Source organism: Phyllostomus discolor, chromosome Y, assembly GCF_004126475.2.
Source record: "Phyllostomus discolor isolate MPI-MPIP mPhyDis1 chromosome Y, mPhyDis1.pri.v3, whole genome shotgun sequence".
Taxonomy (NCBI): Eukaryota; Metazoa; Chordata; class Mammalia; order Chiroptera; family Phyllostomidae; genus Phyllostomus; species Phyllostomus discolor.
The window spans coordinates 2,918,267-3,060,403 of NC_050199.1; the positions used below are offsets into that span (position 1 = coordinate 2,918,267).

The 142,137-nt window shown below is 55.5% G+C and overlaps 1 protein-coding gene and 1 long non-coding RNA gene across 3 annotated transcripts; one reads left to right on the forward strand and one right to left on the reverse strand.

The window, feature by feature from the left end:
• Nucleotides 1-9,799: 9,799 nt before the first annotated feature.
• On the reverse strand, nucleotides 9,800-102,910 carry ANOS1 (anosmin 1). Of its 2 annotated transcripts, none has more exons than XM_036017222.1 (14): nucleotides 102,566-102,910; nucleotides 75,836-75,883; nucleotides 49,126-49,188; nucleotides 38,568-38,790; nucleotides 30,799-30,983; nucleotides 28,344-28,473; nucleotides 25,683-25,888; nucleotides 25,340-25,487; nucleotides 21,453-21,605; nucleotides 20,255-20,352; nucleotides 17,856-18,030; nucleotides 16,748-16,980; nucleotides 15,603-15,750; nucleotides 9,800-14,173 (listed from the first exon to the last, which is right to left on the reverse strand). In XM_036017222.1, exons 1-14 carry the CDS (start codon nucleotides 102,773-102,775, stop codon nucleotides 14,115-14,117), a joined length of 2,079 nt encoding a protein of 692 aa, XP_035873115.1. In that variant the 5' UTR covers nucleotides 102,776-102,910; the 3' UTR covers nucleotides 9,800-14,114. The 2 variants fall into 2 exon arrangements, with proteins under 2 accessions (XP_035873115.1, XP_028359552.1); XM_028503751.2 differs by having other exon boundaries at nucleotides 16,748-16,977; nucleotides 17,847-18,030.
• Nucleotides 16,784-35,962, forward strand: LOC118498601. The gene is made up of 3 exons (XR_004901094.1): nucleotides 16,784-16,844; nucleotides 19,700-19,705; nucleotides 35,947-35,962. It is a non-coding gene; the product is annotated as an uncharacterized LOC118498601 (long non-coding RNA).
• Nucleotides 102,911-142,137: the final 39,227 nt, after the last annotated feature.

The following is a 142,137-nucleotide window of genomic DNA, read 5'->3' on the forward strand; positions in this document are numbered from 1 at the left end:
TAAATAACCCCCTACACGGTTTTATGTCATTTAAATAGATGCTGTTAAAATATCAGAGGAAAACATGTCCTTCCAAGAGAAATCACAGCTGAGAATGAACGTGACCTCCAGAAACACATTTGAGAGTGCTGAAATACATGTCGTAGCTATTTTTCCCCCTGACAAGAACAATGACACAATTATCTAGAGATTTATTAGCACAGCATGCTTTTGTGGTGAAATACCCATGCATCTAACCTTTGAGACTTATTAAAAAAAGAAACAAGAAACTGTCCGGTCAACCTCTGACAAGTTAGAGCATTTTCTAAACAAACAACGTGCAACCCCACATACTCAGTCATCTATGTGCATGTGAGATGACTCAGCATTCTTCAATGAAAGGGTGTTTAGTTCCGCTGCTGCAACGAAACTAAATCTGAATTGTAAAAACCGTCATTCTTCAGCACAAATCGTCTACTTCTGCTTCTGACCCTGACAGCATAGGAACCGTGAGCCCAGTTGAACTTGGGGCGTCAGCAGACACATCCGCTTGTCCATCTCGCACACCGTTCAGCCACAGGGAGTGGCTTAAGAGGAGAAAATGCAGGGAAAGCACAGGCCTCGTTTTCCTGGTTCCAACGGACGTTTTCCACGCAGGTGATGGCCTCTCACTGTCCTGGAAATCCACGGCCGGCTAACACCCAGCCTGCAAACAGGGCGGCAGGCGCCCCCTTGTTATGCACGCTCAGCCAGCCGGTGCCTGTGTGCAAAGACAGCACCATCGCATTGAAAACAGAGACGTCTCAGAGTGGCGTGCGAGCGCCAGACTCCGGATGAAGGGACGTGTATTTCGAGGCCTGGAGGGGCGGGCCGGAGTCCTCTTCCGGGAAGCTGGCCCGTTTCCAGTGGAAAGGACGTAAAAGGAAACGCAATGTCCTCGGGCGGGCGCCGGGAAAGCTTTACCAAGCAGCAGCAGCAGCAGCAGCAGCGTGCTGAGGGGTGTGACGCGCATGCCTACAGATGGCTGCAACATTCAAAGCAAGAACTGGAGACGTCTGCGCCTGCGCGTTTGCAGGCTACCAGAGGCTGCAGGGACTCGCTGATCACCCCCCCACACACACACACCCCGCGTTCCTGCTGTCGATGCCAGCGTGCCTCCCACAGCGAACACGAGTGCAGGTGCCCGCCGGCAGGTTCAGGGCCCTCGGCCCACGGGAGCGCTTGCTCTCGGGCAAAGAAAAGCGCAGCAGGCGGACGTGCCAGCGACCGGCGCCCTCGCCCTGGTTCTCTGCCAGCGCCAGCGACCAAGCGTGTCGACGACTTCAGTGCGCTGGTGTTGACACAGATTAAGGTCTAGCTTTGCTGGGTTTCAGGCCATGAAACCTCAGGCATCTGAGCACGGGCCTCCTGCAGCTCCTCAGCGGGGCGCGTTACAGCACAAAAAGGTGTGGGCAGACCGCCCACATTGACGCCGATGTTGTGGCCCATTTCTGTCCGGGTGTCTTTAAACGTGCGACTCCACTGATGTCCTGGGCTCCTCCCGTCTCCCTGTCGGGGCACCACCCACAGCAGAAATGAATCATTTCCAGGAGGCCGTTGGGTCAAGCAATTGCTAATGGGAAAAAGGAGCGTTGGCAGTAGGGGCTGGGCCATGGACAGTTTGCAGGCAGGAGTCACTGGGGGACCAGCTGCGGTACGTGAGGTCCTTTTACGCTGCAGGAATGACACGCAGCTAGGAAGTGTGTACGGTGCGTGGTCACCCCTCCTCTGGGAGGACATGGCACTGTCTCCCCCTGGATGGGCCCTGGGGAGCGGGCCGGCGCTGGGTGAGGACGCGCCGGCGGAGCTGAGATGCAGGAATCAGAGAGCACGGTTTCTGGAGCTGATGCGTGGTCGTGGGAGCACCCTGGGCCATCCACGTGGCCACGCAGCAAGGCAAGGCACAGAAGTCAAGCAGAAGAAACACTGTTGTATCCAGTTCATCTGTTTTAGTGGGGTTTCTCAAAAAAAAAAAAAAAAGACAATTCTGTAATCTTTGAAAGTTAGAAAATAGCTTAGTCTGTGGGTTAGCCAAGGTTAGGCACACTGTTGAGTCCACTGGAAAGACATGAAGAATATTCTCGTGGATACTGGAAAGTGGAAGATGTCCCATGAGGGTGGCCTTATGTCGGAAGAAAGCCTCAACATTCCAACTTTTAAAGCCATTTTCAGTGTCCAATGTAAGAACAACATTCCTTTAATTTTTTTTAAATGACTGCAAAGCAGAAACAAAATATACCTTTTTTAAATTAACGAGAAGCGAAACACAAGATCAGCTCACAGACCCTCGTTTCCCGTCTTCCAGGTTCCCCTTTGCAGGATCAGTGCCCTGAGCAAGGGCGAGAAGGACGTCTTGAAAGCATGCACGCGGGGCAGGAAGCGTGCCTGGCCGGGGCCCGGAGGGCTTCGGGGGCAGTGAGACGACTCTGTGTGATGCTCGGGTGTGGGCACATGTTCAAACCCCAGGCAGACGGTGCAGCGCCCCCATGAGCCCTCGTGACGGCAGGGGACTCGGGGTGATGGTGACCTCCAGGCAGATTCTTCCTGGGTCACCAATGCACCATGGGATGGGGCATGCCGACAATGGGGGGCGGAGGGCATATGGGAAACCTCTCCCTCACTCCTGGAGGGGGTCAGCTGGGGCCCTGGGCGCCCGTCTAAGGGCTCACACACTGCCCAGGCCCGGGCTAACAGGGCTGCCTTCCGGCACTTGGCTCCTTCAGGGCCTGCTGTGCTGTGACGCCACTTTACGGCAGTTGGGTCGCTTTACGTTATGTTACGTCCAATCAGTTTACGTCACTGTTACCTAGGTTACGTTGATTACGTTGTGTTATATTCATTAGGTGATTTCACGGGATGGTACATCCCATTAATGACAGTATGTTACATGATGTCACGATACTTTTTATGTTGTGTGAACCAGAGTACGTTACGTTGACTTGTGTTACATTAGGTCACATCACTTTACGTTAAGGTTACGTCACTTTATCTTGAGTAGCTCATGTTACATCTGTTAGGTTACCTTACATCAATTAGGTCGCATTATGTAATGTTTTGTTGATTAGGTTACATTATGTTCTGTTACATTACGTTAATTAGATTACGTTGTCACTCTATGTTGCGTAGGTTACGTCAGTGAGGTTACGTTACATTACGTCAATTAGATCACTTTACGTTATGTTATATCAGTTTACGTTAAGATTACGTTACTTTACGGTACTTTACGTCCATGAGATTACGTTCCATCTGTTAGGTTGCCGTCCATTCCACTCTCCCACGTGTATGACGTCACGTTCCAGGAAGGGGATTGGGAAGGCACAGTGTATGTAATGCAATCGTGTATATTTTAAACCCTGCTCATAAACACACCCAAAATAACACGCATGACTTAGAGGGAGACCGAGAACTGGGGAGGGAAAAGTCCCGGCCAACCTTTTCTGCGCTCCGTGTGATTCTCACTCATTGCACTCGTGGAGTAATGAGAAATATCAACAATATGTTGCCTTCGGTGTTTTTTATGAAGAGCGTGGCATCGCACTCTCTGCCACTCTCCGGCTCGGCTTCTCTCCTCGGCAAAAGTATGAAGAAGACGGCCCGTGCCCCTGACCGACCGAGAACCCCCAACAACATGACCCAGCAGCGAGTTTTCAGCCTATGAGCTGCCACGCAAATGCCACTCCGCGTGGTGCTAAGTATTGATCCTCATCACTGGTCACTCGACTCGGACAGGCCTCCGCCGGGTCACAGAAACCCCATGGCCCCTCCCCGTATTCGGAGGAAACATGTGAAGCCCGTGATTTTGGAAACGAGACCCGAAGCCCTCGCCGAGGCGCCCATGGCAGCACAAGACTGAGCTTATTGGGGAGGCATGTGTGGTCCGCCACGTGGACTTCACCTCGATCTGTTTCCTGCTGGTTGTTTTGGGGGTTTTGTTTGTTTTGTTTTGTCACAGGAAAGAGTGGACCCCCACGAGTCCCCCTGTGGTCTGACAGATAGGCCGGCGTCATTAGGCCGCCCCCGTTTCTCCGGGATTACTCCCGTGGACAGGCGTGGTGTGGGGATCCATCGCTCCCGTGGAAGCGGCAAGCTCAGCCGCAATTCCAGGACCTGAGGGCGTCGTTGCTACGCATCGCCAAAGAGTGGACCCTTTGGAGAAGTGATGTGATGGGCCCACCGCTGGGGGAGGCGAGCTCACTCCCCTGGGCTTGTGGTTGGTTTTCAGAGAAGTTGCCAAAACCTGTTCGGTGACTGTTAGCTTCCTCCTCGCGGTGGTGTTCATGTCCTTGTGCGGGCTTGTCAAGCTCAGTGTCTGTGTCTCCTTTGGACAGCAAGGGGTCGCAGTGCATCGAACACCGAGCTGGAGGTTGACACTGACTCGTAGGTTAGTCTGAGCTTTGAGAGCAGAGTTCAGGACAGATTCCTGCGCGCCCCAGACATCTGAAGGAATGTTGCAGCCCTGGCCGGTGTGGCTCGGTGGATTGAGCGCGGGCCTGCGAACCAAAGGGTTGCAGGTTCGATTCCCAGTCAGGGCATGTGCCTGGGTTGTGGGTCAGGTCCCCAGCAGGGGGCACGTGAGAGGCAACCACACATGGATGTTTCTCTCCCTCTCTCTCTCCTTCCTTTCCCCTCTCTCTAAAACTAAATAAACAAGCTCTTTTAAAAAAATAAAAATAAGTGTCACAGGTTCGATTCCCAGCCAGGGTACATGCCTAGGTTGCAGGCCATGACCCCCAGCAACCGCACATTGATGTTTCTGTCTCTCTCTCTATCTCCCTCCCTTCCCTCTCTAAAAATAAATAAATAAAATCTTTAAAAATAAAAAAAGTAAAGGACTGTTGCAGCGTCGACCTTGGCTTGGTCTTGGGTGTTATTCAATGCAATGCACTGAGGGCTTCTGTGTTATAAACGGAATACCTATTACTTTTAAGCAATTTTAAAAATATATAGTCCGCCAGCTGTTAACAATCATCGTCTCGTACTTGGCCTTTCCAAATTGACTAATTTCATTGCTTTGTCTGTGTGCATGTTTGTCAAAGTCTATTAACCCAGTTTTCACTTTACGTTATCATAGGCACGCCAAACCTTGAAATAATTGCATTATTTCGTGTCTTATCTTGTTTCACACACGTTTTCTCCTGCTACATATTTTCCTACATTTGGCCAACCTTGAGTCTTTTGACTAAGACCTTGAGAGTTGTTCGATATTGGTGGATCTTCATGTTTGGCATGACGATAGGTTTTTATGTTTCCTGTGCTTCAGATCCATTTCCAGGTGTGAAACTGCCAGATGGAGAGCAAAGCCTTCCTCAGGGTCCTGGACACACGTTGCCAGGAAGCTCACCGAATGGCACCTGACCTCCACTGCGCACACTCGGACAATACACAGTGTGACCCTGTGAAGTTTGCCCCATTTAACCAGTGAGAAGGCTGGTGCTTGGTTTTTGTGGGGTTTTTTTTTTATGCAACGTGGGCTTCTCTCCATAGTGAGGCTGGCTACTTTCTCACGCATCGTCCAGCCGCTTTGTGGAGGTGTGATTGGCGTGTCAAGAACGGAACCTGCTTCACACCGACAGCTCGAGGACTTTGGAGAGAGGCATGAAACCATCCAGGCCACAGACGTTCATCGCCTCGCGAGGTTTCCTGCCTCCAGTATTATCATCGCCGTTGTTGCTGTTGTCACGTGTGGTTAGAATACTTTGTAGCAGATGCATCCTCTTAGCAACGCTGTTCCCTGTGTGTTCTAGGCTGTAACACTGGACTTCCAGAACTGACGCAGCTGGCTTGAGTGACTGAAACCTGACACCATGAATGGAGATGCCCCACCCCCTCCTCGCTCCGGCCCCGCCCACCCCTCCTAGCTCCACCCCTCCTTGCTCTAGCTCCACCCCACCTGCTCCTAGCCCCACCCCTTCCCCGCCCTAACCCCATCCCCCTCCATGCCACTCTCTGCTTCTGGGAGTCTGCCGATTTTAGGCACCACACCTAAGTGAGAACAGAACGTATTTGAACCATATCTACTTCTCGGTTTGGGTGGTGTATTTCGGCAAGCAGACCCTGCTGTCTTGGTTATAGTTGTCTCTTCGAGGAGAAACTGAATGTATTTGCTGCTCCGTGCTAGGCATTTTGCAAAGACCGTTACTTCAGAAGGAGAAAACGGATCACAGTGAGACATGACTATCTTACTATCCTCCAGGGGAATAAGCGGCAGGCTAATAACACAGAGCACACTGTACGTGCAAGAAAGTGACAACTAGTTGGACACCGGCAGGGGCGAGCAGGATGTTGAGTATGTTCTGTAATTATTTCACAGCTGCTCGGATGATCCCAGATGGCTTGGGAATCTTGTCCTAGAATGTTCTCCAAGAATTAAAACACATTCCTTTCAATAAGCACTTGCACACAAATCTTCTACAGATGGGTTGGGAATTCTGAAAAATGTCATGTGTTGTCAGAAAACAATTCCGTGAGGGGAAAAGCGTGGGGAATATGACCCAACAATAATCAGTCTTTCCCATGAAGAAGCAGACCTGTGCTTGAGGTCACCATGGGCCATCGGGGGTCGAGTCATCGTGTTTGCACAGTCGTCATTGCCGTGCCCCATCAGCAGAGCGGACCCACGGGGACAACGCCTGCGTGTTCGGAGCCCCCTGGAACCCGGGGACCCTAGACAGTTAGAACCAGGAGGGGCCACAGAGGCTGCGTTGTCCAAGCCCCTTGTTTTAGACGGGGAGACGGAAGCCTGGGGGGGCCAAAGGGTTTTGCAGGGCGGGAGTGAATCGGGCTGCAGTTCCGAGAAGGAGCTGAACTCTCCCATCCCTCCCCCCCCAGTCCTGCAGGCAGCTGAGCGGAAGCCGAAGGCCGGGCTGGAATGAATATCTGCTCTGTGGGACGACCCACACGTGACAAGGTCGTAGCTAAGACATGGGTGCCGGCTGGCACTTGGGGTGTTGCCACACATTAGCTGTTGTGAATCATGCTGCAGTGGACACGGGTGAATCTAGTCTTTTCATTGGTGTTTCGTGTTTCTCTGGGTGTCTTCCGGAAGTGCCATCGCTGGATCGTGAGGCATTCCCATGTTTAATGTCTCCGAGGAAACGCCGTCCCGGTTTCCACCGTGGCTGCAGCAGTGTGCACCCCACCCGCGGTGCATGAGAGCCCCCCTGCCCCCCATCCGGGTCCTCGCCAGCCCCTGCTGTCTGTGGATTCCCCGGCAGCAGCGTAACGGTCTCCCCGAGCACCTGTCGGTGACTGGGATGAGCAGCCTCCTGGTTATTCTCCACCGCAAGCAGCAAAGGGGATGGGCACGGGCGCCGAGTGGGGCAGCACCGGCCGTGTGGGCAGCGCCTGCCTGGGGTATTTGGAGCTCCAGTTCCGACTCTGTATCCCAGCCAAGTCCTGTGTATTGCCATGAGCTCCACCCAAGGGCCACCTCCGTGCAACACTGTTGAACGTGCAACCGGGAAAACCACCTTGGACCCAAACCCGTTAGGAGAGAAGCTTCCCCATTCCCAGGCTAGCCTGATGCATTTGGATTCCTTTTTGCTCGCATCACGTGCTCGAAGGACAGCTCCCCTCCAGGGAGGACTCGGTCGGCAGGGAAGCTCAGGGTCCAGAGCTGGGGATGCCTGGAAGTGTGTGATGTGGGCCCCGGTGGCGACGGGCCCAGCCAGCCAATCACTTCGTTACCCCTGATGTCATCCAGGTCTCCGTGGGGCTCCTGGAGTGGCCTGCGTTCCCAAACAAACAGATCTGACTTTGTTGTCCTGGCAACCACGTCCGCGTGTTTGCAGTAACACAAAACACGTGCGGGCGCACTTACCTTGCCCAGCCCATCCGTGGCGGAGAGGACGCATTCCTTCCATGTCTGCCTTTCTCGCAAAAGGCTGCCAGGTGTGTCCGGCATCCAAGACCTTGCTCTTGAGGCATAACCTCTGGGCCCCAGGAAATCCACAGCAGGAGAGCCAGTCACTGCCCCCCACCCCCCCCCAAAAAAAAAAACAACAACAAAAAACAGTGCACCTGCTTAAACCGCCTGCAGAGCCCAGACAGAATCAATTTCCCTTGCACTTTCTTCATGCAACAGAACTCCCTTGGGAGAAGCTGGATTCCTCCATCGACACATCCGTGTGACACGGCCAGCTCCTCCCCAGCTAACCTGCACCGTTGGTGCCCACGCGCACTGACACCCGTGAGAACCTCACACCGGTGAGCTCACCTCGGGAACGAGGGATCCAGAGCATCAGGCCCCGAGGTCACCGGGAGGCAGAACTGTGGGGTGTGTGCCCAGTACTCGTGTCAAATTGCTACTCTCAGCCCTGGCTGGCGTAGCTCGGTGGATGGAGCGTGGGCTGCGAACCAAAGTGTTGCAGGTTCGATTCCCAGTCCGGGCACATGCCTGGGTTGTAGGCAACGGCCCCCAGCAACCGCACATTGATGTTTCTCTCTATCTCCCTCCCTTCCCTCTCTAAAAATAAATAAATGAAATCTTTTTTAAAAAAGCAGAAATCAGGGTGCACTCCAATGGCTGGAACTAGGAAACAGACTCGAACACGATGCTTTGGGGTGTGATTTTCCAGAGGATCAGCAGCTGAGACATATTTTTACGTACATTCGTTGCTGTAGAGGTTGCATCAAGAAGGCGGGCTCTTTGGAAATAAAGCCGCCTTAGTCCTGTAACATTTCCTGAATGCAAAAAGTCAAGGGGTTTGTTTGTCTGAGAGGAAATGTCACCAGAGTTTTATGGAACTCCTTAATGAGCCTCTTCAAACATTTGGGAAGTGTCAAGATGACAAATCAAACTTTTGTTTTGTTTGTTTTGTCTTGGATCCCCCTTCTCTTTTCCTAGGATTTTCTTATTTGGATCTAATCTCCCAAACGGAGGACGAATCCCTTTTTTTTTTCTGTCGTTTGGAATTGTGGCTCAAGGAAAGTCTCATTTTTTAAAAAGTGTTTCAAGATATTCTTAGAATCCCCAGCTAAGTAAACTGATAGAACTCATATTAATATAAACATTGACAATTCATTTGTTTCCAAAAAGGCATTTTTCACCAAAGGTATTTGTGATAGAAAACAGAGATCGCTTGATGCAATGGAGAGGAAAATTACGTGCATCCTTGGATTCACACTGACAGGCGTGCAGGATGTTTATTTGACACGAGGGTGTTGCACAGTGCTGTCCGGCAGGAAACTGGTCTGGTGTGACTTGTAACACCCGGCGAGGCCCTTGGGAGCCGTTACACACAGATGTCTGGTGGAGCACACAGACCCGGGAGCGCCGGGCGCTCGTGAAAGGTCCACACACCCCTTTTGCAAAGTGTACGAGTGTGCGAGCCCAGTGTGATCAAAAGGAACTCCGGGGGGGCCCTGGGGCCAGTTTCCTGCTCCCTGTGCACCTCGGAGACGGTGCAGCCTTCAGCTGGCTGCGTAGTGTGGGAGAAACAGATGCCGCGCTCGCTCACAGATGACCGCTGGTGAGCGCTGCTACAATGTAGCGTTTTATGGATACAGCCGCTGGGTCGGTGTGGGAACTTGAGGTTGCAAACTATGGATACAAAATGCACCACCCATCCATCAGCACTGAGAGTCGCAGGTGTGGTTCCCGCAGCCTGAGGTCCATTTGGTCAGAGTCCAGCACCCAGGCCCCCGGGGCTGCTCACCCTGGCAGGAAAGCTGGGCTGTTGGAATCCCCCCTGGCAGCCAGGGAAACAGTTCCTCTTTTTCCTTAAAAGAAACTACATGTTTTGTGTTTTTTAGGCAAAAAAAAAAACATGAGCCAAGTGCAGTGGGCAGGCTTCAGGACCCTTTATTACTGGATCAGCATGTACAAACGCTGCCGTGAGGATGCTGCGTTGCAGAATCTCAGGCTATGTACAATACGTTTTTGTGGGGGTTTTTTTACAATTTTTTTTTACAAGAGGATGTCTCTGAATAACATGTCAGATACACACACAGAAATCAAACGTTTAGCACATACATAAATAAATATGGACTTCCAACGGCCCCCGGAAGGGGCACGGTGTCTGCTGACCACAGGGATGAGAGTGTAGCCATTTGTTATATGAGCTGGGCAACAGAATGAAGCAAATAAAAACAGTTCCCTTACATGCAGACCCCTGCTAATCGCCTGTCTCACTTGCCAGAGCTTTCCGGAGAGGCACCGAACTCGGCCTGCTACGCAACAGGCGAGACGCCCCACCTCTCTGCCTCTCGTGATGTTCCCATGAGTTTTAAAGTACACGCACTAGACGTGTGGCGTGTGCATTGCAGCCTCCACGCACGAGTCTGTGAGAAGACGGACAGACACCTGGGGGCGTGGCAGGGACTCTGTGCACAGGGGTCAGAAAGGGCGGGGACCAGCCAGTCACTCCCACACGGGACCAGGACAGGTACGTACGACGTTCCTAGCTGTGCTTGCATGGGGCACACCCACGTTACAAATGCGACCTATTAGGCAGGTGTGTCGGTGGGCAGAAAAGACACAGTTGGGGGCTCTGAAGCCCCATGGAATAAGCTCCCGGCTGTTCCCCCTTCCCCGAGGCGGGGGGGTCCTCCCTATAGGGCAAATGTTCTTCTCACCGCTACGATGCAGGGGCTGCAAACCAGGGGTGACCATATCGCCCCACAGCATGGGGAGGTGTTGGCAATGTCTGGAGGTGTTCTGGTCGTCACACCTTGGGGGGTGTGCTTCCTGTGTGGGGTGAGCAGAGACCAGGGGTGGTGCTCACCACCTCACAACACACAACACCATCCCCACCGTGCCCAGGGCCAACCCTGCAACCCCCAGGACCACCCCTACCACCCACAGCACCATCCCTGCCAGGGACACCCGTCAGCCCCCGCCACACATCAGCAGAGCCTCAGTGAGAACCCTCACTGGACGCTTGGTTGCGGGTTCTGGTAGGTGTCCAGGACACAGACGCCCTGGTAACCTTGGAATTCCGTTGGGCGAGCATTGGAACATGGGACCTGTCCTCACTGTGTGGTCTCTAACGAACCCCACGGAAGCTGTGAAGGATTAGAAAGGGGGCATGCGTTCCATTAGGAAAATTGCTCCACGTGTCCGTACTTTGGAGGAGAGGAATGGGTGGGGTGCATCCGCCGTAAAACGCTGAGGGTTGTGGGTGAAAAGCACACCCACGGGTGCCCCGTGGATCACATCAGCCCCTGTATTTGGCGCATTTGTGGTTGGACGGGCTCAATTTCTTTCGAGAGCAAAGGCCATTCCTGAAGATACGGGGTGGGCAAAAGCAGGTTTCCAGCCATGAGGACGCAAAACCAAGTTCATTCTCGTATCGTTTCCCACACGAGCTGCCAACCTATTGTTGCCCCAACCCTGTACTTCTTCATATGAGAAATGCATCTACTTTCCATAAAATGTATTAGAGATTTCGCCGTGAAAACTATGTTTTTATAAAAACATAGATGTTTATCTCTTCATGGGGGCACCCGGATTTTTATAACTCAAAGCACTGCAATTAAGGCCCTGGCTGGCATAGCTCAGTGGATTGAGCATGGGCTGTGAACCAAAGTGTCGCAGGTTCAATTCCCAGTCGAGGCACATGCCTGGGTTGCAGGCCATGGCCCCCAGCAACTGCACATGGATGTTTCTCTCTCTCTGTCTTTCTCCCTCCCTTCCCTCTCTAAAAATAAAATAAAAAAAAAAAAACATTGCAATTAAATTTTTTTCTCACTTGACTACTACGGAGGACTCCTGAAATGCATGAAAGAAGCTTATGTTTCTTTTGTTGTGTAATTAACAGCATTTTCTTCCAGTAATAGTAGAGCAGTTTAATTGTAGTATAATTACTGCCTATTATAGCAACGTTAGAAGCCGGTAAGAGGACCTTGCGATCCCCTGGGGAAGATAAAAGCTTCGGGCCGCCATTAGAACGAAGCGTGTATTTGCTCAGTGTCTATTACGCAGACAAAAGAAACAGCGTTAAATCTTATAAATTTAAACTTATATAACAAGAATATTTTTGTAGCCATGCGCACACGCCCGCATGGTAAACTATACAAGTCTGCGAAAGCTTGCTGGCAGGAATCCTGGGATTTGTTTGTGACAAATTAAGGGGGAAAGATGACCTTGGGAAGCTGAGCAGGACAACTCTTCATCTCTGAAGTCCTGGGAGTTAGAGATTCGGGCGCTGGTCGTGGCGGCAGGATACACAGTGGTGTCAGACGCGCGCGCCTCTGTGCCGGGGACCAAAGATGGGGTGGGCGGCGGCGGAGGGGCGGGGCATTTAAAAGAAGGCCCGTCCTGCTCTCTCCGCGGTGAAAAAGGGTCATTCTTGGCCGGGCTGACTTTGCACCCCTTGCAAGAAGCACACCCCAGACCACATTCGGGTCAGAACGGGCACCTGCTGCCACTCTGAAGGCCCCCTCCGTGGCGCCCCCTGCAGAGAGGCAGGCCTCCACCTCGTGATGCGCCCTGCGTGACTTTGGACACGCGGGGCATGGTTCTCGGTCTGCTCTCGGGCCACCAGCTCCAGCGCTGCTTCCTTGAGAGGACAGGGCGGGGCCCGTGGGCCCGTGGACACGCCTCGCCCTGCCATGTGTCACACCCGCTAGGAGACGCCAGCCGCGGGCGCTCTGAGCAGGGGTACAGAGGGGGGGCTGCGTCCCCCACATGCCCAGGGGCCGCCACCACCACCAACCAGGACCAGTCCTACCGCAGAACCTCACGAGAAGGTTCCCGAAAAGGTCCCCGGCTTCTGGCGGGTGGGCCAGGAAACGAGGAAGCAAGCCCTTGCCTTCCAAATGCGTCCTTCTGGTAAACCGCTCTTTTCTCACAGAATGGACACGGGTGGGGAAAGTGTGCTGTCCGTGGGGCCTGCGGGCGAGCTGTGTGTCTTTCTGCACCGCGGGGAGCTGCCCAAACAATGTCCTCAGGGTGCACATGGTATACCTCCACGTGTGTGTGAGTACACACACGCAGACACACGCCTGTAACTATGCAGACACACTCATGTGCTTAGGTCAAACCACGTACGTGGGCATCATCGCCTTGAGAAACAAGGCTGCCACTGGGCATTTCTGGGACGGAGGTGGCCTCACTACACACTGACAACACGCTACGACACGTGTTCCTGTGGCCTCGCACGGGGGAGCTGGCAGCCTGGGACACTCCCCAGCGGGAGTGTGGAGCAGGTTGGGAGCAGCAAGGGCTGGAGAGGGGGAGGCAGCTGTGTTCTCGCGAGGAGAGCCACCGCCCCGGGGCCTGCCACGGAGACCACAGAGAGCCTCAGGGCGCCGGCCCAAGGTGGGTCTCCGTCAAGACCGGGACGCTCTCACGCTCAGCAGGAGGGTTCGTCCGCTTTCACACGCGTGAGGTGGAGAGCAAAGCCAAGCGAAGCAGCCGCCGTGTTCGTGAAGGAAAAGGGGAGTATAAATAAGAGGGCGTGCCCGGGGGGAAATCTCTGGGGTTACGGGGCGAGACAGGACACAGCAGCCCAGAGAAGTGTTTTCGTTTCCGCAAGGTAAACCCTGGACACCGGCTCCTTCCCCGGGTCCCTCCTGCTGTAGACGGGGCTCAGCCATCGTAATGGACGCATGGGACTCTCAACGGTCTTTGTATGAAAGAACCTATACGGTATTTAAAGGGCAAACACTTTTAGATGTACGCAGCCTTGGCACATTTCAGGTTAAAATTTTCCGCCACCACCCACGTGCAATAAAAACCACCTTGGGCGACACTCGACGAAACAGGGCCTGCAAACGGTGTCGCCTCAGCTGGCCCTGCAACCCCGATCAATAATTTAATCAAACACCCGTGTGGATGCACAGCAGGCTGCGCCTGTGTGCGGACTGTGCGCCGGCCACGCGGATGCGTTCTGAGATCCTGCCGCGTGCGCGCGGGGAAACGCCAGGTCTGTGTTCGCTCCGTGGAGACGAGCAGACGCGTCCGTGGAGGTGGAGAGGAAGCCCGCGCGCTGCCGGAGCCCCGCAGGCCTCGCGGAAGGAGACGGGTGACCTGGAGGAGGGCGGAGCTGCAGCAAGGAATCACCCGGCTCCTCCAAGTGCGAGGCGAGTCCCCACGTCCGTCCGGGCTGCGGCTGGCGGGCTGGCTCCTGGACGCACGCGCCTCTGCGGGCGGGTTAGTGTCTTTCTGGGGGAGACTTGTAAGGGTGGGGGTGGCGGTGCTTCAGGGGGGGCCCTGCGGACACACGGGAGAAACCGCAAGGTCACCGCGCCCTCCTATGAGCGAGAGGTCCTGAACTTCAAGGGGCGCACCCCCAAGGCGGCTCACTGTCCCCTCCTCCAACTCTCTGTCCCTCTCCCCTCCTTCGCGGGGGAGAACCACGCACCCCAGGAAGAAAGAAGACTTCTCCTGCCCTGAAGTTCACAGTTTCTGTAAGCAACCCGACAGGAGGAAGGACCGTGACCCCTCGGCCACAGGGGTAGCTGTCGATTCTCTTCAAATGCTAAACGTAAATCGGCATCCGGGCCGACTCCATCTGCCACTTTTTTTTTTTTTAATCAGAAGTTAAACTAGGATGACTTCTCGATTATTTTATGAACACACAAACCATTTGATGTGACCTTTCCAGTTTATGTATTCACCCTCACCCAAGTACACGCTTAGAGGGGAGAAGGATGGGAGAGGAAGAGGGAGAGAGACATCCATCGGCTGCCTCTCTCACACACCCCACTGGGGATTGAACCCACGACCCGGGCATGGCCCCGGACCGGGAATTGAACCCCTGACCATTTGGTTTTCTGCATGGCACTCCAACCTGCTGAGCCACCCCAGCTAGGTCCAGAGACCTGGCGTTTTAAATTTAAGCTGCATAAAAATAAACAAAATACTAGCCCTGGCTGGCGTAGCTCAGTGGATTGAGCGCGGGCTGCGAACCAAAGCATCGCAGGTTCGATTCCCAGTCAGGGCACATGCCTGGGTTGCAGGCCACGGCCCCCAGCAACTTCACATGGATGTTTCTCTCTCTCTCTTTCTCCCTCCCTCCCCTCTCTCTAAAAAATAATAATAATAATAAATAAATTTAAAAAAAATTTAAAAAAAAACAAAATACGTCTTTAAAAATCAGCCAGACGCTACTAGTTTTTGTACAGCAGGTAACACTTTTTTTTTTTAAAGAAAACGTTACTGGATTTAGCTAGATGGATTGGGGTTATAGTTTGAAAGGAACTCATGGGATATGTTCCCATATAATATGTGCACGATAAGAAAATACATTCCTTAGCAAAAGAGTGTGTCCTACAGTGTCACTCTTGAAAATGTGAATTTTGAAAACAATTCCTGATGGATAGGATTATAGATTTTTTTTCCCCACATGCATCTATGGTGTGAAAGAGAAGGAAACAGCCTGCATGATATACAAAATCCATGGAAGGAGAAAAGCAAGAAAGGGAAGGAGAGAAGGAGGGAGGGAGGGAGGGAGGGAGGAGCAATGAGAACTCAGCCACGCGACTTCTGCCAAACGGCGGCCCCGCAGGTGGACAGAAATGGGGAGGAAGAGCCCTGAGACAGAGAGGACCCCGAGGCCCAGGAGCCTGCACTGACTTGGGTGAGCTCTGCACCTGGCCCGCTCTCGGTGGGTGGGTGGGGAAGACGCGCGGGCTCTTACTGTGCGCGGCCGGCAGCAGCGGCAGCGGATCGGGCGTCCGGAAGGTCCTGACGGTGGCGGGCCCCTCCCCGCCGGTGGTCAGCACCTGCACCTCCAGCCGGTACAGGGTGGATGGCCTGAGGTTGGACACCGTGAGGACGTCATGGTCCTGAGGGGACACAAGGCGAGAGGCGGCGGGTCGGACCGTTGGAGAAACGGCACACACAGGGATGCGTATTTGGGGACCGTTCTCCCCCCACCCCCGCACTGGCCCTCGAGGGGTAGTGGGGACGCCGTGGCTCCTACATGTGTCCACTGCTCGGGGTGTGGGCAGCCAGCCCAGTCCCTGTCGGCCTGAGACCCCGGGCGGAGCCCCGCCTTGGGGGGCACCACATCTCGGGGCTCACAATTCACTCCTTTCTGCCAGCCTTTCCCAGGGCCCCCCCCATCACCACTGGCAGACGCCATGATGTGCATGCTCAATCACCCCGATTTCCGTGCACAAGCCAACCGCTGCCCCTCAAAGGCACAGTACATGCAGGGCCCACGGCTGCCCACGCGTGTGCGCGGGCCCCCACACACATGCTTCCGAAGGCCCAGTGAAACCGGACCCATCGACAGAACAACAGCTTTCTCATTCCGTGGAATCTTTCCTTCTAGGACTTCAGTTGCGTTTTATTTTTTTTTACTCTTCCTTCCTGGAGGCCAGACTAGGATACGGTGAGGGCATTTGGAAGGAGGGCACGGGCCCACACACACACGCAGGGGGCGTTTCAAGCCGACGCATGAAATGGCCTGGACGCTGGGCCGCACGGGGACCGGGCAAACGAGGGGAAGCAACGAGGTCGCTTTTAGCTCTTCTCTCCCCAGTGGACACTGCTCCCCGGGCATGCCCGCTTGGCCCCGAGGGACGGAGGGCCAGCAAAGGCCGCAGAGACGGGGAAGGGACTTGTCTCCAGTGGAGATGGGCCCTCCGGGGTCTACAATCCACAGGGGAGTTGGTTCTGCTCCCCGGGAGAGTCTGGTCGGCTCTCTTGCAAAATCAAGCGTTTACGAGGAGAGACGGCGGAACTCAACGATAACACAGCGCCAGGTGACAGAGAGGGCGGACGCTGGCGGTCCCCGGGCGTGGGGTGTGGCCGGGGAGGCGAGCGCAGGGCACCTACCGCGGGCAGGACCTGGGACCGGGACACGACGCTGTTGGGCAGGCTGTTCTGCCTGCTCTCCACGGTCGTCACCTCCGCCCACGTCACCTGCAAGCCGGTCCGCCGCGGGGACGGGGACGGGCCGGCCGGGGCCAGCGTCCAGGAGAAGCGGCCCGTGACGTTCGCGTCCCGCACGGCGAAGGAGGCGGACAGGTTCTCCGGCTTGGCCAGCACTTTGGGCGGGACGTGACCTGGAGCCATTGAAGGGGGAGGAGGAGCAGGGTCAGGCTCCCGGGGAGGGAGCAGAGGCGGCCCCTGTCTGATGCTCCGGGCGGCAGTGCTGGGCAGAAGCCACAAGACCTCGGTGGTCGCTCCAGGCGCTTGGCTCTGTGGTGCTCGAATGGTGGGTGAGCAGGACCCCCCCTCCTCACTGCACAGCTTCCTGCCAAGGGCTCCTAACCGCGTGGGGCTGTGTTTTAGAATCTGACTGTGTGGCAGGGGGACAGAGGAGGGATTCTGAGATCTGGTGGGGCTTGGCCATTGCCAACAGAATGGATGAGACCACCATGGAGAGGAGAGATACTGAGGTTATTACGAGCTACTAGGGGAGCTAAGGGGACTCAGTGCACTGCAGAGGCCTGGGGAGGTGGTCCTTGGCGTCAACAAGGCCTTTATCGGGACAACGGGATGGAGGGGAAGGCATGGGGTGTGGACAGTGCGGATTGACAGCCCACACAGGCAGGGGAGAGATGAAAGTGGAATCCCGCCCCCTGGTAAAGCATGCCCAGACACGAGCAGTCTACCGGCATTAGTCTTTTCACCTGGAGGGACCACGTCGCCGGCCAAGGGGCACGTCGCCGGCCAAGGGTGTCTTTGCAACACTGTAACCATTGTGGAATCATGCATCACACGTATATATGCATTATTGGTTACAGTGTTGCAACCATTCATAAATGTTACATGTCTATCTACGTAAAGCCAGCACACTGGGCTATCGCCTGGCCATTCAGACACTGGGGCACTCTCTGTCCGGGGGGCGCTGTGAAAGCACACGGGACACGTTTGCAGAGTGGCCGACAGACACCGAGGCCGGGTGCTCGGAAGCCCGAGCCCGACGCACCTGCGTGTGCGTGTCCGTGTCCGGGGCAGCTGGCGTGCCCGCGGCTTTTCCCCTCCAGCGCGGAGCAGGGCGGCGTCCTGAAGAAGACCGTCTGTGCCTTCAGGTGCCCCTTCGGCCCCGCGGGCTGCACGGTGACCTGGTACTTGCAGGAGAACGACAGGTCTTGCAGAATAATGTAGTTTCCCTGGAGCAGGAGACAGGAATGAGGGGGCACTGAGTGTCACTGGGGAGAAAGGAAACACTGGCAGGTGATGAGGTCAACTCCAGCAAGGACACCTGCCTACACACGCAGTGGCCTCAGTGTGGCTCTGATGGCGAGGATGAAGGACACCCTGCCCACACTTTGAGGAGCCAGCCCTGGGGAGCCGCCTCCCTGGCCGCTGCCCAGGGCCCGCCGGGCAGGATGAACCTGAATTGCAGGAACCCGCACCAGAGCAGCCACGGGAACCCTCGCAGCCCGCGTGGACGGGGCCAGGCAGCCCTGAGAACCACGCTCAGTATTCCCAAGAGCCAAGAGGCACCTCCGGCTTCTGCCAGACACAGCCTTGCTCATCTGCTGATTTTTCCTTCCGGAAAAACGAAGGCACGCTCTGGCGCCAAGTTCTGCCCCTTTGAGGAGGGCGGTCACTGAGTGGGAACCGAGGAAGCGTGCCAAGGGGAGGGACCGGCCCTCTCCCCACAGGTGACGCAGGTGAGGGGAACGGACCGCAGTTAGCGGCCAAGGGGGACCGGGGCAGCTGTGCCTGCTGCATCTCTCCCCCGTAAAGGGTTTGCACTTTATGGAGGAACACACTGGAGCACCTGTAGCATAGGTGTGGATACTACCTACGCTACAGCCAATGCTCAGGAAGTGGTCACGGTCATCTCCAGAGTCTGTGAAGATGGTACGCCCAGGGCGTCTGGCCCCTGGATTGCTCCTTGTGCAACGTCAGCTCCTTCCTTCCTTCCTTCCTTCCTTCCTTCCTCCCTCCCTCCCTCTGTCTCTCTCTCCCTCCCTCTCTCTCTCTCTCTCTCTCTCTTCCTTTCTTACTCAAGGTCACAACTGATAGGAAGAGGTTAAGGATAAATGGAAAGAACATCTTTGATAGAACAGCTCAAATCCAGAAAAAAGAAAGGAAAAAAAAAAAACCGTGTGCATTTCTGCAAAGCCAGTGATGACTTTTGTCCTACCATCTTCAAGTTATGTGGTAACATGGGATTCCAAACATACTGCACTTGTTGCTCTAGAACATGTTCAAAAGAGAAATGTGGCCCTGGCTGGCGTAGCTCAGTGGATTGAGCTCGGGCTGGGAACCAAAGTGTCACAGGTTCGATTCCCAGTCAGGGCACATGCCTGGGTTGCAGGCCACGGTCCCCAGCAACTGCACATGGATGTTTCTCTCTCTCTCTCTCTCTCTCTCCCTCCCTTCCCGCTCTATAAATAAACAAATAAAAATCTAAAAGAAAAAAAACTTTAAAAAGAGAAATGTCATGGTTCAGTATCACCTATCGATCTGTTGTTCCGAAGGGGCTGTGCCTCGGGGACGGGAAGGGGCCCTCCTGTCTCACATGCAATTGGCTGCCGTCACCCCGAGCACCAAGCGTCCTGCTGAGCCAGCCCCAGGGTTTGCTGACGCAGCCCGCAGCTCCCGCCCCCACCCCACCCCCAGGCATTTGGCACAGCACACTGAGTACACCACATTGACTCCCAATCGCCCTGGAGTGTCACGGTCTCCTGAAGTTAAACAAACACAGCCGCACGGTGCACAGGACGGGTGGTGTCTGTTCTTCCTGGGGGGGGGCTGGCGGCAGCTGGGCACGCCACCCAGGGAGACACTGAATCACAGAACTTCCCTGGGAAATAATACTTTCAGGTCCTGGTGCCAGTTGAAATTCAGGAAATAATTCGAAGCTTTTGTCCAGTTAAGATGAAGCACAGAGACCACAGCAGCCCCCTGAGACCCAGGTGCTGCCTGAGACCTGGGCTCTGCCTGAGACCCGGGTGCTCCCTGAGACCCGGGTGCTCCCTGATACATGGGTGCTCCTTGATACATGGATGTTCCCTGAGAACTGGGCGCTGCCTGAGACCCAGGTGCTCCCTGATACATGGGTGCTGCCTGAGACCCGGGTGCTCCCTGAGACCTGGGTGCTCCCTGACACCCGGGGGCTCCCTGACACTGGCACTCGGGCCCCGCTGCGTGCTGACAAGGCATAAGCTGTCGAGTACTGGGGTGAACAGCTGAAGGGCAGAGGGGGCGGGGGACCGTCACGTTTCCCATCTCCATTGAGTTGCCGGTTCCAGAGCGAGTCTGTGAGCTGGACGCACCCACAGGCCAGACCACGGACACGCGTCCCTCGGAGCGGTGTTACGCTCAGACCCCAGGAGTGCGCCGGCTGCTCGGGACGGGGCGGCCTGACCGCGGACTCACCTGCGTGGTGGCCGACGAGGACTCCGGCCCGGCAGTGGTGCCATTGTGCGCGCAGACTTCCGGGAGCCAGTGCACATGGTAGCGACTCACGCCGGCATCTGCAAGGTCAGGACGCAGCACAGAAACCGAAGTCGGAACCCCAGTCCACTCAGGGCCACGGTCTCCACGCGGGGCAGCAGGGAGAGCGAGGAGGAAGCTCAAGTTCTGCCGGGGGTCCCCCGGTGCACCCACCCCCCAGAGGGGGCACGCACTCGGGGGTCCCGCCTCCTGGGCACCGTTTTGTCAGTAAGACTGAAGTCAGCCACAAGTGTAACCCACTGAGCCCAAAGAAACCTTTTTGCAATATGAGAACTAGATAGAAAAAAATTATTAGTAAGTCTTAGCAAAGTAACTCCAATGATGTGTCTTTTTTTAATGCTCGCCAGAGGACTTGCTGGTTGCTTTCAGAGAGAGAGAGAGAGAGAGAGAGAGAGAGAGGGAGGGAGGGAGAAGGAGACAGAAGTGCCCTGTGTTCTGTTCTCCAAACCATTTCCGTTGTGGGCACTTTTGAAAACAGACACTTCACGGAAAACAGCGATGGCAGGGCCAACAGATGAGCGTGTCTCCCGCTGCGGGCGCGAGCTCAGCCTCCGAGGAGAGAAGAGAGGGCCGCTCGGGAGCCCTGGTGGCCAACACTTCCGCCGCGACTGCTGCCGGTCTCAGCGGGTGGCACGGACTCCTGGGTACGAGAGGACCCACTGGCGCTCCAGGGGGGCAAGGCTTTCATTTTCTTTCATTTTATTATTTTATTTTATAATTTTTTCATCACTCAAGGACATTTTTATCATTTTTAGAGACTGAGCAACAGAGAGCGGGAAAGAGAAAGGAGGAGACAGAAACATCGACGTGACAGAGAGACGTCCATGGGTCGCCTCTGTGTGCGCCCCCACTGGGGACAGAGCCCACAGCCCAGGTGTGTGCCCTCACCGGGGTTCAACCCCGCACCCTCCCGCTGCACAGAGGACGCTCTAACCCATGGAGCCCCCCGCCAGGGCAGAACGGCCAGGCATTCCACACAAGCCAGTGTCCTCTCCAGCTGCCGTTCCCCACCCACCGCCGCATCCACGCCGTGGCCCCACACCAGCTGCCCCCAAGGACACGCCCGTGCCCGGGGGCGTCAAAGCCCGTGGCGGACGGACAGACGGCGGCCTGGGCGTACCTTCGGTCTTCTTCCAGTACACCTTGACCTGCAGCCGGCCGTCCTGGTAGAAGGGCGCCCCGATCTCCAGCGGGCGCAGGGGGCGGCGTCCCTGCAGGGCGGCCTGCGCCTGCGCCCGCAGCACGCCCTTCCTGCTCTTCCCGGGGTGTCCTTCTGCAAGAAAGCACAGCGCTCGGGTTTCCTCGGGGTGGGAGGGGGAAGGATCGCGAGCCCTGCCATGGGTGAGTCCCAGGGAATGTGACTTGCCGGTGACTCCTTCCCACTCACTGCCTGCACCCTGCAGTCCGATGTGAGGCCCCTGTGGATTCTGCCCTGGTCACGCCCCTGCCTGGGAACTACCCTGCAGGACCCACAGTCCTCACAGATGCGACCCTCCGAGAGCCCGAGGGTCCTCACTGTATTCCCCCGGGCTTGAAGGAGGCCCTCACTTAAACCACAGCTACGGGCAGCATTTCTTGTTGTACAGTTTTTGCAGCGGGGAAGGCAGTCAACCAAGGGGTATGAAACACCGTTTCAGAGAAACGGTAGAGAGAGGTTCTCGCAGAAGTGCCATCAGCAGCCGCCCTTCCCGGGTACCCGGCCCTTGGTGGGAAGGTGGTTCAAGGTGGTGACATTAGCCTTAAAAGGCAGAAGTTTCATCATCCCAGTGGCTTCGTGAGCGGCCTCAGCAGCCAAGCAGCCAAGCTGCGTGCTGGTCGGAGAGTGACAGACGCCCACATGGAGTGGTGTTAACAAGAAATATTAGCCCTGGCTGTCGTAGCTCAGTGGACTGAGTGCGGACTGCTAACCAAAGCATCGTAGGTTCGATTCCCAGTCAGGGCACATGCCTGGGTTGCAGGCCATGACCCCCAGCAACCGCACATGGATGTTTCTCTCTCTTTCTCTTTCTCCCTCCATTCCCTCTCTAAAAATAAATAAATAAAATCTTAAAAAAGAAAAGAATGTGAACACAGTCCCTTAGTCTCACACCGCTCCCTTCCCCACCGCCTAGTGCTGCAATTGCATGTTTAGAAATTCTGCCCTGTGGCATAAGAGTCCTGTGCTTGGCGAACTGCCGGCAGCCCTTGGAGAGAGAGCAGGGTGTCATCTTTATTACAAAGGAGATAACTCAGCACCGGCCAGATGGGAAAGGCGCCTGGGGCTAGGAGTGTGGAAGGGACAGACGGGTAGCAAAGCTCCGTGCCGATCTCGGGCATCCCACTCCCCCCAGATCTCACGTGCTTACCAACCCCAGACGCTGCAACCCCGTCCTGGCGTTCTTATGGGGACTTCATGACACAGGCCTGATTAAGCCTGGTCCTTAGAGATTCTCCCCGACATCCAGCCCCTCTCGCCTCCCCAGAACGGGGTGGGGGGAGGGACTGAGACTGCCCACCCTCTAGCCCCACAATGGGGCCGCCCACTCCCATCCTTGTTGCCTCCAGAAGTCAGCTCATTGCCACAACAAAAAGCACCTTCGCCCCTCTCCAACTTAGGAAATTCCCAGTGTTTTGGCAGCTTGTGTCCCGAAAGCAGGACAGAAGGCCACACACAGATGAGTGTCTCTGAATCCCAACATTACTGACGACCCCTCAGGAGAGGCCGAGTGCCCCGCCTGTACGGAGCCCAGGCACCGGCCGGGCCCAGAGCAGGATGCTGGAGTGGACGCCGGACTCTTTAGTAGCCCCCAGAGCTCACAGAACCGAGGCCCTCTGCTCTGTTCGCAGACGTCAGGCTTGCGATGCCGTTTACAGGTCAAGAAGCGCACGGGATTTTCTGCCCTGGCCATTTTTACTTGGCAGAGGTGGAAGAATGTCCCAGTTACAGAGGCAACTCTAAAGCCCTTGGAACCTGTCCACGGTGGAACTACCCCTCTTGCCCCCGAAAAAGCAAGGTGCATTTCCACAAAGACAGTGGGAGGCCTTTCTCCCCCCGGGGCACCGTTTCGTGAAAGCTCCCACCTTTCGCCGCCCGGGACTATTTACCAGTAAAACACCGAGCCGTGGCCGGCGCACCTGGAAGGGCGTGATTCACTACGCCATTTCTGTGCTGGCATTCTCGGCTCTGCCTCCCATGAAGTGTAACGCCCCTGGCCGATGCCGTAAAGTGGTAATGGCTCCTCATTTCCAGCCGGTTCCCGATGACACACAGAGTGTCCTTGTACCGGCCGTGCCCTCGTGTTTATGAGACTGCAGATCACCACACGGCTGTAAAACCCTGACGTGTGTTCAGCTCCATCCCGTGTGTCCCCGGTACGCAGTGGGCCCCTTCTGCGCCCCCCCACCCAAGACCTGAGCGGTGTGTGTGTTCTGACAGGGCCTTGGAGCCCCGGGTTCTGTTTTTCGTTTCCTTCTATTACGTTTCTGATCTACATGAGAGGAGTCGGTTCACCTTTACAACAGAAGGGTCTTGGGTAGGTTAAGAGGGTTGGAATGTGACATAAAGGCTAAGAATGAGCCTAATCCTGGGGGGTTGGCCGCGGTTGCAGGGAGGAGGGGAGTAAGTGGGTTGTGGCTGCAGGTAAGAGGTGAACCAGGTGGTTGAGGCTGCAGGGGGGAGGGGAAGAGTGAGCAACAGTTTCACACATGCCTATAGGGCCATCCTGTGTATGATGCACAGGCTGAGGCTGCAGGTAAGAGGTGAACCAGGTGGTTGAGGCTGCAGTGGGGAGGGGAACAGTAAGCAACAGTTTCGCACATGCCTATAGGGCCATGGTATGGGCAATGCACAGGCTGAGGCTGAAAGTAAGAGGTGAACCAGGTGTTTGAGGCTGCAGGAAGGAGGTGAACCAGGTGGTTGAGGCTACAGGGGGGAGGGGAAGAGTGAGCAACAGTTTTGCACGTGTCTATAGGGCCATCCTGTGGACGATGCACAGGCTGAGGCTGCAGGCAAGAGGTGAACCAGGTGGTTGAGGCTGTAGGAAGGAGGTGAACCAGGTGGTTGAGGCTGCAGGGGGGAGGGGAAGAGTGAGCAACAGTTTCACACACGCCTCCAGGGCCATCCTGTGCACGACCACAGGCTCGTGCTCCGTGGAGGAATGGACGAGGTGCACCCAGACAGATGGTCCGTGCTCTCTGAGTGACCCGAGAGCTCAGTTCCGGGGATGCAGTTTTCCGAGCAGGGAAGAGGTCGATGAGGCCCCACACGTGGAGCCCCCCAACATGCTGTGGAAGAGGGAGGGTGCCACCCCTCACTCCTCGGAGCACCTGGTGTGGGGGGAGAGGGGGCGGGCCCATGTCCTCTGACGGGTCGAGGTGAGGGGGAAGGTTCCTAATCGCAGCCGAGAGGCTGGGAGGAGAAGGGCTCAGTGAGCTCACGAGGCTGCGTGTACTCACTGAGTGGTGGAGAAAGAGTGGAAACAAGGCCACCAGTTCAGAGGTCATTCCAGCTTCATAAGAAAGCGGTGGCCTCAAAGGGGAAGGACAGGGCAAGCCCCACACAGCACGGGAGCTGAGGGACAAGGCGGGTGTCTGAAGAACCGGGTTTGGGAGCGAAAGGAAGGGCAGGGCGGAGAACCGCCTTTACGTCTCGGCTGCAGCAGAAGGCCGGACGGTAGAGTCCAGCTCGGTGGAGGGGGGGGGGACCTGGGCCAGGACCAGGTGTGGGAGGAGGGAAGGAAGAGTTTGGGGACGGTGCACTCTGGTCCCTGTGGAATCGCGCTCACACGTCTGCTTCCCACGTTCAAGGGCAGGGACGTGGAAGGCCCAGATGGAAATGAGTTGAGGGCTGGCATGATGGCGTGTGTGTGTGTGCGTGCACATGTGTATTTGCACGCAGGTGCGTGCTCACGGTGAGAGGACCGGCTGCGTGAAGTCTCCACATCCAGCACCCCCTCTCCCCGCATTGCCCGCTGCCTGAAGGCTGGCCACGGCCACGTGGGACCCCGGGGAATCGGAAGAAGCACTTACTGTTGCCGGCGGCGGCGTGTGAGGGGGTGAAGCGCAGGGCGACCTTGGCACTCTTGAGGCGCGCCTGGCCCCAGTAGGCGACGGCCTGGAGCTCCGCCGTGTACTCCCAGCCCGGCTGCAGGCCGTCCAGCACCACGGAGCTCTGGGTCTGCAATCGGAGGACACACGGCCCGCCCTTGAGAAGTCGCCCCCCAAGGCACCCTGGTTCCTCCCTTCCGCTGGCCGCCCCTCCTCTCAGCTCGCATGTGTCTCGTGCTGAAGACCCTCCGCCTGGAGGTCGCGTGCCCCCCTCCCACAAGAAGACACCCCCTTCCCCCTGCCCCCGCCCCCGGCTCCCACTCACACCATCCGCAGTCTTCCTCCGCTTCTTCCTCGTGGGGACGAGGGCCTTGCTGCCCACGGTCCAGCTCCAGAACACTTTGTAGTGGTGCACGGGGACGTCTGCCTCCTCGGGGACGTCCCACGCCAGGGTGACGGTCGCCGTCCCGTCGCTGTGGGTGCTGGCGTTGGCGAGACGCAGGTTGGCCGGAGCGGGAGGGGCGGATGGGTCTGCAAGCCCGGGGGGCGGGAGGGAGGACACACGAGTGAGGGCCCAGGGCGGCACCGACAAAGCGCACATCTCGGCACGTGTGCTGACCACGGGGTGCCCGCACGGCGGATCACTGCCCTTCCCGGGCCCCACAGCCGTGCACAAGCGGGAAGGAGGATCTCCCTTTTAGCCTCCAACTCACAGGCACAAGAACCCTGCCCGGCATGTCCACGGCGCGGCAACCCAGCCAAAGCAGCCTGGTACCAACAATAGACACATTTCTATAAACACGGTAGAGTCCATCGTAGGCCGGTTGGCCTTCCATAGGCGAGCAGGGCAGCCTAGCCTTGTGAGGGACGCCATCATTTCCCTTTGTACGTAAACGGGGCAAAAAGTAGGAAGGGACGTTGGTGTGTTAGGCCATGACAGGACTGGTCATTTCTTTTTATATATATATATATTTTTTTTTAAAGATTTTATTTATTTATTTTTAGAGAGGGAAGGGAGGGAGAAAGAAAGAGAGAGAGAGAGAGAAACATCAATGTGCGGTTGCTGGGGGTTATGGCCTGCAACCCAGGCATGTGCCCTGGCTGGGAATCGAACCTGCGATGCTTTGGTTCGCAGCCCACGCTCAATCCACTGAGTTATGCCAGCCAGGGCTAGGACTGATCATTTCAATTTCTTCAGGCTGAAGCCAGTTTTCCTCCTCCAGCACAGGGTCAAAGGCAACGGAGAGAGTTTAAGTAAGTGAATATTGGAATGATCCTAACCTCTGGCCTTTTCGCTGCCAGCAAAAATGGACTGATTTTACCCACTCTACAATCATGCATTTTTTCCCCCTAGGGAGAGGTAAGGGTTCGCAATAACAAGCAGCCAAAAATAGTATTCCTCTTGAAAAGAAAAAGCACGAAAGCGAGTTACCAATCTATGAACAACTCCCAAGTGTCTATAAAAATAAGTCTTTGAAGGCGTTAGGATTAAGCTTTGAAAAAAAATAAATAAAGGTGTTAAAAGGAAATTAACTTACTTGGTAGCCAATCCATCCTGGCCGACCACAGGCTAATTTTGGGTTTCAACCTCACCGCCAAGGAGAGAATTACAAGAATTTTGGTTTTTCCATGAAAATCAAGACGACAGAGCCCGTGAATACCAGGCAGCAAGCCGAAACTTAATGAAACCCATTTCACCGAGCGCTTTTTTCTTCTTCTACTTCATTTTACATTTCTTTTCAGAGGTGTTCGCGGTAGGCAGAAAACCTCCCTGCCCCATTCTGGACTCTGTCTTTGAGGATGAAGGCAGGCCCCCTGCCCACCTCAGATACACAGAGAACTGCTGACCCTCGGGCAGAGGATTGTTTTCGAAGCAGGAACTCTGTCTCCCAGCAATTGTAAACCACCAGGAGCCTTTGAACAGCTATTGTTCCACTTCTGGTGCACAGCAGGGATAGATGGGCTTTTATCGGATAAAAATGCACCATGTAAGCCCTGGCTGGCGTAGCTCAGTGGATTGAGCGCGGGCTGTGAACCAAAGTGTTGCAGGTTGGATTCCCAGTCAGGGCACATGCCTGGGTTGCAGGCCATGACCCCCAGCAACCGCACATGGATGTTTCTCTCTCTCTCTCTCTATCTCCCTCCCTTCCCTCTCTGAAGATAAATAAATAAAGTCTTTTTAAAAATGGCAGCTTAGAGCAGCCAGGTGAAACCTTCCGTCATGAAGGACACGGGAGTGATGTTGTGTCTCACGGCCTTCATTAATATCACGGCGCGTCCTGTTTCAAAGACAGCTAAGTCCGCGGCCAGGCGAGAGGCTGGCTCCCAGTTAGAGAGCGCACAAGGGATTCATCTACGTCTCTGGAACCCGGTCTTCGCAGCTAGCTGAGCAGCTGGGGGGTGCACCCAGAGGGTTCACGGGCGTCTAGCGCAAGGGGACGGGTAAACCTGGGGCCATCGTGACTGTCACGCCCAACACATTCAACGATCACCGGCTAATGGAACGGACCCTTATCAGATCCCACGGAGGTGTTGAAGTAGCAAGGGAGTGGGAACTGAACCAAATGACAGCAATAAGGTGGCCCTGGAGGGTTCCAGTTCTGGATGCAACGTCATAGAACAGATTAACTTGCATTCAATGGAACCTTCGAGAAATGCTGCGTAGCATCATGTCCCACGGCCCAAACTAAACCTTCCTTTCCAAAAACCAACGGGACAGTGCTTGGTGCAGACTACCCAAGGCAAAGACTCGCAGGAGCTCACAGTGGCAAACCGCCACGCCAAAGCTGGCAGCACCCCTTCCCAGCATCCTCTGCCACGTCCTGGAGCACCAATGCCCACGGCGCCTGCAGACACGGCGGGTCCCACGCGCCAGGAACAGCAGAGCCACCTGCCGGCCGGCCGTAACCATGGACGTGGGGACGCGACGGATGGGCCCCACCTGTGCCGGGAGGGAGGCGCTGGCGGGCGGGCACGCGACACTGACCTCTGGCGGAGCGGAAGTGCTTGCTGGGCGCCGTGAAGCCGCGGGTCCCGTGCACGTTGATGGCGGCCACGCGGAACTGGTACCACCTGCTGGGCCGCAGGTCGGTCAGCTGGGCCCGCTCCTCGGTGGTCTGGCGGGGGGGTGGGGGACACGGAGCACAGCCCTTTCATTTGGATGCGTTGGTTGTGCCTGCTTTCAAAACACACTCGCGCACTGGCCAAGGCAACTCAGCCTTGACCTCCCCCGCCCCCCGACCCTTCCGGATAAGGGGGTCCCATGCTCGGTTTGAGGGGAGCCGTCAGCCCTCGGAGAACTTGTGGGGAAAGTTTCAGTCACCCCGTTCTGTTCCTAGATATTTCACCCCTGTTCTGTTCACAGACAGTTCACCCCAAAGAGTGATACACTCAGGGATCTCTGTAAATCAAAAACCTTTTGACAAATGCTCGGGCTATTTTTAAATCCGGGGACGACATACAGCATTGGAGGGACTGAATCAGTCAATTATTTACAGGAACTAATATATGTGTGAGCTCCTCATGACACCAGAGACGGGAAAATGAAATCGCCTCCAGCTTCCTCAAAGAAAGTGCTTCTTAAACTGGAGTGGCTGCTGTAACTTGGGACGTAGGGATGCGAAGCCGGGCACTTCGACACTGCTAACCCTTGCTGGAACTCCACGGCACCCCAAGACTTTTTTCTTTTTAACTTGAATATATCACGCAAGGAAGGCACGGTGTGTTCCTGTACCTTCATCCCATAAAAAGTCCACAGATAAAAGTGGGCCCTCGGGGATGATCCACAGGCTTTGTTCTCTGTACCGACACCGTCCCCAACAATATCAAGTACCGGTGGCAGTCCCCCCGCATCCCGCCTGCATCAGGCTACGGGGACATGCACCTATGCACCTGCTTCCTACATGTTCTGCAGGACACGTGAAGACATGGGCTGTGAATCCCAGGAACCAACGACTCACTGACACTAGCGCTGAACTCGACGTGGGCTCGGGGGATGAAAATAAGGAGGTCGAATCGAAGTCAACCTTCTCTCCGTTTATGGTCACGTTTGCTTTCGTATCGAAAGGAAGCTAAACGTTTCCGAGACCAAAGAGACGCGATGAACCCTGAAACACGGGCTTTAGCCGCAGTGGCCAGGAGTTCAGACAACACCGTCACCGGCTTCACCGTTCAGAGCTTCGGCCCTGAGTCTAAAAACTGACGTCAGCATGATACAGCCACAGCGTTGAGCAGCCAAAGGAACAAAGCATCCCGTGTGCTAACTATCCGAAACAATGGGCGTAACAGTACTTCCGGATTTTTTCCCCTCTCTGGAAAAACAGGAGGGATGAAGGAGATATCATCAGTTCCTTTGAAAAGTCTTAAAAGAATTTAGAAATGTACAAATTATATTGGTTCATTGCTTAAGGGAGTCTACCGCAAAAAAATCGAATAGAAGTTTAGGCTGAATTCTGAGCATCTCTATGTTTTACTAAAGCAATTTTTTTTCTTTTACAAAATACATATAGAATGACTCAATTTATTTGACCAGGGTTCCACCCCCGACCCTTGAACTGAATATGTCTCTTTTACACCGAACTTCTCATTTATCTCGGGGTCTTTAAATTATTGTAGTGTTTATCCTTTTGGGGGGATAGTGTGATTCGTAAAAGCACCGAATTTCTCTCGTAAATAGCTGAATACTGAAATTTACTTTCTATTTCCGGAGACAGAGGCGTGAGAATGTAACCCTTGGAGGAAAAGCACGTGGGACTTTCCCCAGCAGAGGCCCCGTGTGGACAAAGCATTTGCATTGTGGACAAGCACGAAGCAGCTTCCTAGGGAGAATTTATCCTTTCCCTGTCTCCTGCGGTTCCCTGGCAGCTGGTAGTCCACTTAACAGCTCTTAAAAAGAAAGACAATATTTTGCTTTTCTCCCCACCACACCGAGAGGAAGCGGCCGCTGAGGTCGCCGCGGGACGCCACGGATCAGGTTGCCAGCTGACCCACCGGGACCCGACGGAAGCCCTCACAGCAGAAGCGTGTGAGCTGCCGGTTCCTTCCCACCCGCTCCGTGGCGACAGGAATCTCACCCACGCCACTCATGTCCTTCTGTGGAAGGAATAAGGGCTCAGCTTAGGAGGAAGGGAAGGAGTCCTTCCCGTGATCAAATATCACGCTGACTACGGCCCAAGTGGCTTGCATTTCCTTATCTCCAGCTCTTGGCCGGAATTCATGCGAATGCTCAGATGAGAAAATGATCTCCTTGTGGGCTGATGGGCAAGTTTCTAGGTGTATCGGGTTCTGTCTATGGGGTCACGCTGTCTTCCGAAGACATATACATGATAAGCCCCCACCGGCGTCATTTCAGGCCATTCTGGCCGACGTCCAGCTCTCCAGTTTCGTGTCTGCAGGCGTGCAACGGACACGACCTCCCGGAACACCACGCGTGAGGCACTCACCTGCGCCACTGTCTGCCAGGGCGTGGCCTCGTCCTCGCTGGGGTGGATCCCGTAATTCCACCGCCTCTGCACCACGTAGATCACGGGCTCGATGGAAACGTTGAATTTGGAGGACCACCTGATCTCCAGCGGCCCGGTCTGCAGCTCCGCAAACCGTAACTCCTTCCGGGGCTTCAGGGGCACACCTGCAAGAGGACCACCTGCGTGACGGCCACCTGCATGGGACGCAGGCTGAGGCACGAGGGCGGGAGGAGGAGGAGCTATGGACAGGTATCCCCCGATGACCAGGACGCGCAACTGGTTTTCATAAACGTGGCTCCTCCCCTGGCTGGCATAGCTCAGTGGATTGAGCGTGGGCTGCGAACCAAAGTGTCACAGGTTCGATTCCCAGCCAGGGTAACAGGCCACCATGTAACCCAGGTAACATGCCTGGGTTGTAGGCCACCACCCCCAGCAACCACACATGGATGTTTCTCTTTCTCTCTCTTTCTCCCTCCCTTCCCTCTCTAAAAATAAATAAATAACATCTTTAAAAAAAAGTGGCTCCTCAGTGTCAAGCTTGCCATTTGAAATCATCTGACACTGAGGTCAGACCATCGCATTTCAAATGGGTCTCAGCCGCTTTGGTATTATTAGCTTTCTCGTTATTTAAAGAGGGTCTAACTTGATGCCTGATTCCAACCCTGGCTGGGGAGCTCAGTGGGTTAGAGCATCGTCCTCATGTGCCAAGGCTGTGGGTTTGATCCCCAGTCAGGGCACGTGTAAGAAGCAGCCAGTGAGTGCATACATGAGTAGAACAATAAATCGGTGTCTCTCTCTGTCTCTGAAAATCAATAAACGGATACAAAATTTAAATCTACTCTGATTCTGAACAAGGTTTTCTCCCCCTGCAGTAATCTGAAAGGCAATTTTCTCATGTGCACTCACTACCAGGCTACAAGTCCTGAGGTTCACATGGATTTCCCATGAGGCAACGCTCCTAATGAGTTCAAAGTCGTTTGTCCCATTTAGCAACTCTGCTGTAGGGACTATTCCAAGGTCTTTACAACACGCTTCCCAGGTTGCTCTCCTTGACTTCCCCAAGAGTTTTCCCTGTAAGGAAAGCATCATAAAGCTGAATCCTCTCCTGGGGGGAAATGCCACAAGACCGCTCTCCAAAGTGAGAGTGTCCCGGACACCCCAAAGCATGGCCAAGACTCTGAGCTGCTACAGACTTCCGGCCGGAAACGGGAAAGGGATGAAGGTTCAATGTTCGCATCTGGCGCGGGTAAGACTGTTCCTTCCAGAGCCCCTCACAGGTGTCCAGTGGGAAAGTCCTGGGTCATTCCTACTTCCCTCCTGTGGGGCAGGCAAGACGTCTGGTGAGTAAAAAAAGATTTAAGAACCGCTGTTCGAAATGGGAGCCGCTGGGGAAAGGGAGTTTCACGCAGATTTACGGCTCTAATAGGACACGTAACACTGGCTGAATCGTGTAGAGTCTGTTCCGTGGCATCAGAGCCAAGGTCACAGCTGCCTTTCCCATCGTTTTCTGGGGGGAAGGAGCACTGGACTGGGGCAGCGACCGTGCCCTTGGACAGTCTGTTCAGAATGTGTGCTCTCCCTCTCTCTCTCTCTCCCTCTCTCTCTGTCTCTCTGTCTCTCTCTCCCGCTCTCTCTCTCCCCCCTCTCTCTGTCCCCCCTCCTCCCTCTCTCTCTCCCTCCCTCTCTCTCTCTCTTCCTCTCCTCTCCCCCCTCTCTCCCCCCCTCCCTCTCTCTCTCTCCCTTTCTCTCTCCTCTCTCTCTCTCCTCTCTCTCCCTCTCTCTCTCCCTCCCCCCTCCCTCTCTCTCTCTCTCTCTCTCCTCTCTCTCTCTCTCTCTCCTCCTCTCTCTCTCCTCTCTCTCTCTCCCTCCCTCCTTTGCACTGGAACAGAGAGAGAGTGCAGGAGGAGCAAATGCAAACTGGAAATGAGCTCTCACACCCATCGGTGACGAGGCTGAATCACAAATCCCTGCCTTTGGATCTGAAGTCAGCCCCACCGTTGCTTCGGGAAACGTGAGCATCAGGAAGCATGTCGACGCAGGGGCTGGATCATTTTAAAATGGCCTGTATTTATCACTCCCGAAAAGGTCGCTGATTCTTGGAAGCGATTTTCCAGAGAACACATCCACGGTGCCTCAGCCTTGTCCGCTTCGATGCGCCGGTGAGTGATGTCCATGTAGTGCCTTCACTTGGCCATGAACTTGTCTCGCCTGATTCGTCCTGCAGCTACAGTTGGAACGTGAGAGTGCTGGGTCTGACCAAGAGAGAATGAGGCGCCTGGAGGTACGGGGTGATGTCAGGTTCCTCTCTGAATGTCCCCGCTTCTGCCCATACTTTGAAGTTGGAAGACCACCGGCAACGGGAGGGAAAAGAGGTGGTTTTCTCTCGGACTGTCGGACCCTAACGTCCTTGACCTTCCTGGTTGGCCGGGCAGGACACCTCTCAGTCCGTCTTGGCTCCAGTTGCCCCCTGACACGGAGGTTCTTCAAGTTCATGTCCTCTCGGTGGCTGGGCTTGCGTCAGGGACTCTTCCGCTGACTTTCGAGACCAGGACATTTCTGCTGAGCTTGACTCACAGATGGGTCCCCAGTCCTTCTCCGGGCTGTACCCACCACCATCCACCTGCACAGGCCTGTCCCCAGATAGGTCCCTTGCCTGTGACATTTACCTTCATGACAACCCTCTGCTTCCGAATAGCTCCTGGGTCTTGGAACCTCTGTGACAAGTTGCTCTTGCACCTACGAAGGTCCAGGCGTGTTGCTGCACAGCATGGTCCCAGGGATGCGCCCGTCACTCGGTCTCCATGGTGACCACCCTCCCGGAGCCCTCCCCTCTCCTGTCGGGACCTCACGGTGGCCTCCTGTCCCACGTCCCTGCACGTCAACCTGTTCTTTCTAACTCCCTCCTCACAGTGTGCCGTGGTTCTTCCCTCCAGTAGCGAGGGTCTCCCCTTCACCTTCTGCAACTCTTCAGCCACACCCCGTTTTCTGTGAAGAGAAACTTGCCTGTGGGTCATCGGGCATGCCCATCTCTACGGCGCATGGCCCTCATCTTCCCGTGGCCTCTGCTCCCGTGGCCTCTGCTCCCGTGGCCTCTGCTCCCGTGGCACGTGTCTGTCACGCAGCCCACCCCGAAGCCCGGCGTTTCCACAGACACACGGCCCGCCATCACCGTGGCCTCCCCGCAACATTCTCCCCCCAGAGTGTCTTTCCTTCTGTGTTCTAGCCGCACACGCACGAATCCTGCCAGGCCCAGTCCACACGCCCCTCCGAGCCGCGGTCCCGACGCCTCACAGGCGGAAACAGAGGCCCCCTTCTTCCGCCCTGCCTGCACCACGGAGCCGTAAGGATCCAGGAGTGCTGCTAACGGCCTCTCACCACGGTCGCCTGTGGAACGAGGATGCTATTTCCACCCACGGACCAGGTCTCCCTCCTTCACGTCCCTCAGTGCATCCCGGGAGCCGTGTTCTGCAGGAGCGGATGCTTGGTGGACACTGGATGAGGGAATCCGCTAAGGGACTCACCCACCGTCCCCTCAAGGAGACACCCGGGAAATGAGCGGGTACCAGGACACACGCCGTCTCTGCAGCAACGACAAACCGCACTCTGCTTGGGAGGCACGTGGGGCAGGGAGTAACCACCGTCCGATTTCCGCGCTGCATCCGCAATCCCGGGTCCTCCCAGGGAACTCCCAGCTCTGTTCTCCACCCAAGCCCTGCCCCTCAAACACTCCTTCCCTCCTGCTTTTTCAGGAGGCAAATGCTAAATGCTGAATACATGGATATTAAGAAGTTCACAACACAAGCCCTGGCTGGCGTAGCTCAGTGGATGGAGCGCGGGCTGCGAACCAAAGCGTCGCAGGTTCGATTCCCAGTCAGGGCACATGCCTGGGTTGCAAGCCATGGCCCCCAGCAACCCCACATTGATGTTTCTCTCTCTCTCTCTCTCTCTCTCTCTTTTTCCCTCCCTTCCCTCTCTAAAAATAAATAAATAAAATTTTTAAAAGAAAAAAGAAGTTTGTGAGACAGAATAGTTTTATTGGTTGACAGTAGAACGTTCCCCAGTGGAAAAACCATTTCTGGTGAGAATTCCAGATATGATGAAAGTCCCAAAATCAATGGAGGATCAGTCTTAATCCAGAAGTAGCTCTCTATGCTTTTTAGGTTAAAAAAAAAAAAAGGCTCAGAGGGATGAAATTGGAGCCTGCACAACACGACGATTCTGTGTCACTCTAGCACTCGAGGTGGGCAGGCGGGCGCTAGACACACATTTGCACGAGCAGGTGTGCACATCGGGGAAGCGAGGGCGGCCCGTGCCCAGTGCCTGGGTCACCCGCTTCCTGTGGGCACAGTAAAAGGTGACCGCTTGCGTCTGTGACCTCGCCTGGCACGCTCCCCGAGACTGCACGTCCGTCTTACCTGCCCGCTGCCCCGGGAACCACCCTCCTGCGTAAACCCAAGCCCCGCCCAGGCCCCAGCTACGGAGGGGGCCGGAGCGCGGCAGGCGCAAACCCACACAGCTGAGTCCCGCTGCTCCGGGGGTTTCAGCTGGAATCTCCACCCACCCGCCCCCGAGAGCCCTAATCGACTGTGACCAGCATCAGGGCGATGTCAGCTCCAATGTCTTCATCTGAAAATCTCCTTAATTGTGACGAGCCACGATCCTGCGATGCGCCTGTGGAGGAACGGTCCATCTGCTTCGCGTTAGCTTCCTTGATTGCAGGAACTCCAGGTCTCCGCGGGAGTCACGTGCAGCTGGGGCCCGGCCCCCCCCCCCGTCCAGGCCTCGCCACCCCCCCTTTCCAGGCCCCACGGTGCAGCTCCCCACCGCGTCTGCCGGTCCCGCCGGCATCCAGATCACATAACCAGATGTGCGAGGTGGAGCAGGCCGCAGCTGCGCGCCGTGAGGTCGCCGACCCGAACGGTTCTTCCTGATGACTTCTGAGCACACCCGTCGTCCGTAATCCCAACTCTTCCGCGCAAGAGTCCACGCTGCTGTTGCTCAGCAAACCACACCACGTGGAGGACAGAGACGCAGTGTTTTCCTCACGAGGGCCGCGTGCCTCTTGCTGCAACCCCAGGGGCAGGAACCCCATGCTTTCAGGGATGTTGCAAGTTCTGCTGATAGCAGAGCGGAGAGAGGCTAGGCCGCCGGCAGCTGCCGGTCACCACGAGGCTCCTTTATTTGTAGGAAAATCTCTCCTACGACGATACATGTTACGAAAATGTAGCAAGATACAGTGTCGCCAAGGCTCAGCAGTTAACGATTCTCTGACATTTCTCCTAAACATAGCCACCACTGCAGCAACTTGGGTTTTCATCACACAAAGGCATTTTGCATGATCGCTTTAAAAAAAATGTTAAACGTCCTGGCTGGCGTAGCTCAGTGGATGGAGCGCGGGCTGCGAACCAAAGTGTCGCAGGTTCGATTCCCAGTCAGGGTGCATGCCTGGGTTGCAGGCCACGGCCCCCAGCCACTGCACATGGATGTTTCTCTCTCTCTCTCTCTCTCTCTCTCTCTCTCTCTCTCTCTCTCTCTCTTTCTCCCTCCCTTCCCTCTCTGAAAATAAATAAATAAAATCTTTTTTAAAAATGTTCAACGTTAACTTGTGAAACGTGGTCTGAGTCCATCTCCAAAGGCCTGAGGTTTGACTGTTTCCCGTGTTCAGAGGTCACGGGCACATTCAATCAACTCCACTGCAGGTTCCTTTTGAGAAGAAACACGTGGATTCGGGATTCGTCCCCGGCGTGGGCACCGCAAAGGCCAGGTGGACATGGCAGAAAGCCACACACGGACGTGAATCTCTCCATTTGGAATTTCCACTTCCCTCCCCAGACCCGGGGCCATGGCTGGGTCTCCGGAGAGGCCGCCGTCTGGGCAAGAAAAGAGTAAAAAAACGTATCGTCCTCTGGACGCAGGAGAGTCTAAGCCATACACCAGAATGAGGAGAGGAAAGGCGGGAATGGGGGGGAAACGGGGTCAGCCAAGGGGCAACGGTTGATGGTTCACCTGCTTGAGATCCGCCTTTGAACCCTGCACACGGGCCCCAGGCGTGTGCGCAGCCATGCTAATAAGCTCACGGCTTTGAAGGCACTGCTGCTGCTGCGTGCTGCTACTTTCTGTGCCGGCAGAGTCAAGAAAAGGCTCCCGGTGGCTTTTAACCAAAAAGGTTTCGCCGTAATAGACATACACGTTCAATGGAGGGAGGTTTTGCATACAATCGACTTTCTCCAGTGTGTAACCAGAGGCAGGGAAACAACGTAACTGGAAATCCATTAAAGGTGCATCCGTGCGTGAGAGGGGAAAGTGGGATGCTTTTAAATGTGATACACGGTACTGAGGCCAAGTTTTTTTTTTAAGGGAAACCGTGGGGATTACGTCACGTGCAGGGGAGAGGGTGTCCAGGGGAGACCCGGACGGAAGTGGGCGGAGCCTGACTTCCACAGGATGCGAAGGGTTACATTGGGCGATGCCGTCTGATGTACCGCTCTCTGTGAAAGCTCACCTGTGTTTGGAAATAATATGCATGGGTGTGTGTGAATGCACGGGCGAGAGAGAGAGGGAGAACCGGGGCGGAGATATTGCATTCTACCGGCGGTGAATAAACAAATAGCTAGCGATGGAGTCTCCCAGTTTCTTTTTTTTTTTAAGATTTTATTTATTTATTTTTAGAGAGGGAAGGGGGAGAGAGAGAGAGAGAGAGAGACATCCATGTGCGGTGGCTGGGGGTCATGGCCTGCAACCCAGGCATGTACCCTGGCTGGGAATCGAACTTGCGACACTTTGGTTCGCAGCCTGCGCTCCATCCACTGAGCTACGCCAGCCAGGGCCTGAGTCTCCCAGTTTCACTCTGCACAGTAGGCCCCGACAGGTAGGAAGGCGCTCTATGCCCCCTGCCCCCTGCTGCGCTTTGCGGCCAATCAGAGCGGCACGGGCTACAACTGCGGTGGCTGGGCGTGCAGGAACACAGCAGCTGCTCTGCGGAAGGGAGCGGGCGCACACTCAGCACAGAGGGCAGAGGGGTCCGGGAAACCGCCTGTGCGTGGGAGCTACCCCCTCGGCTCCACCGTCCGGTAGACTGAGTCCCGTCTCCTGGAAGAGCGCCGTTCCTGCTTCCAGGGTCTCCTGATTCTCACCGGAATATTAAAGTCTGCAGGATGTCACTCACGTGCTCGGCCTACGCCGAGAGGAAAACACCAGCAGGCTGGGGCAGGGAGTGGGTCTCATTCAAGGGTGCCTCCGCCCGGCCTGTTTCCTGAGGACCCGAACGTATGTGATTTCCCCCATATCAGTGCAACCTAACTGATTCCTTCTCGCCAGAGAAGGCCATCTAAGATTTCCCTCATGGAATCCTGTCCTTCCTTCGTGTTGCATTTGAAAGCATTAATAGGATGTGTTGGCTCTGCTCCAGTAGGAGCTCATTGCTCCAATGTGATTGCTGTGGTCTGTTAACCATGTTTTGGAAGTTGGGACGTATCGATTTTTAGAGAGAGGGGAAGGGAGGGAGAAAGAGAGGGAGAGAAACATCCACTGGTTGCCTCTCGCACGCGCCCCAGCCCGGGGATCAAACCTACAACCCAGGCTTGTGCCCTGACCGGGAATCGAACCAGCGACCTCTCCCTTTTACAGGATGACGCCCGACCCACTGAGCTGCGGCGGCCAGGGCTGCTGGTCTGCTCACGGGAACCCCGGGCAGCGTCAGGGTGCACCCCCCACCCCCACCCCCACCCCCAGGCCCGGCAGGCTCTCACCTTTGTACAGCGTCCTGGGCACCTGGCAGGTGTGCCCGCAGCCGTTGGAGCAGCACTTCTTCACGCCCGAGCACTCGCCGTCTGCCTCGCAGCTCTCCACGCAGGCGGCCGCGAAGCCGCTGGCCCTCTCGGGCGCGGGGCAGGCGCCCTGCTTGACGGCCAGGACGTAGTGGAGGAACTCGCAGCTGGTCAGGCACTCGGAGTTCTTCTTGGGGAACCGGGGCTGCGGGGGACCGGGCACAGTTGTGCTGGGGACGGCGGAGAGCAGGCTCCGCGTGCACTTCCCACCCACGGGCCCCTGGGGTGGCTCACAGACCCAATGTATCTATCTGCTTGCCCTCCCACAGGAGCACAAGAGGGCGCGCTCATTTCCCAAAGCATGGTAAGCCCGCCAGTTACAATGTTGCACGCAACACACACGCAGTCACTCATACACACAGCAGCATTCACAGCTCGCTACATTGTAACCGAGTTCACGGCGGTGCCAAACCACCGATGTTCAGCCCAGCCGTCAAAAACAAGCTCCGTGGGCGCTATGGAGTAGAATCCCTGTCCCTGCATTCTCCTGTGGGTTGGTTTTTCTGGAGGCCGTACACCGTAGCACGAGCCGTAACCCCGCAGAACCTGGGTGTTGCTTCAAAGCCACACCCACGTGGACATTTGGTGACCCAGGGGCGTCAGCGTCCAGGAACTGAACACGGTTGAATAGCACCCGGAGTTTAGACTCGCTGGGCACACGGGATCTCTGGTGGAGACGGAATTACAGGGGAGCAGTGCCATGGAAGCGTGGGAAGGCCTTTCAGGGCCACGGCACAGGCATTCCCCCGTGACACCGCCAGGCTGGGAGGAGCACCGAGAGGATGACCTTTTGGTGCAGCTGTAAGTCACCTAACCAGTAGTGAGCGTAGGGGTCCCTGGACTGGTGAGAAGGGTGCTTTGCGGGACACATGTGGCTCACGATGCGATCCCGTAGCACAGGGATCAGAGCGTGGTCACCGCTAGGACGTGTGTGTGTGTGGTGGGCAGCGGCCACGGGCTGGCTGCGTCGCTGCCGGGGGAAGGGGCTGAGGCTCCTGGCAGCAGCTCTGCTCGGGCGAGGAGGGGAAACCGGGAAACGCTGTCTCCGTGTTCCGGTCCTTAGGGAGACGGTGGATGGTGGCCTGACCTCTCCCCTAAGCCTCTTGGAAGGGCGTGGCCCGGCTAGCTGCCCTGCCCCAGTCATGCCCCTTGGAAGCCATTCGCCCCTGCAGCACACCTGTCCGGCTGAGGGACATCCCCCACCCCCGGGCTGCGCCCTAGCTGGGGTGGCGAGTGGTCGCTGGTGGGTGGGGGAGTGGTGCTGCTGTGAGGCCCGGCCCGTGGGCAGTGCGGGGGGCTGGGTGGGGGGGCAAGGCCACAGCCCAGGCACGAGGGCAGAGCTGCAGAAAGAAGGGGCCGGGGACGCCCACGACAGAGAGAGGACGGCACCGCCAGCAGCCTGACGATGGGTGGGATTCGGGGGTGGACAGGGAGGGCGCTTTCTCTTTACTGGGTGTCCCATCGAGTCGGTGACACTAGAAATACACGGCGTGGCGCTGCCGAGCACAAGCCCCGGGAGAGAACAAGGGTATCTGGGGGCTCGAGGCCAGCAGGCTGCCTGTGGCTCCACGCTGCTGAGTGCGGACACCTGCAGACACCTACAAACACCTGCAGACACTTGCAGACACCTGCGGACACCTGCGGACACCTGCACACACCTACAAACACCTGTGGACACCTGCGGACACCTGCGCACACCTGCAGACACTTGCAGACACCTGCGGACACCTGCGGACACCTGCACACACCTACAAACACCTGTGGACACCTGCGGACACCTGCGCACACCTGCGCATACCTGCACACACCTGCAGAATCACACCTGGAAACACTTGCCAGTAGCCCACTTGCAGCTTCTCACTGACGACTGAACATGACTCTCGACCACCGGGTCCCACCTGGGTCCCACCTGCTCACACCTGCTCCTACCTGTGTCACACCTGAGCAGCACCTGGCAAGGCCTGCCCGTGTCCTGCCTGCTGCTCCCAGCGGTGACAGGGTATGACTCCCCACCATCCGGGGACACCTAGTAACACCTGCCCTCACACCACCTTGCTACTCCTCTCTGGTAATGGATCGGGGGACCCCCCGGCCAGATGGGTAACACCCATGTAGCCCGGGAGGAGACAGGCTCGGGGGGGGGGGGATTGGGACCGTCACCCAGAGAGCCGTTCACACGAGGCTAGAGACGTGACCGTTTAAAAAAGGAAAATAACGGCCTCCCCCTGATCCACATCCCCATGGGGGGAGGTGGGGAGCGGAGAAGATGAGAAACGTCTCCAACTCTACCCCCAAAAGCAGGCGAATCACAGCACACTATTTCTCCAGTCGACGATGGCTGGGTAAGCCACGAGAAACTCCGAAGAGGATGGCGTCAGCCGGGGCACGCCCCAGTGACCACGGGAACCCCGGGAACCCGCGGAAACCCCAACACTAGCGTCAAGTATCCTCCCAGAATCCTCTGGTTCCTCTCTCCAGAACCAAAAGCCTGCATGTGCGTGAGCATGGGAAACATGATGTTGTGCGTGTCCGACCACCAGTTTTGAAAGAGCTATGCAAGCACGAGAAAGGGCTGTGTCCCACGAGGCTGTGTCTGGTGCCCAACAGTGTTCTCTGACGGCCACGAGAGTCCTTCTAACGCTATACATTTAACGTGGCTCACGGCGGCCGTGCCCAACGATGAGCAGACACAAGAGAAAGAGTTTATGCTGTTCAGCTAAATTAACAGTAGGGGGGAACATCGAAAAGCTACCTGGAAAAACCATAATCCCCAGGTGTGAGTTAGAGTTGTGGAGGTCAAATAAAACTGATTGTTCGTAATCGCTTATAAAATCTGAAAATGACATCAACTCACTGGACTGGGACGGTGTCTCCATGTAAGGGTTTTGCAGGCAGAATAGAAGAAAGCTCTCAGCCTCTCTGTGCTGAATTACCTCAAATGTGCAACTACTTATATATTTTTTAAAATCTGTATAAACATGGAAAGCATCATCTGAGGCGTTCCTCCCGCACTCAATTTCACGGTTCATGTTTCCGTGAGCTTTGGAACTCCTCAACTCAGGTCAAAACCCCCGCTAGCGATCAGGGAGGCACGCAGCGGGACCCGTGACCAAGGGCCGGCCAGCTTTCCCCGTGCCGCAAAGTGTGCACATCGGGGGTACTGGAAACGGCCCTTAGTTACCGGACTCCCCGGCCCGTGGCCCTGGGCTGAGAGTCACAAGGAAACCGTCGGAGGAAATCTGGCCAGCATTCTGGGCTCGCTGACTTGGAAACCCCAGTGCCTGTGCGTGCTCCAAGGTATAATCACAGCAGTTCCGTCCAAAACGTGTTCTCGCTGGAAACAGGGCGTGACTGCAGGCTCACCGACAGCCGCATGGGGTGGGGGGGGCCTCCATCCTCGTGATTCTAATTGCCTAGTCCCTGCCAATCACCGCGCCCTTCCTCGGAGGAGGCTCTGGAAGGCAGAGAAGGGATCTCCTCATCTTAATCACCGGCTGAGCCAACGGGGCCACATTAAGGAGGAAAAAAAAAACAAGCAGAGACGGGCTTAGGTTGGCCACGTGTGTTCCGAGAGCGCGCAAAAGAAGCATCGTCATTAGCACCATGACGTCCGTCTCCCAGGCGACCCAGAGCTGGCTGGGTGTCTCTATCCACTATTCTCCTGTTTGGCGTGGGTTCCAAAATGGGACATGTCGGTCGTGAGGGTGAGGGCCGTGGAAGGAAAAACAGTCCTCTGGGCAGGGGAGCTCTCCTCCGGCGACGCGTGAGCGTGAAAGGAAGTTTTTAAACGCTCATTGTGCATGTTACGTGAGCTCACACGTACACAGGGCTATGTGCTGTTGTGTGACCTGGCCCACGGCAGCTCCTCAATGGGAGTGGAGTGAGTGATGTCTTCTCCCCCACCCCCGCACTGCGACAGGTTTACTGTTTAATGTTTCCTAGTTAACTATGTTCTCGGTTCTACCTGCTGAAGGCAAATTTTGCTGCTTCCTATGATGGTCTTGGGTAATTCTCGTGAGCTGGGCTGAAGAAATACATCAGTGGTTTGGGTGTCACTGGAAAACACGTGATGTCTGCTTCGGTGAAAGCTTAATGTGCATTTTCCAGTCGAACGGAGTGAGGACCAAAATGCACACAGGCCAGAGACAATGAGGGAATAGGGATATTCCAGACCTAGAGAAAATGTGTAAAGGGGTCCCTGAATAGCCCATTGGGAATTCTATGAACTAAAGGTCATGTGGGTATCAGAAGACAATTGTGACCACTGGGGATGCACTATTTCCTGCGATGGGACAAGGTAAGCCCTCACAGACTTGTCGAGAGGGATGCCCATGTCTGGGGAAGCTGAGAGTTCTTGGAATCATTGTGAGTACGATACCCATAGACTTCATGTAAATATAAATATGTATGGCAACACAGAAGTATGTCTACAATATCAAGTTTCTCGTTTATCCAATGATGTCCGGTCTATTAGGGCAAGTTATTCATCACGAAATGAATGGGACTACCATTTCTTGATGAAACTATTCGTCGGAACCACCCCACAAATCACATCAATGGCAACTTTGACCAGCTCGCTGGCTGCAGTTTAAAAGGTGGACACACTGTGGCTACGATGGTCATGAATTTTTGCTTTTTCTGCTCTTGTTGCATGTGACACGAAGAATGGAATGGACTTCAAAGGTCGTGTATTTTTCTAGAGTCATTAGTATGTAACAGATGTCATTATGCACCCAGAGAAGTCAATAAAACTAAGTGGTGAAAGGAAATACCCTTGGGTGCATTCGATGAAATGAAAACCCTTCGTACTTTAATTAACACAATGTTTAATATGGGTGAGTGCTTATAAATCTCTTCTGCATCTCATCTCTTAGCTAAAACGCTGACGTGTTCTTTAGTGGCTTATCTGAGCAGTGTGCTAACTCAAATGACCTGTGGAGAGAGATCAAAATAAAACACTAACCATGGTAGGTAACGGGTTTTGGATGCTCTCAAAAAAGATACCACTGTCTTCATTTTGAGTGCTGTAAGTGAGCGGTATTGTGCCATAAAATAATTTCTGCAGAAATCATGGCACGATGAACATAAAAACATCAACATCAGTACATCAGCTTCATATGTTAGAGATCACAGGAACGTGATTGGAGAAAAGACTGCATTTGGTACCCAGTTCAGTTCAACAGAAGCGTACAGTGTACCGAATCTCAAACAGAGCGGCCTTGGCTGTGAGCCAGGGTCTGGGTGGGATCCACTCCTGCTCCAGCCGATATGCACAAGTGCAGCGCTGAAACTGCCCCCGAAAGGAGTTTTCCATCACCATCATCACCACCACCAGCATCACCATCATCTACACCATCACCACCGTCATCACCATCAGCAGCAGCAGCAGTACCACCGATACTATCATCAATACCATCAACACCATCACCACCATCATCACCATCATCTACACCATCATCAATACCATCATCACAATCATTATCATCATCACCACCATCATCACCATCATTATCATCATCACCACCATCATCACCATCATCTACACCATCACCACCGTCATCACCATCAGCAGCAGCAGCACCACCACCGATATTATCATCAATACCATCAACACCATCATCACCATCATCACCATCATCTACACCATCATCAATACCATCATCACCATCATCACCATCACCATCACCACCATCATCACCATCAGCAGCAGCAGCACCACCACCGATACTATCATCAATACCATCAACACCATCATCTACACCATCACCATCACCATCACCACCACCACCACCACCATCATTGTCATCAACATCAGCAGCAGCAGCAGCACCATCGATATTATCATCAATACCATCACCACCATCACCACCATCATACCACTATCATCAACACCATCATCACAATCATCACCATCACCACCACCGTTATCGCCACCATGATCACCATCATCTGTGCAATCATCACCATCAACATCATCCTTGCCATCAACAGCATCACCATTGTCATCACCACCATCAGCAGCACCATCGATACAATCATCAATACCATCATCACCATCATCACCACCACCATCACCACCACCACCACCACCACCATCACCATCACCATCACCATCACCACCACCACTACCACCACCATCATCACCACCACCACCACCACCATCACCATCATCACTATCAACATCACCATCATCACCACAGCACAGCAGAGCACGTCATCACTAGCAGGGGTGGCAGGTCTACCCTCCCTCACCCTCTACCAGGTGCTTTACTTGCTCATTTCACGTATTCCTCCCGGGTCCCACCACCATGACCATCTGCATTTTACAATGCAGGGAACAGAAGCTCAGGGATATCGTAACGCCTCCAAAATCACAAACAAGTAAGACTGTGGGCCACTCGTGTGGCCGGCGTTTTCCCAAGGACCACCCACACGTCAGCGGAAAGTAAAACCACGGAATCTGTGGTTCTCCGCTCCCCTCCCTCTTAGGAGCATCTCGGAGAGTCCGCATTCCTGATGTATCAAGGGTAAAGCACAGCCCTGGCTGGTGTAGCTCAGTGGGCTGAGTGTGGGCTGCGAACCAAAGTGTCGCAGGTTCGATTCCCAGTCAGGGCACATGCCTGGGTTGCAGGCCATGGCCCCCAGCAACCACACATGGATGTTTCTCTCTCTCTCTCTCCCTCCCTTCCCTCTCTAAAAATAAATAAAGTCTTTTAAAAAAGAACTCTATCATGTCATATCACTTCTGCTAAAAAAAGGGTAGAGCAAAGGAAAAAATTGCACATATAGGTAGCCCCACATATGTGTGTGTGTATATGGGTATACACGCACGTACATACAAGTATATATGCAAATTTTACATATGCACATCGAAACACGTAACTGTGCTCACAGCTGTCACTTCCCACAGCACAAGGGCACCAAGAACAACCAGGAGGGAAAAGGTGTGTGGGGAGACGTCCAGGGGGAAGCCGGGGCAGCCTCTGAGAGTCAGTGCCCGGGAGCCCCTGAGGTGTGCCGGGTGCTTCCAGCCATGAGGCGGGGTGACCCTTGGGAGATGCCATCAGCCAGGAGGCTCAGTAGACACACGACAGGTAGAGCTGCTACTAGGGGCTGCTCACAGACCCGCCTTCCGCCTGCCAAATGCCAAACTCCCGGTGGAAAAGCAGATGTTCAGCAAACACAGCGTAAGGAGTGTTGGGATCCCCCCAAAAATCTAACTTTCTGGATGGCAGCCGCGGGCCCACCTTTGAAGTGGACCATGTAAGCATGGCAGCCTTAGGTTGCTGTGGCAGCTCTCGTGCTTGGGTACCTGTGGCTGTTCTGGGTCTAGAACTGGAAGTAACGGTTGGCTTCTGCTCCCCTGGGTTGCTTATTGCACTCCAGTTTTTAAGGGCATATGGATAACGCGTGAAGAAATAAAGACGTGATGCTACTTTAAATAAATCAGAATCGCCAGCTGGATCTGCTCAAAGGCGGCACCGAAACGCTAAGTAGGCGTGAAATTGGAAAAAGCATTCTCAGTGCAAACGCTCCCGACTTATGCTTGGAAATGCAATTAGAATCTGCTTGGAAACTCGGTGACACATGCTAATTTATTAGATGTGATTACAGTTTGCTTGGTTCCCAGGCAAACTGTAGACCTCTATTTTTTTTTTAAGAGAGAGAGAGAAGGGGGAATGGAGGGAGAAAGAGGGAAACATCACAATGAGAGAGAAACATTCATCTGTGACCTCCTGTACCCACCCCGAGTGGGGACTGAACTGGCAACCCAGGAATGTGCCATGAGTGGGAATCGAACTGGCGACCCTCCACTTTGCAGGACAATGCCCAACCCACTGAGCCACATCGACCGGGCCCAACACTCCCTTCTGAGACCCCTTTCCATCTCTTCATGTTCCACCATTATCAGGACTGCATATTTTTCTGTCTACACAGTATCATGGCAGGAAGCCCAAGGACTCCACAGAATTAGTAGGCAACGGAAAGTGAGGGCCTGGTGGGGAACCCCAGCGCCAAAGGGGGACACCCAGAGAGTGCTGTGTCAAGGGTGGTGGTCGCTGGCCCTGTAGCACCCCCATGTCCGCACCGGACATGCAGAGGCACGCCCATGCTGACTGAGTCTGTAGCTGCGTTGCAGCCAGATCCCAGCCATCTGTGCACAGGACGGACCCCGACAGAGCTCTGTGGATCCTGAGCTGCCTCTGCAGAAGCTACAGTCGACCCTGCCTGGGCACCGAAACGGACCCAGCCCCAGAAACCTGGGCTTTTTATGCCACGCAGTACCCACCTCACACTGGGGACGAGGTTCTCTGCACCTGTGGCAGATGGGGGGGTCCCAGGAAAGAAGGGTGCAAACGTCACTTCCTTGGAACGGGGGCCCCTGACCACGGCCCGTCTCTGCCTGCATTCCCACTCGGGTGAGCTCAGAGAGGGCACTCGGCCTTCTAGAAAGAGCCGTGCGCATTCCGTTGGCAGCTCCTGCCTCATGGAGTCCAGTAGCTCCATAGACGCCGTCTGCCACGGGCTGCTAGTCACGTCCGCACGACAGAATTCTCCGGGGGCCCTCTAAGGGCGGGTCCCACCGACCGGGCCCAGGATTCCGAGGTGTGGCGGCCTCGGTCAGAACAGCCCCCATTTCCCTGACGTGCGCTAGGACCGAGGGGGCATCTGCTCCCCACTCCAGTGCGGCAATATTGGGGCACGGTATGCCCCACGCTGCTCTCTGAGAAGACGGCTCTTCAATCATGCTATCTCGGTGGCTCATAAATTTCCGAAACTCATCATCCGTTGTGCCCCCCGCTGAGCCTCCTAGAACACTATCGTCCTCAGCGGCACATAAAAATTCTGCGAAAACGGAGCCTGGCTATTAAAGAGAGAAAAAAAAAGGAAAAGCCTGCATTCCATCGAGACCCTTGCCTACCTGGTCCATAAATTATGGGACAGCCTTACCCAGGCCGCTGATGCTCTTGCTATATCCAGCAACTGCATTCTCCAAAACGTTAACATTCGAGATAGGGGCATAAAGCGGGACAGAATGAGGACCATTTCCTCTGGGAGGTGACAGGTAAAGGAAATCTCCGAGCAGCTGTAAAACTTCATGAGCATTCCTGGAAGCCTTTCCGTGCCATGGCGGCCGTACAGGCTGAGCTAAGAGGGAAATTTGGATTAACAAAGGGCTCTCCACCGACACCCATGCATCACCGTTACCGCGGGCAAGCTCAGCATCACGGCCACACGGGCCTTGCACGCACTCTTAATGCACAAGGCGGCGATGATGAGCGACTGTATCAGGTCTGTCTCGGTGAATGACGTGCCCTAACGATGCTCCAGCAGGGATCGGAGTTTTCAGGGTCCCGCTCGTTTCAACAGGGTGGTCAGACACGTACCCCTAAACGGAAGAGCAGCCAGGCAACGAAGAACACCCGCAGAGACGCACAGGCGAACAAAGAGCCACACCGGACGTGGAGACAGGAGCTCCCTGAGCATCGCACGGGGGTCTCTTGGCAGAGCCGCTCACGTGAACAAGCCAGACGGGGTCCCGACGGCTCCACGGTGATTGCACAGAGAGAGTGTGGCCATCTCCCTTGGGATTTCCAGGGAGGAGGTTTCCGATGGCCTTCAGGGACCCTTCTCCCGGGACCAGACGTCATGGTATCAACCCACGGTCACGGACAGGAAGTCACAATCATGGGTTTATCAATGAAACACCACGGCCCTCCTTGCTCCTCAAGACTCTACAGTGATGTTTGTTCGCTCACCTAGATGCATGGTTGGTGTACAGACTAGAACACAGTGCTGGCCGGGGAGCTCCGTTGGCTAGAGCATTGTTCTGACACACCGAGGCCGTGGGTTCAATGCCCGGTCAGGGCACATGCAAGAATCAACCGACAGATGCATGCATCAGTGAGTGGGACAATGGATCACTGTTTCTCTCCTCTCTGTGTCATCAGTAAGTTTAAAAGATCTTTACAAACAGAGTAGAATACAAAGTATCCTCCTCTTGCCGGAGGGTGCTTTACCGACCATGGACACCGAGGGGGCAGCCTCACTCCCGCCTCTGCCCTCCGTCCATTGGTGCTGGTTTTTTTACCCGTGAGCCTCTGCTCTGCCGTACGTGTCCAGGGGCCCGATGCCCTTCTTCTCGTTTGCAGTCTGCAGCAGACGCGCCCTGAGGGAGCCCCTCGGAGTCACGCCCTGCTCCGGTCCCCTCCTTGTGTGTTGGGGGCGGGGGCCGTGCTTCAACCGAGGGGATAGGCTTTCCTGTGTCTGTGTGAACAGCCACGGAAGCCACAGAAGGCCCAAGCATTGCTTCCCTTTGCATGTGCACGCACACACACACACACACACACGCGCGCGCGCGCGCGCGCGCACACGCACGCGCAGGAAATGCGGAGACACCAGAAGCGCTCCAGGCCCACTGCACCCCAGCTGCACCAGCAGCTGCGCGCAGGGATACAGGGTGCCCGGCACTTCTTACCTCGCAGAAGCTCTGGCACGGCTCCTTCCGCAGGTCCCAGGACTCCTTGCAGGGCTCCAGGCACTGCAGGAAGACAGCACAGGTGAGTAAGACAACGGGCACAAGAGACCTGCCCAGAGGCAGGAGCCCGGGTGCCCTTGGTTCAGCGTGCCTCCTCCTCCCCGGCACGGGCGGGGCGCGGCTCAGCTCTGCGCCGCGGGGTGCGGGGCGGCCGCTTCGCTCGCTGCAGGGCAGGTGCAGAAATGTGCATTTCCACGCAGCTGCAGAGTCGCACCGTGGGGAGGGGACCCAGAGCACAAGGGGTGGCGCCCCCCCTCGGGCACAACAGGTTGCATCAGAAATACTTCTCCGAGGTGGTCATCACACATGACTTGGCTTTTCTGATAAACTCTGATACTAATGTGGTTTGCTCTTGGCGACACAGCGATGCTGTTTTGTATGCCGGCCTGCAAGGAACTGAGTGAAGGCGCATTGTATAAAGACATACGTATACACAATATGTATCTCCACGCACACACTGTGGTCAACTTATGTCTTCAGCTCAGTAAATCAAACAGCATTAACATTCACCCAGTTTAATCACTCTCCTAAAATAGCTTGAATACCCTTGGCTGGCATAGCTCAGTGTATTGAGCGCGGGCTGCGAACCAAAGTGTTGCAGGTTCGATTCCCAGTCAGGGTACATGCCTGGGTTGCAGGCCACGGCCCCCAGCAACCGCACATTGATGTTTCCCTCTCTCTCTCTCTCTCTCTCTCTCTCTCTCTCTTTCTCCCTCCCTTCCCTCTCTAAAAATAAATAAATAAAATCTTAAGAAAAAAAATAGAGAATAAATCTAGTGTGACTTGCCTAGGAAAGTTTTGGCATATGCATTACTCTTGATATATGCATTTTGATAAGAGATAATACATAAGATCCACTGTTCAATAACAATGATAATAACAAATAGTGTTGTTGAAACAATAAGGTATATGTAAGTGCATGTATAATATATAGTTTATTCCCATCTGTCGCACATTATGTAAATAGAACAAGATAAAAACAGATAGCAATACATAGGAGACAGCAGGTAGACCTCAGACTTGACAGGTACATGTTGCATTCATATGAGTGGAGATTTGATTTTCAAAATTGTCTTTTAACGCAAGTTCGAGCTGGTGAAATTAACAGTCGTGTCTAGTTCAATGTCAGTCATGAAATATTGGCCCAGCCTGGCACCCGTGAGTTCATTACTATCCAGTCCGCATGCTTTGCATTCCCCTCTTGGTGCATTTCTCCATGAGGACCCCAGGACCGGTGAAATCCCACACAGGTACACTGTAGAATTCAGGATCTACCCTGATATGGCTTTGTCAGCCACTTTCAAATAACCTCTCTGTTTTAAAATAAAGATGTAGTTTGCCTGGCTGGCGTGGCTCAGTGGACTGAGTGAGGGCCGTGAACCAAAGCATTGCAGGTTCAATTCCCAGTCAGGGCACATGCCTGGGTTGCAGGCCACGGCCCCCAGCAACCGCACATGGATGTTTCTGTCTCTCTCTCTTTCTCCCTCCCTTCCCTCTCTAAAAATAAATAAACAAATAAATAAATAAAATATTTTAAAAATAAAATAAAATAAAGATGTAGTTTAACGATAAACTGGAAAATCTAGGGTAACATTTAATCTTCAAATACCTCTTGCCATGTTTAGTTAAAATGAATACCTGAACACAAGCCACCACACCTGTCTCAGGGCCCATCCATCACGGCCGTGCTCCTGCAGGGGTGATGGATGGCCAGTAACAGGGGCATCCCCCTGGAGGTCACGAGAAAGGCCCATGGGTTGCCTGCCTCTGGCCGTACAGAGTCACTGTACAGAGTCAGGACCCCTGAGATCGGGGTCCAGAAATCTTCTTCTGTTAAAGATCTTATTTATTTATTTATCTTTAGAGAGAGGGGAAGGGAGGGAGAAACAGAAGGAGAGAAACATCCAAGTGTGGTTGTGTCTCTTGCGCCCCCTACTGGGGGTCATGGCCTGCAACCCAGACATGTGCCCTGACTGAGAATCGAACCAGGGACCCTTTGGTTTGCAGGCCAGCGCTCAACCCACTGAGCCACGCCAGCCAGGGCACTAAGCTTACATTTTCAGAATGATGTGTTGGCAATACATCACCGCACACTAAGCTTACATTTTCAAAGGCCCAGGAATAAGAGCTGGTCCTACGGTATCCCACGAGGAGGTCGGCCGCAAGAAAGAGCACTGAGTCCCTGGGGCTTTCCCCGCCACATGTGCACCCCCAGCGGCACCCCGTGGACTGCACTGACAGACACGCCGACAGCAGCTGGTGACAGGGACCTGGGGTGGGCACACTCAGACGCAGCCAGGGACCCAGCCAACACGGCCAGGCGTGAAGGGCGGGGCCGCGTCAAGAAACAGGAAGGACGGCAGACCCGAGCTGCCCCGGCGGCCAGGACACCGGGCCTCTGGTCGTCGCCGGAACTGCCCGGCGGCTGCAAACCCTACACCGTGGCCAGGGACACGGACGTCATGCAAACCTCTCTGTTTTTAAGTGTGTCACACGGCCTGTGTGGGTGTCTGTTTATTGTGCTTTCTGGACAGTGTAACATGGCAGGTAAATTATCTGAACTGCGTGGTGGCTCTGAGTGGACAGATGCACTCCGTGGACACCAGGCAAGGCGTGGGGACGCTCTGACGTGTGATAACAGAGGAGAGAGGTGCCGGCTGCCCATAGGCAGGGGTCGGGGATGCTGCTCAAACATCCCTGGTTGCCCAGGGTTCCGCTGCCTCCTGCCCCCGGTGCCAGACGGTCTGGCTGCCAGAGCTCGTGGTGCTGAGGTTGAGAACTGGTGGGTAAAGCACAACAGACACGCAGTGCATCCTTCCCAGTAACCGAGTCAGGCCTGAGAACACCACGCCCTCCAGGGAGACCGGGAGAGGCTCCTCAGCTGGGGCCTCTGATCACGGAGCGATTTTGTCTATTTTTCTAAGATTTATTTATTTATTTTTAGAGAGGGGAGGGAGGGAGAAGGAGAGAGAGAGAGAAACATCCATGTGCGGTTGCTGGGGGCTGTGGCCTGCAACCCAGGCTTGTGTCCTGACTGGGAATCGAACCTGTGACGCTTTGGTTCGCAGCCCGCGCTCCATCCACTGAGCTACACCAGCCAGGGCATGATTTTGTCTATTTTGGCTGCTTTCACCCTCCTCGGGCACGGGTTGGGTGGTGTGAGTTCCCTGGTCAAGTTAGCCAACAACGATCACCTCAGGCCCAAAGCAGATGGGTTTCCGTGGACAACATCTGGGCCACGAGCGAGTCCAGCCTAACCAGCTTCCTCCGCCTCACCCGGACTGCCTCCTTGAAGCGGGTCCCGTCTCTGTTCCCCAAAGCGACCCCCTCGTGCCGCTGGCCCATGGGGCATGTGGGAAGGGGAGAGCAGACCCTGAGGACCCCCGAGTGGCACGGCCGGGGGGGGGGGGCCAGTTCACAGCACAGGAACGGAAAGGCTTGGATTCTCGCCCTAGCTGCCATGTGTCTAGTCTGTGCAACAGGGAACATCACTCAGCCCGTCAGTGGATTTGCACAGGAGCGCGCCATCGTCCGTGTTAACTTGGTAAGACACCACGGAACGGGAGGGGCAGAGAGCTGGGAGCAGGACAGATGCGCAGGGAACCTTTAGAGTGACGCGCACACGGACCCTCAGCACAAACCCGCGGGGCTGTGTCGAGCTAGGCACTGTGGCTCCTCCTTGTTGGGAACAGCGCGCGGCCACTCAGTGGGACACCAAGGGCTGGGGACACCAAGCCAGCGGCTCCAGGCAGCCTGCAGGAGTCAGACTGGGCCATGGTGTGGCCCCGCCGAGGGACTTATTTCCATGACAAAGCCGTGCCCCATTTCTGCCACCAGCCTGCAAGGGCTTAGGGAGGTGGTGCACAGGAAGGGGGATTTGGAAACCAAAAAGGGCTTCGAAAATCCACGAGATTACTAAACATTAGGCTCCCAGAGAGGGCTCAGCCCCAGAATGCCCAGGTGCTGCGGACTCCGGGTATTTGGGTCATCGCAACCGATGCGACTGATACGCTGCATCCAAGCGGTGCCATTCTAGGAGGGAAAGGAAGAACGCAGGAGGAAATTATTGCTCATGGCTTAGCTGAGCCACCATCAAGACACACTTCCTCACGTTCATAAAAGAACAGCACCAAGGTCACGTTCCTTAAGCAGCCATCCGAATAAATTCTGCAGCCAAAACACTTCCTTCAAAATCCAAATGTTGACCTATGTCCCATATGCAAGGGGCCGGAAGCAAAGTGACATTTTGGGAAGGAACCAAAAACCACGCTACACTGAAGAAACCAGCATTCCCCATATTTCAGCCTGTCAAAATGAACCCCTGCTCCGTTGACAAGTACGCATTAGCGTTTCGGACGAGCAAAGCCCTGACTTAGTCACCAATGTGGGAGGGGGGCGGGGGGGGGGGCGAGGGATGCATTCTGCCAAGGTAGTTGATCATGTCCATGGGACAGATGTATCTCCATAAGGGAGTCTCCGGCAATGGAGCATACAGTAAGGGGGGGAAGAGAATGCCCCGTGAGAAACAAGGGTGTGATGTGTGTTTCCGCCCGGGGTCGCAGGCGAGAACATCAGAGAACCAAGGATTCACGACTTAGCTCAGAAGGGCGGTTAGAACTCGGGCAGGCGTTGCACCTACACCTGGGGCCTGGGCGATACTGTAGTTGCCCGGGGTCCAGGGCAGTGCGCCGGGAGAGCAAAGGGGAAGGGAGATTGAACACAGTAAGTCACCAGGTGAGGAGACGGCCCTTGGACTTCGATGAGGAGCCACTGACCGTGTCACAGCAAGAGATGCAGGGCCCCAGCTTCTGTTTAAGAGGACACTCGCGCATTGCAGTGGCCCAGAGATGGGAGATATTGCTGCCAACGAAACCAGAGCGAAAGGTTTGACAGGGTCTTCGAAATCTTTGTTAGAAATAAACAAAAAAACCCAATTACAATGGAAAACAATGAATATGGGAGTTTTTATAGAAAAACATTGATGTGCAAGAGAAACATCAACTGGCTGCCTCCTCTCTGCGCCCCAACCGGGGGTGGAACCAGCAACCAAGGTTATGTGCCCTGACCAGGAATCAAACCCCCAACCTTCTGGTATACAGGGCAGGGCTCTCACGGACTGAGCCACCTGGCCGTGGCAAAAAAATCATACTGGAGGCATAATTCGTCCTCTCTCAACACACACCGCTGTGCACGCCATGAGCTCTCTAGAAATAGGCATGCAATGCTGTTTCATGGAAGACCTGAGCAACCAGGTGTCTGTCACCTGTGGCACTGGAGCATAGCACTGAAGTTTCGAACAGGGCTGCAGGGTGGCTCCTCAGGTTAAAAAGATGCTAACCAGCCCTGGCTGGCGTAGCTCAGTGGATTGAGTGCGGGCTGTGAACCACAGCATTGCAGGTTCGATTCCCAGTCAGGGCACATGCCTGGGTTGCAGGCCACGGCCCCCAGCAACCGCACATGGATGTTTCTCTCTCTCTCTCTCTCTCTCTTTCTGCCTCCCTTCCCTCTCTAAAAATAAAGAAATAAAATCTTTTAAAAAAATAAGTAAAATAAACAGTCATGAGTGTATAACAATGATACACTATATCATAACAATTATGGATGAGCACATATAATTGTTACTAGAGTTGTTATTGTTTACATTGTTATATGTAGTTGCATATATATGCTTACCTACAATTGTCATGATAGTTATATTGTTAATATGTTATTGTTTTATATCTATCTACTATATTGTTATATTATATTAATATGTAACTAAATATGTCCATTTCATGTAAGTGCACCAGAAAGAGAGACACAGAGCAGGTCAGGGTCGGCAAGCGAAAATGGAAAGAGCCAGTCAGAGGCACCGTCTGCTCCAGCAAATGAAGATGACAGGGACCCAGGGCGAGCCCTGGCGACAGCCGGGAGTCATCGCTCCCTCATCCGGGACAGGAGGCCGGCTCTACCCCAACCGAGTCACAAGCCGTCTGTGAGCTGTATGCCCTTTCCCCGGAAGGTTTCCATTTAACCAAGTTAGAAAGTAAGCGCACACCAAGCGACCTGAACATCACCTCAAAGCACAGATGCCTGCCAAGCGACCGTGAGGACGTACCAACAGGCAGAAAGTGATAAAACGCTGGAGAGCAGCTGCCGACGGGCTGGCGAGGAGGTGTGGGGGCTCGGGGACATGTGCAGCCGACGTGCCCCCGTGCGCAGCAGGGACAGTGGGGCCATCCACAGAGCAGGGACCCGAGACTCCGCCGGGCCTCGTGAGGCTGCGTCTCATAGGGGTGCTGAGCAGGCGGCGGGGCCCAGCTCAGGAGTGCCGTGGTCCGGGCCAGCACCCGGATGTCCCCGGCGAATCCCCCGTGGCTGTGTCACCACCCCAAACCCCCTGCCTCCCTGTGCTGGCCGCTCACGGTGGAGCAGAGGACACGCCACCGCCCCCAGGCCTGGGGCCCGCATCCCCTCCCTCCTTTGCACCCAGTAAGCCCTTCGGACACCATCGAAGCAGCAACAGAGCTCTCAGGAACCTGTCCTGAACGGTGACTGGGCCCCAGCCCCACCCGCACGCCCCGCCGGAGCCCAGGCGTGCAGCGAGAACAGAGCGCGAGCCTGCCCGTCTGGTTCACGGGCGTCTGCCTTCGCTCCGTGAGGGCGCCTTTGCTCACGAGGAGAAGCTGCCCTCCTACCACGAACGCTTAAGAACCGATCGCAACACCGCCCTTCCTCGGGGAAAATAAACACCGTGTCTGCCATCGGAGCGCTCCAGAAAAACACCCGTGGCTGGAGACACGTTCTCTCCCTGTGCCATCTGAAACCCAGAACGTGTCACACACACACACACGCACACACACACACACACCACACTGTACTATCATTTGGCTACAGGCATGTGCGCTTTGGCAGGCTGTCAAACCGACCCCTGGGGGAGCCCCAGGGAACGGCAACAGCCCCACAAAGCTGCCACAGCCGCGGGTCAGGTTTTAGCAGACAACCATTGTGCGTCCTCAGAACCCCGCGCCCTCCCGGGAGCGCAGTTTGCATAGCTCAGCGGGGGAACCACGGGCCGCCCGCAGCCAGGCCCTGTCCCCGGGGGAAAGCCGGCGCGTCCTGGCACAGCGGGTCCCCGCCACCGCCGAGCCCCCAGGTTAAAGAACACCTAGCCGCACGGCACGCTGAATGGAGATTAGGAGTTCCCTCATTTCACGCCCCGCTGGAAAGTTTGTGCAGGCCTTGCGCTGACCCTTGTCTCCGAATGTACTTTTTTTTACACCGACACGTTTTCTCAGCAATGCACACTTCCTGAGAGATCCTGTCACCGGCAGAGCCGGGGGCGGGGGGCGGCCACGCGGGCCGTCTTGGCCAGCTGGGTGGCCTGCTGCTCTTTCTCCTGCCGCCCACCTCGGCCTGGCTGCCTCTGCGGAACACGGAGGCACGTCCCAGGAGGCCTTGCAGCTTGCAATCAGCCCCCGTCTGAAATCTCAGACCTCCTTCCCAGCCTGTCGTTTGGGTAATAAGATGGTTTCTGTCGGCAGCGTGCAAGAACGCCACAGGTAGACGCACGCTGTTCACGGATCATTCCCAGAAATTAGAGCTACGTGTCTGATGGCCGGCCAGGAGTGGGGCCCCACCCTGCGAGAGCGAGCCTGTGTGCTCCGCCTCCTTCCTGCCGGCTGCGCGCGCACGAGGAACGCGTTCCCGCGATTTCTCCGGCGCACGCACAAGGCGCACGTCTCTGGGCGTGTGCACCCACGGGACCCCCTTCCAACAGGGAAGGGCCGCCTGGCCTGCAAAGACCGGACTGATGGCAAAGAGAAGGCAGCAGAGAGCACATCGCACAGGCTTCCGCTGGCTCCCGAGAGAGGCGGCGAACTGTTTTCAGATTCCAGAGTGGCCAAGCCAGGCCGGGGCCCCTCCCCAGGGAGGGGCTTCTGCCTTTCCCATTGTGTGCAGATCAGTAGTCATTGCTGTGTGCCAGGGAGCCGACTCGGTGACCCTTGCAGGCACGAAGGACGGCCCAGCACCCCTCTCCTGCGCGCCCCACCCAGAAGACAGCGGAGTGCAGGGGCGCCCCAGGTCGAGGACCCCTGGGAGTTGGATACACCCCCTCCCCATCAGAGCAGTGCAGAGGGGCGCTGTGTGCTTGCGGCTGCTGCTGCTTCGTCTCTCCCCGGGGGCCCCACTGCCCGCCCGCATGGCTCAGCAGCCAGAGGCAGGGCCTGCTCCCTGCGAATGAATTTCACGGTGCAACGCAATGCAGCCGCCATTTCCCTGGGGAGCTCAAAGCCCTCCTTTGTCAGCCCCGGGGAGGGTCAGGGTAAGGCTGGCATTTTAGCAGCTGAGTCTGTTTGTCTTCACGCAGAGGTCTGCTGACGGGAGGGGCGCGGAGGAAGGGGACCCCCAAAGGAGCCAGACTCAGCAAGCGGTCTTTTCCGCTCTGTACAGGGCCAGACGCCCTCCTGCCACGGTGCAGCCGAGTAAATGGGCTGTGCACGGCCCCATGGCCCCGCCGAACCCCTTGCAAGAAACCCCAGAGACCCAGCCTTCTCCTCCTTGGAGGCTGGGGTCTCACTTGTTGCTCTAACAAACAAACAAACAAACAAAAATAAAAAGCAAAGTCTTTTGCTCAGACTTTTTAATCAGAAAGAAGAGAAAAACAAAAAAAAAAAGCTCTGCAAACCAATGGTATTGGAAATATATTAAGGACATATTTCTTGGGTTATTTTTATTTGGGGGGGTTAGAAATAAAACCTTAGAGTTCAGAAATTAGCCCTTCTCAGTGCAGGTGATGTGTTGCGTTTTTAGAAGACATTTGCCATTTGAGACTCCTCCGAGCTCACTCTAGCTGGAGACAGCTTCTTTGAAGGAGCACTTTGCAGGAGAAGATTTGTATCGATGGCTCCTGGGAGCCTGGCTAGAATTCCTACTCCAGAGAGAAAGTGGCGGGGACGGATGGCCCCTAAACACTGAAGTCATGGAATAGGATGCCAATCAATTGGTCAAAACCAGAGTGGGCCTTGGCTGGTGTGGCTCAGTGGATTGAGTGCGGGCTGCGAACCAAAGGGTCGCAGGTTCGATTCCCAGTCAGGGCCCATGCCTGGGTCGCAGGCCAGGTCCCCAGTAGGGGGCGCATGAGAGGCAACCACACATGGATGTTTCTCTCTCTCTTTCTCCCTCCCTTCTTCTCTCTCTAAAAGTAAATAGATAAAAGCTTCTTTTAAAAAAAGCAGAGTGGGTTTTGCAGTGGAATTACAGTCGGCACAGTGACGCTTTCTCATCATGGTGAGGTGACACCTCCTTCTCTCGTGGGAGTCTCGAAGATTAGGGGTTTGCCTCCGTCGCTCAGCCTCAAGGTCGAAGAAGAAGCCTGTTGCACATACAGGGCCCGGCACAAAGAACGCCCCTGGTTTATTACAAAGTCTTCTATCACAGAACGATAAGCGTGTCATTCTATAGCATGACAGCATCACACTCCAGCACAGCCTGTGACCTTCCGGGGGAAAAGCTCACACGCACACTGTAAACCATTACCGTGCCAGCCACACTCGGGGCGGCGTCCTGTCCACCAGACCCTGCATGCGGGGGGGGGGGGGGGAGGGGGGGGGGACTCGGGAGGGGAAGGCCCCCAGGCTCAGGAAGTCTCCAAGGCAGCAGGCGATCGACAAGGAAACATTTTCCGGATCTGAAGCGCCCTTGTAGACATAGCAGATTCACAAGCACACCTGCCCACATCCGGGGCATGAGTCCGTGTGCTACCTGCCCAGAGACGGTCCCCGTACCGAAAGACAGGTGAGCTTGTAGCTTGTCACCCTGGGCCCTGTTCGAGCCGGTCAACCGAGCAAAGCGCCCCCTGGTCTCAGGACACGGGTGACCGAAACTCTAGGTGGACTCGTACCGGGCAGGCACGAGCTGGGCCCCCGATTCTGTCTGAGATTCAGCAGGAAGGGAGCAGAGGTGGGAAGACCAGTCTGCCCCACACCGGTGTGTGAACCCAGCGGGAGCCCAGTCCGGGCGAGACAGAGGGCGGCCGGGGCCCGGGAGTCCTCTCACAGGGCCCGAGCACCTACCTCGAAGCCCCAGAGAGCAACAGCAGGTGGAAAGGCACCGGGGAAGGAGCTGCAAGTCCGGCATCAGGGTAAGAGCCAGGGCAGGGAGTTTCCTCCCAGACGGAAGCGTGGGCAGAGACCATGGCCCCTTTGCTGAGCCCTCCCCCGACACGCACCGTGGACAGACGGCGAATCTGGGTCTCCATCTGCCCGGGTGGCATGGCTCACCCTGCCCTGGTGGCCCCCTGAGACCCCGCCCCACCTAGCTTTTCCCCAGGCTTGGACCAGTCTCGGCGCTATTTCTCCCAAGCTGCCAGCCTCAGCCCACACTGCATGCGCACCCCCACTGAATATGTCCAAGGTCCACAGTCCCCCAACAAGCAGCAGCTGGCCTCCCTGGGCCGGGCGCCCTGGCCTCAGCAGCCCCGGCCCTAAGCAGCAGGCAGGCTCAGTTCAGAGCCCCGCCCCTCCCAGCTGCCCCCGAGCCCCGGACAAGCAGCCAGCAACCACAGATGGCAGTGTGCATGCCAGCAGGTGGCCCCAGGCTGGGCACACGCAGAGGCCGACCTGGCCCTGCACCAGAGCCCCTCCCACAGGGCCCCAGAAGCCACAGACCTGCAGTTCATGCCATCTCACAGCCACCAGGGACACACCCCAACTGGGGACTTGGCAGGCACCGGGGACATCAAATCCTGTGCTGAGGGATGGCCCCTACACCGCGTCTCCCACACCAGAGGCATGGCCAGTCCTCACAGCTGACCGGCCTGGAGGTCCCACCTGCCCCCTGACATGCCAACGGCAGCCAGACTCCGCGTCAACGGGAGGGCGCGCAGCCCACGCAGGGGTACAGCCCTGGGTGGGGCACCCGGCTCAGGTGACCAGGGAGGCTGTGCCACTGGGCCCCTCAGGACACCTGCTACCTGAGGCCACCCTGCCAGGAGCTGGAGATGCAGCAGCTCTGCGAACACATGGGAATGAGCCCAGGGAGGCGGCCAAAATGAGGAGACCAAGAAACGTGTCCCAGTGAAAGAACAGAAGAAAAGCTCCGGAAGAAGAGCTGAAGGAAGTGGGGGCGGCGGATCAGGCAGAGAACGGCCCCCACGGCACACCTGTGTCCCGCTCGCGCCACGGTAGCCGCCCCCTGGGGCGGGCCGTGGTACCGCCGGGGACAGATTCTTGCTTTGCTGCAGGGGCACCCCAAGGGCACTCCGTGCACGAGTAGGGCTACTCCACCGACGACCACGGGGATGCAAGGCCGCCTGCCTGCACTGCAGCGAGCTCTGCCCTCTCAAACTGCACCCCCAACCCTGGCAGGAGGGGGCGCCCCAAGGTATGCAGGCGCCGGAACGTGTTCCAGGGAGCGCCCGCCGCCTCTGAGCTCCTCCTGCCCCCGGCGGCCAGAGGCCGGGTCCTGCGTCCTTCAGGGGCGATGGCCCACGTCCCGGGAACTGGGCAAGCGCCTTCAAGGCGCCTCCCTCCAGGCCCTGGGAGAGGCCCTTGCAGTGGGTTCACGCGTAAAACCTGCAACGTCAGCTGTTTGCATGCGCCTTTCTGACGTCCATCGGCTTCATTCCCACACCCCTCATGGTGTGGTGGTGGCGGGGGTGGGGGGGGTAGTGGGGTTCTTGTTTTCTGTTTTTTGGGGGGGGTAGCAAAGGCTGGCCAGGGTGACTTCTGCCTGCTGCCATGACAGCTGCAGGGGACCAGCCGGGCTCCACGGGGGCCAGCCCTCCTGTGGCCAAGGCTGGCACCTTTCTCCAGAAGCCCCAGGGCCGCACGCAGCTCATGCTGGTGTTGCTCCGCCAGCAGATCAGCACCACGGCGCCACTCCTGGACCGGCCCGCTGACGCCCCTCCCACTGACACCCTGCCCGCTGATACCCCGCCCACTGATGGCCAACCAACTGATGCCCCGCCCACTGATACTCCACCCACTGATGCCTACCCACTGATGCCCCGCCCCACTGATGCCCTGCCAGCTGACGCCCAGCCCACCCCGTGGGCTGCGTCCCAGCACCCCCTCTGAGCAGCAGCAGGAGGAGGCTGGGACCACCGACAGGCGAACCGTGTTCTATTTCTCCACGAGACAACAGTGTGATGAGAGCTTTTGTCTGACATCCTCACGTGAGGCTGTGTGTGTGTGTGTGTGTGTGTTTATTTGTTACTGATTCTAGAGAGAAAGGGAGATAGAAAGAGAAACTTCCCTGTGAGACAGGAACGTCGACCCGTTGCCTCCTGTACGTGCGCCCCAACCAGAGATCAAACCCGCCACCGGGGTGCGTGCCCTGACCGGGAATCGAACCCACAACCTTCTGGTGCACAGGACAACGCGCCGACCCACTGAGCCACGGTCCAGGGCAGCTCAGTGAGGCCTTGGGCGGGGCTGGAGGCCGGGCGAACAGGGGGCACGTGCTGCAGTAGAAGTGGACAGAGCAGGGCAGAGAGGAGCAGGCGTGCTGCCGTGAGCAGAGCTGGCACTGGCCCGGCGACCCCAGGGAGGTGCCCTTCAGCCACCCTGCCCAGTCAAAGGGAGGGCGGAGGCGTGGGGCGGGACCCCATCTGTGCCCACCCGCCGAGGGCATCCTGGGAACAGGCAACCCGAGAAAGAGGGAGCCCCCGCTGGACAGAACCGGTTTACCCATGAGAGAGACGTTTGAAAGCCTTCAGGAGCCACGCTCACGGCCATTGCTAATTAACGGTTGCACGGATTCTCATGCAAATGCGCCCGGGGCGGTGATGGGCTGACACCCGAAAGAAAGCCGGCAGTGTCTGCAGACGGCAGCGAGACGGGAAGACGTGGCCCCAAGGAGACACAGGGAACCAGGCCCGGCACCCTGGGAACTGCGGGGTGGGGCGGCCCAGGGCGGACAGCAGCGCCGGCTGCAGCCCACCCGAGGGACCCCAGCAGGCCCAGTCCCCGTGTGCAAAGCCCCCCCAGGCAGGGGACATGCAGGTCAGGCAGCGGCTACAGCAATGGGGTTGTCCTCAGCCAGGATTCCCAATGTCACCCACATTCATGAAACAGACAAACCCTGGCTGGCGTAGCTCAGTGGATGGAGCGCAGGCTGCGAACCAAAGCATTGCAGGTTCGATTCCCAGTCAGGGTACATGCCTGGGTTGCAGGCCACGGCCCCCAGCAACCACACATGGATGTTTCTCTCTCTATCTCCCTCCCTTCCTTCTCTAAAAATAAATAAGTAAAATCTTAAAAAAAAAAAAAAAACAGACAAACAGCCCGCATCGAAAGGTAAAGGGCAGACATGCAAGGGAGTGGGGACGTGTGGCAACCAGTGAGATATGAACAGGCACTCCCCGGGGGCCTCAGCGGGCCTTGACCGCCAGTCCCAGCTGCCGGCCGCAGCTCCTGCTAGCCGCCAGGAGGAGAGCTGGGTCAGCCCACCCAAGCCCGGTGTGTGGGGGGGGGGAAGCAAGCGGGAGGCCGGGGGAACAATTATTCCCGGTGCGTACGCCACAAGGTGTTTTCTTCTGAGGCCCAGAAATACCCCGTCCTACTAATGGGACACTAAGGGGACGAGTTCATATCTATGAAGACAGACCTTCCTCCCAGCCTGACCCTGACCCTGATCCTGACCCTGACCGCACGCCTGCCTACAGCGTCCCTGCAAAAGGGTCCCGCCTCCCCGCAGCAGCGTGGGCGACCTCACTTCCGTAGGTAGGGCCCGGTGCTCTGTGTCCACAGCCAGGATTCTGTGCAACTGCGTCAACTCCGTCTCCCCGCCATCCGCCGTTCAGAATCCGGGGCGCACTCCACAGCAAACACACCAAGACTCGTCCCATCCGTTCTGGCCTTCACCACGCTCCCACCTCTTCCTCGCACCTGTCTCAGGTCTGCTGGTGTCCAGGCGCAGGGGAGAAGAACAGGGCGTGGCTGACAGCCACCAGGGGCGGGGCCACGGCACGCCCTGTCGTTCTGTGGGGCGCTGTGACACGGGACGTGAGAGAAAGTGGGCCATAGAGGGTGACCCAAGCTCTCATCCTCAGGCGGGCCCTGTCACCTCCCACGTTCCAACGCTTCCCCACAGCCCTGCATCCCCTCCCTCAGGGAGCCAGCTCTCACCTGCAGGTGCGCCAGCCCTGCGGGGTCCCCTTGGGCAGAACGAACCCTCCCCCCACCCATGCCCCCTCCCCTGCCCACGGCTTCGTGTCTCCGCCTTGCTCCCCTCGCCAGCGGCCACATTGAAATTGGCTTCCTGTGCTCCCCGGGCACCGCCTGTGTGAGGAGGGAGCTCCATGAGGGCGTGCAACTGTGTCTGCCTTTCCCGTCGGGCGTCTCAGTCTGGGGCGCACAGTAGGCACTCAACAAACGTTCAGACCGTGAGTGAGGAAGGGGCAGCCTGATGAGACACGTGGGTACAGAGAGGCCGCTGCTGACTGTGCTGTCCAGATTGGCTATGTGGAATGCCGGGCGTGGCAGCAGGGGCTGGAGAATCTAAGTCGACCAAAATAGGGCTGCGGCCCTCGGGGGATTAGCCAGCTGAATCCCTGGGCCCCGGCCACGGCAGGAGCGCCCCTCACAGCTGTGAGCTTCAGGCTCGGCCTCAGGCCCTGCTGCAGGCCCTGTCTTCCAAGTCCAAGGCTCCCAGCCCCCGGCCGCGGCTTTGCCCAGCCCACACACCCCCAGTCCTTGAACTTGACCCTGTCTCCCGCCAGCCGGCAGCAGGAGGTCACGCTCTCTTGGCAGAGGATTAGCAAAGCGTGTTTATATCCAAACAGCTCTGAGTAACGTTAGCTACCAGCCCCCCACTCCCCCCCCCCGCCTCTGCCCCCGGGCTGATAAATCTGTGGTCTGCTCCAGGGGAACAGGACACCGTAAAACACAAACCGGCGGCAGCGTGCCGGAGAGCCCCCGCATGACCCAGTCACACAGGGAGAGATGGCTCGCAGCAGCAGCGGCACAAAAAGCACTTCTGGCCTTTTGCTAAACACTCACCCTGATGGGGACCCAAAAACGTCCCTTTTCCAGCAAGCAAAGAGGATGGGGCATCCCTGCACTCTTGCCTTTACCCCCAGCTGACCCACCTGGTGCGGGAAGAGGAGCAGGTGTTTGAGAATCACGCGTGAAAAGCTTTCAGCACATGCGTGACCTCGAAGTGACATGGAGCCTGCTCTGGCGGGGGGGCCTCCTGTGGTGGCAGCTGTCACGACCCACGTGCCACCGTGACTCACTCTGCTGTTCTCCCTGTAGAACAGCCGAGGAGCTGTCGGAAGGATCTAGAAGAAATGCAACATTGGCGCAGCAAGTGACAACCTTATTTATGAGCGTGAAATGGCGATGTCCAGAAACAAGGTTTTATTGGCACACAGAGCTGTTTCTGGACATGCGGACCACGCAGCGCTGAGGTGATGGGCAGGCACAGCTGGATGGAGATTGGCACAATGTACAATAGCTGAGTGCTGGAAGCAACCTAGGTGCCCATCAGTAAGTGAATGGATCAAAAAACTGTGGTCCATTTACAGGATGGAATTCTATGCAGCAGAAAAAAAGGGAGCTCCTCCCCTTTGCAACAGCTTGGATGGAACTGGAAAGCATTATGCTAAGCAAATCAAGCCAGGCAGTGAAAGACAAATACCATAGGATCTCACTTTAACCTAAACAACAAAACAAACAACCAAGCAAAATATAGCCAAAGACACTGAAATAGAGGACAGACTGACAGTGACCAGAGGAGAGAGGGGAGGGAATTTCAGGGCAGAATGGGAAGGGTTTGCAGGAACAAATATAAAGGACACATGGATAAAAACTGGGGGGGTGGAAATGGGAGGGAGGTGGGGAGGGCTGGGTGGGTGGGCTGGGATGGGAGTAAAGGACAGAAAACTGTATTTGAACAATGATTAAAATAAAATTTTTTAAAAAAAGAGAGATTGAGACAGGATGTCCCACTAAGCCCCGAGTCCTCGTTAGCTGGCCCTTTGGAGAAAAATAACTGCCAACCCGTGCCCTGCTCCCTCAACCCCTCCCCCAAACACAGCAGGGGCCAGGAACCGTGCCGTGGGCGCTCACCCCGGGTTCAGGAAAAGGAACGGAAGTTGTCCACCAGATTCCGACCTTTATGCTAAGGTTGCAAGGAGCCCGGGTGCTGGGAATGGTTCTCTCTGATCTCCTAAAGCAGTTGGGGGGAGGGGGGGCGGGGTGAGAAAGCAAGTTTATCTCAATAGGAAGGTTGCAGCTGAGACGGAGCAGAGAGGGGGGTGTTATCAGAAGGGGGGCCTTCCGTCTGACCCCCCCCGTAGGGTTGGGAGTGAGCGGAGCTGTGAATGAGGCCCTTTGAGGCCCAGAAGGCGGGATTCGATAGCACGTTATCTGTGACACCGGCCCAGCCCGGGGGGCTCGCCAGCAGTAGGACTTGGGGATCCCGTGGAGGTAACAGGAGTAGCAGTGAGGAGGCTGGGGGCAGCCTGCAGGGTTTGCGCCTGCACCCCATGCCCCAGCCCGCTGGCAACACGGCCGGTGGCACCCCCGCCGACGCCGCACACTGGGAGGAAATCCTGCCTGGGGTGAGGGGACCCCGCCCCCTCTGCACCAGGGACCCCTGCTGCCCGGTAACACTGTCCTGTTGACAAACGCCACGTGACCTTGGCAGGTTGTCAGCTCCTCTGTTCTCCCCGATTCTGTGACAGTCGGACTCTGGCTTGCTCTCGCCACACGGGGAAGGCACACGGAAACACTTAACCCAGCTCTTCCTGCAGAAAAACTCGAAGAAGAAGTGAACGTCGCTGGAAGGGAGGACCGGTGGTCCCCCGCCGGACCGGCCGCTCCCGGGGCTGTGTTTGGAGGCGGGCTACTCCCAGTATCCCCCAGGCCTCGGGCCCCCGAGACAGATCCCAGCGCCCCAGACCCTGCTGCTGCCAGAGGAACACGCGGGAAGGAGACGCCCCCAGGGAGAACATCGGGGTGCGTGGCGGCACAACTGTGGGGTGAAGCAGAGACGGTCCTGTTTCCTTCCCCGAGGACCTGGGGTGGGTGTGTGCGGGCTTCCCCAGAAGCAGGACGGTTGGTCCCCTGCGCTCGTCCGGACACCCACAGCTGAGGTCTGAAGGACCAAAGTATCTCCTCCCTGGGGCCGCTCCGTCACTGGTCGCCACGGCTCCAAGGCATTCAGGGATGCATGAAAGGCTGCCCGGCTCTGGGCTCCAGGGACCCCCCCACCCCACCCCGAGACGGAACGCTCGACATGCTCCCAAGTCCAGGGAGCAAACTGGACCCTCGGGGTTGGCGCTGGGTGAAGCGGTGGCCCCTGTCCAGAAGTCGGACATGCACACCGCCCGAGATAAGGGGCCCGAGTGCCTGTGTTTCCTGCCCGTCTCCAGACTGCCTGATAGCCGGGAAAGTCAGCTCTCGGCCGGCCCGCTTCCCCTGGCGTGCCCTGGGGTGGGTGCCGGCGGCGCCCGGGAGCTGACGGCATCAGCCACGCCGGCTACCGGCCCTCCCGCCTCCCGCCCCAAACTGGCACACGAGCCGGGGCCTTGGGATGGATGCCCAGGGAGAAGCTCTACACTTTAGAAGTTACAAACTCTGCCTGTAGTCTTTCTCCCAGCCCTACCCCGTGGGGTGCTCGGAGTGGCCAAAACATCCCCTTAAAATTCTAGCACGCACCAGGGGTGCCGGGCCAGGTGGGGGCGTAGGGGAATGCTGTGCTCACCTCCCTCCAAGGATCACTTGGGGGGACACGGAGTGAGTGAGTGAGCAGTATTGCTTTCCATTCCGCCTGAGAATCAGGGACGGGGCGGGTTTGGGGAAGGGCAGGCAGTGACAGGCAACGCAGCCCAGCTCACAGGGCCCAGGGCTCCCGGCCTCGGCCCTGAACCCAAAGAACCACTTCGGTCCCCGGCATTGCTCAGCCCCTCTCACGCCGACGGCAGGGGAAACGCGTTTAAATCAGGGCCCCGTGACGGAGAGTTTTCAGGGGCCCGTCCAGCGGAAATGACCAGCCAGCCGGGGGCTGATTCGGAGCTTGGGGTGCAGCTGGCTGGGGCGTGCACCTGCTCTGATGGAAGAACGCCAGAAGGGAAGGAGAGGAAGGACAGACATCCCAGAAGCACAGCCCGCGGGCCGTGGTCCGCCTGCCCGATCGCAGAGGGCCAAGGCTGGCATCTTACTCCTGTGAGCGTCTGGCGACAGAGCCAGAGGCTGCCAGCGTGTACTCTCCGTGTGGGGAGGTTTCATTCCTGCTGCTGGCAATGCACCACGGATACAATGTTGCACGGCCAAGGCCAAGGCCCGATGAGCAAGTTCGCCTTGAGACAAGCCACGCCCTCTCAGCCATTTCAGATTCCCCCGGCGTTCACGCCTTTTTCTAATATTCTCCATGACCAGTGGGAACAGGCAAGTGCGGAGGCCGCTCATTGTGTCTTTGTCTCCACACGAGACACACACACTCGCACACACACACACACACAATACGACGAGGAGACAGGCACAGGGGCGCGGAGGACAAAAGGGGAGGGTGGGGAGCAGAGCCCAGCCCGGCGCACTCCTGGGCACGAAGATGCAGCACCCAACGTCTTGGAGATCCCACCTGCATCTAGCAAGGCCGGCGACAGGTTTGCCAGGAACCAGAACGCGTCCGCACCCACCCCGGTTCACAGGACGCTTGCGAGACGGCCCAGATTTACAGCCGATCGGGCCACACAGTCCAGGGCCTTTGTCAGCCACGACCCGGCGCTCGGAAGGGATTACCCCGGCGCCCGGAGGGCCCCGGCGAGCAGGCACGGCCGCCGTGTGAATGCCGGGCCTCCGCACACTGTGCTCAGTGAGGCAGATAAAACCAGGTTAAAGGCTCATTTAGTGCCTCAGAATGCAGCCCGAGGAGGCCTCGTCCTGGGGCGGGAGGGGGGGGAGAAAGGCGGGGGGAGGGTTATCCCCAGTGCAGGCATTCTTTGCTGGCACAAAAAGGGGAAACGGGCGGACAGTGGGGCGTCAAAGCCCACGCTCGCCTGCCCCCGGGACACCCCCCACCACCCCCACCCTCGCCGGAGGAGAGCTCCCTGACCACGCCCTCCCCGGCGGGCGCCAAGGCAGGAATCTTCCCGGGGTCCTCACCCCCACCCCCACCCCCAGCCTTTGTGGGGCTGCTCTTGGGAAACGGGCATTCATTCATCGGCAGCCACCCAAGTTCAGTGTCTCGGCTGTGAGAACGGAGGGGGCCGCACGCCGGCGCCGCCGGCCAAAGCCCGCCCTGTGTCAGCCAGCCTTTGCGGAGGCCCGGCAGCACCCCCGTTTCCTGCCAGCAAGGCCCCCACCCTGGCAGGGCAGAGGAGCCCGCAGGGGCGGGGGCGCCCGGGAAAGGGTGTTTGCTGGCGGGGCACGAGGCCGCTGCCAGCCCCGCGGCGTCCACGCTTCGGGTACACGGCCCCCCTGCGCGGAGGCTGACCCGGACTCGGTCCCCTGCCGTTCTGCACAGCTCGGGGTTTCACAAGGGGGTGTGGTGGCGGGGGGAGGCCGCTCTCCCACCCACCGGCGAGCTGCCTCCCTCCCCGCCCATGTTTGACTTGCCCCCCCCCCCACCCCTGCTGTCTGCAACGGTCAAGTCGCTCGTCAGCGTGAACGGAGCCCTCGTGTCTAATGACAAGGTCACCGCAGCTCCCTCGCTGTCGCTGGAGGGGGGGGGGGTGCGGTGACCAGGATGCCACCCGGGCTCACACACCTCTCTTTCTCCAGGCTTACATTTTCCGTGCGGACCCCCAAGGCAGATGGATGGAGAAGGCCCTGCCTGGAAACGACATGAGCATTTCCTGCTGACCGTCATCATAACGAGACAGACACAGAGAGAGAGACAGAGAGACAGAGAGAGACAGAGAGAGAGAGACACACACAGAGAGGGAGAGAGAGAGAGAGAGAGAGAGAGAAGTCTGTACAAAGTGTCCCCTTTACTCATTCCTTCCCCGCCGCACAAGGAAAATGAACTCACCCGCACGGGCTCTGAAAAGGCCCCGATGAGGGAATTCCTTTCTTCATTGTCCGCTTTTAAAGACTGTTCTCTGACCCCCGCTATTTATGGCTTCGGAGCTGTGAAGCCCGGGCCAAACCCCTTTGGCTGCGAATGCTGAGCACGAACAAAAGCTATTCACCTCCATCCCACTTACCTCCTTCCCCGCGTGCACCAGCGTGCCCCGCTCCCTGCCTGCTCTCGCCGCGGCTGGCCAGCACAAGCCTCGGCCTCTTGTGGGTCCACCTGGCACCTCCCTGTGTGGACGGCGGCTCCTGGCCGGTGTGCGGGGACCGGCCGCGGCCCTCACTCTGCAGCCGGACGAGGGCCGGTGTGCGTCCAGAGGTCCCGGGGCCGCCTCTCGGCCGACCATGAAATCGTGCATGAAATGCTCGGGGAAGCCCAACAGCCCCTCGGGGCTGATGTATGGCCCTGTCTCCCTCGTCAAGCGGGGGTCAGGGCCTTTCACAAAGATTCGTAGCGCGCGGCCACAAAGCGGCGCTCCCGTGGGCGAGAGGAATGAGAGAAAGGGGAATCCAAATTTAAAATAATGGGACAAGGCCCCAATATAGGGAGTCAGGGGGGCAAAGTGAGTTCCCCTGGTCGAGGGGAGGCTGTTTTAGCTTTGACCTTTGTGACAGCCCATTCTAAGGGGGAGACGCTCTCTTTGGGGGTGCCATTCACGGGATCCGTGGCCAGGAAATGTGACCAGTGTCTAGAAGATCCAAAGTATCAACTGTGCGCCCAGAATGAGCCTCTCTCCGCACTTCCTCTGAAATATGGCACAGCATGGCATGATGGAGGGATGCCCCAGCACATGCCCGAGTGTCTGGGTGCGGGTGACACTCGCTGAGAATGTCACCCACGTCACCGCAACACGTGACTCCATCGCGGGGGCCCAGCGCACTTGGTAACAGTCTACAGTTGAGTCTCGGGACCCAGGTGTGGATTCCAGGGCGTCTGGAAACGATGTGTCCATCACGCACGTATCAATATTGTTTCTCTCGGGGGCCTGTTGGTGCCACAGGGATCCGAGGAGCTCGATGCTGGGGTCCGAGGGAAGTACGTGTCACCGTGCCACGGCTGTGTGGCCAGGTCGTCATCGCCACACAGCTGGCAGGGCGGCCGTCGGCAGCTCTGACGCCCGCCGTGAAAACAAAAGATCCTAAAGACAACGTGGGTCTGAAGAAAGGGCCGTGGGACCTCCACGCAGGGTCCACCTTAGAAACAGTCATGGTCTCTTCCAACCAGATGACGACAGAAGATACAGCCTCCGTGGTAGAGCCCACCCACACAGTGGCCATCATTCAGGGAGGAAAAATCATGTGCAACCAATGCTCCATTTAGACATCACACACACACACACACACACACACACACACACTTCACCTCGCCCTAAGAGCATCATGCTCCAGGCATCAGATCTTTCAAGCTGGTTCTCTGGCCCACACTAGTTCCAAAAACACCAGGGTAGGTTGCATGTGATTATGGATAGGGCGAAAGAGTTTCTTCCGATTAAAATGAGTAAAAGCTTTCAGAATCTGGAGGAAAGGAAATTATCTGAGTTCGGCATGATGACCTGTCTCCTTTTCGTCAGGAAAGTTACATAGCCAGACTGTGTCTCACTCGCCCAGGGAAAGTAGAGTTGGGATGGAGACCTAGGTGTGTTTCTCCTGGGAGGATTGTTCTAGCAACACAGAGAAACAGTGTTTCCCAGGTGCTCCCCTAACAACAGAGGGAAGCATTGTCTCCGAGGCAAGTCTGGGACACCCCAATTAGGCTGCTCAGAGGAACTCCTGTGCTGGATGGGGTGCAACTGGGCCTCGCCCCCAGGGCAACCAAGGCTGGCCTGCAGGATAGAGGCGAAATGATGAAACCGGAAGAGTGAGGGGGGGCCCCCTAAGTTCTGGGAAGCGTCTTCACCCCAGGGGAGAATCTTTTGACAGGGACCTTCCTTGGGTACGGCCGGGCCACACGGTACACCCTCATGGTCAATGTCTCCGAAATCTGCCGCACCCCCAAAGCTGCGGACACCCCGATCTGTCCCCTGCAGAGCACACAGGCCTCGGTCTCTGGTGGACCTCGGCGTCCCGGGCCGGCTGCCACACCCAGCACACGGTGCTCTGACGGACACGTGACAACGTCCAGACATCTGTCAGACCGTCCTCAGCATGTCATGCGCCCTGACCGACATGCTTTTCACATGTGGAAACTATGTTCCGGGTCGAAAGCCAAACGTGAGGAGGCCTTCTCCGACCGAGAACCTCAGAAGCGTCTTCGCTTGCCTGCTCCCTCCTCTGGCACAAAGACGGCGGACGGCAAGAGATCAGGGAAGGGCGGGGACAGAGACCCACATAGGGTGGCGGGGGGGGGCCCTCCCGCCACAAGCCCGTGCTCTGGAGTGGGCAGCCGGTGGACGGCTGTCACGCCCATGGAAATGAAGGTGGAAAACTGGAAACACATTGCACTTTTCGTATGTCACAGGTTGGACTAAAACCTCAGTAAGAATCTGTGCTTTCCCTTCAATAGCGCTGGTGTGGGAGGCCCGGCCTGGCTCGTTTCTGGCCGGAATGTTGCAGCCGCCGCACGCTGGCCATCACCCCAAAATCCGGGATATCTCTGGTAACAGTTCTCAGCGTGTGGGCAGAGGGCAGCTACCCTGAGACAACAGCAGACCTGCGAGGGTGTTCAGGCTGCCCCCACGCCCCCGGCGGGGATTAGAACCCGGAGCCTGCTGCCTGCCAGGGCCCCCGACAGATGGAGGGAGCTGGGGGGCGGCAAACCCCTAATCACTCCAATCGCTCACTCATCCATGCACCTGCTGTCCTGCCCAACGGGGCCCTGCTGGGGGCCCTCAGCGCTCACACCTCCCTGCCTCCCTCCCCACTTAACAAACGGGGCTTCCACACGGGGCTTTATTCCATGATCTCCGTTACACACTCCCGTTGTGCCGTCCATTTCAAACTCCTCCCTCTGCCTCTCCCCGCCCATTTACACCACAGGCGCTGCACCCCCGAACACTCCTGCCCAGTGACAAGGGGCCGAGTCCTTCCCAAGCCTGCTGCACCCCTATGTCCTCACTCGAGCCTGCGGGTCATTGGACTTTCAGCCACGTAGAGACAGTCGAGTTCAAGGGCTCGGGCCCCCCGCAGAGAGACATCTGGGTAAGCACCAAGGACTCAAGTCGTCCGGGCACTTAGAATGGTGGCACTTACAGCCATGGTGTCACGGGGTCGTCGGGGGGAGCTGCATTTTATTAAGCACACCAACACAAGTTTGCACGCCCAGTTAGTTTCTCAGGGGCACGCTGGCCGGACCGGCACAACCCTGGCAAGTTCTGCTCAGGTGCGGTGCACACAGCTGTCCGCCCCGGCGCTGGTCTGAGACATTCCTCTTCCCGCACTGTCACAGGCTGCTGGCTGCCCCCTAAGGAATTACGCTAAGGAATTAAGGAATAAATAAATAATCTTTATTTATGGAAATCAGGGTGTCGGTGTCCAAACCAAAGGGACTCATCGGTCCGTTTGAGGTGTTTCCTCCAGCAGCCTCCCCCTTGCAGCCGCACAAGCCTGCACGTCCCTGGAAAATCATTGCCCAGGGCGGTTCTGCCGATGGACGTACTGGCCATTTCCCCAGCACATCTGCACGGTGGACATTAAACACGCTCAGTCGGCATCAGCTTTGTCCTCGAATTGGACGGCGTCACGTCAGGGGACATTGTGGCAGTATCAGCAAGTTTTACAATAGCCTTTCAATGTCTTAAAATACAGAAAACGCCTGGCTGGCGTAGCTCAGTGGATGGAGCGCAGGCTGCAAACCAAAGCATCGCAGGTTTGATTCCCAGTCAGGGCACATGCCTGGGTTGCAGGCCATGGCCCCCAGCAACCGCACATGGATGTTTCTCTCTCTCTCTCTCTCTTTCTCCCTCCCTTCCCTCTCTAAAAATAAAGAAATAAAATCTTTAAAAAAATACAGGAAGCATCTGTTGTTGCTTGGAATCGGAGAGAAATGCGGGGCGTCCCACACAGCCCATTCCCACGAGATTCCGTTTCCCTCCCAGAGACAGGTTTTCTTGGGCACCGGTCTGTGGATTTGCGGCTGCCACCGCATAAACCAGGAAGCGTGTAACCCGACACGAAAGCCGTGGTGAGCAGTCACGTTCGGCCTCTGTGGCAGCGCTCCCGCCCTGACCCCGTAACCCTCGCAGCTGTGCGGCGACTCCGGCCAGAGGTGCGTGCGGGCGCCGCCCCGGCCCTCCTTGCCTCCCCAGCTGGCTCCGCAGGAACCTGGGAAAGGACCGGGAACGGGGAGCTGGAGCCCTCGCAGGCACCAGACTGCCTCCGAGATCAAAGCCCCTGGCCCGGGCACCCAGACCGAGTGGCGGCTCTGCGACACGCACCCTCCGAACCAAACGGGAGGCCCGCCAGGTGAGGCAGTGGCCACCCCCAAAAGGAGCAGAAGAGGAGGGTGCATGCAGTCCCCAGACACAGGGGGGCTGCCGCCAGGGGGCCACCATGAGGTGCGAGGTTCAGAGGTCACGGAGCACATCACAGGAGGGGGCTTCTATAAAGTAAATGCGTGACTTTCCTGCAAACACGCAAGGGTGTGGGTCACAGACCCGATGTAACTCGGAGACCACTGCAGGCACCAGGCAGGCGTTGCCTGTGGGGCCAAGGAGACAGCCAGGGGGTATAAACAGAGGCCGGCCCCTTCCGAGGCTGGAACGGACGGACAAACAGCTGGGGAAGGGCCTGTTTATTCCCTGGACAAGTGTCTTGGCCTGCCTTCCCAGGGACCAGAGCCGTCCCATCACCGCTGCTCTGCACGCAGCGGGGCAGGAAAACAGCTCCAAGAGCTGCCTCAGGGATTGGGGCCGGGGAGAGGGGAGGGCAGGTGCTCGGGGGAGGGGCAGTGGGGGGGCGGAAATGAGCTCACGTTCCGGAGGGAGGTTGCCGGTGACCGGGCTTCCCAGCCAGGAGCCAGAAACGGGCAGAAAATGGGCAGTTTGTGTAAAATACTACATAAACCTGACTTTTTAACATGCATGCAGAAAGCTCTCTCAGCGATGTCATTTCTGGGTGTTTTTATTCTGGTTCTTTTGGGGTTTTTTAATCTCCCGTCGCCATACCACCCACTGCGTGTGCGTGCCTACATGTCCTCACCCAGGAAATGAACCGCGCACCCCTGTATCCTGAAGACCCAGGGGAAAAGCCCACCCGTGCTCCTTGAAGCTCAGAAGACACACACATCATCATCCTTCTGTGCAAAGGTCTGTAGCGACGATAGCATCCAAAGCAGCCACACTGTGATTCACACGTACGAGTCCTTCCCAGGATTCGGACTAAATACGGCCCTTTGTAACCTGTGCCAAGGCTTCCATTGCAGTTAGCCATGGCTTGTGGGTTCACACGGTAGCTTTCAGGCCAAAGGAGTGGGTTTCTGTTCTGCAAACCTCGGTCTCAGGGGTGAGCCCTGATCAGCCCGTGACACATGTGGTTTAGCAGCCCGCAGTGCCCAGAGCTGCGGTGTGTTTCGCTGGGGTGTTTCGGATGCAGCGCATCAGGGAGCTGCAGGGACCAGGGGAGAGAGCTAGAGACCCAGGCACGGAAGAGAACTGGACAAACAAAGTGAACCTAGTTCCAGTGAACCTCTTTCACTCAAGTGGCAAGTGGATAAAAAAGGATCAGTCCACTTTCTGATGGGATGAGGAGAAAGGGGGTGCTTGAATGGGAAATGATAGTGAAACGAACAATTGTTGTCTCCATAACACCCAACGAAGACAAAATTGAAACACACTACTTAGGAAATTTAGTCAGCTTCATGGAGATTGTGTGTGTGTGTGTGTGTGTGTGTGTATAAAATAAATTAACCGCAGTAAGAGGTTAGCAACAGTGGATTGAGCTCGGGCTGTGAACCAAAGTGTCACAGGTTCGATTCCCAGCCAGATTACATGCCTGGGTTGCAGGCCACAGCCCCCAGCAACCACACATTGATGTTTCTCTCTCTCTCTTTCTGCCTCCCTTCCATCCCTAAAAAGTAAATAAATAAAGTCTTTGAAAAAAACCTACCTCTTGAGTGGAGCCAAAGAGCCTCATATTGTGAGGTTTCGGGAGCGAGGCACAAAGTGTATGCCATGAACAATGTACATGAGTGTCACGACACGTGCAGAGCTCACGTGAGCAGCATGAAGTGCTCCCCATGGAAAAGAGACTGTGCACTGGAAGAATCAAAGTGTTTCACCAGCAATTCTTCCACCCAGAGAAACCATACACCAAATAACTTAGGTCTACGTAAAATGTACTACATCTTCTGGTCTAATCAGAAGGTGCTACCTCCTTAAATTTTTTTTGTTCAAAACCTCACAGAATAGAGAGAAAAATGAGGGGGGGAGGTGCAGATGACGATCCAGGCACCCCCTGACGCTAACGAGCACACACCCTACATGTGTGACCCCCCCCCACAGAGGTGCAGATACATTGTAGCAACGTTGGCGCCCAGCTTTCAATTTCGTTCCACAAAAAGCATACAGTGTAGCCATGGCTGTGGACCGGGAGAGCAGTACCCTGCATTTCTCTGTGCTTCGATTTCCCAACTTCCAGGGACTCTATAATTATTCCACAATGAAACATTTAAAAAAAAAAAAATATGAACACAGTCATGAAGAACCTACCTTAGAACATTGCTTGTGATTCTGGCACCAAACCAGGGAACTGTTGTTCTGTGAAAAGAAAAAGAAAATATCAACACGTTACAAACTTTTCCGAGGAAAAACTACCAAGACATTTAGGGGTGTGAATGGACTTTTTTAATATTTGCCTGAACTGGAGACCAGGGTTGCAGCCCTGAGAGCGGTGTTTAGAAAATGTGTTTCTGACAGAAGTCCGGTTGTGCCCTTGACTTGACGATAGAAACAAAGACGATGTATAAATGAATCCGGCTTCCAAGCCATGCCCAAGGGAGGAAGAGTGAGCAGGAAAATGCACACTCAGACCTGCCCGTCAGAGCAGCTTTGGTGAGGTGTCACCCGGGGGGGACACCCAGCAGGCTCTGAGCTGCCTGTCCGGAGCAGCCTCCTCCTTCCTGTTTACTGGGCGAGTGACATGGACCAGGAATGAACCACCCCCGTGGGCCAGTGTATCCACCTGTAAGGCAAAGGGAAAATCTCACATGGGAGGTCGCTGGGATGAGCCAACAAAATAATGCACGTGCATCGGCATCCCCTCATTAGACAACAAATCGTCAGACCCATCCCCAACATGCAAATGTCTGCCTAGAAGCTTCTCGTCCCACACGTTGAAGACTTTGGTCACCGCTTTGCCTTTGGTGGTGATGTTTTCCGCCCAATGACGCTGGGCCGGGGCACTTGGGAGAGACAGAAGCCACCGTCTCCCAGTGATGAAGACGTCCCGTCGTGACCTCCCGGTCTTGGAAGTTCAAGTTCGGGAAGGGGCTGAGATAGCTCGAGTCCTGTTTGAACGTCTACATGGCTCATTTTTTTTCATAAGTTTTAACTCTTTTTTTTTAAAGATTTTATTTTTTCTTTATCTTTAGAGAGGGAAGGGAGGGAGATAGAGAGAGAGAAACATCCATGTGCAGTTGCTGGGGGCCGTGGCCTGCAACCCAGGCATGTGCCCTGACTGGGAATCGAACCTGTGACTCTTTGGTTCAAAGCCCGTGCTCCATCCACTGAGCTACACCAGTCAGGGCTCATTTTTAAGAGCATCAGAGTGGACGTTGGTTTGCAGTTATATTTTTTAAAAAACCTGAAATAATAACATCTTCCAAAAATACTTGTCATAACTTTATTGAGATAAAAGTCACATGCCTGCAAACCCCTTATTTAAAGGGTACGATTTGGTGGCTTTTAAGTACAGTCACCAGGCCATGCGACGCTCTGCCGATCCTTTTTAACCTTTCCATCAACCCAGAAAGAAAGAAGCCCCCGCCCCCTGCTCGCCCCCCTCCCCCCGGCCGCGGGCGGCCACAGGCCTGCTGCCCGACTCCCACTCTGTAGCCTGCCCTCCCCTGGGCGTCTCCCGTGAAAGCAACGACCCCACACGTGGCCTTCTGTGCCTGGCTGCGTGCACTCGCCTGCTAACCTACTACCTCGTGCTAAGTGCCGGGGTTTTTTGCTTCATCTCAATCGCCGACTGGATCGGCAGCTCGTTCCCGTGTGTTGTCCGATTCCATGGCGTGGCGAGGCCCGGTATGGGTCCTTCCCCTGCCGGTACTGTGTCTCACTGAGTCCCGTTTCTAATAACATGTCTGCATAGCGCGGGGGTCCCCCAAACCCCTGGATGGATCTCAGGTGGGCGGGCTGAGCCCTTCTCCTTCTGCAGGGGGAAGAGGGCGGGGCTAAGATCTGTCAGGCCCGCGGGAAAGCTGAGGGGCGAAACCTCTCCACCCTGCGGCCCCCCGTGCTCCGTGGTGGTCCCTGCGCGGGCTGGCTCCTGCCGGGGCGTCCCAGGAGCGGGGCTGTCAGAGCGTCCTGCCCCCACGGGCGTGTTCCGTGCCGAGCACCCCCAAGGCCCTTGTCAAGAGACCGGGTGCACGCGGCTTCCAGAAGATGCTTATTGATCAGGGCCACAGTCTGAGCGCGTTTGGCCTGCTGCAGGCCCTCCAGGTCGGAGGGTCCTGCGGCTTGCTCCGAGAACGAGCCGTGGGGCCGGCTTCCCGGCCCTTTCCCCTGTCGGCCTTTCTTCCCCCGGACGGACGACCGGAGCCTCTGCACGGGACCAGGGGCCCCTCTCTGCCCCTGCGTGTCCTGCACGGCTGTCCGGGGATGTGTCCCAGCCTCCTCTGCCGGGGGTCCGTGCTGGCTTGGACCTGAACCTGAGCTCCCCAACCGCAGGGCAGCCAGGGAGGCAGGTGGTGCTGTTTCCGCTCAGCCCCAAACGATGCACCGGCCCCTGCGGGCGCCAGACACAGATGTCCATCAAAGCAACACCCTGGGACCCGGCTGCACAAGTGGGCGTGGCCGGGTACGTGGGCGTGGCCAAACAAGTGGGCGTGGCCACCGCTGCCAGCCGAGGGCTTGCTGGCGGTAATACTGCTGAGAGGTCGCCTGAGTATGACATGGTGGTTACCAAGATGCGTGGCCGCTTTCCTGCAGCGGGCCCTGGCGCTGCCGTCTGGCATACGCATCAGCATCGTCCACCCGACCCAGGAGGCGGTGCCCTGCTCCCCAGTGAACAGACAGGGCCTCGGCCAGCCGACTGAGGCGTGCACAGTCGCAAAGCCAGTGGCTGCAGCCAGCCACAGGGGCACAGGGTGTGTCTCCGGCTGGGGGTGCGATCCCAGGGGCCTGGGCCAGCCCCAGCCTCTAACCTCGCAGGGACAGGGGAGAGGTGGGCCCACAGCCCCGCATCTCGGGGACATCCGGGTGGGTGCACACAGACAATACAGCAGGAGAGTGGATGTTGGTGTATCGCTGGAAATAAAACTCTTTCAGTTCATGTCAGAGGGGTGAAAAAAAATAAACCAGAAAGAGCTGTCCGGAGTTGTCTTCCGAGTTCATGTGGATAACACCCTTCTGCCCTGGCTGGCGTAGCTCAGTGGATTGAGCACGGGCTACGAATCAGGCATTAGAGGTTCGATTCCCAGTCAGGGCACATGCCTAGGTTGCAGGCCATGGACCCCAGCAACCACACATTGATGTTTCTCTCCCTCTGTCTCTCTCTCTCTCCCTTCCCTCTCTAAAAATAAATAAATAAAATCTTAAAAAAAAAAAAGATAACACCCTCCTGCTGCCCCAGACAGTGGGCGAAAGGGCTGACCCCCGACAACAACCATGGAGAGAAGGCAGCAGCAGGGAAGACTGCCAGCAGGGACCCCGAGGACAACCGGGGTGCCCGCACCCGTGGGCTCAGCCGCCTTCTGAGCCCACAAAGAAACCCACATGCGCAGGGCCTGCCAAGCTGCTCCCGAGTCCCTGAGAGTTACCATCAGTGCCGGTCCCCACCCCACGCAGGTTCATCTCCGGCCGGATTTCCCACTGACCGTGGGCCAGAGAAAGCCCCACCGTTAGAAGGAAACTTTCAGGGCGACAGCAGGCCACCCCAGAAGACTGTGTACTATGACGGTACCGACTTTTAGGACCAAAGACAGCTTGTTAAAGGGTGCCCGGGGAGATGAGAAACATCCTCCGGGCAAAGTGCTTAGCAGGATACCCAGGGCGTGTCATCGGGGGAGGGAGAAGCGCCTTGCTTTCCGGTTAGGGCTGCATTTACCAGTTGGGGGTGGGGGGCTCAATCCCAAGTTGGGAATCTCCCAGTCTGACGGGCCACACGCATCCATGCTCACTGAGGTGGCGGCGAGGCCGAGAAGGGGGCCCACCACGCTCTCCTCCCCGGCGGGTGCCAGCCCCTCCTCCCTGTTTGCCAAGGTGAGCAGCGGGCAGTGCCGGCACTTCAGCCTCCATTTCCCGGGCCTGGCCACTGTCGCTCTTGGACGGGGAACGGTCTGTCTCAGGGACTATAAACACTTTCCAGAGCATTCTTTGTCTTTGGGACATATGCACGGAGTTTTTCCACACACACACACACACACACACACACGCACCTTCTTCGAAATGCGTCCATCTCTTCTTCGCATTTCGTTTTCCTTCCTGGCTTCTGTTTTCCTTCAAACAACCCCTCCCCCTGGTTAAGCTTTTGCAGCAACTAACACTCTGGCCTTCATCTGTCATCCTTCTCCACACTCTTCCTCTCCACAAAGAGCTTCTAAGAAGCCGGGCTCCTGCTGGCACGGGTGTCTGTAAACCCCCCCTACCCCGCCGCCGTGTTCCCGCCAGGTGTGCGCCCTCCGCCGAGGGCGCTTACCTGCCGTGCGCTCTTCCGAGCAGGTGAGCAGCAGCAGAAAAACACCAGCCCCGCTGCAGCCTGCCGCCCCGGGGGAAGTTCTGGCACGCAGCTTACAATAGCTCTCCCCAGGTAAGCCACCTGACAAGGAAAATAAGACACGGTCTTTGCCCTGCCGCCCCGATCTGGCGTGAAGCCAACGAAACACAGAGGCGGAGAGAGCACGAGGCTGTCGTTGCCTGTAGACCCAGGGCCAGGGCCGGGCCGGGGCCGCCAGGCAGGATCAGACGGCGGGGCTTTTGAAGGGGCCGCAGGGATGACATCCCGTGTCTTATTGGCTTTACCAGATCAAACGCCAACGCCCGCCCGTCCCCCTTTCAAAGGGTGTGTGCGGGGAGTCCCGTCACCTGCCTCCCACGTTGTTTCCGTGACACGCTCGGGGTTTTTGCACAAAGCCTTTTGAGTTTTCTTTTTTCTCTCCTTCAGGCAAAACGGAGGCTTCAAAAGCTTCGAAGGAAGAAGACACCCCATTCCCTCAGACGCAACCCCCGAGGAGGGGAGAGAGAGGTGAAGGAAAACCGGTTATCGAGACACTGCCGTCTGAAAACAGGAGAGGGTGTTGTAATTATCACAGGTCGCACTCTCCTTTCAACCCGACCAGGTGTGGCGGGGGGGGGGGGGGGGCTGTCTCGGCAGGGGGCATCCGCTGGCAGTTTTGGAAAAACACCGAAGTCTTGTCCAGCGCAGGACAGAAGGTAGGACCCTGAGACCATGCTAGAAAACCCACAGCAGATGGCACCGTGACCTGTCATCCACCCTGTAACCCTGCAAAGCATCAGCTGTTTCTCCCGATTTCGTTCTTATTTGGTTTTCACGTCACATGTGAGTGTAAAAAATAAAAGCAGGGCTGTGAACCAAAGTGTTGCAGGTTCGATTCCCAGTCAGGGCACATGCCTGGGTTGCAGGCCACGGCCCCCAGCAACCGCACATGGATGTTTCTCTCCCTCTCTCTCTCTCTCTCTCTCTCTCCCCCCCCCTCCCTTCCCTCTCTATAAATAAATAAATGAATAAAATCTTTTTAAAAAATAAATAAAAATAAAAGCTGGCATTAAAATTTAAATGAATCCACTTCCATCGAGGATATTTTCCTAAGTCTCTTGGGACCATGGAATAATCTATTTGATTTCATTTCTTATTACCAGGATGTTCTTTTCTCTCATTCATACACACGGGAGTTTCTCGTGTATTCAACAGCGGCTAAAAGAGGATGCCACAGCGCTCAACTTGAGACTAACCCTTTCCACAGCTCAAAAGACTTTTTTAAAAAAAATCTTTGCACCCTGGCTGGCGTAGCTCAGTGGACTGAGCGCGGGCTGCGAATCAAAGCATCTCAGGTTCGATTCCCAGTCAGGGCACATGCCTGGGTTGCAGGCCACGGCCCCCAGCAACCGCATATGGATGTTTCTCTCTCTCTTTCTCCCTCACTTCCCTCTCTAGAAATAAAGAAAATCTTTAAAAAAAAAAGACAGTTCTTAAAAAAAAAAAAAGAAGGACCCTAATGTGACCTGTGGACTCTGGTGATCCGGACGAGCCCCGGGAAGGTCCATCACGGTGACAAATGTCCCTTTGCGGGGGTGGGGGAGATGCTCATAGGGGGACCTGAGGTCCCACAGGGGTGTATGGGAACTCCTTGGATTTCTGCTCCATGCTGGTGTAAACCTAAAACTTCTCCAACACAGAGGCTCCCAAAAAGGGGGGAAAAGGAGGTGTTGTGTATTTTTGGTTCCTGAGTAAGATTTCTTTCCAAGTTATGACTCATTCCCAGTGAAAAGCCTGGACTTTTCATCCCCCATTCCTGAAGGGGAAATTCCCTCTGCTTCCTACAGACACATCCCACCGGGTGCTCCCGGAACACGGTGGTGACCACACCCATAGGCCTCCCCCCTCCCCACAAGCCTGCACTGGAATGCGGCCCCGCACACACCTGGCGGCTGGCGTGGGAATGAGAACCTCAGCCAGTGCTGTCCCTGCACCCGGCCCTTCTGCCTCTACCGGCTCAGCTCTGATGCACTGCAAATGCCCCTTCCTCCAGGAAGCCCTCCCTGACCACCACAGGTCTCCGGGTGGCACACCCGGTGGTAACTCCCCACACTTCCCTTCCACAGCATTCTATCACAGCTGATGAGAAACAGTGTCTTTTTGCTGTCATTACTCTGTGATCATTTGTCTCCCAGCCTGTCACCGCCTTGAACACTCAGTCTGCTTGAGTCTCTCTTGCTCACCACAGGGTCGCCCTTGAACTTAACAGACACGATGGAATGAAAAATCAATACATGCCATAGGGAGTCACACACAGGCATTTTAACTTCAATCACGAGGCCTCGAGGGGCTGGAAAGAATGAAACATGTAAACGAATGAAACAAGGAGAGGGGGGCATGAGCCGTAGGGGCCTGCTAGGCACGGCACCACGGCGGCCTTGCTCCCGGGGAAGCTGGGACCTGGACAAATGTCCATGGAGACTGAGGGAACACGGGCCAACGCAGGCTCAGAGCTCGCCACTCCGGCGTGGCTCCTTCACTTGGAAATCGGGCGTGCGTCCCCTTCACAGCAGGAGCCTGGCCCCGGTCGGTCGCCACATGCACCTGCCTGGGAGGTGAGGCGGGCTGAGGAAGGAGAGGGAGGGAGGGTCGGGCAGAGCACAGGTGTTGCTGGAACGGCCACGGTAGCTGCGAATGACCATGTGCACCCCAGTGAGCGGCTTGTGTCCCTGTGGGTCCTCATGGGCCACACCCACAATCCAGGCGAGTGGATGTGAGGCGTATTTCTCGGAAAAGCTGAGCGCGTTGAAGAAAGTCACCGAGCAGTGGCAGGGAGGGACCGCTGTGGGGAAGAGTCGCCCTGGCAGGTGGGGAAGATGAAGGCGAGGTCTCTGCACACAGTTGGGGAGTGGGCGCCCATATCGGCCCCAGAACACGGCAGCTCCTCGATCCAAGTCCCCACAAGCTCTTCCTCCTCCACCAAGATGGTTTAGAACTGGAGACGATCTCACTGCAACTCGATACATTGTCCCTAAAAATAACCACTGTTTCTCTTGAGGATGCCCACCGAAAAAACCAGCTGTTCTTTCGATGTGTTTCAACTGCTTCTCTGCTATTTTTTTTTCATCTGTGCTTTTGCAAGCAACTTCAGTGCGAGGCTAGGTACCAAACAAGTGAAATATTTTGTAAAAAAAAAAAAAAAACAAAACCATGCGGGGCCACTCCAAAGTTCCCATAACGAATCAAAACCATTATCAAAGCAGGAAAAAATGCGAGAGTGATGCAGAAAAACAAGTTAAACACAGAACTTGACACGAGCCTTAATGACAGCCTGCACTAGAATCACGCTGTGCTGCAAACATACAAGTCGTTACAATGTAATGCTTCATGTGGGCGGGCGGTATTTAGGAGCCTCCTTAGGTCTTTTCTTTGCTTAACAGTTGTTGTGGCTGCTTTGTTTTCATTGGACGGTTGTTGTGGCTACTTTGTTTTCATTGGACGGTTGTTGTGGCTACTTTGTTTTCATTGGCCAGTTGTTGTGGCTACTTTGTTTTCATTGGACGGTTGGTGCGGCTACTTTGTTTTCATTGGACGGTTGTTGTGGCTGCTTTATTTTCATTGGCCAGTTGTTGTGGCTACTTTGTTTTCATTGGCCGGTTGTTGTGGCTGCTTTGTTTTCATTGGACGGTTGTTGTGGCTACTTTGTTTTCATTGGACGGTTGTTGTGGCTGCTTTGTTTTCATTGGACCATAGTTTGTGCACAAACTAGAATGATAATCAGGAGAAATTTTAGCAAACGCTAAAGGTGGACAGCCGGCCACTGAAAGGATGACTTCACGACATTCACGATGATTTCTTAGCTAAGTCAGGGTTTAATCGGCCCTACCTGGGCAGGGTAATGCACTAAAGATGTTCACAGAGCCATTGACAACCACTTTCTTTATTATTATCTCAAAACGTAGTGAGAGCTCTTAGAATTGTGACTTCTGCACAGTGACTCATGGCAGACACAGAGGCCCCAAACCCTTCTGCGACCTTCTTCTAAACCCCCCACGGTCACCTTCTGAGCCAACAGTCTGCACCGGACGGGCACGCCATCAGCCCCTGTGTGTGAAAGTACGGCATTCCTTCCCATCAAGGCCAGGCCTGTTCTCCCGAACCAGGACAGGGGAGGGGAAGCACCGTGTGATTCCAAACACCCACGCAGACTGTCTGTAAACTGGAGGGTTCTGACGCGGGTGACACCATGTAATTACCCATCGGAAAAGACCCCGGAGGGTCATTCAATCCGTCTTCTTGCTGAGAGCAAGACAAATGGGACTGGATAATGACATGTCATTGTCTCATGACACAAGGAACTTTCCGAGGGAGAGCGGTCCCAGGGCCCCAGCGCGTGTGATGCTGTCTCCCTGGCTTTCCCTTCCCAGAGTGGCCGTCCAAACCTCCCCAAAACCCAGTGAAAAACAAAGGGGGGGAGCGTTGCTGACTTTCAGACTTTCTGCCTGCTAACCCTTTAGGTTCTCAGGAACGAAAGTCTCCGAGAAGTCTCTGCAAAACAGTTGCAATGCCTAAGAACAAGGTCAACGCCAACTGAGAAACTCGACACGCAGCCTGTCCTGCGTATGACTATGAGGAAGGAAGGTGCAATGTTATTCGGTTCCACGATATGCAAAGGTGGGCCCACTGTCACGATGCAAACAAGCCAGCTCCCTGCATGTGAACTGGAACTGGGAAACTCTTTGGAAAATGCTGAGCAGTGGCAGAGGCGGGGCGGGGGGTGGGGAGGAAAGGGGAGAATGGATGGGGAGGGAGGGTGTACAAATCCAGGGAGACCAGGAAACCTTGGAATGACCCAGCCCGGGGCCGTCTGCCCACACCGGGTCCCTCCATGTGGTGGATTTGAAGAACACGTGCCAGCCACAGCCCCTACTAGCCACAGGAGATTCTAAGGGAAATTCTAGAGCATGGGCATCGCGAGAGCCCCTCACGGTCCAAGTGCAGCATTCCGCCTTTGCAGACAAGGATGCCGTCGGAGCCCGGGACCTCTACAGACAGGCAGCACGTGGCTGGCTGCAACCAGAAGGCTAGTGGGAGGGCAAGCACGTGTAGCTCGGGGCCCAAAGACCCTTTCTCACATTGCACGTTGCATATCCACCCTCAGGTGTGAGCCCCGGTACAGTTCCTGTCTCCCTGCATCCGATGAGAAGAAGAGTTTCCTAGCTCGTCACAGCCTTGTTTGCAGCCGAGGCTGGACAGCTGCAGACGGTGCATGTCGGTGGGTAAGGATGCTCTGCACCCAGGCATGCCTGTGGGGGATTCAGGAGAAGGCCTCTGAGACATCAGGATGGCTGTGTGGCTGCCGGGACTCACTGTGCAGGGCATCCTCTGAGCCCTCCGTCCACCGTGATAGAATAATACAGGAAACAACCTTCCACTGCTGGCGAATATAAGACCACTCTGATGACTTTCTGTGTGGCTGGGTCACTTGCAGTCTCTCGAAAAGCACCATAATACCCACGAAGGTGTCACTGCGGCTCCTTCAAGCCCAGCTGGGGCGCACGGAGTTCACAGCCCATAAAGCCTGGTTGGGGGACAGGAAAGCCCAGGAATGACGCCCCGGCTCAGCACCCTCCCCCGGAGGGGGTGGTGGCAGGGAGAAGGGGACTGCCGGGGGTTAAGCAGAAGGTCGCAGAGGGACTTGGATATGAAGGGTTAGGAGAAAACCCCAGGCCCCCAAACGGCCTTGCTTAAGCTAAAGCCCCTGACGCCCCAGCTGGCTGGAATGCCTGACGTCACCGCCGTCCCAACCCCTCCCAGAAACCCGATCCCCGTCAACCACTCTGGAACGTTCTGGCCCACGCCAGTGAGGCCCTGCGTGCCCCGGGCCCTCGCCAGCCCCCTCAGCGAAGGAACCTCGCCAGCGTCTTCCCCGCAGAAGGCGTCGGGTCCAGAAGGAGTCCTCTCTGCGGTCCTTCATCACAGCTCCCCTCACCCCACCCGGCTTCCTGTAACCCTTCCGTGTCTCGGAGCCATGCCTGGCAGCTGCTGGAGGGCACGCTGCCGGGGTCACGGGCTGCTTCACAAAGCCCACTGGAGCTTCCTGTTTACTCAGTGGAAGGCTGCTGGGTAGTGGCACCGACACAGGGCTTTGGAGAGTGGGGGACCCCCTGCGCCCTGACCATGACGGTGACTGGACCGAACCGAAGCCACGGGGGACAGGCCGAGCTGTCTCCGCCACACAGCCACCTGCTCCCCGGGGGATGACGTCTGCCCTCGTGTTTTCATCTCCTGTCCCACTGGCTTCCAGACGGCTCTCGGCGTTTCCTCCCTGATGGTGGGCTGCCTGCCGCCTGCCGCCTCCCGGGGCCCGTCAGAGCACGGCGTCTGCGCGACCACACAAAACGCTCTCCGTCTTCCTGCCGATGCATGGCCCTCGTCCGGGTCCTCATCAACTACTTCCATCTTTGAGCGTGTTAGCCTCGGAGGGAGACCGCTGCTAACCGTAACGCAGACTCCTTGCGCTCAACTAACTTTCAGTTTAAAAAAAATAGCCCCTCCAGGACGCATGGGAGAGGCAGACGGTGAGGATGAGGTGGTCCGGCCCAGCTCAGCACCCCCACACCCCGGGGTCAGCCATCCCTCCTCACTGCAGTGTTCTTTCCAGCCAGCGTCCACACCCCCAGCTGCACGCTCCTGGCCTTCCTCTCCTGGCTGCCCATGAGCCCTCGGGTGTCATCCAAGACCCGGATGCCCTGCCTGCCCAGGGCCACAGGAAGCAGTGGCAGGTAGGGGACCTTTCCCTTATTGACCAGCTACACGACCAAAACCTGTGTTTGCAAAGACCTGGTGGCCGGCAGGGACACCGGCCCTGTCCTCTGACCCATGGGGATGCTGACACCGGTGTGTGCTCAGCGCCCTGCGGCCAAGGAGGCCCCCGCTGACCGCATGTGAGGAGCTGAGCCTCGGTAAGCATGAGCTGCAGGAGCTGGGGCGGAGGGAGGCTGGGCAGAGGGGGAGAGCTGAGGCCCGGATGCAGAGCGCAGGATACAGCATGGCTACAGCCGGCACATCTTATCAAGCAGAGGAGGGCACCACGGAGAAGCCTAAAGTGTCCCTAACAGTCCAGCAGCACCCTCAGCGTGGGCCGTGCAGCCAGAGCGTCCCAGGAACCTTGGGAGACATGCCAGAGCTCGGGGGGCACCCCGGACGCCCACATCTGGGTCCCCTCCCGCCTCCCGGGCATCTCACAGAGCTCCAGTTACAGAAAAAGACGATCCTCATGGTCAAGTGATAAGATAATCTTTGCGGGGGGTGTGTGTGCATGTCATTTTCAACCACGTCCAGTCCCTGTCTGCTCCAGCCCTGCCAAGTCCACGCTTGGGAGCAGACAGAGTTCAAGGTCACAGCATCCAGCGCAGTCCAGGCCCTGCCCCCTCCTCCCCGAGGTCTCCAAGTTGCCCTGGCCTCACCCCAGTCTACATGGGTCTTCATGAAAAAAAACTGCTGAAGGAAGGTGCCATGTGTTGTTCTGGGAGGCAGCGAGTGGAAAAGGCGAAGTGGACTTTTCCCGGCGCTCCCAAAGGCCCCCGTGAGCTCTCACACTGGATTCCAGACAGCTGCAAGCCTTGAGAGGTGGGACCTGTCACTCGCGGTCAGCTGCTCCCACAAGACTCGCCTCGGCCCGGATCCTGGCACGCCCGCCGGCCAGCGGAGGTCAGAGATTAATGCAACATCACCAAGCTAATTACTCATGGGCACGAACAGGAGCTGGGCAGCATCGGATTCCACATTCCAGAAACCGAGCCCTTTGTAACAAGCGATGATGACTACCAACCACGTACAAACCTTCTCCTTGAGCAGTGCACCATGCCCCACCAACGAGAACGTTTCTTTTCCATTGCACTTCTGCAGAATGTGTTAGCAACACACTTAGGAATGCCCTCGTTAAAGCCCGTGTTCATGTCAGAGCAAAAGCTCCCACCTGCACTGAGGCTGGAAGATTCAAGATTTATTAGTGCTTCACGTGTATTGGGGGGGGGGGAATCCAAGCGGGTAAAAGAATTACTAGAAATACATGGGGTGTTTTTTCTTTCCATTTTAATCAGCCTTACTAGGTGCTGGATTTTCGTCACCTTGTTTCATGGCGACACATGCCTTTTCACTGAGCTGATGGATGCCGTCTTCATTAGAGAGGGCAGAAGAATTAATCACACTAAAACAGAGCGCCTCAGAGTCTATTAAAGCCTGCCTTATTTGGTATGCCACCTCGTTCATCATGCTTCTGAGGGGGTTTTCACGTGAACTTCAAAACGGAGCCTGGCTCTTAATGAGAGACCGCTGGAGAAAACATGATGGATTCAAGGTGATAGCAGAGAAAGAGCAATGGCCCCAGAAAAAAAAATTTGCTCTGCAAAAAAAAAAAAAAAAAAAAAAGTCAATTCCCAGGAAAACGTGTTACCTGCAGAATTCTAAGCACCCAGCACGTGGGAAGTCAGAGGTGTTTTCAGACCCGAGCAGGTGACCTAGAATGTGACGGTCTTTCGTCGCCGCACGGCCTCTGCTTAGGATTCCACATTTCAGTTAAAAATTCTACCTCGTCTCTGTGCGCGCATCAGAGGGGAACAGGCATCTCTGATGGGAGAAAGCGTAGGCAAGGTGTGGGTTTAACTGTCTACCCACAAAACGAACCACTTGTAAAAAAAAAAACTTTTAAAGGGTAAGTTTTTTTAATTGAAAACTTTACTTTTTTAAAAATTTTCGGTTTTAGACAAAAGATGGAGAGCCATTTTAGTGAAATTGAGAGGAAGGTTCAGAGGGTCCCCTTATCGGCCCCCAAACCCCACGGCACAGCTGGCCCAGCACCAACATTCCCCCAGACGGTGCACTGGTTACAGTGATGAACTTGGGTGATACACTGTTACCACCCACAGTCCATTCCCCCAGACGGTGCACTGGTTACAATGACAAATCCGGGTGATACACTGTTACCACCCACAGTCCAGAGTTGCGTTAGGGAGGGGCTGCTCTCCCAGTTGCGGACTCCACAGGTCCGGACAAAGGTATAATGACACATGCCCATCCTTACAGTATCATACGGAACAGTTTCCTGCCCAGACTCCCTCTGTGTTCTCCCCCCTGATGCCTCCCCAGCCCACCGCCCCAAGCACTGACATTTCGGCTGTCTCCTGGCCTTGCATCATACAGAATGTCACAGGGTTGGAACCGTGTAGCACGGAGCCTTTTCAGATCGGCTTCTTTCGCTCAGTAAGAACACTCCCTTGAGGTTCCTCCACGTCTTTCTGGGACTTGCTGGCTCGTCTGTGCCTGTCTGTGCTGAACCACGTCCCATCATCCAGATACACCACAGCTGTGTTCTTTCTAACCTGTCCACCTACTGACGGGACCTTCCAACGTTTGGCCATAGAGCTGTGTGAGCCCTCAAGGGCACATTTTCTGTGGACACAGGATTTCACCTCATTTAGAGAGACGCCACAGAGCCCAGTTGCTGCATCGTGGGGTGAGAGCGTGCTCGCTGTTGCAAGGCACCGCCTCACTGTCCCCCAAAGTGGCTGCGGCGTCTGTGTCCGCAGTAGCAGTGAGTGACCATTCACTCCAGCTGCTCCGCGTCCTCACGAGCATTTGGTGCTGTCTGTGTGCCACATTCTGGCCGTTCTCACGGGTGTGCGGCGGTAGCTGCCTGTGGGTTTAATCGGCATTCCCCGATGGCACAGAATGCAGAGTGTATTGGCCTGCTCCTCTGCCCTCTGTGCGTATTCTGGGTGAAGGGTCAGTGGAGGACTTTGACCCACCGGTAAACTGGCTGCTTTCCATGGCCTCTTCTTGGCTCCCACACCGGACTGGGAAGCATGGGGGAATCAAGGGGTGCACGCTATTCATTTCTGCACCCCACGATCTACAGCACCGGGCACTCGCTGTTCGCCGAACTTGAGTTCCTAACCACAGCTGCACAGCAACTGCGTGTGCAGTTTGGCTCCAGGTGCACGGCATGGCCTCGTAGCACACGGCGTGCACCAAGAATCCCTCTGCCCCCGCTCCACAGGTGAGGGAACCGAGACAAAGGGAACCTCAGGAGTCCAAAAGGAAGCTCAGACACAATGCTTTTTTAAGGGGCGGGGGGGGGGGAAGCACTGTGCTTGCAAAGAAGTGGCAAGGGGAGCAGACTTTAGGGCTGGCTCACCAAATTTTTTTAAAAAACAAAACTGAATGCCCTGGCTGGTGTAGCTCAGTGGATTGAGCGTGGGCTGCGAACCAAAGTATCGCAGGTTTGATTCCCAGTCAGGGCACAGGCCTGGTTTGCAGGCCACAGCCCCCCAGCAACTGAACATTGATGTTTCTCTCTCTCTCTCTTCTCCGTCCCTTCCCTCTCTGAAAATAAATGGATAAAAATCTTTTAAAAAAACTGAAAATATTTAAGGAAAAGATGCAATATGGCCAGTTTTTCATTCATCTGCTCATGGCTGAAAACCCAATGTTCTTATAAGCTTTTCACACCCCCTAGATGCCCTGCCCTGGCTGCAGAACCAGCATTGCTAAAGGCAGAGACGCAGGTGTTATTCGGAAGAATGTGTGCTGCTGAAGGAAGCAGAGCATCATCCTTTCGTGCCTGTCACAGACATTCCCATGTTCCGCCCTGGCTGGCATAGCTCAGTGGATTGAGCACGGGCTGTGAACCAAAGCATCACAGGTTCGATTCCCAGTCAGGGCACATGCCTGGGTTGCAGGCCCCAGCAACCGCAAACTGATATTCCCCCCCCCCTCTCTCTTTCTCCCTCCCTTCCCTCTCTAAAAATAAATAAATAGAATCTTTTTAAAAATCCACCGGTGGTAATAAATTCTGTTAAAAAAAAAAAAAAGAAATTCCCACGTTCCCAAATGCAAGCTCAAAGGAGCATCTTCCCGAACTCCCACATTATAAATGAAAGAAAAGATTCGTCATGCAATCAATTGATTGGTTGGTATATTGGAGTTGATTCTTTCATGAAGGATACCTAAGTATGTCATAAGAGAGCCATCTATACATATATGACACTTAGATACAGATACGCACACCTAACCACGAGCACTGACCTAGAGACGCCTGGGTGCAGACAGCTGTCAAGTACAGACAGACAGGACTAGACCTAGTGGTTTCTGACAGGGGCAATGTGGGCCCATAGGACATGCAGCCACGTTTGGAGAAATTTGTTCCTGGGCGTGGGAGAGACACACCTGGCACCCAGTGGGCGGTGACCAGGGACTCAGCTCAGCACCCTGCAAGGCACAGGGCGGACCCCAGCAGAGAATCCAGGCTAGGAAACCCCCCAGCAGCCTCATCTGGCTCAGTACGCACATGGACACGTGCACGGAAATAAAACTGTAGCCCTGGTGTCACGTGGTTGCTCAGAAACCAGACGGCCCCCTCTCTTCCCAAAACCGTGCAGCCATCAGTGGTCCTGAAGCGTGGAAATCCTGCCCTACGAAAAATACCTCGACTATATTCCACCAGCCCAGGCCTCCCGAGCGGCAGAAAGACGGAAACTCAGACAGACGCCAGCTCTAGTGTAGTAGCCTCAGCCCTAACGATGCTCTTCCGTGCTGCGGTCAACGAGAGGCTTGGCCAGTGAACGCATTCTGTACAGACTCCTTTCTCCTCTGCTTGCAGCTGTACCGACGTCATCTCCGGGATACGAGCGTGCGGAAACAACCTCAGTGATGCTCCCCACTTGCTCTTAGATTCTGGCCCCGTGGGAAGCCTCGCTCCCAGATGCGGGCCGTTCCTGGGACAACCGGAAAGTGAGCTTGGCTGTGCTGCTCCCGCAGCCAGACAGCCAGATGTCAGGTGACAAGGGAGGGAGGGCGAGAGGGAGGGCGAGGAGGCAGGGGTGAGACAAAGGGGCGGGGTGCCCTTCCGTTCCAGGACATGCTGTAAAGAGCCTGCCGACGTCCGCTCCGGGTCCGCTCAGGCTAAAGAAGCGGGGAAAGAACGTTGAGTCAGCATGTCAGATTTCCAAGGCAGCCTTCTCGTAGCAAAGGGCTGTACCAGCCCAACACGCAGAAGAGAAAACGGGGGGCAGAGTGTCCCCCTTCAAACAGGGACACCCTCCACGGGGGGTGGGGGGGAGTCTGCCCTTCCTTGCCGCTGCAGAGATGGGAAAGAATCTCTGGGAGCGGAAGTGTTGTCATGGCAACCGGCCTCCTACTTTCTCCTCCTCCTGCTTTCAGAAGGTAGCCGGCACCTTCTGCCTCAGCTTGGCCTTCTCACCCTGCCTGTGTCTTTCAGGTCTGGAAGGCGAGCCCCCCAGTCCACACTCTGACACAGTCTGAACTTGGCCTCTGTTTGAGTCACCCACAGGGTAGCCCTCTTGGGCAGGCGTGGGTTGACCAGATGTCCAGACAGCACCTACTGTCCCTAGGGCTGGGTGGTCTTCTGGTCCTCATTTCATAGCCGGTTCCTCATCCGTGATGCACAGAACCCTGGTCATCAGGGGACACGGCCCTGCAGTGATGGGGGGACATTGGTGAGCAGGACAGAGATAAGCAGCCTGCTGTGGAGGGGGGCACAGGGAGCTGAGGGTCTCCACAGGAATTGTCTGCACGGAGATTTCTCAGGAGACATTCCCCATCTGCAAAGGTGGAGATGAGCAGGAGGAGAAAGGGGAGGGTGATGATGACGATGATTTTATTATTATCATTCTGCTCATCCATTGGAAAGCACGCTGGTGGCCCTGAGCCATAAGGCTCCTTTGCGTCTTGGATGACTTTAACGGGACCCGGGAATGTGTCCAGGAGACAGGGGGACATGTCAACAGAAGATGTGTATCCTCTTCAAAAATCTCTCTCCACACTTGAGGTTTGCAAGTCTTGGCCCATTTTCCCTGCAGGCCACGAGTATGACCAACAGCGTAAAAAGGTTGCTATTACTTTCTGGGGAATAGGCATTAACACACGGGAGGGAGCTGCCCTGGCTGGTGGCCCACTTGGTGGGAGTGTCATCTCATACACCAAAAGGTTGCAGGTTCGATCCCCAGTCAGGGCTCGTGCCTAGGTTGTGGGTTCCATCCACAATCAGAGAACACATGGGAAGCAATCAACCATTGTTTCTCTCTCACATGAGGCCTCTCTCTCTCTCTCTCTCTCGCTCTCTCTCTCTCTCTCTCCGTAAAATCAATAAACATATCCTCAACTGAGGATTTTTTTTAAAAAGCAGGAGGGAGTAGAGAGATGTATTTAAATCTAGCAAGGGCTGTCTCTCCCAAATATGTGTTATTGCTGCATGCAACAACAGTTGATAAACTTGCATCAGAAGGACCGTTCCTGTCAACCCAACAGGGACGTGTGAATAGGCGAAATCACCGTGAACCTGCATGCTTTATTTCAGTTGGCATTTAGGCTTTTGCAACTGGTCCAGCCCTTCCTCCAGAGAAGGTGGCAGTCGCCTCCTGGCTAAGAAGGCAGCCCATGGGGGTTGTCTTTGGAGCTGTCTAAGCGTGGCGTTCGCACTGGAGAGAGGAAGTCACCACAGAGAGTGGGAAGGGTGTCAGACGTAACTTATTAATGCATTGGAATACCAGAGTGGATTTGGGGGGAGGGGGTGCAGGTGGAAACTGGACCCAAGACACGGAGAAAACTTCTCTAAATGGCACACAGAAATGAATTCCCGTCCTTGCTCGGGCCCCGAGCAGCACAATGACAATTGGCAGCTTTGGAAGCTGATGAATGACTGGGCAAAATGAACATGTCTTCTTTCACTCAACGCGCTCTCTGGGTTACGTTGTCGCTTCTGGACTTATGAAGCTGTCCCTCGTTTGCAACTGAGCTGTGGGGTTTAAACTAGTATCAGTGATCATGGGGGATTATAGGGAGGAGAAACGTGAATTTTTAAAAAAGTTTTCAAGCCCTGGCTGGCGTAGCTCAGTGGATGGAGCGCAGGCTGTGAACCAAAGCATCGCAGGTTCGATTCCCAGTCAGGGTACATGCCTGGGTTGCAGGCCATGACCCCCAGCAACCGCACATTGATGTTTCTCTCTCTCTCTCTCTTTCTCCCTCTCTTCCCTCTCTAAAAATAAGTACATACATACATAAATAAAATCTCTTAAAAAATTCTAAAAAAAATTTTTTTTAAAAGAATAAAATTGTATGTATACTTGTAGGTCCCTGTGGCAGAACATTATCTTTCCAAGCTGGCAGGGCATTTAAAAACTTGGAAGTTGGAGAGCAAAAAAACATATGAAGTGACAAAAGCTATAATTTAAAACAAAAGGATAAAGAGAACTTGAATGAAGAGTTTATGTTCGATTTCCCTCGCCCCTCTAGCTGGGCTACTGTCTCTCAGATCCCCCTGAGGATAGGTTTCAGGGCTTTAGGGATTAAAAAACCCCAGTCCATCACCAAATTCTTCTCAAGTGCACCCTTGAGAGCTCTCCTTTGCTCAGAATCCCTCGCTGCCCAACTTTGATATCATTCGTGAGGACGCCGGGGAGAACCACGGAGTGTCAGCACGCACACACACGCTTGCAAGCCCAAACCACAGGACAGTGCGCAGGGAAGGCCCCGGAAGTCTCGGAAGGCGCGGTCCCGTGCACGCACGGTGCAGCGAGCCACAGCAGAAGCCAAGAACGAAGGTCAAGACCAAACAACGGCTATTTGCACAGGACATGCTCGTCCTCTGTCACGTCCAGGAGGCCCCTGTTCCCAGGGCATTTCTGCGGGGGCCCCGAAAAAACACCCCGTGGGCCAGCCCAAGCTCCAGCAGCCCAGCTTTCCAGGATCAGCTCCCAGGTCACGTCCCTAGGACGCTGGCCCTGCGGGGACACGCCCCCTGCTTGGGGGAGGTCACACAGATGTCTCTGCCCGCCCCCCCACCCCACCCCCACGGTGCCCCTGCTGGGCTGGAAATCCCTAAGGAGCAGGTTTCACGGCCTCGGCTTAGAAACTGCAGCCATCCATCCACATGAGCTGCAGCAAATGGAAGTGATTAACGCGGTGCCTTTGAAAAAAAAAAAAATACACGAGATCCACAGTTTGTGATTTACAAGAAAGTGAGTGGTAACACTGCAGCGATACCCGGGCCTCTGCTCACTGGCTCCACATCTTCCCCTCCCTCAGGGAGACATCTCCACTCCCCAGTGGGTTGAAGAGCACGGGCGGGGTGAGCCCTTTGAGGACACAGAGGGGGTGCCAGGTGGGGGGGGGGACACAGGGCTCCCCGACCACCTGCTTGGGAGGTACGAAGGCGGCGGACACCTGAACTCGTCCGACTGTTCCCGGCTGTTGCCAACCTGCTCCGAGAGGACGCGCTCTGCCGGGTGCCCTGAACTCTGGACCGTGGGGGGCCATGGTGGGCCTCCATCCTGGGGGCCCGCACATCGGGAGTCTTGGTGCTGAATGTGTCAGGACAGAGAAACCAATGTCAGGTCCCAGGAAACATTCTGAGTCCGTGCTGGCTCCCTCGGCGCATGTCAGAAACTGGGCGCGCTCTCAGGTTCTTTTCAAAGGGACCACAGCGGGAGAGGTGTGGACTCAGGGGGCAACGGTGTTTCTCCTTTTCCTCCCAGCTCTGCCCTGCGCTGGACGGCGGCCTCGCCCACAGAGCATCAGGCTGTCTGGTCTGAAATGCGTACCAGTGTCCGGTGAGACCCGGGGTCTCTGAGACGGCTTCCTAGTGGCAGAGGCGGAAGGGGCAGCGGTGCGTGTGACCTCGCAGGCCAAGGTCTCCGCATGAGGCAGGGAGGCCGGTGGGAGGACCCGAGGGGGCGTGGCCTCAGCCGGAGGCCCGGATAAGCCTGGTGCCCGGACCGTGTGCAGCCTGGGCGGGGAGGGGAGGTGGCTGGCCCCCTCTGTCCCCTCAGCGGGGAGCCCAGGTGCACAACCTGCCCTCCTCAAGCCAGAGGACACCCAGCCTGGCTGGCAAGGGGACACAGCAGGCAGAGGTGAGTCTCTAAGGGGGACCAGCGGCAAGCGATTACCAGCTGGCACAGCAGCGGGCTGGGGTGAGCGGGGGGCCGCCGGAGCCAGGGACAAGAGGCCACCGAAAGCATCCGCTGAGGAGGAAACAGTGTCTTGGACCTCCTTTCCACATTTCCGAGAATCCAAAAGGCGTCCCACTTTTCCCTGAGATGACGGCGCAAAGCCAGCTAAAACGCCCAGCACATCGACTAGTTTTATGGGTCCACTCTGATGACGAGGGGACCGCGGGCAGGTCTGCGCTTGAAAGATGTACGAGTCCCTCCAATGGACAGACCAGGGAAACCAGGTCCTGCTTACTAACCAGTGTCATGCGTGGATAAACGGCACGTTTTCAGCACTCGGACTCCAGGGGGCGTTGTGAGGGGGCCCCTTCCAAGATTCCAAAGGGCTGCGAGCTGAGGCGGGGCACCCACGGGACGCTGGGCACCCATGGGCCCCAGGCGGGGACGGTGGCGCACTTGCCCCTTCCCTGACCCCACTTCCGGCGATCAGAACTACTTTTTGGGTCGCACGGACCTGCTTCCCGGGTGGTTTCTGGGGGTCCCCACCCACCCTCGCAGTTATATGCCTACGATTTGGGGGAAGCCAGGCCCAGTTCCGTGCGGTTACACCCCGTTACTGAGGTAACGCCCCCTGTGCCCCCCGCCACGGCCCTACAGGTCTCTGCCCAGCCCTGAGGTCCAGGCTCACGCACCCACGGGCACAGGAAGGGGAGGGAGGGTGCCCTCAGAAATGGGGCGGCTCCATGTACAAGAACTACGAACGGCCTCCTCATGGAGGATGGAGTGTCCTAGGGTGTGAGCGCCGTGCGGAGAACATTCGCTTTTTTTTTTTAAGATTTTATTTATTTATTTTTAGAGAGGGAAGGGAGAAAGAAAGAGAGAGAGGGAAACATCCATGTGCGGTTGCTGGGGGCCGTGGCCTGCAACCCAGGCATGTGCCCTGACTGGGAATCGAACCTGCGATGCTTTGGTTCGCAGCCCACACTCCATCCACTGAGCTACGCCAGCCAGGGCTAACATTCGCTTTTTAATGCAGGCCTGCGGACACACACGAGTCTCCTGAGGACACGCACAAGGACGTCTATGAAAGTTTACAGCCTGCTCAAACGCATAAATCTAAATCCATGGATAGGATTTCTGCTCCAACGACGTGGAGCACACGAGAAACAAGCAATGGCGCACGTGCTTCCGAGTGCATTCTTGAAATGTGCTCCGAGAGTCGCGGCGAGGATGGCCCTTTAAACCGCACTCGAGAGGAAACACTGTCTCACAAACGCGAACATCGGCCGCGAGGAGCCGAACGTTTACTTTGGGTCAGGGCCAGAAATTCTTAGAAACGCAGCCAGAGATCCCGGGGACCCCCGGGGCGGGGGGGGGCGGGCAGGAATCTGAAGGCCAGACCTGGGGGTGGGCGGCCTTTGCTCCCTGCCCCCCCCACCCTCGGAACACCTGGCCTTCCCGGGGCCCATAACCTGAAACTCAGGGGCACACCCAGCCGGGGAACCCTCCGCGCTAAAGCACTCCTGCACACGCCCCCCACGGCGTGGCTGGCCGGGGGTTTTGACGTCTTCATTGTTTGTGTGCTGTTTCTCCGAGGACAGCCCGGTGCTCTCCGGAGAAGCAGCTAATCACCAGCTTAGGCCTCCGCTTTGCCAAAACAAACAGCTCGCCGTGGCTGCCAAGGGAAAGCGTCTGATCTCCCACCAGCTCCCTCCGCGAGCCTACCCGCGCCGGCCTTACAGGGTGGATTCCGTCCCGTTAAAGCGAGCGTCTCTTAACACTGGGAAAAAGTCTGCAAGCGCAGGGGCCAGCCCAGGCTGCCGGCAACCTGCTAGGTATCCTCCAAGGCAAGATCCCGCTGTTTTCTCCTGATGCAGCCCCAACCGCTGGCACCCCCGCCCCGCGCACCCGTCTGCGCCTCCTCGCCGGAAAACACCAGCGGAAGGGTCAGGCGTGCTCAGCCGCGGCGCCCAGCCCCGGGATCCAGCTCCTTGTTGCCACCACGAGCGGTCTCCCCTGTGAATGTCCCAACGGAGCCCAAGACAGGACGTCACCCGCAAGAGAAACCAGCGTCGCCGAAAAGGACGCAGGGCCTTTTCTCCAGCCACCGTCTCCCTGTTCTCCCCGCTCTCCAATCTTCTTCTAGTGCGTTCGTTACCCAAGTAACTCGCATGAATTCCTTAGCGCTGCTGCGCGCGCGGGAGCTGAGTTCAGTCGGGCAGGCTGGCACCAGAGGGGCGGCGCTGCCTGGGACCCCGTGTCCAGCGCATCCAACCTCTCCCACCACGTCTGCACTCTTGATGCGCACAGACACCCCGCGGCCCACACGCACAAGGACACCTGCACCTGGGAGTTAGCGCTCCAGGCCCTGACCACCATACGGAAATTGGTAACGTTGGTCCCTGGGAATTGGCGCTTTCTACGGGAAGTCTGATGGAGTACGGGAGCCTGTCTGGAGATCGGCAGCCGCACGTCCCGCGTGACGCTGCCTGCCCCGCCCCCTCCCTCCCCAGGAAAGCGTCTTGGCTCCCCACCCCCTGGCACCCTGGCGCCCCACGGCTCACGCAGCTCCTCCCTGTGCAGGCCCAGCCCCAAATCCCTGTCACCTTCTGCCCCCCGCAGGGACCTGGGCGTGGGTGCCCGGGAAGGGGGGTGGGGATTGAGAATGCATGCCCCAAATGTCCCACAATTCAGTGGGGCTGTCCCCACGCTATGCTGCTGGGTGGCCAGCCAGAGCCCACAGGTGCACAGGGACAACCCTGTCAGCCACCCTTCGATGCAGGTACCCAGAGGCATCCGGTGAGGACGCCGCAGGGCACCGGGCTTGCCTGGGTGCTAGGGACCGAGCAGCGGGAAGGGCCGCACTGCCCCAGGCTCTTCTAGGACGAAGCGCAACGCCATCGGTGCGGCCACGGGCAGAGCAGCCACCAGGCGCGAGTCCTGCCTGAGCAAGAGGATGTGCTCGCCAGGCCCCGGGTCCCCACAGAGAGGTGCCTCCACGCGTCCTGCCTGCAAGACCCCCTTCTGGGGCACCCACTGGACTCACCCCACATTGGGTGCTTTGGGGGAGGGTCCTCTCTTCCTCCTTCCCACCCTGCTGAGCCTGGCGTCTGCTGGTCCTTCCAGTCATGGCAGGGACCCCCCCCCCCAGTCCCCCCAGGGAAGAGCCAGGAAGTGCATGCCATGCAGAGCAGGTGCTGCAGCTGCGTGCAGGTGAGGGTGCCGATGGGGGCGGGCAACCCGGGCACGGCACAGTTGCAGGGGACCGGTAAGATCCCACGAACGACACAGGCAGGCAGGCCTGCGGGCCATTAGCCCACTGACCCATGAAACCCTAAACAGCAGCACCAACCCCCAGCCGGCAGCTGCCCCCCGTGGGAACCTGGCTACTCCATGCCCTGGGTGACCAGCCCGCCTCCTCAGCACCTGCTTCCCTTGTCAGCGACCCCAGGACACAAACGGACCTGCCTCCTCCTCCATTTGTGGGGGGGCACTGAGACACCTTGAGTGACCCCCAGAGCAGCAGCTCATCCTGACGCACCTTCCCGCTGGTGTCAGCCCTGTGTCACCCCCACTCCCGGGTCCCCAAGATGTTCAGGATCTCTGGGCTCACACTGGACCCAGGAGGGGCTGGCTGGTCAGGAAGGCGACCTGCCTGCCCAGGCCACCCCTCTGCAAGGGGCAGAGACTGACGCAGAGGGCCTGCCCAGCTCCCCACCACCACCCCCCGTCCCTGCCGCACACCCCCAGCGCAGACCACGGCCTCATGCAGCATGTCCTCCCCGCCCCGTCCGCTGCCGCATTGCAACCACACGCGTGCGTGCTGTGTGCGAACCTCCCACGGCCGCCTGCCCCAGGCCTGGGCTCAGCATCCCGGCGCGGGGCGCTGACGGCCTGCGAGGTGCCCCCGTGTCCTCTTTCTGTTTGCCCGGGGCGGGAGCCGGGGTGTCCAGAAGCCGTGTCCCTCCTGGTGTGAAATTCCAAGCACCCTCGGGCCCAGGGGCTGTGCGCAATAGTCCAGGGATCCGCCGCCACTGTTCCCAGCAGCACGCATGGGTCTGAGTCCCCTGTGCTTTCCGGCGTAGCTGACAGCCCCCCCTGCTTGACGCGGGAAGCCAGCCCAGCTCTGTGGACAGGAAGGCACCAGGTGCGCCCCGTCTGCCTACAGGCCTGTAGCTGCTGCGGGACTGGCGGTGGGCCCCGCAGGCTCAGCAACCCCCTGTGCTGCCCGAGTCTCTCCGCGGCACGCATGCGCAGGCCGCGGCCTCACCAGCCTCGGCCCTGGCAGCTGCCCCGCAGGGGTGCGCACCCTCGGCTGGCCCCGCGGGTGGAGGCCGGTCAGCTCCCATCCTTAAGACGCCGGAGGAGTTGGAGACAGGCAGCTGCTCCAGAAACAGCCTGGGCTTGGGCTGCGCCGCCCTAGAGAGCGTGGTGGGGTGACCCCGCCTTCTAGCGGGGTCTCCCCAAAGCCCGTCCTGCAGCCCACTGATACACACCACCGAGATGCCCCCCACCCCTCCGCCGGGCCTCCCAATGACTTAAAAAGGGGGGCGAGGGAAAGGAAAGCTCGCTGACGAGCCTGTGTGCCGCTGTCGTTTCAAATCTCGAGGAGGCCTCCAACCCTGCCATTGGGATGCACGGGAGAGGCCTTGCAAGGCAGGCCTACACCCCGGAGAGCGGCCCTGCCGCCACTGATGGCGAGAGCGGCAGTGATTGAGTCCCAGCCGAGTAATTTGCAGCCTCCCTCGCCCCAGCTAATTAAAATGTAATCAGGATTGTCTGCAGCGCGCACTCTGTCAGCAGTTTTTCTTGCGCGGGGAAGTCGTGCCAACGGAGCACAAGAGAAGCCTTTCACGGGAGCTGGCTGCGTGCGAGCTGCGGCTTCGGCCGCCGAAACTGTAACACAAATACATCACCGCCACTGACACTGCAGTGAAAAGACGACCGGGAGAGAGAGAAAGAGATACTCTTTCTCCCCAGGAATGGGCCGCACAGTCGGCTGTGTTCTCTGGGGTTGAAACAGTGTAGCATCTTCTCAGGATGGGGCCCCCGCGGGGCGGGGGGCAGGGCGAGCGGCGCGGAGGCCAGGTGGCTGGGCGGGCGCCCCCTCCAGGCCGCCCGCGGAATGTCACCGCGGGAGAGGAGCCCTGCGTTTCTCCCTCCGCCAAGGCGCAGGAGGACCCGAGCGCTGCCAAATTCGACACCGCTGCACACTGCTTCTTTGAGAGCAAACAGAACGCGCACTCAGGCAAGCTTCTGCGGCTGCTTCAAGCGCCTGAAATCCCAGGGTGACACGCCCACCCCCCCCGCCCCGCCCCTACCCCCGCCCCGGAGATTTGTCCCAGGCTCCACAGTCAGGACACTCGCGTCCTCTCTCGCAGCTGCGTTCCCAGGCCCCTTGGGAGGCGCCCTCTCCCCAGTCCAGCGTATGTAAGGGCAGAGGACTCCTGTCGGAACCCCCCAAAGCAGGGCGCCCCCACCCCGTCTCTTTCTGGCCTCTGCAGTGTCCCCTGCGGCGACAGGTGGGGGTCTCACAACAGGTGAGCTGCGAAGGGCGTTGGCGAGGTCAGGGAGGGAAGCAAGGCAGAGGAGAGAAGTTAGGTGCCGGCGAGGAGGATTTCAGAGTGCGTGCGCTTGGCTCCGCTGCTCAGCCCGAGAGCGGCTCCCTGCCCCGCCCAGGGTCCCTACTCAGGTCCAGGGGGGGTCTCCGCCACTACGGACCCCTCCACAGGCGCCAAGCATGCTTTCCCCTAAACCTCCTACACACGCCCTCGCCCACACACGCGCGCGGACTCGGGCTCAGGCTATGAGGGGTGGGCTGATGCTGGCCCCAGGACTGTTCTCGGAGCATCCAAACACGACCCCTCGGGTCCCGTACCCGCTGCATCTCTTCCTTCACCCTCCACGCTGTTCGCTGGCAAGACCTTGACGCTGGGGAGCTGGGAGCTGGGGCGCGCACAGCCACCACCGCGCCCTGCCCCGACACACACTCCGGAAAACAGGACTCGGCCCAACCAAGCGCCCTGCCCGGGGCTCGGAGGGTGGGCCGCGAGCTCCGGGCCCGCCTAGTGGAAAAGCTTCGCTCCACAGAGACAGAAGGATCGGCCCGCGGGCACCTGCGGGGCTGGGCACGTCGCTCGAGTCCCCCCCCGGGGCGCAGTGGAACGCGCCTCCCCACCTCGCTCGCTGTGCCCTGCGGCGCCCGGAGCGCCGGGGAGTTCCCGGGAGTTCCCGGGACTCGCCAGCTGCCCTAGTCCCGCGCGCCGCAGTCCCGGGAAACTGCCGAATGCACACACCCACCCTCGGAATCCACAAGGCTGCGCTCCCTCCCTTAGTTCGCCGCCGCCGCCGCCGCCGGGGAGAAGGGAGTTGGGCAACCAGGCTGCTGCCTTCTTTTTCCTTTCGGGAGCAGGGGGAAGGCTGGGAGGGAGGGCTCGAGCACCCCGATTGTAAAGTCCACGCGGAAGAACGGCGGACCTGCCGGTCGCGCTGGGCGAGAAGTTTGGGCGCCGAGGCCGGAGGCGCGCGCCCCAGTGCGCCCGCTCCGCGTGGCCCGCAGCTCCCGGAGCCCCCGAGGCGCGGCGGTTCGCCCACCTGGAAGTGCTGGAAGAAGGCGGAGATGCGCGTGATCTGCAGGCTGAGGCACCTGGCGGCGCAGCGGGCCCTCTGGACGCTCCCGGCCGACAGCGACTCGTCCAGCCGCCGCGCTGCTGCCGCGCCGGGGCCGGCCGCCAGGCAGCCCCCGGCGGCGGCCGCCAGCCAGAGGCAGAGGGTCAGGGCCGCGCCGGGTGCCCCGGGAACCATGGTTGCGGGTCGGGGGCGCGGGCGCCGGGCGCTGGCCGAGGCTCCCAGCTCCGCGCCGGGGCCGCACTGCCGGGGACCTCGCGGGCGGTCGCTGCAACTCGGCTGGAAAGTTCAATCATTCAACTCCAGCCCCCGCGCTCCCTGCCGACCTCCCTCCCCGCGCGGCCTCGAGGGGTGGGGTGAGGGTGACAGGCGGCCGCGCCATTGGCTAGAAGGAACGTGAGTGACAGGGGGGCCGGGCCGAGAGCCGTGGGCAGGTCTTAGAGGCGGCTAGCCAGGGCGCTCCCAGGGAGGGCGACGGCGACCGGGTCGCCACCGCGCGCGCCTCTCCGGTGGCGCGTCTCCCGCGCAGGCTCCCCCACCGCCCGCACCCGCTCCTTCCGGCCCCAGCATCCAGGAGCAACCCTGGGCCCGGGGTGCCAGGTGCTGCGTCGGGAAGGAGGGTGTGGGACCCCGGGGGCCTCGGCACTAGAGGCCTTCCTTCCCGGATTGTTCCCCAGGTCCAAGCGGCGCGCCCACACTTGGGCGCGTTTGAGTTTCTTTCCCCAGGTAGCGGGGGAAGGGCTCAGTAACCGAACTGAAAACCACGTCAGAGGCTAGTGGCCAGGTGTGAACATTGGACGTTTCTCTCTCTCCTGGCTGCCATTTCGTCTTTCCTCGCTTCTTCCCTCCCTTCTGCTTCCTTCTTTTGCTCTCCTTTCTCCCCTCTGCCCACCCCCCCCCCACCCCGCTTTCCTTCTTCCTCCCTCCTTCCCGTCTCAGGGTGACCTGGGAAACGGCCGGAGGACAACCCCAGCCACCTTTGTTCAAGAGCCCCGCGCCCCTGCGTTACTCCGGCTGTTCCTTTTTCTGGCAGGCGCTGTGCTCCCGGTGTGAGCCGTTAAAAACACAGAAATCTCTCCTGAACCCCCTCTCCCTCTATACCTGCCCCCATACCTGCCCCCAGCCTCTGGGTTCACCTTTTGTTAGCGGTGACACTGCTGACCCATCGTGCGCTGCCATCTTCCCCAAAGCCTGGTCACCACGCGTGCTCTCCCTCCCCAGACAGGGCCGCGCCAGGGAAAGGGGCACGCGCATCTAGAACGCACCCCCCTGTTCCCCAGTCTGTCCTTCCCTGGCTCCAGGGGCAGGCAGGGTGGAGCCCCCCCGCCCCCCGCAAGCTCAGGGGTGGGGCCCCGGAACCTGTGCATGGAGCTCGCGGATGTTTACGTAGCGCGCGGCGTCGGGGAGACCCTTGTGCACCCGTACTCGGATGCGCAAGCACTGATTCGCAGGGCGCGGTCTGGCACAGAGGGGCGCTTACATCCGGAACCCCGTGACCTCCGTGAGCACACGGGTGGCTGGGCACAGCCAGGGCGCACAGCTCTCAGCCTGCTCCGAGATAGGGCACCAAGCCTCACGCCTCTTGGCGTTGCCTGAAGCCGGTTCACAGCTGCCCACCCTTCCCCGCATTCTGCCGCAGGCTCTCCACGGTGCGCTCCGGCGACCGTCCGGCTACATCATAAGGAGAAGGTGTTACTCTACTACCCCATGAGTCTTTTCCACGTACGGCACCGCTGTGTACGTCTGCACACAGACGCATCGGCAAGGCCAACAGAACTCATTGTTGCGTGTGCTCCTTAATGGTTTGGACAGTCAAAGGTGCCTTGTTCACAAGGTTCTCTGGGCAGAGAGAGGGTGCCCTGAAGCATCATGGTCCAGAGCCCCGCCTCACAAGGATCCCCACTGGCCCAGGGTTCTCCCACCACCTTATCCTCCAGGGCTGAGCGAGGCGAGAATCCACCTCAGCCAGAAGCTCAACAAACGCAGGTGGGAGCTCACCTGAGCTCAGCCCTGCGTCTCAAAAGGTGTGCAGGATTGCAAATGGGGAACCTTTGAAAAGCACATGAAGGGTGTTTCACATGGACTAAGAGTATAAAGAAGCTGATCGTGGTGACCCCACGCGGGAAGGTGTGTAAAACCATGTGCCATGCCCTGGCTGGTGTAGCTCAGTGGATGGAGCATGGGCTGTGAACCAAAGTGTCGCAGGTTCGATTCCCAGTCAGGGCACATGCCTGGGTTGCAGGCTATAACCCCCAGCAACTGCACAATGATGTTTCTCTCTCTCTCTTTCTCCCTCCCTTCCCTCTCTGAAAATAAATAAATAAAATCTAAAAAAAAAAAAAAACCCACATGCCAATGAATGGGGCCATGGCACCCAGTGATGGAGACTGGCCTTCATGTCCCCACGTCTGTCTGGTCATTAACAAAGACATTCCCCAAAGCCCCAGGGGACCCTCCCGTGGTGCCTGTCTGAGTTTCCAAGTTCAGCAAACAGCTGTTCTCAGCGAAAGCAAGGGTCTTGCGCATGTCTGCCTTTCCTTTACGGTACCTGCGTGCATGTCCTGTCATGACACTGATATTCCGGAACGTGAAATTGCGTAAGGACAGATACACTGAGCTTTTTCAAAGCAGCTTTTCAGCGTTCAAAGGGCTCCCTGTATTCCTTTGTTTTAAGCCAGGTGTGGGATGCTTATACGGGCTGCACGGCGTATTCCTTTCCATAAAGAGACACATTTTATAATCACACACACACACACACACACACACGAATCCAGTGTGCAGGTTGCACAGAAAGCCTGGGGTGAATTCACCACATAGGGCCGCTTTGTTACCCACGTGTTCCAACAGTACCTGCGCTTGCGTCCCTTTCCTCTTTTGCCATGAGCACAGCCACCCTCTGCGGTTATCCTGGCCCTGTTCACGGGACTTATTTTAATGGCCGTCGAAACGTCGCTACTTTTTTTTTAATCCTGCTCAGCCATGCTCGATCTCTTAGGCGGCTTTCCCTGCGAGGCAGCACACGGGCACGCCGTGACTCCGGCGGGTCTGAGAGGCACGCCCTGAGCTCACGAAGACCGGGCGCAGGAGAGGGGAGCCCGGGCTGTGTGTTGAAGGAGGCGCGGATAAATACGCACGCGGATAAATACGCACGCGGATAAATACGCACGCGATCGTCCGGGCAGGCGCATGAGTAAGGAAGAGCTAGCGCTTTCTTCCCCAAAGCGCCCTTGAACCCCGTGGTCTGAGCTTGTCTGGAGAAGACGTGAACGTGCCCTTGACTTCGGTTTGGCCGAGGCAGACGACACCCGCACGTCAGTCAGTGAGGGGGAGCAGGAGCGCTTGCTGTCTGTGTGCGTGAGCAAACCCAGGCCAGAGCGCATGGCGCGTGCTGCAGACCTTCCAGGAGACACCCACAAAACAACCCTCTCTCTCCGGTCCCTCAGAGTTAGCTGTGCTCTTCCTCGCAATTTACTTAGGTCGTCAGTTTCTGTTTCCTGTTCTCTCTTTTTTTTTTTTTTGGCAGAGAATAAGAACCCCCTGGAAAGTGTGCTGAAGCCATACTGTGGACCCCCACAACCCGAGATCTTGGGTCAATATGCCTGGGGCAGCCCTGGCCAGATGGCTCAGTCGATTGGAGCATTGTCTCACACACCAAAAAGATTGTGGGTTCGACTCCCAGTCATACCCGGGTTGCAGATTTGATTCCCAGTCAGGGTGTATACAAAAGTCAGCCAATAGACTTCTCTCTCTCTCTCTCTCTCTCTCTCTCTCTCTCTCCTCTACCCTAATTCCCCTCTTTTCACTCTCAAACCAATAAACGTACCCTTGGGAGAGGATGAAACAAATATATACATCTGGGGTACAACTGGCATCTGACTTTTTAAATGACACCAAGCAAGTGAACCAGGGACTGGGTTCAAAGACCACTGGGTTGGCAAACACAGACCTCATGGAAAACGGAGCAGCAGGTTTGATTCCGGCAGCAGGTTTGATTCCGGCACCATGCACAACCTCACTCTGTGGAGAGTCCTTTCTTAGGTGTGGGTGTTGGGAAGGGCCGGACGTGCCCACCTACTTCTGAGTGACCACACGGACGTCTGTTTTCCAGTGCATTTCCCTGACACACTCTTAGTCCCATTGGGGGTGGGGGGAGGGCTGGCAGCTTGTCTTTATCCACTTGCCCTGGACACAAGACGAAGAAAGCAAACATGAGCTTCCCTCTGGGGAAAGCAAAGGGAGGACTCCCTGTCACACTGGACGGCCGACACTCTCACTGGGCGGCATTCTCGGGTCTTGAATGGAGTGTGGCACCAGCGCACCGGCCACCGCCGCTCACAGGGCACGAGGAAGTGAGGAGAGGGGGCTGGCGTGTGAGGTCCAGTTTCCGCTCCACGGCCTTCACTGCACGAGGCAACCCCACGCACCTCCCCCCAGAAACTATAGAAAGGGACACGTGAGGAAAGGGGGGGGGGCCGCCCTGCTGGCGCCCTGCCTGGGCTCACCTCCATGTCTGCAGGACTGCTCACTACGGCTCCCAGCTTTCCTCTGGGGGCAGACAGAGCTTTTGTCCTCCTCCCTACTCAATGCCCGCTGCTCAGCTCTGGGTCCCCTGCTTTGGGGACCACGGAGACAGCCGTTAAGAGAGAAAAGGGAAGAAGGACGCAATTAGCTGAACGGATGACTATCAGATCTGCATCTTTCTAAAAAGATTTTATTTGTGTATTTTCAGAGAGAGGGGAAGAGAGGGAGAGAAACATCCATGGGTGGTTGCCTCTCGCGCGCCCCCTACTGGGGACCTGGCCTGCAACCCAGGCATGTGCCCTGACTGGGAATCGAACCGGCCACCCTTTGGTTTGCAGCCTGCACTCAATCCACAGAGCTCCACCAGCCAGGGCAGTTTTGCATCTTTTATAATATGATTTCAGGCGCGAATGGGGCAAACCTCCATGGTGCTATACTGATGTGATCTCTGGGGGGCTCATTTAATCATTGTACAAACAAAAAAATTAGCTTTTTGCATAAGTCCCTGAATATACACTCTGGTTTTCAGAAAAGAACTCCCACGTCCATTTTTAATCATCTGCTTTCTTTTATTACCTTGCAATGTAGATATTCTACTTGGGGATAAGTTGAGCAGAGAACAGATTTTTCTCTTGAGCTAGATCATAAAAACGTAGCTGCACTATATACAGGTGTAGAGGTCTTATTTCTGCTCATCACTTCCATATTTGTTTCCTTGGATGTTACCAAGGAGCATTGCAAAGGTGTTTGCCATTATTTCTGTGCACCAAAGAATATTTTAAAACTTTTTTTTTTTTGCAAAATACACCCTTCCAAACAATTGTCCAAAAAACACATTTTCAGGCTACCACTTTTCAAGAGTGTGCCTCCTGGCCCCTTTCCGTCCCCTCCCCCAAAATCGCCACTAATCGATGGATTAATGGCGACTTTGTTCTGCTAAGAGCCTGTTCTAGATTAAGTCGTCACGAAAGCTTTGTTCCGTCACTGCGATGCGGACTAAAATTAATGACGAAAACATAAAATGTGTCGGAATTTGCATCTACAGCCTGGCAGGTCCAGTTGTATGGGGACGAAGGTCCCGTGTGAAGGCCCTTCCTTGCCCCGCCCCTCACCCCTGGAGTTTTAACGCGGGAGCCCATTGGGGGCCTCTGCTGACGTCACTGTCCCGCTGGGCCTATCGCGGTGGGCCCTGCACGGAGGAGCGCCGGGTTGCCCAAGGCCGTGGCTTCCCAAGGGTGTTCGAAGCCAGTACATACCTGCTCTCGCCCATCAGGCCACTAAATGATTTCACCTGAATTCTCAGGGCAACCCCGAGACCTTCAGCAAAACCATGGGGAGTCCGGCCTCATCTCTGGTTCGACATACACAAGCTGCAGATTTCGAAAAACCCAAGAAATAACCGTAAAAATCCTACCCGGTAGCCACAATGCAGGAAACTATTGAAAATATTCAAAGGAACGTGTGTTTCTGTTCTTGAACACGAGCAAAATATGACCAGTCTGTCTCCAAACACGTTTTGAGAAATGTAAGGAAATTAAATTTAAATTATGTCATTTTCACCCCAGTCCGTTCAATACAAGAGTTTAAAATAGTACTTTTAAATATACATGAATGAAAAGGAAATTTTTTTTGCCTGCGTTGTGGGAAAACTAAGACATCAAGTCAATTAAGTGTACATTTTTGTCTACTTTCATAGAGAAAATAATATATTCTTGCTTCTCAAATATGGAAATTTCATCTTTCCGATTCTCTCTGTATAATTTGACCTCCTTCCCAGAAACGAGTTATATCACATTTCCCTTAATAATCTTTGCATTCCTATTAAAGCCATTGTTATTAAAATAAATAAATAACTTGATACAATTTTAATGAAATCTTACATGATATGACTTTAAAAACTTAGTTTTCACTTCTGAGTGGCCTATGTTTCATGGGACATGAATGAACCTTTCAGTACAATTTATATTTAATATCTTGTAAAATGTAATGTGTAAAAAGCTTTTTTTAAAGATTTTATTTATTTATTTTTAGAGAGGGAAGGGAGGGAGATAGAGAGAGAGAAAGAAACCTCAATGTGAGGTTGCTGGGGGTCATGGCCTGCAACCCAGGCATGTGCCCTGACTGGGAATTGAACCTGCGACACTTTGGTTCACAGGCCGCGCTCAATCCACTGAGCTACGCCAGCTAGGGCCAAAGCCTTTTTTTTTTTAAGGACATTCAAATCAACAGTCCCTCTTGTATTCTGATTTTCATTCCTCAGCAGGAGAAGAAACCCACAGGTGCTGTTCAGAAACACGAAAAGTCGGTCCTATTAAAACACTCAAAGTCGGTTTTTGTTGGATGTTTGCAAGCGCAGCGAGGACCATGTTTACAGGGAGCCCTGTAAATAAATACGGTGGATTTGGGGGAGAAGCTGCTGACAATTTAAAAGGCAGCTTTTAACAGCAAAGAGCGCCACATGCTGGCCGGACAGAGACAATGGGAGGGAAACAGCGGATTCTCCATCTGGGGTGGATAACCTTTCTCTTAGGGCACTAATCAGACTGCGGTCAACACGCAATATCGTCAGTTCCTACCGACCACACTAGCCTTGTGCGACTCAAAACACAGGAAGGAAGGCTTTCCTTGGCAAAGACTCTCACGCGGAACAAAAGGGAAAAATTGAGCATTGCCGTCTTCAAATGCATTTTCCCAGCTTTGTGCACGCCTCTCCAACTAGTCACTACGAAATGAAACCACCAAGGCAGCTGAGTGTGAATCACACTCCAAGAAGCTTCTGTTCAGAGCACCTTCGGTTCAGCTCACGCACGGCCCGCTTGAGTGTTTATAACAGATGAGAATATGTGCATAAAATTCAACACGGCGACACATTACAGCAGAGAAAGGGGGTGGGCTTTACCCACGGAAACTGACTTTCAATCAACACTCTCAGGCCAGTTTCGGCGAGAGGAACCGACAGCCCAGAGAGGACGATGAACACGTTCAAGACCTTCAAGGTTGCCATGTGACACCTAAGACACAAAGCAGACAGACCAAAGAAAGTAAGTGAGGCACAAATGAACACCTTTCTCTTCGGAATCTGTGAGAGCTTTAAAAAAAGCTGTTGGCATAGCTCAGTGGATTGAGCGCAGGCTGTGAACCAAAGCATCGCAGGTTCGATTCCCAGTCAGGGCACATGCCTGGGTTGCAGGCCACGGCCCCCAGCAACCGCACATTGATGTTTCTCTCTCTCTCTCTCTCTTTCTCCCTCCCTTTCCTCTCTAAAAATAAATAAATAAATTTTTTTTAAAAAAGCATTCCCTAGAAGCAGAATAGGACAAAAACAGGCCCCCAAATTGTGCTTGATGTCCCGGGTTTTCTATCGTGAGTAAGTGGAGCCGGCTGGAGGCTATGCCTCTCTCTGACTCAATGTGGGGTGTTTCGGAGAGTCAGAAATCAAAGCTCATTCCCTTGCCTCCCCTTCCCTTCCCTCCCCTTCCCTTCCCTTCTGCATTCAGTTGCTTGTGGACCTCCTGATGCACACCCCTCATTCATATACTCATACTGAATGTCGACTTTGAGTTCCAGAGAGTGAATGCCATGAGGAGGAGCTCACTGGCAAGGTTTTAGAAAGATGGATAGGGGTCTACTGCCATACCGCCCTGAGCGCACCCAATCTCATCTGGAAAGCTTAGTGTATGGGCTTTACTGATACCTTAAGAGTTGCCGAGATGATTGACGCCTGAAACAAATGGAAATGCGCCAGACAGTGCCTTGTCTCTGCTTCCCAGAATGCAGTTTGGCTGCTTTCATGCAGCCACCGTGGTGACATCAGCCCGCAGGGGGGCAGCAAAGAGCTGGGGGGCGGGAGCAGCATGGGCATTTGCCCCAGAGTTGGATAGCTGGACCAGGGTTTGGAAGTCACTGCCTCCTTCCTCCATTTCCCATATTTTCTGGGGGGAGGGGTAGCTGGGGGAGTGGCATCTGGCGCTTGCTGGATGCCTTGCCCTCCCATCCCATGTGGGCTGTTCCGTTGGTCCATCACCTTCCACACCCTCCTCAATTCAGTTTCTTCTGCTTTGGACACTCAGGGTGCTTCCTGTTTTCCTAGTGGGTCTTGCAATACACAATTGCATTTCTTCTGGTTTCCAGCAGAAGTCTTGGGAGGCGGGCCAGAGAAAGGGAAGGCGGGCCATGGCCATGGCCATGGCCATGCTGAGGACTCACCACACAGTTAAACCAAATAACTCGGCAGCACCATAGGACCAGCAGCTAAGCTCTATTTTGAGAGGTTTTCTTCATTACGGTAAGAGAGAAGCACATAAATCACCCATTGGCGGCAAGGGCCTTCACCTGACGTACAGTAGAACCCCCCTCATATATGGCAAAGTCATTCATCAGGAGGTTTTAATTACAGCAAGAGACACACTGTATTTATCTCTGTGCCCTCCTCCTCCAGCCTGGAATGGAAGAGTTGGCTGATGAACGCTCACTGAGTGATGACATGAATGGGCTGAGAGTATTAAAAAGTGCCCGCCCGATGCATCCCACGTGACAGTAGGAGACAGCACAAGAATGCTAAGCTTGGGAATGAAGAAAAACGCCCCTAATTTCCAGCCACAACTAAAAGGAGGGGGATGGATGTGTTGTGTAGACACATGAGACTCACTGGAGGAAGGGCTTTCTGGTGAGCTCTCAGGACATCTGGTCGACCAGCTTGGACCAGGCAAGAGTGATTGACTATTGCCCAGAGGGAGACAGAAGCCCTCCGTGCTCAGATCTGCAGGTGGAAGGTCAGCCCTCTGAGCTTCCAGGCATGTTGAAGGGCACTGGTGTCCAGTGGACAGACGCTGATGCAGAGAGAGGACAGAGCAAGACACAGACAGACACAGAAACACAAAGGAACTCTTTTTTCCAAGATTTTATTTATTTATTAGAGAAAGGAAGGGAGGGAGAGAAATATCAACGTGTGGCTGCGTCTTGCGTGCCCCCTACTGGCGACCTGGCCCACAACCGAGGCACCTGCCCTGACTGGGAATCGAACCGGGGACCTTTTGATTTGCAGGCTGGCCACCACTGAGCCACGCCAGCCAGGGCCCAAACTCTTTTATTCCATTGCCCAGGGTGTTATCTCCAGGCTTGTCTGAGGGGCCAAGAGCAATAACAGAGAATCGGTGAGTCCTTTCCTTCTGTCATCAGGAAAGTCTCCCTTCCACTCTAAAAAGGACACACTGCCACCAGCTTCCCAATGACAAAAGGTAACGCAGTTGTGTGTGTAAGGCATGGTGACCACCTATGAGAATTCCAAGCCTTGGCTTGGAGATGTGTCTTCCCCTCTGACTGGAAATTTCCTAAGTTGCGTGAGAACATGGAGAACTTTAGTTCCTGCTGTCTTCCGTGAGACGTTTGTATTTTGGGTCCAGTGTGCTAGTCTGGCATTTCTTTACGGGCACGTTAAGAGTTATCAGTACACTTGACCGCATTGCTGGAAAGATTCAAGATGTTTTCCACGGGATAACGTATTCCATGTGTCCCCAATAGCCACGCATTTAGAGGGACCAGCAGAGAGGACTCAGAAAGCCTGAGTAGCTCACGTGGAAAGTGAACAGCTGACAGGCAGAGAAAAATGGCAACTCGGTGCTTTCGAGGCAACAGAAACTGTCTGGACAGGGAACGGATCCATTCCACAGGCATTGATTTTCCCTCTCAATCCCTATAACCAATCTTCTCGTTCTGAAAGGCAGCAGCGTTTGCCCCGGAAATGGATATGTTTTTTTGTACAACTAGTGCTATCTTGAGAACCTCTCTTAAGACATCTTTCTCCACCTTGTGTCTTACCTTGATCCTGGGTGGAGGGTGTGAGGACCATGGGACTTGTGGACAAAGGCGCAGTTGGAGGCAAGAGGTGAGGGAAGGAGGCACCAGTGTGAGCGCTGTGTGAGCCCTGGGACAGGCAGGCCGGGTGAACTTGACCCCGTGACACAGGGCGTCAAAGGGACGTGCACTAGCCGAACTGTCTACATTTGTTCCACTGGGCTTTTTTTTTTTAATGATACAGGTCAAAAGAGATTTAACTTGTTCACTAACAAAGGGTTTTCAGTTGGCTTGCAGAAAATGGAAAGTGCATGAATTCCAAGGCAACGTTGAAATGAGGTGGATCAATTCTCCTGTTGGTGCGAACACAGAGAGTGAAGATTACTGTTTATTTGACATTGATTCTTTCAACCGAGCTGTGATACGTTTAGTGAATGTTGATCAAGCAGGTCCTGTGAGCCAGTAGCATGCCAGGGCCCAGGAACGCAACAGTGACGATGACAAAGGCTTTCCTCGCAACAGTGACAGTTCAGCACAAAGCCACCATCTGTGGTGTGACAGGTGTGGGGCCGCCACGGAGAGGAGAGGGAGCAGAGTGTGGCCTGAGAAGCAGGGACTGTGGGTTGTAGAAAAGGTGGCGGACACGGTGACCTTTGACCCAAGTCTTCAAGGAATCGGGAGGCATTGATGAAAAGTGTACACGTGTGCTAAGAACATACCCAGTATGACTGTCTCCCGTGAACTGTGTCCGTCACCACCAACTCTCGCTGTGCACTCCTCAGCAAACCACTCCATTGCCTCTCTCTGCCTGTTTCACGTCTGTAAAGTGGACACACTAATAATACCTCACCTACGGGCTATTGAAAGGGTCAAGTGAGATAACAGACCTCAGATGTGTAGGTCACGGGCATTCAGGACTGACCCTGTGGCACATCCCAGTCAGGGAAGCCCCCCACCGTGAGCGGCGGGCGAACCGGACAGTGTCCCCTCCCTGTCCTCCCCCCCAGAAGCATGCAGGCACCTCCGTGAGCAACACGGAGCACGGGAGAGTTCCATTCCAGTCCCTCGCCCACAGCTACATGTACGAGCTCCCCACGTTGTACGTGCACCCATGTCTCTGATTTTTCTCTTCGAGAATCCCTCATCATTTCAGTACCTTTATTTTATTTTATTGCATTGCATTGCATTGCATTGCATTGTATTTTCTTTCATTGGTAAAGGGTTTCATGAGAAGCTACAGTGTGATCAAATCTCATGCCTCAAAGGTTGATGGAGGCTGTGGTTCAGATGTCTCTGGGAGTATTTTTTAGATTTTTAGGTAGTTGCTCTTTTCTGACATGTTGGCCGTGGGTTTATAGTTTAATGGGGTCATCAGGAAGAAGGGGAGAGCCTCCCATGGGCAGGTGTCTACAATTTTCACTCCCGGCTCCCACATGTGGCTTCGCCCTCGGGCTCCAGTGACCCTGCCGGGCATTTGAGCCATAGAGAGACAGCAAGGGCACGTCCCAGATCATTCACTTCCAGGAACCAGGATGTGCCCACTGACAAGAAGCCGGGCCTTTCTGATCACCAACCAGCAGACGCCTCCAGCAGGAAGACCTCCTTGAATGCCTTATGCATCCTCCAGCTGCCTGGCTCTGACAGGTGGTCTCTACTTACAAATACTCCTTCAGTAAATGGATAAGAAGCTCTCCTTCCCCGCCATGAGCAACTTTATAACATGTTCATAAAAATAGAAACAAAAAGTAAAGGCATTGCAATATTTTTTTAAATACTTTATTTATTTATTTTTAGAGAGGGAAGGGAGGGAGAGAGAGAGAGAGAAACATCAATGTGTGGTTGCTGGGAGTCATGGCCTGCAACCCAGGCACATGCCCTGACTGGGAATCGAACCTGTGACACTTTGGTTCGCAGCCCGCACTCAATCCACTGAGCTACGCCAGCCAGGGCTTGGCATTGCAACCTTTACTGGCTCACCTATTACTGCTGAAGTAGTCCATTGGAATTTAACTTCATCATGTCACACAGCCTAGCATGAAATGTAAACAAAATTTTTAGAAAGCCACAGACATTGAGAGAGATATGAAAGTAGGATCACATTTCAAGTTACAGGGAAGAGGGGGAGTCTGGCCACATAGTTTCACAACAGTGTGCTTGAGAAACCGGGAAGTGGGAGGGAATTTTCCACCGTGCTGTGGCTTCCAGCAACATCTCCTTCTGACCTGTTGTTTTTATCCCGATCCCCACACCCGGAAGGTGACGAGGGTGAGAAATGGGACAGCGAGTCCGGCACGTGTCAGGAGAGAGACGGCCCCGTGCGCTGTGCCCTGGTCTTCACACACACGTGTTACCTTCATCGGTGACGGAGTCCCGGGAGAATGTGTGAGTGTCCCAACGCCCTCTGTACGTCTGTGCCTCAAGCTCCGTGCATCTCTGGAAAATGACTCAGTATTTCAAAACAACGTAAGCAGAGCTCAACCTTTCGTGAAGAAAATCTGTAACTTCGAGCATTCTCAGCTGTGACTGGAGACTCTGACCATCGAATCACGTATCACCCAATTGAGCGATGTTTTGGTCCCATGGCTGTGGAAATAGCGTGGACCCTGGGTCCCAGTTCCCAGGTCCCTTCAAAGTTGTCCTTGGATCCTTTGTTGTAAAACTCTTTGCAGGGCCTCCTGGAGAAACTTCGCCACGTCTCGTTCACCTCCAGGTGGGAATCCACGATGGGGAGTTCTTCCGTTTGTCTTGAGGTGTCATTTGTATACCACACACCTCACCATTTCGACATAGTCAGAAGGCTGGGCAACCTTCGCTTCTGTCGAATCCCAAGATGTTGTCTTCACCCCAAAAGGAAACCCCACACCCTTCAGCAGCTCCCCCCCCACACATAGCTCCCTTCCCCGGGTCCTGGCAACCGAGTCTGCTGTCTGTCTCCGTGGGAGAAACAGCCCATTCTGGATGTTTCTTGCACAGAAATAGAGTCATGCAATACTCGGCCTGTGTGTCTGGCTCCTTTCCTTGGGCGTGATGCTTTGCAGACTCACTCACTTACATGGGGAATCGGTCATTATTCCATCCCCCTGGCTGAGTAACGTTCCACTGGGGGGTGGGGTGGCAGGGAGATAGCAGACCACGTTGTGTGCATCTGTGCATCAGTTGCAGCACACTTAGTGTTTCCATTTGGGGCTGTCACAAACACGCCACACAAGTTCACTCAAGCTCCTTTGCTTTCAACGCTCCTGGGTGTGGATCTGGGAGTGGCGGTGCTGGTAACTTGAGGGTTAACATTTTGAGGGGTGGCCCACGTTGCCCCAAGTGGCCACTCCAGTCCGCATTCCTGCCAGCAGTGTTTGGAGGGTCTGAATTCTTCACCGCCTCACCTACACGGCTTACTGCTCCACTTTGGAATGCAGCACGGCATGGGAATTAGGAAGACACCCTAAAAAGAGGAGTTACTATGGTAAATATCATCTACTGTTTGGATTTTACATGATACGGAGGGGGAAAACATCCCAAAAAGGATGGCAATTTACAGTAAATCTCTTTCATTAACCAGAAGTATGATATACACTAATACTTGTTAGCACCAATGGGTTATTATATAACGAACCACCTTTCAATGTATCCTCTAAGACGATGACTAGAAGACCGTGAGACACGTTTTAGCATAACTTAGAAAGGCAGAAAGGAAACACAAATGGCATCATCTACAAGCAGGAGTGATAGCAAAACCTGAATAGAAACACACCTGTTTCAAAAGCATAACGCAAAGCACTCGTGTGCAAAAACACCAGTGTTCGAAACCACTGGCCTGTTGTTAACTCGGTCCACGTTTGCGTGTCTTGGACGGCATAGCGTTTTGCACCGGCTCCGAACCACAACATCGCCAGCAGCAGAATGAGGCAGAGTAAGAGGCACGGAGTGAATGGCTGAGGAGAAAGACGGGTCCCTCAAAGAAGGGGCACGCTGCCAGTGCATGGAGCCTGCCGCTCCCTGAGAGGCTCGGGAGGGGTGGAGCCCAAGGCTGTGTCTGCACGGCCAGACGCAAGGGCCAGGATGGGCGGGTGGAGATGTGGTACTATGGCATTAGAGCGCAATGGCTCTCCCAAGAAAACCCTGCTCATAAGGCCACCCCCTGGCTGGCACCCTGGAGCTTGTTGTTCAGGAAGGCTGCCACTGTCCCCTGATTACGGGGGGTGCACTATGCTCAGGTCTTTGGAAAAACCATGCAGTTCATGACGAACACCTGCCTTGCTATCAGGAGCCTGGAATCTTGCTAGGCAGAAGGTGCACAGGCAAAGACCTCGCAGCCAGAACCCTAAGTGCTGGGTCTCTAATGAGCTTCCCTGGTGGGCATTTCCCATGTGTCACCACAAATAATATGTTCTCCCTCTTTCTCCCTCTCACACACACACACTTTTCCACCCCAACACAACCCAAACACACACACATACAGACCCCCATCCCTTTCGTTTAGAAGGGACTGACGGAGTTGCGTGTTTGGGAGTAATGGACAAGCCCTACTTAATTCTGAACGAATCAGAGACTTAAAAGACTATGTGGTTTATATAGATGGTAAAAATCCAGTGAACTTGATGATGAGAAAGAACTTTTTAAACCACCATAGGGCCTAACAGCCTGAAGCAATCAAATAATACGCATTCCGTAGAGCCCAGAGGTTTCTTTTCACGTAAATTTCATTTCACTCATCAACAATGATTCCACAAACACACCGATCATAAAGTTGCCACCTCAGCAGCCAGCCGATTAAGATTCAGAAACGTTTTTAATCTAGGTTTGCGACTGTAGCATTCGCTGCTTACCTCCACGCTGCAGACCCAGACCTCGGTGTGTTGCTCGGTCGTCACTTCTTGTGCGACCCCGCGTCACGATCTTATTATTCCTCTGACACGGAAATTAATGTCCCCTTGTTTACCCCATTACTCTTCCCAACTGGGGGAATCATTTTCAGGCCATAGCCCTGGATCACCTGCTTCTTGAGAGTTTATTTCATTAGGCAGGAAAATAAATGTTATGCTGTCTCCTGGCCCCGGGGGAAAAGGTGACCTTCTGCAAACCGGGACATGTCAGCTGGTGGCAAGAATGACAGCGTCCTCCGGCACCTCTAGAGATTTCCATCGCCAGCCATCACACCAGCAGGGACAAGCTTGCCTCCATGGGTAAGACTAGGGGGAAAAAAAAAAAAGAACCTTGAAAAACCAATGTGCCCTGGCTGGTGTAGTTTAGTGGATTGAGCATGGGCTGGGAACCAAAGTGTCGCAGGTTCGATTCCCAGTCAAGGTACATGCCTGGGTTGCAGGCCATGACCCCCAGCAACCGCACATGGATGTTTCTCTCTCTCTCTCTCTCTCTCTCCCCCCCTCTCTCTCTTTCTCCCTCCCTTCCCTCTCTAAAAATAAATGAATAAAATCTTTAAAAAAAAAACACAATGTATGCCCCACTCCACCCATTTTCCATACAACCATTACATTGCAATTTTTTGTTTTAGTTTTAAACACTTTCCCATTTCTATAGACAGGAAGGGGGCCCCCAAATGCTATCGACATGAAGAGAGAATGTGGTTTAAATTATACCATTACAAGGTGCCTGTTAAAACAGGCCTTCAGACACCTGAAGACCTACCTCTATAGAGTTGCTGTTTGGTTTCAGGCCTCACAAGACCACGCCACTCTTGATCAAAACGAAACATCCAGGCCAAGGCAACATACGCATGTGCACCAGCACCTGCAAACTCCGTGGACATCCCTAGAAAAGCTACACCCAGGAGCCAGGATAGGACGTCGGGAACCCACTTCGGCCGAACACGGGAGACACACGTGGATAACAACAGCTGAGAAGGCGAGTGAGCCTGAGACGGCCCTTCCCAGCCTTTGAGCAGGTAAGCGTGAGAGTGAGAAGGCAGGCTCACAGCTGGCGTGAGTGTGGTCAGACATCTCCATCTTCTCCACGGGACGCGCCTTTGCCAGTCGTGCTCACAGGGGTATTGACGGCTTTTATTCCTGGCTGAGAAAGAGACACACGGGTCACGGCGGGGGCCCCCCGATAAAGCCTGCTGGCCTGTCTCAGGTTTTTCAGAGAAGGCGCAAGAGACCCATCTGGATAGCAAATTAGGCTGTCCCTCGGGGTCCCAGTGAGAGGTGTTTGGGTGCGGAGATGAGGGTGTAGGAAGCGTGTGGTTTAGGAGACACGTGTGGAAAATGACGACTGTGGTCCGTGCTGGTTCTGACAGTCACACGAGGAAGGTGGCTGTGAATTCCTAGGCGACATTCAGAGCCAGGCAATCCGAGGACGCAGAAAGCAGAGAGCCCTGGTTGCCAGAGCCTGGGCTGTGGGACAGAGCTGATGGTGGCAGGGTGTCCTTTGGGCCTGACGGGAATGTTCTGGAACGGGACAGTGGTGACAGCTGCCAAACGTGACGACCGCCCTAAACGCCACCCCACCGAACAGTGTAGCATGGTTCGATGCCACTGCACATGCTTGCCATGGTGCATTGTACGCATTCTTCCGCACGCCAAGAATGTGGCATATGGAAGGAAAGGGCAAGGAGATGGGCAGAGAGAGAGCTGTGGGGGAAGGAAGACATTCTTGTCCCCAGGAAGGAGGTCGTTGCACGTTTCGGTAGGTATTCCTGAGCAGACGCACAAAGGGGCCAGCAGAGGAGACAGCTGAGGTGGGGGTGGGGGCAGGCACAGGGTGCTGCAGGGAGGGCTCTGAGCGGGGCCAAGAGCTGGTCTGCACGGGCAGGAAAGACGACGAGACAGAAAACGGCAGCACAGCGACGCAGCTCGGTAAGCAGCGATGCTCACGTGGCCACGGTTTCCCTCTAGCGCACAGAGAGCACACATCGGCTAAGAGTTCGGGGAAGCGCACGTGGGAAAGCAGGCTTCCGTGGGAGTGAAATTCTGGCAGAACCGTGTGGGGTAATGTCAGAGGGAGCTGCACGGAGAAAGGGAAATCGCCTCTAAGAGGCCCCGGGGGCCCCAGGGAGCCTGGAAGCTCCAGCTTCACCCCAATAGCACAGTCTTGGGGTGGGGTGGGACGTAGGCTGGGAGGCTGGTTGTCAGGTTGGTTGGTTGGTTGGTTGGTTGGTTGGTTGGTTGGGTATTTGTTCACTTGCTGCCTTGGTAAGTTGGTTGGTTGGCTGGTTGGTTGGTTGGTTGGGTGGGTGTTTGTTCACTTGCTGCCTTGGTAAGTTGGTTGGCTAATTCATTGATAGGTTAGTGGATTGCTGGTTTGATTGTTTAGTTTGTTGGTTGGTAAGTTGGGTAGTTGGTTGGTTGGCTGGTTGGTTGGTTGGCTGGTTGGTTGGTTGGGTGTTTGTTCACTTGCTGCCTTGGTAAGTTGGTTGGCTGGTTGGTTGGTTGGTAAGTTGGGTAGTTGGTTGGTTGGTGGGTGGGTGGGTGGGTTGTCAAGTTGCCTGGCTGGTTGGTTAAGTTGCCTGGTTGGTGGGTGGGTGGGTAGTTTTCTAAGCTGGCAGACTGGTGGGTTGACTCTCTCTTCTTTCCCAGCAGCGCGTGGCTGCCAGAAGCTGGACCCGAAAGAGCAGTTGTTGCTATGACCGAGGGTGAGGCTCGGCAGAGTGGGTGGAACAGGCGGACGATGCAGGATCCTGAGTGTCTGGCAAGGACACTGTGAGGAGGCTGGACCAATCTGGTGGAGCCTGTGGTCAGATTTCAGAGACTTGAAACGCCTATTTTTGATGCCCTTTTCCAGGTTTATGGAGGCTCCTTGGGGGAAGACATTTGCTGAACTTCTCATGCACATCTGGAAATGACCCCCCCGCCACTCCAAGAGGCCTGGGCCCCATAATGCCATTGTATCTGCATACACGTAAACAGTATTCAAAATAGATGTTTGGTGGATCTCCCACTCCAAGAAATGTCAGATGAAACCAAATTAAGTTTTCCCCCTATCTGATTTCAGATAAGCCTTAGTATAATAGTAGGAAGCACAATTCTGGGACAGGGGGTCATGGCACTCAACAGCAGCCAAACGGACTTGACCCAAGAACTCAGGGCTGTGGGGGGGGGTCCCAGGAGAGCGCCCTCTGTTCCTTGGGCCACACCCAGATGTGTGGCCTGGGAGGCAGGTGGCAGGGGTGGGGAATCCTCGTCCTGGCAGGAATGAGTCACGAGGCTCTGGTTTAAATACATCCTGATCCCAAAGAAAGACGCCGCTCCTCATTTCTATAGAGCTCCACACAACGGTTACAAAGAGAGACAGTGCTTTAATCCTTCATTCTTGCGTGAGTTTTATCCTGTGGCTGACATGCTAAAGGCTTCAACGTGTCTCTTGTGGGCCGTGACCTCTGGAACGCAGCCTTTTTATGAAAATAAAAGGGAAAAGAAAAATGTTTGTTTGATTGGTCTGTTTTTGGCTCGACATGTGCATGTGATTTTGTGGCTGGATTTCATTTTCATCCGGGGCCCAGGAATCCGCAGACAACTGTAACTCAGGAAGAGCTGACGGCTGTCACTCAGCCATGGACCATGTAGTGTATGTAGGTCCGTCGTGGGTTTGGCACGCCCTGCCAGGTTTCCCCACACGGACGTTCGAGTGAAGAAGCACCCAGGGTCCCACCAGACAGAATCAGGGGACACTTGCACAGGCCCCGGTAGGGGATGTGGGAGACCCACTGCAGGCTGAGAGGAACTGGGATGCCGTTCAAGGTCAGTGGCCAAGAGAGAGCACGGGGTTCTGCAAGAGCCTCACCATCAGCCGCCCCTCTGTGTCCACAGACCTGCATCGGGCCCTGTGGTGGTGGGGAAAGATGAGAAGGGACTCTTTTCTCTGTAGGTACCCCAGTGTTTCTGAACTTATTCCCCAGTGAGACACCCCAAACCACAGTCCTACTTCCCAGTCCCCATAGTACCCGTGAGCTCTCAGTATCGAGGGTTAATTAGATCAAGAAAATACACCTAGCATGAAAACCAAAACAACACGACTTTCTAATCTTCAACAACCCAACGAGGCCGGTAAAAATCTCTGGAAACTTTTGTGTTACAATGTATCAACTCGGCCATCACAGTGAAACCCACCAGGTACAGAACAGATGGAGAGAGAGTTTCGAGTCTCCTGCTGCCTAACACTGAAACTTTGGGAAAGATAATGAAGTCCCCGGAGTTTCTATGAAGCGGAGGGTGCCCGGGCTGGCCAATTTCGTCCCAAAACTGCCGGGAAGTTGTGATTTCAGGGACTACATTCTTGCAGACCTCATTAGGGAGCTATGCGTTATTTTGCAGGATGAGAGACTTTGCCTTCCTCCACCACATAAAATTTTCACGACGGATCTCATGCATTATGTCTTCTTTCTATTTTTTATTCAAATGAAAGATGCTTAATTCACTCCTGTTTTTAAAGGAGCGCCGCTGGACTCTCTCGGCAGACTAGGTTAGGATGTATCGCCTATGAAATATTTACAGCGTCTGCTAAAGAGCTCTGAATAATAAATGCCTTCTGCCTGAATGATGACGGACTGCTTCACATTTTCGAACTTGGCTTTGGAGGGGCTGTAAAAGTATTTCCGACCTCATTTTAGTTGCGATCTCACTTTAAAATAGCTCTACTCAAATATGCATTGTAACACTATTAGCAAAATGTTAATTTTCATCTGTAGTGTTTGGTTTTGTCCTTTGTGTTCATAGTCACAGGAAAGAATCCATGACGGAAACCATTTTCTGAATTAAAGCTGGAAGCCTCTGGCGTTATTTCCGGAAAACCACAGTTAGCCTACAAGGCCTTACTGACTTGTCCTTAATGACATTTAAAAGTTGGGGGAGCCCTGGCTGGTGTAGCTCAGTGGATTGAGCATGGGCTGTGAACCAAAGCGTCGCAGGTTCGATTCCCAGTCAGGGCACATGCCTGGGTTGCAGGCCATGACCCCCAGCAACCACACATGGATGTTTCTTCCCCCCCCCCTCTCTCCCTTCCCTCTCTAAAAATAAATAAATAAAATCTTTTAAAAAAAAAGCTGGGGGAGGTGAATGCCACAGTAACTGTTTCATTTTCCCATCCGACCCTCCTTCGGTTGACGTAACTTGCCTGCGATGGTGCAGCTGTTTCTGTTCAGGGTGTCAGAGGGAAATTGGACTCATCGGAGGTGCCATGACAAATGGATGTCCCTGGGCGCCCTGCCTTCTGTGACGCGGCCCACTGGAGAGCCAAAGAAACGTCAAGGAATGCCATTAAACTCCCTTCAGCTGCCAAGAGACGAAATGCTTTCTCTTCTCATGTTCTTGCTCCTCCAGGGGAATTCTACAGCAGAACGTCACGTGCAAAAAGGAGTCTAGGACTTGGGATAGCATGCTTATTGTTTTTAATTAAGAAAGTCTCATGCGTGTTCGAACTGCCGTAGTCACGGTCACCTGTAATGACAGCGGGGCAGAGGTACTGTAATGGTGCAGAGGGTGTGTCGACCTGGCGGGAGGTGGGCATCTCTAAGCAGCGACGGGAGTGCACAGGCCGGAGACACCCACCTGCCTAACCCACCTCCGTCCGATGTGGGTCACTCACACGGCTTGTGCCACCCGGCTGCCCGGCACAACAGCTGTGCACCTGCTAGGGTCGGTGCCGCCCACCAGAGGGCGCACTCCACTGACTGTCCTACACGCAAGGATAGGATCTGTACTTGTTTCCAACAAGGACGACTGAGATTTGAGAGGAACTCTACCGTTCCTTCTAGAAAAAACGCCAGTTCGTGCGTGCTCCGATGGGTCCCTGGAATCCCACGGGGGACCAGGGCCTTCCTTCTTGGTGCCTCAGGGCAGGCCTGCGCCAGTGAGGTGGTGCCCTCAGCGCGTGGGTATTTCAGGACCGGGTGGGTCCGCTTACCCCAAAGTGACGGGCTGCTCGCTGAAGGCTCCTTGCAGAGCTCATTAAACACTCACGCACTGGTGTTTTGTGGGGTTTTTTTTTTACTTCTGCTTGGTGCTTGCTTGTTTTAAAATGCAATTCTGCTCACCTTTTTATTTTTGGTTGAAGAAGACGCTGGAATACACAAGGAGCATTGCCTACGTGTATCTTCCACATGCATATCGGTGGGAGCAATACGGTATTTCAGTGTTTTCAGGCATAAAGCAAAACCGGCCTTTGACAGAGGGTGGTGAAAGTCCACACAATTTCCTCCCTGGCCAGTAGGTTGGTTGGTTAGACCATAGTCCTAGTATGGCAAGTTGAGGGTTCAATCCCCAGTCAGGACAGATGCAAGGATCAACCAATGGATGCATCAATTCCTGGAACCACAAATCAGTAACTGTCTGTCTCCCTCCTCCCTTCCCTCTCTCCCTTCCTCTCTCTCTCCCTCTCTCCCTGTGTCTCTCTAAAATAATAATTTTAAAAGTCCATGCAATTTCCAATTAGTATTGGGAAGGTTTTTAAGAAGTCGATTGTATTTGAGAAGAAAAGAAATGGGTGTGTGATTCACCTAAAATAAAAATTCACTGAGAACATAAGTAAGAAACATCAGTGTGAGCAGGCAATTCTATTCGGCTGTTCATTTTCATCAGACTTGGAAAACGTGTCTGTGTGTGACACATTCTGGTGTTTTCAATTTAGCAATATCGTCAGATGTGTGGTTATATGAACATGTGTTCTTATGTGGAGATTGTGTGAATTATTTCCTAGCTTGGGCTCCAACTTTCATTTCACATTGGTGTCCTTTTTCATGTGTTCCTGAGTTGTCTTTTCATCATGAGGCTCCCTGTTTTACAGGCTTGATTTTCCCCTTCTTAGGAAATGACTCACAAATTATTTCCAACTCAATGTCATGTAGACAATCAACATTGTTCCTTTAAGTGGAAGCTACATTGTTAATTTCTCCCCCAGAGCACTGGCATTCTCAGCAGCGGGAGGGGGTTGCAAGCGGATGGAAGAGACAAGATATGAAAGCTCCTTCTGTCTCTGCACCACAGGCAAACCAGGGAGTGCACCCTGCCTGGGCCCAGATGCAAGCCTGTACTGCAGAGTGGTGGAGTAGCTGTAGGGGAGGGGAGTAGCTGTGGGGGGAGTAGCTGTGAGGGAGGGAGTAGCTGCCTCAGAGGCAAAATCTCTCCACTGATATCTTCGCACCTCCATATTCGCAATTCCTCTAATGCACGTCACATCAGCACTTTTTTTTTGTTTCTTTTTAACATCCTAGGCAATCTCAAATTTAAATAGGCATTCTGTACTGCAGTCTAGAGATAGAAGCTTTAGGTCTTGGTTAGTAAATGGACTTGCCTGAGGTCACCCGGAAATGACCCCTGTCCTGCCTATTTTCACAGCTTGCCTGCTCGGATGAGTGCAGAAATCATCGAGGTGAGATGGGCATGAGCACTAGGGAGTACCAAAAGCGACCTAATGAAGGTTCTTTGTATCAAAGCACACCTTGACGCTTCTGAAAAGGTCTCTTGAGTGTTGAAAAAGAAAGTCCCTCCTAATCTCTGAGCGTTATAAGGAAGGGTGTTGGGAAATGCCCACTTGATAAACTATTGTCACGATTACAAAGCCTCCCATAGAAACTCAGCCGCGCTGAGTTCACATTGTATAATTCCGTCAGATCCTGCAGCTAAGCTGGAGAGAGCCTGAGTAAAAAAGTAAATCCAGCCCTGGCTGGTGTAGCTCAGTGAATGGAGCGCGGGCTGTGAACCAAAGCGTCGAAGGTTCGATTCCCAGTCAGGGCACATGCCTGGGTTGCAGGCCACGGTCCCCAGCAACCGCACATGGATGTTTTTCTCTTTCTTTCTCCCTCCCTTCCCTCTCTAAAAATAAATAAATAAAATCTTAAAAAAAAATAAAACCCGACCAGCTGGTTGGGTGAGACCTCCCTCTTGCGGGCTGGAGGCATGGCGGGCTCTGCTCACCCGCGTGGGTGAACGTCACGTTTTCCTCAACCCCAGCCAGGGCTTTGTTATCAGCGTGTTCACCCCCAGGACAGACAGGACGGGGAGCGGACAGGGGCAGCAGACACTTTGACGTGTTTTGGAAGCTGGGAAGGGAATGTAAAATGTTCACTGGTTAGAAATGCGAGTGACGAGGCAGTGGGGGCTCCGTGTGTGCGCGCTGCCCCCTAGCTGAAGGGAGGCGGGGCTGGGACAGGGCTGGGGGGGCGGGGGACCTTCAGGCCCCGCCCCTGGATGGTCAGACAGAGAGCGTCCTGCTGCCGGGGGTGGGCGGTGTGGCCGGGGCAGCTCCTCCGCCGGACCAGCCTCAACCCCACCTTCCCTCGGCTCCCCCAAGACAGCCAGGTGAGGACGCCCCAGGAGCAGCATTTAAAGATGTTTACTGAAGACAGTTATTCGTCCCCTGGGTCACCGTACACACAGTTCTTCCCAGGGACTGTCCGAGCTCAGCCCAATGGTGTCGTGGGGGAAAAAAAAAAAACACTTCTTGGGCAGCCAAATCAGTGCAGGCCTGTAATCCCGATTTTATTAAATGCAATCGGCCGGCGTCTGCTAATCCCGTGTTTACTTAAGCCACACTCCATCCCCCCTTATTTTGTCTCATAAAAGGTTTCAGATTCCACTCTCATTAGTAAGACATGAAACATACAGGCCGCCGAGATGATTCCCTTTCAGTCATGTACTCTTTCTTTTTCAACAGATAAAGCGCCTACGTCAGAGAATGGCGTCTAACAGAATTAATGGAGCTATGATTCCATGTTTATCGCTGGTGCTTAATTCATTATTCCTGAAAGCCTCCCACCAGAACATGTATTTATTGGAAGAATATGAGGCCATTTATCATATCCCTTGCTTAATAAAAACTTGCAATTACTGACAACGTATCACGGCATGTTGCTGCTAGTTCAAGGGTGAGCACCAGGCTGTAGCTTTATTCTGCTTTATATCATCTAAAAGAAAAACACATCCATTATGTTGGCTCTTTACAGGTTTCGGTGAGCAGTTGTACAAACGTGTAGTGTAATTTGTTCCTCGGTACGTCTTACGATGCTCTTTGAGACACAGATTAACTCAGTGATTGGACCTGAACCATTTCGTCCGACCGTTTTGACAAGAAAGGAAATCTGATGTGATTGCTTACTTGGAGGAGAGGGCTGATGGGCTAAGTATGTTATGAGGCGTCACACATGGATCCGGGGGTTTGACAAAGACAGAGGCGAGGCACATTTTTATTTATTTTTAATGAGGTACTCGGAAAGGTTTATTGAGATTCAACAACATTCAGGTTGTCCTCAACTCTGTGTTTATGGGTTAACAGGGCGCTTCTCCAGGAAACATCATCTGTAAAAGTAATCATTGTATCAGTCCTGTGACAACCGTTTGGGGTGTAATTATGGGGATTTGAGAAAATGAGTGAGGAGCGTGATGGGCAATAGATACATCCCTTTGAAAAGTCCATGTTTGCACACATGTCTTCCCACAGAACTGAAGGAGGACCTCATCACCGGGCGGTGGGGCTCCCTGCGGGGACTCTGGCTGTCTCTGGACTGTTTTTGCGAAGTCACAGCTGGGGGTGCGCTGCTGACACCTGCTGGAGGAAGCTGGGGCAGCTCCTAAAGCCCGGAGTGCTAGGTCGGCTCCCTCCCTGACCTCTGACCTCATGAATGACCCAGCCCCAAGGGTCAGCAGTGTCCCTGCTGAGAACCCCTTACGTATGGGTCTGTAAATCCATTTAAAACAGGAGGGAAGGTCCACTTACATCATCGAGAGACTCATCCAAACAAGTCTTACTCAACAGTCCCCAATGTGAATGCTTTAATGAACCGCTCTGGCTATGTGGCTTGAGTTCTGTGTGACAGCAATAGAGGCCGGGATAACACGGACCAGAGGAGATTTTTTTTAAAGATTTTATTTATTCTTAGAGAGGAAAGGGAGGGAGAAAGAGAGAGAGAGAGAGAGAGAGAAACATCTGTGTGTGGCTGCTGGGGGCCGTGGCCTGCAACCCAGGCATGTGCCCTGACTGGGAATCGAACCTGCGATGCTTTGGTTCACAGCCCGTGCTCCATCCACTGAGCTACGCCAGCGAGGGCTGGCCAGAGGAGATTTTTAATTCTCAGCATCAGAGCTTTCCAAGGACCTCTTTGAAAGGCATGTTTACAATGGTGTACGTTTGTTTTAGAGGAGTGTCTTTGCCTGTTCGGGCGGCTGCAACCAAGGACCACAAACTGGGCGGCTTGTAGGCAACAAGGATTCACTCCTCACACCTCTGCCGGCTGCAACACCCACGCTCAAGGCCCCAGGGGAGTAACGTGACCACCCACATCACGGTTCTCAGATGAGGACTTGGTCACTGTGACCTCACAGCCCAGGAGGGACTCGGGGGCCACCCCGTCCTGAGGGCTGCACCTCCCTGCCCTCCCCACGTCCCCAAGGAAGGACCCTCCTCCTAATGCCGTCCCACTGGGGGTTCGGTTTCAACGGATACATTTTGGGGGAACCCCAATATTCAGACCATAGCAGCATGTAAAATAAGTAACCGACGTAAGACGTTCGAGCGCCAAATAGTAGTTGACGATAAAACTCTCTGGAGAAAGTGAAAGGAAAAAGCTAAAACTGTGGAAGAAAAAAAAGTAAGATGAAGCCCTGGCTGGCGTAGCTCAGTGGATTGAGCGCGGGCTGCGAACCAAAGCGTCCCATTTCGGTGTAACACCAGTGCAGCTGCACAGCTCGGCGGGAGCCCCTTCCAGAGCACCCGCGGGCGAATGTGGGAAGACCAGGGTCCTGCCGCCCCCGTCCCATTCCCCAAAATCACCGGGGAGCCCACACAGAAGGACAGCACACATGTCCCCCACCCCAAGGTCTCACGCCTTTTCCACGCCAGAGCCCCAAAGCATGTGGACAGCAGCTTTTCAAATGCAAATACACTGCTCATGCAAGTATACTAGACATTTGAAGCTCTGAAAGTGCACTTCCTAAGTTACAGGGCAACTGATAATAGTTGGATGCAATGAGATCAAGAAAAAAAAAAAAAAACCTGCTGTTCCAGACTGGAAGACTGGGATTCTTCCGTATGAAGACAAATGGTCGTGCAGTTAGATGCCTTTGTGCATTTTTAATCTAAATAGTCATGAACTGGATTGGAAATGCATCCATAGTGCCTGTGCTTTGAGGAGGAAGAAGAAAAGGAAGCATTTATCTGAGGCTGCGGGATTTCCCTGGCTGGGCTGGACGATGGTGTTTCCATTTTCCCCAGGAGTTGAAGGACAGTTCACAAATGCAACACCAGATGGCAGCATTTCCCTCCGCTGTTCCGGCTCGGACTCTGCAGGTCCCGGCTGGTGTTTCTGGGTAACTGACGTGGGAGGAGGGACTTGAACCTCTGCATTTGCAACAGGGGGCAGACGTTTAAGCCTGGACATTTTCTCTATACTTCAGACACGTGACTCACTGTTCCCGTACAGTTCATTTAAAAAGTAGCTCGCACTGCCCTGGCTGGTGTGGCTCAGTGGATTGACCACCGCCTGTGAACCAAAGGGTGGCCAGTTCGATTCCCAGTCAGGGCACATGCCTGGGTTGCCGGCCAGGTCCCCAGTAGGGGGCGCAAGAGAGGCAACCACACATTGCTGTTTCCCTCCCTCTCTTAAAAAAAAAATAGTTCACGATGATTATTTTTCTTATTTACTAAAGCAGCATGACTATATTAATATTGAGATAGTAAATGGGAAAATTTCAGGAAAACACTGAATACAATTGCCAAGCTCACATATCACATCAGCAAATTTTGGCTAATCGGGGGTTTCTTTCCTTTGAGAAACACCAGATAGCATTGTCAGAGCCCAATATTCTTACACACGCGACTGATACGTAGGTGACTATATGCGGTTGTCTGTATATGCCACAAAAACTACACACCCATCTAGGGAAGGACCCTAATGTTGCTTTTATTCGCATTCCATAAATGACTGCAAAATACATTGTGTATGTCCCAGGTTCGATTCCCAGCCAGGGTACATTCCTGGGTTGCAAGCCATAACCCCCAGCAACCGCACATTGATGTTTCTCTCTCTCTCTCCCTCCCTCCCTTCCCTCTCTAAAAATAAATAAATAAAATCTTTAAAAAAAAATACATTGTGTACACTCTGTGTTAGAATTTACATGGAAATTCTCTCTCCCTCTCCCTCTCCCTCCCTCCCTCCCTTCCCTCTCTAAAAATAAATAAATAAAATCTTTAAAAAAAAATACATTGTGTACACTCTGTGTTAGAATTTACATGGAAAAGTTTCTCTCTGTGAAGCCAGCAGACCTCATGGCTTGCTCCTTTCAAGCTGTGTGGACTCTAGATGGTAAAAAAAAAAAAATCTCTCAGGGCCTCATTCAATGGCTTTGTCTCTAAAGACAGGTGTAATTGCACCCACCTGGTTCTCCAGAGTGGGAGAGAGCCAGTGTGACTTCACCTGCTGGGGCATGTGCCACACAGCAGGTGCTCACGGAGCAGTGATGGTGATCATTGGTGAGCTGCTATCGCTTGTTCACGAAAAGCCTCTTTGGACAGGGATGTAGCGTGTGAGTCCTTTGATAGACAGGGGGATCCCAAAGAAATTAGGGACCCTCTAGCTTCCGAACCTCTTCTTTCTATACTTGGCTGCCCCATCACGTGGAATGTGAGTTCTGGCATGGAGCCTCCACATGATGATGATGATGGTGATGATGATGGTGATGATGGTGGTGGTGATGATGATGGTTATAGTGACGATGATGGTGATGGTGAAGGGATTGGGAATGTTGATGGTGGTGATGATGATGGTGATGATGATGATGATGGTTATAATGATGGTGGTGGTGATGGTGATGACGATAATGGCCATGATGATGATGGTTATAATGATGATGGTGATGGTGAAGGGATTGGGGAGGATGATGATGATAGTGGTGGTGATGATAGTGGTGGTGGTGGTGGTGGTGGTGATGATGGTTATAATGATGATGATGATGGTGATGGTAAAGGGATTGGGGATGATCATGATGGTGGTGATGGTGGGGGTGATGATGATGATGGTGATGGTGAAGGGATTGCAGATGATGGTGATGATGATGATGATGATGATGGTGGTGGTGGTGATGATGATGATGGTGGTGGTGGTGATGATGATGATGGTGGTGGTGATGGTGGTTATAATGATGATGATGGTGAAGGGATTGGGGAGGATGATGGTGGTGGTGGTGATGATGATGGTGGTGGTGGTGATGATGATGATGGTGGTGATGATGATGATGATTGTGATGATGGTGGTGGTGGCGGTTACAGGTTAGGCGTTTCCTCCTACAAGCTCTCCCCAGACCTGGGCACAAGCTCCAAGAATCGTGCGTGTGCCAGATTGCCCCGGAGACCCCTGTGTGCATATTTAACCCCCCAAACTGCCCCCTTCAAAGGCAGCGCCCACCCCCCAAGCTTTGTGAGCAAACGGCACTTTCTACTGCAGGCAGCATCCTGACCGCAGAGAGCTCCCGGAAGCCCAAACCCGGCTGCTTTCACCCAAGTGCCCTCGTGGACAAAGGGCCCCATTCTCTCCCTCTCGTTGCAACGCTCAAGGAGTCCGCAGTCGGGAAATTCAAGCAAGGCTGGGATTCTGCTTCCCGTAAGTGACCCGGCATCCCAGCACAGGTGGCGAGACATGACACTCCAATCCTAATATTCATCCTTCACGCGATTCTCTGCAAAAAAAAAAAAAAAATAGCTTTCCACTGTTGGCAGTCTGGTCATGGTGAAGCAAACTCCAGACAGCAACGGGCAGGATAAATGCAGGGCATTTTCTTTGCACTTATTCCTTTGCAGAATAGCTAGTTAGTGCCCTAAAGATCACAAAGGACTCTTTTCGGGGCACGAGGGGAGGGGAGAAGCAGCGTCTGTTGTGTGAGGCATCGTTGTCATTTCTTTGGTTGCCGTACGCATGCAAAGACACACAGGGCACTGTCTCTGACGCTCGGCCATCGCTCCCTACCAGGTGTGCCCACACACGTTTGCAAGGCCCTGTCGCCGCGTGGCAGAGTGCCTGCCTTCTGTGGTCTTCACCAGGAGGCCTCCCCAGGGACACTGAGGGTACGGACCTCGGTGAGGACCAGGCAAAACCATCATGACGGGAAACACCACCTGAATGCTCCTGTGTCTGCATTGCTGTTACACTTCCTGATGCTCGCACACTAACTGGCCAAATGGCCACTTCACGTCCTTTGCCTCCAGCCTTGCAGTCACCCGACCACATTACGTTTCGAGGGTTTGCTTCCCTCTGCATCCCGTCTGCCTTTGCCTTTAAATTTTTCCCAAGTTCTGACCCACGCGGGTCTCGCAAACCAATGTGTCTTGAGATCAGAGCTTCTAATGACTTAGCACGGAGGCGGCGCCTGCTCATCCTCAACCACTTCCAGGTTCCACACTTAGATTCTGGAATTTCATCCTTCAGTCCACAGGAAGGATGGTTTCATTGTACCTTTTCCACAATGCCTTGAATTGTTCAGTCTCAGAAGGAAGGAAGGGAAGGAAGAAGGGGACAGGAAGGAAGGGAGGGAGGGACGGGGGGAGGGGGAGATGAAAGAAAGGAGAAGAGAGAGACGGAGGAGTAAAAGAAGGAGGGAGGGATGGAAGGAAGGGAGGGAGGGAAAGAATAAGGATGAGAGAGAAGGAGGACAAGAAGGAAGGAACGAATGGAGGGAGGGAGGAAGGAATGTAGGGAGGGCGGGAGAAAGACGGAAGGAAGGGGAAAAAGAGAAAAGAAAGAGCACCCTCACCCACTCTTGTTGGGAATGCAGACTGGGGCAGCCACTATGGAAAACAGGGACCGCATTTCCCGCTTCCTCAGAAAAGTTTAAAAATGGATCTGCATGATGACCCAGCAGTTCCACTTCCTGGGGACTACAGCCAGAGAACTCCAAACACTCGTTCAAAGAACATGCGCCCTTGTGTCCGTGGCGGCGTTACTGACAACGCTCACAATACGGAAGCGGCCCCACTGCCCACCAGTGGCCGGGCGGCTAAAGAAGCCGTGACACATTCACGTCATAGAATACTCCCGGCCGTAAAAAAAAGAAGGACATCTTCAGTGGATTGAGCACAGGCTGCGAACCAAAGCGTCGCAGGTTCGATTCCCAGTCAGGGCACATGCCTGGGTTGCAGGCCACGGCCCCCAGCAACCGCGCATGGATGTTTCTCTCTCTCTCTCTTTCTCCCTCCCTTCTCTCTTTCTAAAAAATAAATAAATAAAATCTTTTTTTTAAAAAAAGAAGGACATCTTACCATTTGCGATGGCGTACATGGACCTGGAGGGTGTGATGCTCGATGAGCCAGACAGAGAAAGACAACGACCCCGTGATCTCCTTTCGCCGTGCAACTTAAGGAGCAGAATCCACGAGCGCGCAAAACAGGCACAGAGCCAGCGACACAGGGAGCAGAGGGGAGGTTGGCTGGTGGTGGCCAGAGGGCTGGGGGGCTGGGTGCCAAAGGGGAGGGGGCTGACAGGGACCGAGGACCGCTGCGGGAGAATCGTGAGGGTGTGAAGTCCCCCGCAGAGCACGTGGTCAACAACGCTGTCACGACACGCGTGGGGCTGGGCGGGGACCGGGGACGCCGGGGGCCACACTCGGTAAAGCACACGGTTCTCTCGGCCCTGTGCCGCACGCCGCACGCTGCTGCAACGTAATACGGCGCGTAAACGTCTCGTGGAAACATAACATTGTCTGAAAAGAAGTGGTTAATACAATAAATAAAAGAGACAATAAAAAAGAGGCGCCAGGACATGCCCACCGCAAGAACGCGCAACAGCGAGGGAGGTGAGCGCAGACCGTCCACCAGAGGGCGCTGCGCGGCCCCTCGCCGCCCACAGCAAGCACGGGGAGGGGGGTGGGGGGTGCCGCCCGTGGCGCTCACGCTAGGACAGGCGGCAGAGCGCCCCGTGTGCCCCCCCCGTCCCGTGAGCACCCCACCCCCCCGCACACACTCCCCCAGCCCCAAGACCCTCGCCCGACTGCACACGCCGCGTCCCTGGGTACCAGCGTTCCCGCCCCGGGGCTACAACGGAGCGCACCACGCACCACCGCGCATCCGTGACGGATGAGAAATAATCGGGGGAGCGGGCTGTCAGCGGTTTCGCCACAGCCACGCGTTAAGGCAGCAGAGGTCTGGCCGGCAGGCGCCACCGACGAAGATGGGTTGACGAAGGAAGGGCTTGCTGTCCCCCTCTTGCTACGCGCACGTGAACTCCTGAGGGAAACGTCCATTCCTAAACGGGACTTGCTCTCCGTCCTTTCCCCCGCGACGGTCGGTCGTGGAGAGTGTGCGGGTCTTCTCTCCCGCGGCGGCGCGCGCTGCGGAATGCCAAGCGTGCGGAGTCACCGGCAGTCACGCGGTTCGGCGATTCCTCGGCTCCGGCGACCTCGGATCAGATCCGAACAAGACGGAAAACCTGGAGACGGAGCTAATGCCCTTCTGTTGTCCTCCCTGCTCGTGTTCGCCGTCTGCCCCCTGACCCCATCCCAGCTGCACAGTGTGATCGCTGCCGTGTGAAGTCACCACGGGGTCCTGGACACGTCCACCCTGGAAGGCGGATCCCGGAGACCGCCCAACACGAAGCTTCCAAACCCACCGTCCACGCGCATATCCCTCAGAGACCTACCTGTCTGGTGTCTTCAGCTCACGACGGAGAGCAGAGGCTAGCCAACAGTGGCTTATAGGCCCGCTCTGGCCCACCACTCGTGTTTGTAAATAAAGTTTTATTGGAACATGGCCCCTACGCATCCTTTGACACATCACCTGTGGCTGCCTCCGAGCTCCTGTGGCCGCGTTGAGTGGGCATCACACGGAGCATAGGGGCCACGAAACACATATATTTACCACCAGTCCTCTTTGTAAAAAGCATCCCGGCCCCTGGCCCAGTCTCCCCGACCTTGCTGGCCTCTGCGGGTGGCCGCGGCGCGTGAGACTCATGGGCTGAACAGCAGATTGGGAAGCTGTGCGATCCCACGCACCGACTGCGTGTGCCATCGTCTCCCCGACGTGCTCCCCCTCTGGGTGTGGCCGTGCAGGAGAAAAGCCGCCCTCACACCCTCGATGCCCACCTGCTAGGCAGCGTCTCCCTCGGCCCCCTGTCCTGTGAGCTGCAGCCTTATGGGTCCCTGTGGCCCAGAGTCGGGGTGGGGGGGGAGGGAGGCAGCAGCTCCGGCTGACGGTCTCTCTCGGGGGCGACCCTGGAGGCGCACAGGGTCAGCCACTCACACGCATCACGCTGGAAAGGGACCCCATCGTCCGCGTTTGTTGTGGGACACCATTCCGCACCGGCCAGGACGAGGAGCAGAGGGCGGCAGGGCGTAGGACTCGAACACAGGTCCGCGGTTACCAAAGCGTGGTCCCGCCTGGGGGCGGACCAGCGAAGACAGTCCCCGGGAGAAGCTGGGACCTCTGGGTGCGACGCCCTTCCTCCCACGGCAGCGAGAAGCCGCGCATGAATCTGGAGAGATGCAGCACACTCCGCGATGCAGCGAAACCAGCGCCCGGAGCGCCCTGGATCTTCCCAGGGAAGCATTCGGGGGTCTCGGTTCCCCGAAGCAGAGGCTGAGCCCTCGTATCATCGCAGCCTGCTAGGGAGGCCGCTTTGGCTCCTGGGCCAAAAATCGCACTCGCTATGGAACGACAGTCATTTCTGCTCACGTTTTCTCAAAGACGGCGAAAACGTCCGCCGTTGCGCTTTCCAAGCTGCGCGACATGATTAACGGCGTTTTTGGCCCCGTGAAGTCCTCTCTCACCGACTCTCTGAAGACCGGGACGCCGTGAGGGGCGGGATCGCTCGTACACGGGATCAGTAAAGGGCTCTCAGACGGCAGGTTGTCCCGGGCCATCTGCCAGGCCCAGACCAAACCGCACGAGCCCTAGAAAGCGCGGGACCCCTCCCAGTGGGGCTCAGAGAAGGGCGGCAGGACAGAGTGGGGGAGGCCTGAGAAGCATGTAACCTGCCATCGCTGGCCTTGAAGGGGTAGGGACCAGGGGTGAGGGGGGCCTCCAGGTGCCGAGACACATCCCCCCCCGGGACAGCCACCAGGGAAGGGGGACCTCATGTCTCCCCACGGGGTGGAATTCTGCCAACCCCACGCAGGAGCCCGGGCACACCTTGTTCCACTGAGGAACCCAGCTCCCCAACACACTGGTTTCCGTGAGCCTGGGTGACACAATAAGGAAGGTGCACCGTGTGGAACAGCCAAACTGGGGAACACCCTTGACGGCAGCCATCGGCCACTCACAGAGAGGTGTCAGCATTTCTCACAGTCGTCCTGAGTTCTCAGATGCCATCAACGGGACATCACAGCAGCAACGGGACAGGGACGGTTTCTAGGGTGTAGGCGTCTCACTCCATCGGAGAGCAGTGTCCTGGTTTTGTAAACCAGAAAAACAAGCCAGGTCAGGAAAGGAGAGAAGGGGGAAACACCTCTTCATCTTTGACTTCAGGAAGCACAGGGGTCCTGTGTAGGAGGAGCCAAGGTGACAGGAAGACACCCGCTGCCCTGGTCCCCCGAAAGGCCGGCCCTGGTATCCAACCCCGGGCCGCTCCCCAGAAGCTGCTCCCCCCTCCACGATGCAGACCTCATTCAGAAGGCGACAAATATCGGCTCCCCACTGTGCGCACGGTAGTTAAGCACACAGAGCCCGGTCAGTTTTATGAGCGCTGGGTGGCCTCCACAGCGCACGCCGCCCACACAGGAAGGGCACGCCTGACTGCCAACAGAGTTAGCGCGTTCTAAAGCACTTCTACGTCGTTGAAAGGAGTGGCCTTCTGAGCCCTCGGAACCACCATCTGTGACAGAAGCTTAACACTGGCACACGGACATTTTGTGTTTTTTTGGTGCACACTCTTTGATTGCGTTCTCGGCATAAAATGGAATGTATACTCTATATGATTGTTTTAGCAAGAGTTCACCATTGCTCCCTCAACGGCGACCTGGCGTTTGAAAGAATCGACTGTTCCCATAAGCTGCTTGAGGTTCGTTTTCGTTTGTCTTTCTAAGGGATATGTGTGCTCCACTGAATTCGGTCGCTTCTGCCCACATTGACATGCCATGCAGGTCAAAGTTCACAGAAGATCAGCAGTTCCTGCAAGGTATAGGGCAACAAAAGTCTTCTGGAGATCCATACGCAGTGGTCTTTGCTGGGATGATGAAGCAGGGGTGGCTGAAGGGTTCAACTCCCTGCTCCAAAGTCAACGTCTGATGGCCAAAACTCAATCACAATTGTTGAGCTAGTCATAACATGGACTGTGGCTCAGGAGGGGTGTGTGTGTGTGTGTGGTGTCTGTTTTTGTGTGCTCTTTGGGGGAGATGTTTTTTTTAAAGATTTTATTTTTTATTTATTTATTTTTAGAGAGGGAAGGGAGGGAGAAAGAGAGAAGAGACAGAGAAAGAGAGAAACATCCATGTGCGGTTGCTGGGGGCCGTGGCCTGCAACCCAGGCATGTGCCCTGACTGGGAGTCGAACCTGCGATGCCTGGTTCGCAGCCCGCGCTCAATCCACTGAGCTACGCCAGCCAGGGCTGGGGGAGGTGTTTTGAGAGCACAATTCTCTGGTCGATGCCTTTCCTCAGGGAGGGTGGCTGAGATTACCCTATGGCCTCTGCCTCTGAGAGACACTAGAACAACGTCTCTATTTCCTCTCCCCTTTTGGGGGGACCCTGGCATCCATCTCTGTTATCCTGTCCTTGTCTTATTCCATTGTGCAAAAACATGGCCTATTTACACACTGACTTTTCCCCTGCACCTTCAGAACACCTGCCTGTCTACACAGCGTTCACCTACCAACACTGGCTCCATCATTTTTTTCCGGCTAACGTGTTCAGAACAACCATTCGACACAACTGGTTTTCCCCAGCCACGTTTTCGAACTTCAGAGCGGATATCGTCACCCTTCCTCCTGCCACTCCCGGTGACCCAGATCACGCCCCGAGATGCTAAGGCGCCGTGAAGGCTTCCCATCTCGTTTGCTGCACTGTGCTTGCCGTGGACACTGTATCAGAAGCGAGATTTCCGATGCTGCTCATTTCCACAGAGTTCACGTCTCCTTGCTTTATTCCCCTGCTGAGGGCTTGAGCTCCGAAACCGAAACATAGTATTCGCGGGAGCTCCCGATCCGGCCGCACGGAAAGCACGTGACCAAGGGTGCACCGCGAACGTCAATACTCTTTACGGCGCCAGCCAAGGGAATGCCTCATCCCCCTTGACAGTTTCATGTCGCCACCGGGAAGAACCTGACTTTCAAGGGGAATTAAATGGCATTTACCGCGGTGACTGATGGTCGGCGTACGTGCCGTGCACTTTTCCACGACAGCGGAGGAAATCATTTCATTAGCCCGTGATTGTCCATGCGCTGGTGTCCGTGCATTAGCTCGCGGCCCGCGGCTGGCAGAGGAGAAACGGACGTGACTGTGCAGTGGGTCGGACTTTCTGGGGGCCAGAAAATTAATTATAAATGCTCTCTCTGCGGAAGACTGCCAGGATTTTTTTTTGAATGATTAATGATGTCATTATTAGATGTCAAGTACACAAATAGTGGCGCACTGACATTTCAGTTTATTAATTCCAGCGTGCACCATCGTGTATAACAGATTCATTACATTTAATTGCTCGGTAACGGGGATGGAAACCCTTGTTCTCACGGTTCTCCCTGTGAGTCCCAGGCAGCAGATTTTTGGGAGACACTGAATGCTGAGGCACCCAATTTCGGAGGACAGCCTCATGCTTCACGGGGGGCCCAGACCAAAATAAACAAAACCCGGAGGAATCAAAAGGAGGGGGAGGCTCCCAGGGGGGGGGCTGACTTTCCCAGAAGGGGGGAGGGGGAGTTGGCTGGAACGGGTCTCCCCACCTCTCCTGCCCCTGACGGCGGGTGTGTGGGGCCAGTTCCCAGCGCCCTCCCGCTCGCCCCCGGGGGTCCCAGGACGCCCCCCTCCCCGCCACAGCTGCCCTCCCCCACCCGTCACCGTCCCCAGTCTCTGCGGCATGCACGCCATGGCACGGCTTCAGGAAACCCTGGGGTCCGTCTCCCCCGTGACGGTGGGTGGGAGTCGTGACTGAGGATGGATGTATATTTTTCTCCTTTCGGTGGTGCTTTCCCAGCACTGTGCATCTTGCTCCTGCCGCGAGGGCCGGTCAGTTCGATGGGGGGAGGGGCCAGAAGCCGGGGGAGGGGCCAGGAGCCAGCGGATGCAGGTGCCTGAGCTCTGGAAGTCCAGCTGTCCCCAGAGCAAGAAGAAGGAGCCCGGCTAACACCTGGCTTTCAGTCTGAGACCCACGTCAGACCTCGGACCTCCGGGGCTGTGACGTCACCCATCTGCGTTGTTGCTGTCAGCCGCCAGGTCTGAGGTCCTTTGCCACGGCTGCCGTGGGAGGCAAACGCACTACCGAGTGCGGTTGGAAAGCTGACAGCCGAATGCAGGGCGGAATCACGTGAGGTTCAGGCCTCACCCGTGGCGCTGCGCAGGCAGACGAGGGTCTCATTCTGGGAGCCGTTTCTCAGGCCCTCTGTGAAAGGAGCCCTCAAGTCCAAGGCAGCCAGCTGAGCACAAAGGCGTGGCGTGTTCCAGGGGGCGGGGGGATGGGGGGGGCATGCATGCAGGCCAACGCTGCCTTGAACCCAAGAAGGAAACCGCCAGGGCGGCAGCACAGGATGCTAGGAGCTGCCTTGGAAGGTCCACCTTCCGGGAACTCCCTCCTCAAACCGAACTTGGCCTTGGCTCTTCCTCCACGGAGCCAGGTGCCATCCTTCCTCCGCTTGGTTAGGCAGACACTGTCCAGATGACCTCCTGGATGATGGGAACAGGTTTTGCTGGACATGTTAGAGGAAAGACCATTTCACGGTTGGTTGGCTGGTTTGGTGGTTTGTGTATTTCCCAGATTCTCGGCTTGTACAATCACTAGGCCCATTTCCATCATTACTGTCCCTTGGGAAGGATTATTTTACGGGCTTGAAAGACCGTAAAAAAAGAAAGACCACAGTCTACAGAGAACTCTCCAAAGCCACTTTGAATGACTCTGGAAGGGGTCTGCACACTCACAACAGCTGAGTAAGCTCAACCCAATAAAAACGAACTCTGAAGAGGATAAGAGCAGCCAAAAGAAACCAATAAATATGCAGGACACAGTCTCCTCCAGCATGCCGCTGGTGAATTAGAAATACAGAGTAATCCGATGGGTTGCATGATACGTCACCACTCGAAGTATCCTGAAATAATAAGTATTCTGTGACTACCCACGAGTGCCAATGAGTATTCACGGCTGACGCCGCGCCATCAAATTAAAAGGAAGACATGTGTGTGGGCTCTATTCTACTCCTGCTTCTGTCATCTTAGCAAAAATCCTTCGTTGCTTCATCACTGATTAATGATTGCAGGCAACGTGGAGCTAGAAATGGCAACCTAAATGCCAGATACCGAAATGGCTGCGGGGTGACATTCTGTGGCGTTCTCGGGTTGTCTGTGAAAGTTTGATGACTGGTAAATATTTGATGCTTTTCCTCGGATGTATTTTCAAGTCCCAGCGCGTTGCATGGGGCCCTCTGATTGCTGGTATTCTGATTTCGAAAAAGAGACCCAATGCCACATTGCTTCTTATTTCAATATATGAGATGGATGGGGATATGTTCTAAGACGTTCTAAATGTTCATGTCATGCAACCCCTCGCATCTGACCTAAGACCTTTGACCCTTTGGGAAAGAAAGGAGCATGAATTTCTTCAGAGAGTGTGTGTTTTGTCTGGAAACAAGGAGGCAAAAGTTCCGTATATTTGTACATGACATAGCTCACAAAGGGTTTTCCCATTCTCACCTAACTGTTACAGAAGACCTACGAGGCTGCTATTTTCCATCCCCTTCTTACACAGGAGAAAGCTGAGGCTTGGAACTTTCGTGAGTCGGCTAAAATCTAACAGCTTCCCAATTGCTTCCAGACCCTTGAGTGATGGCCAGGGCCCCTCCATGCCAACCCCCCTCCCCCGCAGGCTGGCGCTGTGACGGAAGAGGCGGGAGGCAGGACCCGACCCCACAAGGACTTTGTTTCTCCCCGAAGGTGAGCAGTAACGACGACACCAGAGTGGATTTACAGAATTGCAAACGTGTTTTTTGTGAGTCCATTGGAAGTCTCACTTGTCCCCGCAGACCTGGGGTGAGGACCGTATCGTCTTTGAACTTGGGGCCTCCATCCTAAATATCTGCCATCGCCCCTCAGGAGCGGGCCCCGTGCCTCGAGTGAAACAGGGTGGGATGGTACACCGGTACCTGAGGGTGCGTGCATTTGAATGCCTGTTTGCAGGAGGTGTGAATCCTCAGTGACGGCCCTCCCTGGAACTCCAGCTGCACAATGCTAAAAAGACAAAAAATCTATTTGATCCATTTAGCCTAACAAGGGGTGAGAGGAAGGAGAGAGCATCACACAGACGGACCATCTTTTTTACTAAGTGACCGACCTCACTACCATTTCATTGAGCAGCCTGTCGGTTCAGCCCACCCCTTTGGCTCCCGGGAAGGACACAGACAGAAGCCCCTTGGAGACAGGGGCTTGTTATCCCAACAGAGCGGCCGCCCTCGTGCTCGGGCAGGTAAAGGGCAGTCTGCCCTCCTTCAGACATTTCAACACGCTAAGAAAAATGTAAACGACGCCTTTGCCCCCCGAAACATAACATCACCCCGGGACGCGGAGAAAGACGGGCAACACCATGTAGGACTGTCGACAAGTCCCAGGCACAGGACCTCCTGGAGGGAGGGAGAAAGTCAATGCGCCCAATCGATGGGATGAATTCAGAGCTCCGATGCCAGCCACTAAGTGGCATAATTGCGGTAATTAGTCAAATGGCGTAATTACAGTCAACGCAGACTGGGTTGCCACGGAAGCCTGTAATTGCGAAGGATCGTGGTGTCATTACAGCATCTGAGGATATGATATGCTGTGGCTGTGTGGTAAGTGCCCGTAACAATATATGAAGACGTTTTTCCCGTATGGATTTTTCCTTCTCCTCGAACTGGCCTTCTTCAAATGGCTGGGTTTGCATCGAAGCCGCACAGGCGATCCAAGCAGTTTCACAATGCTTTGAAAGGCACGAGTGGGTATTACCCGACATCCCTCCTGGGGGAGCCGGGAGACGTTTCGAAAGAGATAAAAGCTTCGAAGCGGGGTGCGAAGTCAGTCGCTAGGGTAGCCCCACATGAAAGGTAACGGCTGTGAATGTAAGAAAACGCTGCATGCATGTGGGTGTTCCCCTGCGGTCCGTCGCTCGGGGACTGCAGTGCTCGCCGGAGGCTGACAGCTG

What these genes read in the sequence shown, in the direction of transcription:
- ANOS1 (XM_028503751.2), bottom strand. Translation starts at nt 102,775, where the DNA reads ATGGTTCCCGGGGCACCCGGCGCGGCCCTGACCCTCTGCCTCTGGCTG. An exon ending in CGTGCCAGAGCTTCTGCGAG is followed by an intron (nt 38,791 to 49,125) that starts GTAAGAAGTGCC and finishes GGTCCCCCGCAG; the next exon opens with CCCCGGTTCCCCAAGAAGAA. An exon ending in CCTGGCAGACAGTGGCGCAG is followed by an intron (nt 28,474 to 30,798) that starts GTGAGTGCCTCA and finishes CCCCCCCGCCAG; the next exon opens with ACCACCGAGGAGCGGGCCCA.